The sequence below is a fragment of the Carassius auratus genome, chromosome 50, assembly GCF_003368295.1.
Source record: "Carassius auratus strain Wakin chromosome 50, ASM336829v1, whole genome shotgun sequence".
NCBI classification, from domain to species: domain Eukaryota; kingdom Metazoa; phylum Chordata; class Actinopteri; order Cypriniformes; family Cyprinidae; genus Carassius; species Carassius auratus.
In genome coordinates, this window is record NC_039292.1 from 5,620,194 (window position 1) to 5,737,777 (window position 117,584).

Here is a 117,584-nt window from a genome sequence, read left to right on the forward strand (position 1 = left end):
TAAACCATGTTATTGTAAGATAATCTGGCGTTAGCACATTATAACCGGGCCCATGGCCACATATATCAGATAATAGAGAGATTGTTCGATGATTAGATAGAAAAATAAACAAACTAGAAAGAAAAATAAGAGATAATCCGCTAGATACATACAGTAGTGTAGATAGTGTAGCTGATAGATACAAAGAAAGTCAGCTGCAAAGATGGTATCATAGATTGACGGAAATTTAGATAGTATTGATAGAAAGCTTGTCAGATATTTATGATTTTATATATGGAGGATTTACATTTTGTATTTAGTGATTCACGTTGCATCAGTGCCTGTTGTAGACGCTACGATGTAGTTTCTGCTGGGACCATTAGTTTTAGCCGCAAGTTGAGGTGCTCCTGCAGGAGGCGCTCTTCCACATTCTATATGTTTCTGCACAGCACAAGGCTTCATTATTTTGTTTATAGCAACGTGCAGCTGACACCATCGCTCGTGTATGGCAAGCCTCTCACGATGATTTGTTTTTATTTATTTTTTTTTGTACGGATGGTACGACACCATTGCTGGTTTTTGGAACAATTTTTTTTGTCGGCCAAGTCTATAGGGCTGATTAGAGGTTTAAATAACATCCTTATCAACCTATAATTTCCCTATTTGGGAAATGTGTGGTTAGGTTTATGGCTATGCTTCTGTAAGAAAGAATATTGTCAAAGAAACTTTGTTCATCCCAAGTTCTTTGACTTGTAGTTGTACTTTGTTTGGAAATGATCCGATAGCATGAGACTTGCCCAGATGCTCCAGGTAAGTGTTATAGGAATGTGAATAATACAAGAAGATAAATGCCAGCTGTCTCACTGACTGATAAGCTTCTCCAACAACATTCCTCTTAAAAAAGAGAAAACAAGAGAGAGTTTGACACTTTACAGTGACGGAAACAGAAGGAACTGAAGTGCTGGCTGCCAGAAAGGGCCTGACACTCTTTTCCAGTCACTTCAGTAATGTTTGCTCTGCTATAAAACCCTCATATGACCACCTCTTTTCACATCTAAATCCTGAATATTGCTGAATAATTTTTTTAGGGCTGACATTTTTTTTACACAAATTTCATGATTCAAATCGATTTGGAGAGTTGATAATGATTCATTTTGATAAATCAGGTAGGCCTACATTATGTACGTTTTTCTCAAGGAGAAAGATTTCTTAACTAATGCTGTAAACTGCACAGGTAACCCTGACAGTTGGTACATTACTATAGCATTAAAGATTAAAATGAACAAATCATTGTCAAATGGCTTTTAATGTACACCCATGATATTTTAAATTATTTTTATGTCTTACCAGTCGATACACTGATCGACCGATTAGATGAGATTTGATATTTCGGTACATTGTAGGCTACTTTATCATTCAACATAATTTATTATGTTTATTCATGGTTCTTTCGTGCTGTATTTAGTAGTAAAGAGAAAGAGATGCTTTGTTTGATGATTTCTCACTTCACATTAAAGTATTAATACATTTCGTAATTAAATTAACAGAATATTAAAAAATTAGACTTTTTCATATAAAAAATAACAAAGCTCAAGCGATTTGTTGGATGGCATACTACGAATTAAACTTAGTGAAGTTTTGTTTATGCATCAACTGAAAAAAACATGACTAAATGATCGATTCTTGGGTTTTAAGAATTGAGACTGATATTTTTAAACCAGTCCTGATGTTTTTGCACATGGTGTGCTCAGTTCCCTGTTGAAAAAAACAGCATATGTTATGTATGTTTTGAAGCATGGCTGCTGGTTTAAGCTGGTCCTTAGCAGGTCATTAGCTGGTTTATGCTAGTTGCTTAGGACCATCTTAAACCAGCTCAAACCAGAGCCATGCTTCAAAACATACCTAACCAACATATGCTGTTTTTTTTGTTGAAGCAGATGAGATCGGTTTCACCCAAGTTTTCAGGTGTACTCCGTCATCTAGACATGCTCATACTAACTTTGGGCAAGCAAATAAAGCAAATCCCTGACACAGCCCAAATGGTCTTTAAATCATATCTGCGGTTGGCTTTGTGTTCTTTCGCCCCTCTTTTGTGCTTTTGTCGATCTTGTACACTCCTCCTTTTCCTGCCTTTTTCACTGTGTGTCAGTTCAAATATGATATTAAATGAGCTCTCCACACCCAATGTTTGATGTTCTTACTCACTCTATCTATTTCTCTCCCGTTGTGTTCTTTATTTCTCTCTAGGGAATGAATATTGTGAAGCCCCACCCAGAGAATGTAGCTCTCCCCAAACATAGCTGAAGAGTCATGTGGTATCCAGATTCCACTAAGAACATTTAAGATATTAGTTCAACTTATTATTCACTGGGAGTGTTTTTCTCTGGCATGATGACTATTTATTTTGTTACATTGTCTCAAAATGAACCAATTTGTTCAAAAATTCCGATTAATTCAGAAATGAAGTGTTTGGGTTCCAAAAATAACAATATTGCAACCAATAATGTACGTCGCTCAATTTCAAATACTTGTTTTTTATATTACTCATTGAACCTGCTCAGAAGTTCTTGAGTAAATGTCTTAATTTGTTTGCTTTGCAGATGTCATTATGTTTGATATTTTAAACCTGGCTTAAGTATCTAAATACTTTTTGGGGCCACTGTATTTAGAAAAGCAGTGGTAGTCACTTTCAAATTGATTGCCTTTTGTCCGTGTGGGACCTTTTAAGGTGTTTAGTTCTAACAAATCTAAAGTCAAGAAAGATGGGTCACAGATCAAAGATAGAGATTTTACAAAGTACATAAGTGGACTTCATACTACTTAAGTCAAGAATGCAGAGAATCTACAGATCAATGAAAGATGATAATGATTATTCCAGTACATTCTTGCTGCATTGTGTTACTGCTGGACATGAAGTTTATTCAACAGTGTTTGACACAGATTTGAAGGGCCCAATTAACCACGGGCTCTCCAGGTTCAGTTTGCATAGCCTAGAAACTGCCTTAGTTTCCTGCCTTTGTACACTGTCTCATTTCCCCTACTTCACCTTGGAAAAACCTAGCAGAGGCAAACACAATCCATCAGTGCTCAGCCATTTCAACACCTCAGAAACACACCAGTTTGACCAAGAAAAGTGAATATTCTAGTGAGGCTCTAAACTACTTTGTACAAGTCACTCTCAAGGACATGAACGCCAGAAAACATCCAGTTAACACATTTAACAGATCCTCTGTTGTTTGATTCTTCTCCCACATCTCCATTGTTTACATCTATCACTTTTTTTTAGTTAAAACATACTTACAGTGACAAGTTAGAGGGTGTTTTAAAATTGTTTTCACCATCCACTCTATAGCTTTTATTGAAAAAAGAGCCTAGAAAAGCGGCATGCAAGTCTGAGTTTCTTACTCTTTCACTTTATCTTACAATCTTCAAAGTGCCAGTGGCATTGAGTAACCAAATACATACCAAGTTATGCAGTGCATTATGGGTAATACTGTTTTCTTGTGTTATCCAGCCCTGATCCACCCAGAAGAGGACCATCCTATTACCTCATCAACTGTCTCAACACACAATAAAGTAGATAAGGCTGTAAAACTCTTTTTTTCTAACTGGATCATATATATACAGTACTTTGTTGACTGGCCTACAGCTCTTTGTTGTCTGCATGTGTTTTATAGTATTTCATTCTGATATGCTGTACTTTGCAATAATTATGATGCACATTGACTGAAGCACTTAACCTTTACATGAATAAGAATGAAACACCACACTTAACATGATTTTACTGTAGAGAGATAAGAAGCCTTAAAAGCTGTGCTCTGGATTTAGTAAGCTATTGGAGAAAATGTTTAAGAGCCAATAAAGTCTCCCACAGAAATATTTGACTACCATATTTAGGCATGAAAATCAAGAGCTGCTTTTTATCTGTCATCTTTTTGCAGCAAAAGGTTTACTTGAGTTTAATGTGGTTTAAATAAGGTGGTGAGGTGGCAAGGTTAAACGCTTTATCTTCTCTTAAAAGCGGTGCAGAAAGCAGGGGATCCCTCTTCATGAATAGTGCTGATGTCACTGAGTCTCACGTCTCTGCGAAGGAGAAGTACTGAGGTGAGAATGTGAGGGGTCAAAATCTGGTTCTTGTAACGTTTCAGATCTTTTTTTTTTTTTTTTTCAGATCTCCATCGGCTTTTTCCACCCATCCATCTTTCAGATGAAAGAGAAAAGTGGATATTTGACATGTGACATCAGAAGTGAGACGGTACGTCTCTCCATTCCCGTACTGCGTGGTACATTCCACTGGTGGGTGACACAGAAATGTCAGAATTAGCCCAATTCTTAGCCTTTAACATTTGACCTTTGACACTCGTCAGGTCCATATCTGTCATGAAATTTTCTTTGATGAGACATTTTCTAGCAAAAACCAATATTCATAGTTTTTCTTTTAAAAAGAGTGTCCAATAGTTGAGCACAAGTTAATAAAAGCATTTAATATGCTGTTTGCTGATGTTACAGAGCTGATTAAAGATCTGTTCACAATTTAGTAACCATAACAATAAAGATATAGCCCACATCATAACTAATGATAACAGCACAGACAAACAATATTATTGGGATTACTATGAGCTGATGAATGATTAAAAAAAACTGACAACCAGTCGTATTTAAAGAGCTTGAGCATTTAAAGTGGACATTAAAGAAAAAAAATCAATCTTCACGTTACTCTTTTTTCCCAACTATCTGTCAAGCTCCAAAAATAACTATTGAACTGTTGCTGTGTGGAAAAGAGCTGCATGAAAATGATTTCACTGAGGAAAGAACATCAAATATATTTGGAATGACATGAGTATGAGAATGTGATGATAGATGATTTTCATTTTTGGATGACCAGTGGTGAGGTATTTGAATCGATTTGGCCTGCTCTCTGTTTGATTGCTAATAAGCATTTAGCATTATTTCATGGCCATGCTTGGCTTGTCTTGCCATTATACAACACAATCATTTCCCTTCCCCTGAGACTGATTCCATAGAGAGCTGGTCCATGCTTGCTGAAAGAATGCACCTCATGGAATGCCGGTCTTTGTATCACTGTAACTTTAGAGCCAAGTATCATAAACAATACGAACTGTCACAGGCTTGTTTGGATGTTACTTAGTTGCACCTCCTTAGCTTTGAAACACAAAGACTTTGAGGATTTGAGCTGTATTGAATTAGAGGGATAAGATAGTGTAAAAGCAGCAATGCTCTCATGATTTGCCATCTCTTTTCTATATCCAAACCTGACATTGGAGGCATTCATGTTTCTGCATCATTTCTGCTCTTTTGATTGCCTTGGTTTACCAGGCATCAATGTTGTTAAAGTCTATACATATAAACATTCTTTATATTTCCTCATCCAATTTACTGAAACTGAATACCATTTATTCCATGGAATTCATTGGTAACAGCATGTCCTAATGTTTTCACAAACATGATGTACTGATAAGTCTGTGGCTCTGGAATTCTTAGTGTATGAGGCAATGGAGTAAATGCAGAAATGTATGCGGCGAACATTTCACCTGGAGTCTTTGATTCCTCGCTGGGACTCCCAGTGTAAGGTGATCAGGCAGGTTATGCTAATAGCTTTTGTACATTTACATGAATTGCTGTGAAACAAAATCATATGCAGTGTTAATGTAATATTCGCTATCCTGTTTTGCATCTTCTCAGAAACCTCCAGTGCTCACTAGTTTGTGACATTTTATTTCTTTCAACTCGAAGTTATGCATACTGTGCATTGTTTTGCTAGAGTTGCTATAACCTCCCAAGATGTTTGTCATGCTAACACATTGAACTAACTTCATCACAACACAACAGCTTGCAGTCAAGTCGTTGTGCAGATCAAAGCTTTTAATGCAACTTAAATTTGATATTGAAATAAACATATAAGAGGGACTCTGTCTTGTATTCTAATGAGCGCAGTGTTTTGCCCCCAACTCATGCATTGGTTTCAGATCATAAATCTGATAGCACTGAAATAAAGAGGATACTGTTTATATAAAACGCCTCCTCAAACAACAGCACCAGTTTATTCCCTTTGCCATGCCAACGCTTTGGTAAACGACAACAGTGTGGAAAGATTAACAGTTGTGCAAAGTGGGTTCACCGGGCACAGAAAAAATAGGCTGAAGATCCATCTTTCTCCACATTGTACATGGAAAACTATAGATCCGAATGACTTCTTAGTCGTTTGAGGAGAATCCTGCATCATGTGGAAGGAGTTTCCCAGCCTCACCTCTCTCCCAGACAGCATGGGTGGGTTCAGTTGCTCTCTAATGACAATAAATATTGAGCAAGCCATGCTTTACCCAATTTCTTTAGCTAATCTTTCTTGTTTTATTCCCTCTTGTCTGTTTCTCTTTCTCATTGCTGCAGTCTAAACTGAACACACACATGGATCTTTCACACCACTTCTGGAAAATTCCTCTCCCCTCCATCTTTGCTTTAGGGAGGATACGCTCATTTAGCTCCCACTTATATCTGTGTGCCTGCCCTCACGTAGGTTGTTCACCCTGTGGGCAGCTGTGGACTGATGGGTGTGCCAGGGCAGGGTTTTTTCAATGAGATTCTTCCCTACACAGTTAAGGGACACTACTGCTCATACGATTAGGAAAGGCAAGTTAGCACATTTTATACACAATGGTAATTCAAAGTGCTTTTTTGTGTGAAATACTAAGAATCAAATAAAATGCTTTGCATTTAGTTGGATGAGACTTAAATAACATGTAAATTACATTGGCCTCAAAAAGTAGACACTTTTTGTAAAACGCAAATGTTTCGAAGAATGTTTTAACTGCACATAATGAATGCTTTCCTGAAACCTGAAACATTTTTCTGATTATGTTTTGTGTTTCACATAAGAAAGCAGGTCATACAGCTTTGTAAAGACTCAGTGTGAGTAAATTATTCCAGAGTTTTCATTTTTGTGTGAACTATACCTTTAAACCTCAAGTATTTCTCCCTTATAACCCAAAATGCTCCATCTTCTTGGCCTCCAGAGTTCAGTCAAAGCCGGTTATCATTCAAACAGAAATATCAGTGGCCAAGACCCTGTTTTCTGCCAAACATTTGGAATCTTTCCATCAAATAAATTTAGCAACTCACAATGAACTCCAAGGAGACAGGGGAGGAATGACATATTTGTCCCTCAGCACTGCTTCCACTGTATAATGGTCGCGGTTAGCTGCTTCAGACACACCTCTGTGTTCACAGCTCATCTGTCTGGGACGAATTTCTGTGTGTTGTATGAGAGAAACAGAAAGAGTGAGAAAATGCGGGAGGCTGAAAAGATAGTGACACGCCCTGAAAAAACTTTTTTGTAATATCTTCCAGATGATATTGCTATGCTGATGCTTGGTTTGAAAACAACTTCTGATTCATGTCAATGTATCCAGCTGGTACGTGCCCTGTTGTTTTCATTTCATGTGTCTGCACTTCCAAAATTCCACCAGACCTGGCCCTTTTAAACAAACAGTCAGCAGACAAGAGAAATATGTTCATCATCATCATCTTAAAAAGATGCAGTATAGGCCGTAATATGATCATGCTTGTGTAAAAGCAGTAGCTCTGGGAAAATGGGAGTATGCCAGGTATCTTTTCCCAAACAATGTGCCATGCTTGTGCAGTAACTTCATGTACAATGGGCTTCCAGTGACTCACTGTCTTTTTCTGTACAGGCTGCTCCTATTCCCCTCAGGTGCAGTCTTCTCTTATTCACGTTTAATGCAAATAGTCTTGCTATGCAGGTTTTGTTTTACATTTGTTTACAATGTATTGTAAAATTGAGTGTGTATACATGCTGATTAAGGATAAGGTCATGTTGATGCCCTCAGTTTTTCTTTTTCTTGTGAGCAAAAGTCGCATATTTCTAAATCTGATTTTGTGTTTTATTATTGCCAAACTAAAATAAAAATTAATTAGAGAATGGAGTTTTAAGCCTCTAAGAATAAGTCATAATAGGCCTGTCTTCAATCTTGAAACAATTACTTTATTCTTGCAATTTTATGAATTTATTCTCAATCTTAGCTCAATCGTAAATTTCAGGTGCAGAACTGTTATTGGATAATGCTTCAAATATTGTCATTTTGAGAATTATTACACATCAAAAGCTGGAAGGTTTGGAATCAAAATGGGGAATACTTAGCCTGTAGCCGATACAAAAAAAAAAAAAAAAAAATATATATATATATATATATATATATATATATATATATATATATATATAATTACTAAACCTCAAGTTAACTTTTTTTGAAGAAAATAGAAATGTTTTTGGGACTTTCTTTTTTCTTTTTCTTTTTTTGTCAAGAGAATGGAAGTAAATGGACCCTAATGGGATTTGGTTCCCTACATTTTACAAAATATATATTTCTTTTTGTGACATAAGGGAAAGTAAATGATGAAGTTTTTTTGTGATTTGAAGAATTTATGATACAATTTTACATTTTATAATATAATCTTTGGTCTTTTCCCATTCAGGTAGATGCCTCCCATCAACATCACGCTGAAGAAGATAAATGATGCCTCTTACATCTGCTATGCCTCATTGAAACATCCCTCAACCATCTTCCCATCTGTTGTTTTAAACCTGATAAATGCACTGTGTGAGAAGCAAAGATGAGCTGCGTCAGTAGTTGGAAGCTCTTGGCCAGAGCCACATGGTAAAAGTAGACATCTCTCAGAGGAACCGTTTTCACATCTCCTGCCCAAAAAGAGTTGCAGTCGTTTCCTCAAACTACTGCGAGCTGGAGGACAATGCGAGCCAGAGAATGAGGGTGTGTCTTAGGCCCCGGAGGGAAGATTTATGCTCTTTGTCCCATTTGTATGGGCTTCCACTGACAGGAGGTGTTCCCCGCTCCAGAAGAAGAGTTCTCCCACACAGCCGACCCACGTAGCAGGCAGGGATGTCCTCAGATAATTTTAGCCAGCTGACGGCACTCTGTTGTTCCTACCTTACATCTGTTCCTCCTTTTGTTTCTAATTTCTGTTAACTGTATTGTTTATTGTCTCCGAATAATCTCAAACATGTGCTTCTGCAAGGAACGAAGTCGTTTGAGAGAAACTCGTGTTAGAACCAGACCACAAGTCTCAGTGCATAGAGTTTTGGACCCCACTGACTTTCACTGTATGGAAAAAAGGTCTTCGAAATATCTTCTTTTGTGTTCTGCTAAAGAAACAAAGTCAGGTTTGGAACTAAGTGAAGGTGAACTATGAACGATTACTTTAATAACATTAATTCTCCACTAATTTGACCCTGGATACCTGATCTTTGCCTGAAATCTCATGATCGCACATTCATTTCTGCACATGGCACATCAGGGAAAACCTCACAGAGAGCTCACATTCATCACAAGTCGAGCACATCCTGCCTGGAGTCCGTTGCAGGAAAGAGTGGGTCACCGCAGCATTATGTAATGGGCTCTTTGCTGTCATGGCAACACTGTGGGAACTGGAACTGTGTATTCGTGTGGCAGGAGGCTGCGGCGTGTGTTGACAGAACGTTCCTCACGTTGGGTTCCTGGATGGGCCAGACTATAAACACTCAGTCAAGGAGTTCCTTCTCTTCCACAGTTTGGGTTTGGAGTCTTGCGAAGGTTTGTATTACTACGTTTCTGATCACATCCACTAATTCTTTTATTTGTCCACTGGATTTAATTTTTCTGCAAGTTTTGTACTGTACTCTGCCTGGAAAAGGGATGTTTTCTGAAAGAATATCAGGCCAGATCAGTTCACCAAAGGACACACTTTGATATTTGCTATCAGGGTTTCAACTTTTCCTTTAAAAGAGCCAGTTGCCTTCATGATAGTTTTTTATTTATTCCGATAAAACTAGGGTTGTCAATAAAAGACTGATCTTGATATTTCTAAAGAAAGCAGTAATAATATAATTATTATTATTTTATTTATTTTTTTGCATTTTTTAATCATTTTTGTAAAAGCAATATACAAATAATATATATTAGAAAATATTTTAGTCATTTAAATATATTTAAGTCCCTGGACGCAATTTGATTTAGTTAGAGATTTGATAAATTTACCTTAATTTGGTTGCACATTTTGCAGTGACTTAATTGATACAACCATCCAGCTCCTATTTATACATGAGCCTGTGTTGTTGTAGAAATTAAGGGACTGTACAGTTTGGGTGCAGGGCAAGTTCCTTTATTCTTTGTCGTCTGCATGCAATTGCAAAATTTAGTTGAGCAGAGCTGTCTGCATCATTTGTGAGAGACGGGAATGTTGCGTTTTGAGGCGTGTATGACTCACTGAACTTAAATGTGGGACACAAAACATGAAACAGACATTTTCCCTTCTGGTCTGTAGTATGTTGACAGTAGGTATGATGGATGTAAAGACTGAACTTGACGAACAGTTATGGTTCATTACATGTCAGACAGTGTGTTTATAATGGCTTGTATCTGGCGCTAATGGGAACAGAGGTCTGATAAAGGACGTATCCACCGGGTGAGGCCCTTCCTGATAAAGAAGGCACTGTCTGCATTACTCTGAATCACCCGGCCCTGTGTTTGTGTGTTTTTTATTGTATCCAGGCAAAGCCAGTCTGAAGTTTCCATCCTTCAGCGTGGAGCAGCACTTTCCTGAACTCCAGCCAGGAAAATGTGTGTCGGCTTGGCAGCTCGACTGTGGGAAGACTATGGGCAAAAACTGGTGGAGTTTTGCGGCAAATGGCTTTATATAGCCTTACAGCTCCTTGGGACTCCCTCTTTGGTGTAGACAGAGCGATAGAGGTAGAGGGATACTACACAGCAAGAACTGCAATTACAAAAACATAATGAGTGAAAATAAGAGACGTCAGAATTGAAACAGAAAATGGCTTTTTAATATGAGCGTGTTATGGTTTAAAATTACACTAAATTACACTGCATATAAACTGTAAAGCAGACGTTCTGTGGAGTCCACCTACATGAGTTTGACCCCTGGGACCAATGGTCTGTTACCTCCAGATAAAGCTTTAATTTCATGTTCAGCTGCACAAGGAAAACAAATGCTATTCCCCGGTCTCTGCTAATTACTGCTGTCCCATTTCAGGAAGAAGTCTGGCCTCCTCCTCCTGTTTTCTTTGTTATCTACTCTACACGACTTCCTGCATGAGCACTGAGGCAGGCCTGTCCACTCAGAGAGAGACTCCCACGTCAGGTTCGGTGAGAGAGACCTTTAAACATATTTAATAAATTTTTAAGGTAACTTATTATTTTAAGATTTCAATTTTTTTGTTTAATGATTATTTTTTTGTAAATATTTTTTCTCTTCTCAATTTTTCCATGAAATATATATATTGTACTTCATATTTTGTGATGTCCAAAGCATCTGTTCATAAGAAAACCACAGTATTCCTGGAAATGTTAATCATCAGTGAAAAAGAACATCTAAAAAATTGCATTTACAAAAATGAATCACGATTGAATGACCGTCCGTCTTATGTCTGTCTTGCATTTGCAAATAAAACCAGTGTCACCACAGTGCTCAGTGTCTTCTTAACAGATTACAGATGCATTAGAGGACTTTCTGGCTTGCTTTTGAATCGACATTGGCCACTGGATATACTTCCTCTGGGATGCTCATGAGAATGAAATCGAAAGTATAGTGGCCACCTATAAACACGTACAGTGTAATGATACCATAGCGACTGAACCCTCCCTTTTATTCACAGTATTATGAGTGAACAACTGTGGGCTGAACAACCAATCAGTCATAGATTCACCCAGCCATTCCCTGCTGGATGGAAGCGCATCCGACCAGAGACGTCTGCAAGGAAATGATGAGCAAATACACAGATATTTGGCAAAAGCTCTGAGGAACATTTGCATTTCAAAGGTAATGTATTATGCATCTGTGAAGAAGCACAAGCACTTTCAAACTCTTTGAAAATCAACACCAGTACAGGTAGGCTAGCAATGTATCAGTCCCTTTAAGGCATCAGCAGCCATTTTGGAAGGCAATAGACTTCAATTTTGAGTCTCAAAAATGTCATGAATATCATTATATTATCATGTCGGCATCATAAATGTAATCAAATCATACTAAAATAGTGTATTTTTCAGGCTAGCAGTTACAGCTAAAGCTCATGTGTGTCTTAGAGTAAACAAACTCATTCAAAAAGATCATTGGCTCTTTAAATAAAAGGCAAGGCTTCCATATACTATATTTGTTGTGATTTTCCCATTCATTTTTCTACGAGAGGTCCATCTCCCCCTTTTCAGTGTCTCTGATCAAGTTAGGATCCTGAAGTACCCTAAAAACTCCTTACATGGTTTTGGTGGAAGCGTTTCACTCTGCTGAGCTGCTGATATGGACATGCTCCTGCCGTCACTGCAGCAAAAAAAAAAACAAAAAAAAAACTTGAGGACTGTGTGTTTATAATTCCATGGTTGTAAGTCCCTACGGACTTTCATATTTTGCTTGCAGAGTTCGCCATCAAGTTTAAGAGCTCTGGAGATATTTGGCTAAAATAAGGCTTATATGGTGGAGGGACTTGCAGCGAACACACTTCAGTCTGTTTTTTCATTAATTTCTATCCATTAATTCTTTGAATATATGAAAATATGTAGCTTTGCATATCCCCATTATCTAACTCATTTAAATCTTATATCAACCTGAATGGGACACACACAGCTTAATCCTTCAACAGTATTAAGTGTCAAATGACTGTGTAATCTTTTCAATTGAAGTTCATTTTTACAACACGTTTCAATTAATTAGGTGCACTGAAAGGTATTTTTTAGCCTTCATAAGGAGGCAGCCTGAGGCATGTGCTTCCTTGCCTTTGTACAAACGGATGTGATTTTCCATTAACTTGTTTAAACACAGCAGCACAATTTTACCTGTCCACAACACCTGGAAACATTTACACAAACCAAATACGGTCACTGTCATATACTTGGTGTCCACATAATGTCATTAAGCACATCTGAGCACATTACATTTCATTGTGCAATACAAAGGTACACTGTAATAAAAATTTCTTAGGTAACCTACAAATATGCTGCATATAACACCTATTAAACATTTATTCAATAATAAACCAGTTAATTAAGATGTAAAAAAAAGTGTGTGTGTGAGACCAAATTACAATGACCATTTATCTTCATCACAGTAGCACACGTGTACTTAAAAGTATCTTAAAAGATGTGACTGATGCCCTATAGTCTTCTAAAATGTGTTGTGTAATGGACATATAAAAGAGCCAATAGGCGAAGTCACTGCCAGGTGTTTGTGTATAACTTAGACTTCACTTTACACTCCATATGCAAATTAGCTAGACCAACCTAATGCTGCGTTCCAGGCAGGTTTTTGAGTCCGTAAATCACAATTTCCAACCACGACTTTGTAGTGTTCCAGGCAAGTCCCGCCAAACTACCTGAGCGCAAGGAATTGTAGCTAAATTATTACATTTATCGGAACGTTATATTGTCCTAAAGTCTATTTCTTACCGTGTACCACTTGCATAAACACAGCATGCGTAGGCAATATTATCCGTAGGGGCTGTCATTGTTGTTTTTGTGGGTTACGTGATGTCAGAGCTCGGAACTGCCTAGGAGTACATCGATCTACTCAGGTTCACGGGTGGGAAGTCACGGGTTTGAATGCTGTTCTGGTGCACTTTCACGGGTAGAGGGTTGGTAAAACACGGGTTACGGGTTGCCTGGAACGCGGCAAATATACAGTTTCTTAGCATTAATTCGATGGTATGACACATCGTTTATGATACCATCAGACTGTGAAATATATTATTGAAAATGTGATTTTCACAAGTTTCTGAACATTCAGTTTTTCGCCATTTAATTAGATTGTACTTGCATTACTAGGCTAAAGTACTTAGCATTAGCTTGGCCTTTGGATCGCATTCAAAGTCAAATGCCAGTTTGAGAATGAATTGCCAACTCTGAAACCTTTTTATAAACGTAGATAAGAAGCTTTCGCAAGCCAAAAGCAGTATTAAGAAGATAACATTCCTCGAGATCTCCTGTTGAAATGTCAGCTTCCTCATGACCACACCCTTTGTTATTTGTCTCCACATCGTTTGCGCTAATACTGGGATAGTGAAGAGCAGTGATCTCTCACACATCTGTTTTCAAAAACTCATTACACCCTCAATCAAGCGAGCAGGGTAAGCGCTGGTCTCATTATTGTGTGTTCATGACCAGAGCTTCCTTTGAACTCTCTGGGACACTCCACCCACCCGCGCACACTCGTTTAATCCAGGTCACATTCATGCTGGGGGAAGTGTGTGGTCCAACAGCCGCGTATTTGGTTTCACACACTGTTTTTCCATGAAAAGACAAAGGTTTGATGACACTGAGCTTGGAATTCATCCTGCAGGGTTTACAGTGTCAAATAGTACAGTGAAGGCCGAACGGTGTACTTAGCTCAGTTTTCCCTATGTGCTGATGTCTAATGAAAGATTGATGGATTTAGAGTACATACTGCATAAATGAGACAATTAACCTTTCATCAAGAACCCAGAATTGGTGTTTGTGGAACAAGGTGGAAAGGAGGCAGAGGCCTAAAATAGCCTCAGCAGAACCGTTTCAACTCTGTAGCTTGGAACGAAAGAGAAGGAAAACTATGTGTGAGCTGATAGTGTGGTCAGAAAGAACTACAGCATGAGAGAGGTGTAATTAAGACTAAATTTAACTTGGGCCTGTTTGACTACTTTAGAGCCTATTAGCAACATGCTAACAGCCATCAACTCATGATGAAAATCACTACAGAAAAAAACTAAAAAACAAAAGGGCTTCTCTATCCTTAATTGTGTTCCCTTCAGCCCACAGCCTTCTGGCACAGGATCAGGGTGAATTGTTCCTGTAAAACATTGCTGTTGCTAAGTTTGGGGTTTCCCTCGCTAGTATAATTCAATAGTAGTACTCATATTCCAGTGTAAACAAGTCTGGAAAACTACTAGAGCAGTGGCGGTTGACACAGTGTTTGCTTTGGACCGCACGGCTACTCCGGCATCCATCAGGTGAGCATTTTTAGTGTCACCTGGTTCAAATGCCTCATATTTACACATTCGTTATTTGATGTATGCACTGTTAGCATCTAGCAAATGCATTTTTAGGACTGTTTATGTTTCGTATTTATATATACTAAAAAAAAAAAATCCATCTGTGTAGTACTGTATGCGAAAATTATTAAAATGAGTAGAAATTATTTTATTTATTGAAAAAAATACATACATACATGTATATATATATGTGCAGTTCCTGCACACTGAGTGCTTATCAACTCTCTTTTGTTTGTTGCAATCTGTGCCTTTTTAGAAGTGGTGCAATCTAGAGCAGTAGAAGTGGAAAAAAGTTCACAAGGGCAGAGTTGAGACCAGGACACTCTCATGCTACATTTATATGGTAACTGGATATATATGCAAGTTACTTATACATACATACATATAATTACATGTAGAAGCATCATACCACTATGCTGTACCACTATGCTGTCATCCCACTGGCTTTTTACATCTTGAGCTGTTGAAAATTCCTCCATGTTTGTCATTTTCTGGCCTGAATATGACATTGCTATAAGTCCAGCATGAAAGCAAATTAGCATGAACTGTCTGTCTTAGTCATCCCCTAAAAATTTGAACAAATTAAAGATCTGACACAACTTTAAATAGATTATATAGATTTTAATTTGATGTGTGTGTGTGTGTGTGTGTGTGTGTGTGTGTGTGTGTGTGTGTGCGTGTGCGTGTGTGTAAAGATTAAAAACTATATAATTAAATCTATTTAATAACAAATATTTTACATTTTTTAAATTATATTTAATGGGGTCAGAGTGCAATTAGTTTAATTGCGTAAGATCCATTTATGTTTAGGAGACCTTTGTGTTTTTATACAAAAATTATGTCACTTCCTGGAGAAGGGCGTTTACATACTGGAATTGTCATGTGACCTATCATCCATGCCACACCAATTGTTCAAGAATACTGCATATTCAGACATACGTAGTACTCATTCTGGACTAGGTAAAAAGTAGCAAAACTCGAGAACTTGCTGATTTGAATTTGAGAACTTGTCATATTAACATGAAATGATTACAATTCAAAATAATATTTTAAAAGAAACATGTTTGGGGTGGGGATAGATTTTTTTTCAGTTTATGATATTTAAATATTTTACAAAAAATGCATATTAATATTTAATGAAAAAGATTTTTGGAACATATTTAAAATAGACTCCTATGTTCAGCCAAATGTGATAATGTGTTAAATAACTAATGAGATAATAATTGTGAGTTTATGATTGTGTCCAGTGTATTATGACATCATCTTGCACTATGTTTTCATTAGGGGACATAAAGAACTGCAAAGTATCGTTGAGGTTTAAAACTATGAATTTATACCATGTTTATCACTAGGGCAGCTTATAAACTTGATAGAAGTGCATGAAGCAAGATCACTGGCCAGCATTTCCAGACTTGGCTCAAAATAAAGAGAAAACACAGACCTGAAGCTGTTGAGTAATAGCACCGGTATGCATGATCTGATACGCTCATCTACATGATCTAAACTATGCTGGAAAATGGTTTGAGGGGTCTGTCATGTGATGGAGATGAATATCCCACCGTGTGTAACTGGGTAACTGTGTCAGAGCTGCAGGATTGAAGCTTGTAAGGACTTAGGCTTGTTCATGCAACAACACGGCAAAATCTGCTTCATAGTTAGAGTAAAGATGGAAAAATGTATTTATCTCTTCCCGCAAAGCACATACTGTGTCTACTCACACAGCCTCGGGCTCTGGGTGGATCCCTGATCTGTTTACCACACCTTCACAAACACTGAGCTACGTGGGTACAGATGAAGAGATTGGTTGCTTTTGACAGGTTTATTGTGCTTGGAAAATATACAAAGCACTAAATTTGATCTGTATAGACAAAGACACATGCTGGCAGAGAGCATAAAGGCTAATGTATTCTTTCTAGTCTACTTTAATTTCCTAAAGTTGATTTAAGTTCAGTCTTTATAAGCAATGGAGAAATAAAGGCTGTTTTTTATGTCTGAAAGAGTTATGCAATGTTTAAGCAAAGACTTCCATCAGTGCAATGATGTAAAATGCATGCTGTTCCCAAACTTTTGTTTCCTTCTGCTGAAGACTTTAATTGAAATCTTCTGTTTTGATTACCAGTTCCCTGCCAGTAAGCTCTTGTTAGATCTTTATATATCTTTAGATCTTTATATATATATATATATATATATATATACATACATATACAGGTGGTCATATAATTAGAATATCATCAAAAAGTTTCTTTATTTCACTAATTACAATCAAAAAGTGAAACTTGTATATTATATTCATTCATTACACACAGACTGATATATTTCAAAGGTTTGTTTCTTTTAATTTTGATGATTATAACTGACAACTAAGGAAAATCCCAAATTCAGTATCTCAGCAAATTTAAATATTGTGAAAAGGTTCAATATTGAAGACACCTGGTGCCACACTCTAATCAGCTAATTAATTCAAAACACCTGCAAAAAGGCCTTTAAATGCTCTTTCAGTCTAGTTCTGTAGGCTACACAATCATGGGGAAGACTGCTGACTTGACAATTGTCCAAAAGACGACCATTGAAACCTTGCACAAGGAGGGCAAGACACAAAAGGTCATTGCAAAAGAGACTGGCTGTTCACAGAGCTCTGTGTCCAAGCACATTAATAGAGAGGCGAAGGGAAGGAAAAGTTGTGGTAGAAAAAAGTGTACAAGTAATAGGTATAACCGCACCCTGACCCTGGAAAGGATTGTGAAACAAAACCCATTCAAAAATGTGGGGGAGATTCACAAAGACTGGACTGCAGCTGGAGTCAGTGCTTCAAGAACCACTACACACAGACGTATGCAAGACATGGGTTTCAGCTGTCGCATTCCTTGTGTCAAGCCACTCTTGAACAACAGACAGGGTCAGAAGCATCTCGCTTCAAAAAGGACTGGACTGCTGCTGAGTGCTCCAAAGTTAATGTTCTCTGATGAAAGTAAATTTTGCATTCCTTTGGAAATCAGGGTCCCAGAGTCTGGAGGAAGAATGGAGAGGCACACAATCCACGTTGCTTGAGGTCCAGTGTAAAGTTTCCACAGTGAGTGATGGTTTGCGGTGCCATGTCATCTGCTGGTGTTGGTCTACTGTGTTTTCTGAGGTCCAAGGTCAACGCTGCCGTATACAAGGAAGTTTAAGAGCACTTCATGTTTCCAACTGCTTGCCAACTTTATGGAGATGCAGATTTCATTTTTCACACAGCGCACAGTGCCAAAGCTACCAGTAACTGGTTTAAGGACCATGGTATCCCTGTTCTTAATTGGCCAGCAAACTCAAAATCCTTCCTTTGTATTGGTCTTAAGTTTATATTCTAATTTTCTGAGAGACTGAATTTGGGATTTTCCTTAGTTGTCAGTTATAAAAATCTAAATTAAAAGAAATAAACATTTGAAATATATCAGTCTGTGTGTAATGAATGAATATAATATACAAGTATCACTTTTTGAATGGAATTAGTGAAATAAATCAACTTTTTGATGATATTCTAATTATATGACCAGCACCTGTTTGTGTGTGTGTGTGTGTGTGTGTGTGTGTGTGTGTGTGTGTGTGTGTGTATGTATATATATATATATATATATATATATATATATATATATATATATATATATATATATATATGCATACTAAACAAATAATAGGCAGGGATGCTTTTTTTGTAATATACACACGTAATTGTACTCTAATGCTTGTGAAAATGTAATGTTTCAGACCTGCAGGTTGATGACAATAGAGTAAGACTGCTATGGGCTAATTCTCATGATTATGGCATGTCATGGTTTATTATTATGTGTCCGTATTCACAGAGCTGAGAACTTTAGAAGATGAGGTGACTGTCAGGAGGTCCCATCTGATATCATTGTTTTTCTGGAGATAGAATTAGATCACAAGACCACGGAATGTGAACTTTGACTAATTCATCAAGAACCACCAGCACTGTTTGTGCCGCAGGATAAACAGTTTTGCTTACACTCTAAATATCATATTTGACACTACACATCTTAAGCATTATTTTATATATTTAATAATTCATATATTTCATAACAGTTTTTCGGGATTTGCACAACATGATATTTTACTATTTGAACTAACCTTGTCTTGTTATTAAAATGTGAAATTATATTATATTTTAAAAGATTTATTGACTCTGAAACACTTTGTGATCATGAGGATCTACAGGGGTCTCGCTATATTTCCTGTTTTATAGTTATTTATTTATTTTGCCCTACATGTTGGGTGCAACACAAAGTAATTACAAAGAATATTATTTTATTTTAATGAATAATATAATATTATTTCAATGTTTTAGTTAATATAATAATGATATTGAATATACTTTTGACCTAAAAAGTTAAAAAATTGGTTAATTAAGTTTATTCAAGTATATTTCATTTTAATGTGTTTTGGAATACCCTTGTGAAAAATAAATATATTTATTTTATGCATTTACATATTTATGTACTGAACCTGCAATTGTACTTTAAGTATACTAAACTGATATACTCAAAGTCTGCTAAATTGGAGTAATTTTGTACTTGTTAAGTTTAATTGTGCGGAAGTAGTTCTGAGGTCCGAATAAAGATATAATAAAGTATATTTGATTGCTTCAAAGTGGAGCTTTATATATATATATATATATATATATATATATATATATATATATATATATATATATATATATATATATATATATATTTACAGTGAACCCTTTATAGTTTTCTATATTTCTTATGACTTTAATGAATTTTAGTCCATTCCTCAGTACAGAACTGCTTTAACTCTGTGAAAGTACCAAGTCCTCATGGGAAGTGCTTGAGTTTAATGGCTTTACTTAGTTTGCCGGTAATTGCTAATAACTAAATAAATGTACGTTTTGTAAGATACTGTATTGCTCTACAGTGCAATCTTACAAAGGCAGCTGTCATTCGCCTCCTAAGTAGCTTGATGGGCCTTCGAAGGAAAGACTGTTGAATTTTTGACAGTAAAAGATTGCACTAGAATAAATTAATCAGAATTGCCTGCTAAACCCTTCATCACAGATAATGGTACTTAATACCTTCAATGAAGAGTGTAGCAGTGAAGTCTGATTGCTCTGTTTCACAATTTGATTCAGAGAAAAAAAATACAGAGCACCCACATCAAACTAGAGATCATATTGGCTGTTCATGATGCTGACAACGTTTGATCTCCACTTCAAATACGCAGAGTTAAGATCTTGGCACCTTTGCTTTGCTGTTGGAAATCAGCTGTGTGTTTATCCATAGGGATTATGGCCTGTATTGTGCATGTTCTCATGGGTAGAATGTGCTTTTCACTCCCACTGTTGTGCTTTTGCTCTGCTGTCATGGGCCGCTGCTTCCTCTCTCATTTTTCCTCCCGACTGTTACATCACAATGAGTTTGTTGTTTACGTGTGTATCAGCTCCAATAGAACTCCCTTCATTCCCTCTAGTTATAGAAATTAACATTATATTTAGATATTTACTAAGAATTATCAAATCTACAAAGTACTATTCGATAGAAGATGTTTAGCAAAATGACAAAAATGAACATCCACTTTAATTGTGGAAAGGAACAGCTCGGACATTTTGCTAAACATCTTCTTTGGCATTCAACAGAAAGAAAGCTGACTTGTGTGTGTGTGTGTGTGTGTGTGTGTGTATATATGTTTTTACATTATTTTAATTTATATATTATTTAATATTTATATAATATTTATAAAATAAATATATGTATATTTATATGTATATGTATGTATGTATTATTTGAACCTTTTTGTATATAAAATGTTTAATATTATTTTTACATAAGAACACATAATACAAAAAAATATTATTAAGGTTTTGTTTTTTTCAAGAAATTAATTAAAGGCTTTTTTTTCTATTATGATATCAGGGCAGGTGTATCACTCTTGAATTGTACACACACAAAAAAAGATTTTAAATGTCAGAAAGAAAGGTTTTAAATGGCAACATTTTCATTTTTGGGTGAACTGTACCTTTAAAAGTCAAATAAGAAAGGCAAACAGCATCACTGTATCAGAAAGTGACCTATTGTCCAAGCTTAAGACTTAAATTATCTACTAACAGTCATCGACTGTGTCTAAAAGCTGAGAAATGCTGCCTTCTCAGGTAGTGAGTGTATTGAGTAATAAATGGTTCTAAGAAATACAAAACCCTTGCTGTTTATGTTTCATGCAGTAGGCTATTGCTTAGTGGTAAAGAAGAGAGAAGCGTCCTCAGCTGAACAGAGCTGGTCATACTTACATGTCCTGTTAAGAAAAAAATGGGGAAAAAAATTACTATGATTGTTATGATCCCAGTTTCAATTTCAAAACTAAAATTAATATTTTAGTAAGGATATCGACCTGTTGGGAGAGTGTTGCCACTCCAAAAGCACCAATAATGATGTGGCTTTGAAAGGATTTGTACCAATTAGCCTACATAAAAAAAAAAAAAAAAAAAAAAAAAAAAAAAAAACAGAGTAAATAAAATAATAAATAAAAAACATCCGGGAATAATGGATTCTTTAAAAACTAACACAAACCCCTTTATATTATACACGTGATACTGTATCCTTTTTTATGAATTAATGTGCAAAATGTGAACATAAAAAAAAACATAAACTGTAAACTGTTTACACCAGAGTCTATAGAGGAAATAACAATAACAATGTGATAACATTCCTTGAGTTCTGTTTCAATAAACAGTTTATCGAGATAAGGATGGCTGGACAGGGATTTATCCCAAAAATATTTCCTTATCACTGGTCCACAGTTGTTTGGAGCAGTGAATTGAGCGCCGTTTGTTTTGTCTGCGCGTGAACGCGTCTTCCGTGAGGGGCGTGGACGCGCCCAGCCCTGAGCGCACAGTGCGCGTGCAGCAGGCGCAACAGACAGCAGTGTGCGCCGCGAAACTCCAAAACAAAGCAAAAATGGGGCTTGAAAAAGAAAAAATGGAGACCAGTGTCATTATGGATGAGGATGAATTCAATAGATCGATTGAACCGATACTTGGAAAAAAAACGAACGTGTATTCAGAGGACCCGGACAGAGATCCTAAAGATATTAACGCTCATCTAAAGGTAGGTGACAACGCGAGACTTACTCTATGTACTTTCACTTACATACTATCACTTATTTGTATATACCTGCGTCTAAAACTGACTAAACATGAGTGATACAAACCTAATAATGTGTTTTATTTCGATATGAGAAGTTATTTTTTTAGCACAGGTGTGATTTAGTTGCAGGGTATGTTCAAATTAATAACTTACGTTTCAGACAAAATTGAATAAATAAATAAAACAGACTTAATTTTTCTTCGAGGAGGTGCAGATTAAATATAAATTTGGTAGTTACTTTCTTTTTATACATGTTGGCTTATTTGATTGTCCAAATAGTTTGTGCACTATTGATTTTTTAAATTTCATGTTTGATTCCACAGTTTGGTTTTGAAGACATCATTGCTGAGCCCATCTCCACACACAGCTTTGACAGAGTTTGGATCGGCAGCCATGCTGTGTTCGAGCTGGTGAAATACATCTTCTACCGGATCCTCACCACGTTTCTTGCCATTCCCATGGCGTTCATTGCAGGGATTGTTTTCGGGATCCTCAGCTGCATACATATTTGGTATGAAAAGGCTTCTTGTTGGGGAAGGCTGTTGGCGCTCTGTTGTATTTTCCACAGCCCAATTGCAGAATATTTGCCTTGGCCACTACCCACTTAGATAAAGACTGGCGTTTAAAAATATACCACAGAGAATTGCATACTGGTTTTGTACAGCACAAGTGGGCCTGCATTTCCACCATGGAAAAATCCACACATAACTCACACTGTATTGTTAGCATTCTAGTCAAGTGTTTTTTTCCGGCCTCTTAGCGTTTTGACACATGCAAGCAAAAAACTTGGCACAACTTGACACTTGACCCTTGTGTAGTTTAGGTCAGGAGCATTTTCAGGGTCAGTGTCAGTGAGGTGACATATTAGCACATGTGGATGTTTGTAGACTTAACAACCCAGCAGTAGCAGAGTTGACTCTATTAGCTTAGTAATGAGTAGTCCTGACAAATTAGATAAGACCTAATGTCAAGAAGTCAATTTCACTTTATAAAACAAGTGAAAAAAGCAAGTAATTATCATAAAGACTTTACAATGGGCTGTTTTGACTTCTGCCAGAATTCTGTAGCAATGTGCTAAAATGATTTTGCAAACGTAATGCGTTACAGACATGAACGACACATATTGAGGAGTGTTTACTTTTTTAAACTCAACTATTTACCATCACCCTAACTTAGCAACTGCATAACAGCATCCTAAAACCATCCAGGGGTGCAATTCCCAAAAGCATCATTAGCTTACTATGGTTGTTGGTTCCATTTAACTCTATTAGTAATAACTGAACTTGCAACCATAGTGGCTTTTGGGGAACGCACCCCAGATCAGCAAGCGCAGTTATACAAATCACACAGAACCTTAGCAATTCTATTACAATGCCCTAGAAACACAGAGAATTGTGCTAAAATTGACCTTGTTATGATTGTTATATATCAGCACACGTAATGATGAACGGTTTTCCCTCCACAGGGTGGTGATGCCAGTGATCCAGGGCTGCATGATGACACTGCCCTCCATCCATGTGATCTGGACCAGCCTGATGGACATGTTTATAGGGCCGTTCTTCTTCAGCATCGGCCGCTGCTTGTCGTCCGTCAATGTCAAGACTGTGCAAAACTGACCAACTCTAACTCAGTGTAGAAGTGTTGAAGAATCTCTTTGACACGATGTTTTGGCCTTTGGCCTTTTGGAGGATTATTAGCTGAAGGATCATTATCCTTGACTTCTGAAGAGAATAGAAAGAGCTTTTCTTTCAATTCTGTGCACAATTGCAACATTCATTCCGTTGTTTCACTACTGACTTGTCAGCCTTGTACTGGGCATCGTCAGTACTGACATGCTTTTTCACTTCTGTTCTGTAAGTCTTATTAACCTTTTATATTATATATAATGCAAGACATTTCAAAGATTATAATGAACTGATTAAGATGGATACTCTGCAGTGAATGGGTGCCATCAGAGTCCACAATTATCCACAAGTGCACCACATGACTCCAGTCCTTTGATTCACAGTGAAAAGCTGTGTGCTTGTAATGAACAAATAAATTAATCATTGAGACGTTTTTACCTCCAAACTGTTGCTTAAAGTATGAGTCCAAAATTCATAATATTGCTTCTTCAGTGAAAAAAAAAAATAATGGACTTGTTTATTACAAACAAACAGCTTTTTGCTTTACAATATGTTATTTGAAGACTGAAGTTTTGTGGATTACTTGAGGATTATTGTGATGTTTTTATCAGCTGTTTTGACTCTTATTCTGATGGCACCCATTGACTGCTGAAGGTCCATTGCTGAGCAAGTTTAGGAATGCTAAAAAAATTCCTCAAGATTTGTTCGGAAGAAGAAACTCATCTTCGATTGCCTGAGAGTGAGTAAATTGTCAGCAAATGTTCATTTAAAGATGACCTTTAAGGAAAAGACATTGTGTTACTACATGATATATAATATTTCATTAAGCGCATGATGTGCTTGTAAGGGAAAAATGATGCAGCTACTTTTAATTGGGCTGTAGTGTTTTCTGAGTTGATATTTATATTGTTTGGAATCATTTCCAAATCAAGAGTAAATTAAATGATTTGATGGGATTTTAGTGTATAAATTATTTATGGTTTATAGGTACATTCCTATTATAAAGAGCATTTCTATACAAATATAACTCTTTTTTTCTGTATTAATGACTTCTTTTCATAATGATAAAAAAGGAGCCAAATGGCGATTAGTTTGACATGCAAAGCCACATTTGACATGCTGTTTGCCATTGATTGTTAGTGGCTCCGAGGAGTAAATGGAATATTTGACTGTGCAATGGAACATGAGAGGCTCAGGTGCCGTTTCCTCACCCCTGTTGAATGATGTCATGTAGCAAACATGCTGAACACAGCTCAGCTTATGAAAGACAGAACTAAATGTCTCTTAGTGCAGCAAATAAAATTATTTTTGGAAGTTAAAGGATTGATTGTTTTCTTTGCAGAGAGACCATGGAGATCAATATGTGGCACATGGAATGTTTACCTGACAAGATTTAACATCTTGTGCGATGAAAAAAAAATCCCCCTGGTGACATGTTCAATAAGGAATGCAGAGGATAGCAGTGTACCCACACACACAGAAAAAAAGAATATGTTTTTGTAGAATGATCAAAGTGTTCTATTGAGTTCTTAACAGCTAAATTTTATGGATTTTGTCAATATTTTGCAATAATTACTACTATAAGTTAATATATATTATGCATAAATATATCTTATATATTTATAATTTTATATAATGCAACAATGATGAATAAATACAGTATCTAATAATGCTAATCTTTGTATTATAGTTTTATATAAAAATGTTTAAAAAGATTAAAAAGATTACCAGAGTTATACAGTGACCTTTGACCACTACCACCGTCGTTTTTTTTTTTTTTTTTGCATATTTTGCATTGCCTGTCACATCCCTCACTTTGCCAAAACCTGACCTAGATACTGAAATATTTGTTAGGCACAGTGAATGCACACTAAAATATATAAGTAAAGTAAATGATAGTTAAGTTGGACAAATATGCGAAAAAGAAGAACATTAAACTGCGGCATTATTGTTGTTGAAAACATTCCAAACCAAGTGCAAGTCTTGCCTTGAGGTACACTGCAGTATGCAAACCGAACTTAGGTTTATACACCTCAAGTCATGTATGCATTTCCTTACAAAACTATATATTTTCTAATTTAAATGCTGGACTGGAAAAGCAGACAGTAAGTGCTCAGGATAATCAATACTATTTGAAGTCTGGTCACTACACAATCCTCCATTTTGATGCTTTATAATAGTGATGACTTTACCTTTACAGTGGAACAGAGTGCTAATGAAAGACGTTCTGGCAGTGTACATGGGATTCGTTCAGGAGAAGTTGGTACAGTGCTCAAACATGCCTCCCATTTGGGAAAAATCACGTCAAAATATCCAACCACTAATACTGCGTAGCTCTATGAGTGGCAGGCTAATGGAGGGTTTCAGTTTCATTCATTGAACACACACACAGTTTGTCCTCAGTCTGAGAGGAACTCCCACTTCATGCCATGAGAGACCCCAGGAGAGATAAAACACGACTCAGTAGATACAAGCTTTATTTGATGCCAGTATACAGAAACGAGGGCTGTTTTATGGGAAAGGACTCCCCACTGTAAGCAATATCCCCACGCCTCCCACACTGCTTCCTCTTTACTGATTGTCTTGTTTCCACACACTCATCTGAGCGCTCTTCAGGCACGGGACAGCATGACTAGCGGATACAAGGACGGGACACCTGAAGAGGTACTGACACCTATTTTACCTCAGAAATGTCAAATCGGGATTTCTTGAGTAAATTCTGTAACAAACCTATAGCTAAGTTGGCTACATTATACCCAAACACTTTTAGGGGTTTATCAACACATGAAGGCGGTGTGTTGGCATTTGCTCTACTACGATTTTTTTTCTTTCGCGCATGTTTGCTCATTGGTCTTATCTTTTTCTGGCACGTATTTGTGTACAGCAAGCCGCACTTCTCGCGTCATTTTTCACTTTATGCACATTTTCGCAAACTCAGCTTTAAAGAATAATAATATTAGCTAAAATATGAGATGTTCAATAATCCAAAATAATGTGACGTAACGCATGTCAAAACGATACGCAATTACTTAAGAACTTTTTTTTAAAGTTCAGAATAACTAACATGCCCTAAATAGTAGGCTAAATATTTTAAATTGTGAGTGTGTGTGTATATATATATATATATATATATATATATATATATATATATATATATGTGTGTGTGTGTATGTATATATATATATATATATATATATATATATATATATATATATATATATATACATACATACATATATGCACACGCACAGTGTAAAATGTCGCCCCCGTGCGGCGGGTCCCTCTGCTGTGTTCCAGAGGGGTGTGGTGCTTCATTTCTATCCGCTTAAAACCATCCCATGCCTGGGCAGTGCCGAGTTGCGCCCCAGTCTCCCCTCCACGCTCATGAACTTCATTTTCTGTTTTCTTTGGAACCGCAGGACTACGCTCACTCACCGTTCATCAGGAAGCAGGGGAACATTTATATACCAAAAAATAAAGAAATGGATAACGACAGCATCAACGAAAAGACCCTTCGGGATGTCCACACCAAGGAGATTGACCTGGTCAATCGGGACCCAAAGCATTTAAATGACGATGTGGTCAAGGTACAGTAAGTCACTCAACGAACTTTTGCTGCTTTATGCAACTGTTTCTTTCTTGGCAAGTCACTTTAATAATAATAAAACACTTTCAAATGGATTTATTTATAGATAAGTGCATGGAATTGCATGATGTAATATGAACATAAAGTCACTTTAATAATAATAAAACACTTTCAAATGGATTTATTTATAGATAAGTGCATGGAATTGCATGATGTAATATGAACATAGCATACGTGATTGCTTTAGTATATGTATTATACAATTTATAATATTTTGTTGAATTACATTATGTAATTTATTTATTATTATTTTAGTATCATAAATATAATGATTATGTGTTCAGAGAACATTACAGTTTATAGGGAAAACAATTGGTTGGCTTCATAACTTAAGTGGTGAGTCAGTGGTCCGTTTGTCACAGTGGCACTGGAAACAATTATTGCAAGCAGCAGCTGTCTTTGAAAACTGATACAAAGGTCTTTTCAAGTCCTTGTAGAATCTATCATTTCATCCGGAGTTACGTGGTCCCTATCATTGGATTCAGGAGTGCTGGTGTCCCTACTTTAGGTGTTTTGGAGCAGCAGTTGGTGTCTAAGCTGGTGCAACGTCTTAGACCATCTTGAACCAGCCGGTCAATCTGTTTTTTAGAGCATGGTAGCTGGTAAACCAGCTTAGAAACCAGCTGTTCCGCAGCTACCAGCTTAAGCTGGATTTCCCAACAGGGTGGAAGCAATTATCACGGGAGCAGCTGTCTTCGCAATGTGAAATGCTGGGACTGTGGCACAAGTTTGTGAAATCCTACATGCAGTAATAGCATGGCGCTCTCATTTTGAAAGGCATGTGGCGTTGGTAACTCCAAAGCAGTGAGGAGCTGTCAAAGTAAGGCGTTATTTTATAGAGGAAATATGAACTGTTTCCTGTTTTTGAGCAAAGGCTGCACACCTAACATTCTTCGCGAAAAGTTTCCTGGGCGTGGGGCGATGCCTTGCATACTGTAGCAACTTTCTCAAAGAAAAGTCAACAGGTCACCTGATGATACAGAAATACACTCAGCTTTCGAAAACGATCCCCCTGCATCCATCTCCGCCCTTTTCTTCCCATCCCTTATTTCTTCTTTTATTTCGTGTCCTTTTCCCTCCCGTCTCAACATGAGACTGAGTCACATTCCCTGAGGACACGTGCAATCCAATGCTTCTTATGATTTGACTGAAATTGAATCCAGAGAACACTGAAAGCAATTTTTCTTCTTATAATTTGATGTTTGCTAAGAATTATGGGATTGATGTCACAAGTCAAACTCATTTGTGCACACACTCTTAAGTTTGGCCTTAAAAGGGGTTGAGCACTCACAGTGGTCTTGCGTAGGAGAGCGTAGCAGGGAATTCCCATCTCCATTTTCACAAATTCTCTGTACACGAGCACACACACACACACACTCACACTCATGGGGCGTTCCTCCAGACCATGATGCACTCGTGGTCCAAATGCACTCCCACAGAGATCCACATCAAAGATCCTTGTGTGCAGAAACTCATGCGTAGCTTTCCCTTGGAACAGACTATTTTCCTCTCATAAAAGTGCATTCTTTTAATAGCACGCTGGAGCAGGATTCCACATGGGAGTGTGGCCAGAGCACAGTTTAGGGCCGGGCCACAGAGCGAGATGACCCCAGTCTTTTTTACTGGAATAATATAATTTTTGGCTGACCGAAAGAGGAAAACTTTCTTAAGCTGCTACTGTTACAACATTAAGGCTTCGGTGTTTTGTCACTGGATATGAATATGCAATTTGAAATGAGTCACAGGCTGTTGGCATGGTGATCAAGGATTTAAAAAAAGTAACAAATGTAGCTATAATTGCTTTTTAATTTAAAACCATTGTGGATCCTCAACAACAGCAACAATAGCAAATTTTGCCTGTCCAAGTACTACATATTTGACTGTATATGGATAATTATTTAAAAATAAGATAACAAGCTCTATATTTATTTTTATTTTATTATTAAATATAACTGTATTTTTAAACAAATAAATATGTTTTAAATATGTCTATTTATTTGTCAGTTTGAAAAGTGATTTATTTATTTACTTTCTTAATTAATCTTATATATATTTTATGTTATTGTATTTATTGTTAAATATAGCCGCATTTTAAAATATTTATTTTTCTATTTACATTTTACTTTATTTTATTTAAACAGATGTATTTTTAAAGCATTAGTTTTAATTATTGAATTTCTATTATTTAATTATTAGTTTTGAATGTGTTAGTCAGTTTGAGATATTTACTTTATTTTTTTATTTTATTTTATATATAAATTTAGTTTTTAAATATAGCTCCATTTTTGAATATAAATTATACTGTTTTAAATATGTCTATTCATTTGTTGATAAGTGATTTATATATAAATTTTTAACCTTATTTTTTATTGTATTGTTAAATATAGTTTCATTTTTAAATATGATTTATTTATTTTTAGTTTTCATGAATTTTCTTGTCATGAATTTTATTGATTTCAATTTTAAATGTGACGATTTATTTGTCAGTTTGAAAAGAGGTACATTTATTTACATTTTTGTTTTTATTTATTTATTTATTTAAAATTTCAAATAAACCATTTAAATGTATACTTATTTGTCAGTTTGAAAATTAATATATTTATTTATACAACTATTTTTGACTAAATGTATCATTGTTCTCATGTTTAAGTGCACTCATTTTACTCATCCATAAACTGTTTACTGCACATGGGTGATTTATTAACTGTGTGTGGACTGGTCATATAATCACAAGCCCGAGGTTTGAAGAATGCAAGCTGATACTGTCAGTACAGTGAGGGTGTTATCAGAAAACACTGTGCAGTCAGCTCAAGAACTGTTTATTTGAACTTTGTTGAAAGTCATAGTTGTAATATTCAAGTAAAAGAAACTATGTGTCTGGCCAATTGGGATATACTGTAGATAAATGAACAGGGAGGACAGGCTTATAATATATGACTGTATAATCTGGTGCTTTTTGCCAATTTGAGCCATGATTAAGTCCTTGGACTACAAGTAGTAATTCATCATTTTACTCTTACAAGAACTTACTGTAAACACTACCTTTCCATTCAGACGTGTTGGTGTGCCTATAAGGCTTCTTAACTAACTTTAACCAGCAAGCTTTTATTAATGAATCAGCTTTATAACATAGATTGAGCTGCTTAACCAGTGTTTTTTCTAGTATGCAGTTTAAACTCATATAAAAAGTCTAAACTGCCATTTTCAGGGACTAGGTTAATAGAGCAGCATAAACAACACTGCTGTTTTTCAATTAGAAGTTGCTCAGCTAGATTTTGTTATCGAGCTTGCTCAAAAAGGAGTTGGTAAATATTAGCTTAATCTTGACTGTTAAGGATGGGGTGTGTTTGTGTGTGCTCTAACCCTGTATAATCAAAGGTGCCACAACTGAAATAAACACATCTGCATTTAAAAGCAAGTGGTGTACTGTTAAACCAGGATGGTGTGAGGTTTGCCAGCTGGAGGAACATCTAAACCAAGCTTTGCAGGGCTTGTTAAATGAGTATTATATGTACATGTCTTTTCTAAATGTTAGTGTTTGGTGTCAGGGACTATCTGATCCAGTCTGCGGTTGATACCGGAGGTTTAGAGCAAGGTGACTTGGGCATGAACCGTGTGGTACCAGTCTGAGTCAAGCAGAGCCGGCTGCTGGATAATGTAAAGATGCTGTCGGTGAGGAATGTGGAGGAAGAGTCATGCTGCTTTTCTTAATGTCAGGACACTTGATATGGATGAAAACACGCAAAAATACTCCAGTTTTTATAATAACTTATTGATTTCAAAAACTTATAAAACACTTAAATATATGTATAATAAAATGAATGGGCTTCAGCATCCCCATGACCCTTCATAGGACAAGTGATCTGGAGAGTGGATGGATAGTAAATAATAAAATTGTATTGAAATATTTTAACTTTGTTTATTATTTTAATTATTTCATTTAATTGTGGTTGGCATAAATTATGAGTTGCATTACAGCAATGAACAAATTAGTTTTTTTTATTTTTTTTATTTAATTAAATTTATTTAGGTATTAAGATAGATAGATAGATTGATTGATTGATTATTTATTATAAAATTATTAATTATATAAATTAAAATTATAAAAAATGCATTCTTTTTTATGCATTACAAACATACCTGCTGTATTCATATATAACATATATATATGTATGTATCTATACTTTATTTATATATTTATATATTTAATAATAATTCAAAAGTTATTCTTAATAAGCAGAGATTTCCTAGCAAAACATCCATATTGCAACACAGAGGCAGATCATTTTTAAATACTATTAAAAGTCTTTTTACTACCTGAATAATATCATGTACAATCCACCAGGAGGCAGAAGATGTGCAGTAGATTGAGGTTTTTATGAAAAAGTATTGATCATGTTAATGATATAAAGTCATTAATGGGTGAATTTGAAACCAGTTGTGCAAAATTAAATGATTGTCTAAATTGTGGTTATAAGAATACAAAATGTTTTAATTCCATTACAAAATAATACAATTCTGAACTCCCTTTCATCTCCAGGTGGACTTTGAGGACGTGATCGCTGAGCCTGCTGGTACCTACAGCTTCGACGGCGTGTGGAAAGCGAGCTTCACCACCTTCACAGTAACCAAGTATTGGTGCTACAGGCTGCTGACGGCCCTGGTGGGCATCCCGCTCGCCCTGGTATGGGGCATCTTCTTCGCCATCCTTTCCTTCATCCACATCTGGGCGGTGGTGCCTTGTGTGAAGAGCTACCTAATCGAGATCCACTGTGTCAGTCGAGTCTACTCCATCTGTGTGCACACCTTCTGCGACCCGCTCTTCGAAGCCATGGGAAAGTGCTTCAGCAGCGTCCGGGTCACTACCACCAAGGTGGTGTAGGGACAGGGAGAAGGAAAAGAGCCAGAGGGACGGGGTGGGATGGGGCAGGTCAATGGAAACCAATGTCCGATGCAAGAAGATAAAACAAATGTAATCTCTCTAAAAAAAGAAGGCAAAAAAGTGAACAGCGATGGAGAGTTGCACTGTATTTAGGTGTCCCTTGATAAGACTCTTCTCTCTGTCTCTGTTCTATCCATGAGATCAGTCTCTTCTCATCTTTGGATTCCTTGGGGTGTAGGGGACATGTTTTAAAATTCAATTTTGTCATTTGTTAGCATCCATCAACGTAGGAATACCGTTTCAGCCTTTTAAAGAAGCAGTTAATGCAAAAATGAAAATTCTGTTATTTACTTACCCTCATGTCGTTCCATGTTCGTCACTCCAAACCACCATAAAAGTGATCCATCTGACCTGTGAGTTTTTTGCCCAAAGTCTACCATGGTCATGTGACATGAAATATAGAGGGGTGAGTCATATAGACCACTTATATGGTACTTTAATGGTGCTTTTTTTTATTTTTTTTAGGAGCTTGACAGTGATCACTATAATTAAATTATTATTGCGGTCACATTAATTAATTGCAATTATTTTGCAAAACGCAACAAGAATGCACTATTTATTGTCAATAGTGTTGCGATGTATGAAGCTTAGCTCACTTTCAACCCAAGCAGCTTTCTGCTGATGTGGATCTGCACGACCAACTTGAATTTGTCGTGAAATCTCTGTTGGTGGAGAGAGCTTTTGCAAAATTCCCAATCGATCGCATATATTCCTATTAAAATAACTGGATTTCAGACGTGAAGTTTTTCCAAATAGTAAATGTGACTGCATTGATTCCAAACTTTGATAAAGATATGAGGTTGAGTAAACAATGACTGAGTTATCATTTTGGCGTGAACTATGCCTTTAAGATTTGCCAGCTGGAAAAAGGCTGAGTTTTTTTTTTTTTTAGGTTTTGTTTGTATTTTGTCTTCTTTCATTCACTGATAGTCATCCCAAAATAGTTCCATGGTGGTGTGTAAACATTATATAGTAGATTCTAATAGTTTTGCTATGTTCATCCTTTCATTTGGGTACTATCGCCCTTTGGAGTTATGGGGTTTATGGAATCCAAAAGTTTTTTGTTTATTTTTTTGGAAAATAAAAAAAGTAGGCTTGGCCCTACTGATGTCAAGACTGCCCGTCACACTGCATGTTGCCATTAAACACGGTGGATGGCCCAAACACGGGGCAAAAGAGGTGCCCTCGCTGTACCCCTGCCTTTGCCAGCTCAGCATATACTAACAAAGAGACTGTTCCTGGCTCTTTCCTGACACATATCGCTTCAAACCTGCCATCATGGCAGCAGCTTTTTGAGTGGCAGAGAATGTCTTTACAACTTCCAGATGAAGCTAGCAGCTATAGGACACCAACCTAGCGAGATCTTCCAGCAGGTTGTGATGACTGAACTTTATTAAGAGCCTTAACATACACTCATACTTTATTTGCAGTCTTTGAAGATGAAGAACTTGTTTTTTTTCATTTTTTTTTAATGTTGTATCTGTAGAAAGAAGTGACATCATTTGGTTTGAAGTTTTGTCCCGTGAACAAACCTGTCTGCTTTTCTGTTTATTCACTGTCATACACAAACACACACAGACACACACACACTGGCAAATACTGGCAGCAAACTAACATTTCCAGCATCGGAGGCTGCTGCTTAAGTGGGGAATATAGTATTTTGTACTGACATAAACTCACTTCTGTCATCTTTTGTCTACCTGCTTCGATTCGGTCACCTCTTTGTCTATCTGCTGTCTTAGTATCTATTGTAATGCATTTTCTTCACTCAGTCTGCCTCTGTAGATTAGATATTTTTATATGAAAGCTGAAATACTTTTTCCTTGCTTTTACTGTAAAATCACACAATGCTGTGCTCATTAAAGAAAATGTAATATAAATCAAGTTGATTTCATTTGGCTGGTTTGTTCTACGTTTTATTTGTGACACACTGCTGCAAATCCAGAAATAGCCCTTGCTTCCTCCTAATAAAAAAGTATTTGATTAAATGACTTTGATTTTGTTTTAGGACTTTGTTTAAAGCCCTTTTGGGCTGCTTTAACCTCTGGGTGGTCATTTTAAGACTTTCTTTATTTGTGCACAAAACAGGCACAGTCCTTGAACACACAGCTATTAATATTACAGTATTTAAAGAGCAGCTAGAAATAAACGCATGGTTACTGAAATAAAGTGGAGAGAAATGAATCTATGCTCTCTATAATGAGAACTTGGACTGTATGTCGAGCATAAAAACATTTATTTTCTTTTATAATTCTTTAGTGGATCCTCTAATGAAACTAATCATTTATTTTTCTTCTAATATTAATGTAAATAGCTTACTGTACATCAATGTTATATTTGATTATCAATGAGATTATTATGGTTTTTATTATTTATGGTTTTATTGTTATTTGTAAATTAATACTTATTTTACTTAATTGTTTTATACAAAGTTTTTTTAAGGTTTTAGTTTTAGTTAACTATAATAACTCCTATGTCTTCATCATAATCACAATAAAGACATTAACAGCATCATCTGAAAATATTTCCTTTCATTTTCACACAGAAATATCGTGAAAGCCTGCCAGGTGAGCCTACATTTGATAGGAAAATTGCCCATATTCAAATCTTGAAAATGCTTCAAATAATTATTTGCACCCCCTGCAGGCGCTGTGGGAACACACAGTCATCTGGTGGATTCCCAAATCTAACCCTTGAATCGGGTCTTTTTTAAAATTAGGAGTGTTCATAGATAAAATTATGTAGCCTAATAATTTAATTTGAGTAAAAAATAATAATAATGAAAGCACAAACCCAGTCAAGTTTGATCAAATCCAAGCTGTCTGAACAGAAATGATATAACCTTCTGAGCAGCCATCCACCATCACCACCAGGTGTTCATTTCCACTGGCAGCGCACAGTTGAATCATCATCACTGTAGTAACAAACACAGTAAAAAAACACCTCCTGTCTCACTGTGTATTCAGCTGCATGGAACATTTTAATCAGGGAAATGCCCTCAATTTTTGTCCAAATTTCAATTGTATTAAAGGAAATAAATGTATTTGACCATGTTGTCTTTTGCAGATTTATTGAATCTGGAGGTGGAATTGGTTTGTTTGGCAACGGTTTTCAGGACAATGTCCTACTGAGTGGACAAAGGAGAGATTTTTGTGACCTCTTGGGATAAAGAACTATGACCAACTGTGCTGAGTGAATGAGGGAAAAATTGATGTTTTCTTGATCCTCTTGTTTAGTTTAGATTAGTTTAGTTTAGTTAAACAGCACATTCAAAAAGGCAAATGCTGACCAAAGTGCTACACAAGCAAGGTTTATAATGCAATAACAATTACAATAAGATTATTACAACAAGAAGATAATCAAATGCACATGGATTAAAACAATATAAATAACCACCTTCTAAAATAATAATATGTCTAAAAAAACTTTCCTTGTCAACAAAAATACACTAATTTACTTCAAATCTTAAAAGTATATATATAAAAAAAGCTTACATAATATTAATGGAATAATAGGCCACTTAAATGTAATTAAAGAGTATAGATTCATGTCTATGTGTCTTAAGACACTTATGTACAGTACATTTCTTAGGAGAGACCCCCCAAATGATTATAAAAGCATGGGTGTACATGGCTTTAGGTGTACAACAATAAACAAAAAAGCACCATATAAATGCATCATTCATTCATTCATTCATTCATTCATTTCTAAAAAAAAGTGCATTTAGATTTTACTTTAAGGTACACTGTAAATCGTTATGTTTTAATAATCTTTTGATGTGCTTAAATGTTATTGGATGTTACATTTAAAGTTAATCTTTTTGAAATGTACTAAATTGCAACTTCATCATTACAAAGGTGTCATTACAAATATACAATATTTAAATATATGACATAAAATTTTCAATAGAAATGACATTACAGTATATTTTAAATGCTTGTCAATAAAAATATTGTAGTGTATACAGTATATATATATATATATATATATATATATATATATATATATATATATATATATATATATATATATACTACATTTTTTTAATTTTAAATATAATCTAATGTGTACTTTTCACAAGGGACCTGAAGCTTCATTGCATTGCATTGCAAAAAAGAAGGAAAAAAAAGAAACAAAAAAAATATTATTTGATTTGAATACATCACAAATACAGACATTCATTGTTGTTGAGAGCAATTATGTGACCCAGAGGAAAACAATGGCAGCTGGATAAACTAATCAGCCTGAGTGCTTTAAAAGTGGTTTGAATGTATCTCTAAAAGTAAAGATTTTAAAATGCAGCTCTGTGTTTACCCTTTTCAAACTTTCCTGGAATAACACTGTCAAATCCAATTTGTTATATATTATACTTTTGAGACTGCCCATGGGTGGAGGAATATAAGTCCAGGTTGCTTTCTGAGATACTGTCACTTCTTTCCTTTTCTGATTTAAATACATTTGATTACTGGTAAAACCGCATAGTATTTTTCTGAAAGTCATATGTGTATTTCTTTAAGGCGTTAGAAATCATAAACTGCAATAAAATCATCAATCCCTGCAGGTCAGCACAACATATATTGATGTCAAGAGGATAGTTAAATTACAGCTGCTTGAGGTGCACAACAGTAAAGAGCCCTTTTCCAAATGAATCGTGGCAGGTTTAAGTGTTCAGTCGTCAATGAGGTTTTACAGTAAAGCAGGATGACCAGGTCAGCACTAACCGGGATTTTATTGACCTTAAGGACATAAACAAAAACTGAGACTAAGTTAGCGTGGGTAGTAAATCTATAGGGCTCGGTTTTGTACATTATCTGTGGTGTCCTCCCTCCACTCACTCTGTGTAAGACACCAGATCACTCCTTTTATTGATGAGCTCATAAATCTGAAACAAACAGAACCAAGACTAGGTCACCACTAGGTGGCGATAGGACACCTTAAATAGCTATTCTGTGGCTTATATGAACTTTGTTGTACAATAAGAGGGTGACAGATAAAAAGGTATTATCACATTACTAATAAACTATCGTTTAGTGACACGTTGGCCAAATAATTTCAAAAAGTATGTTGTTGTCTTTCCATGATATCATGATAAGCTTTCTCCCTTCAAAAAAGACAATAACATATCATGGCAGGTGGTGGATGAAGATCCTGCATAGCTGAAGAGAAAGTCACAGACTCAGAATTTCACACTTCGGGTTTAGTGAGTAGTGCAAAGTTGACCACAGTAAACTTCCTTCCATATGAAATACCTTCACGCTACATTAAAGCTTAGAGATGGATGGCTTTATATGATACATACTGACAGGCATTCCAGTGTGGTGAGATACACTTCATAAAGCCTCTGAAAGCGGAGTATTGAGCCGTTGCATGTAATTATTGATGTTTTGAGCTCACTTAGTCATTGATAGACGGTCGATGCATATGAGTTTAATGCTACACCATGCAATAATGTACCAGCAATTAACCAGTTTTGTCATTAGGGTGATTAATGACACTATAAATCAAAATTACCAGAAAATGCAGTTTCATTCATCCTGACATCAAACGCAGTGTTTGGTATTTTTTTTCTCTTACTTCTCATTATCATTAATAATATTTGTGTCAGTAATTAAAAAAAAAAATCTTATTATGAATATTTGCATGTTACATCAGCAAATCTAATGTTCAGTCACAAAATATAATATTTATATATTTGATGTTGAATTTGAAAAGTATTTTATTTTATAATTGTCTACTTGTTTTTATTTCATAATTGCATTTCAATGTTTTATAAAAATAAAATAAATAAATAAATACAAATATTTTATTTAAAAAGTATAACTGATGGTCAACTAAATCATAAGAGGTCAAAGGTTTTCACATTTACTTAGCCTACATTTCAACAAAATGCTACAGTATTGTTTAAAACCACATGCAAAATCATACAAAATTGAACGCAGGTCATTTTATTTGATGATTATTTATTTTATTATAATTTTATCGCTTTAAAAATATATAGGCTACAGCCAGGGGCTAAATTAGGATCAAACGGAGAGAGGGAACGAAAATCGAAATAGATATAAAAATAAAACTTTACCATGTTTACAAACACTAACATTTTTATTTGATGTTTATTGAACTTCCCCAATAATAAATAATTGTAAAATATCAGCAGCCAATCATCGAACTCCGTTACTCCGCCGCTAGTGACGTAACTGCCTCTGATGTTTCTACGCTCACCTGAGATACCCATTTTGTCCATTGGCACCCGCAGCGTTTGCGAAGAGTACAACAACAAGCCCTTTAAACTGATGTGACCCATTCTGTGCGTGAGTCACTCGAGTGTGCATTCTCCCAGTGATTGGTAGCGAGGAGAGAGAGAGAGAGAGAGAGAGAGAGAGAGAGAGAGAGAGAGAGAGAGAGAGAGAGAGAGAGAGAGAGAGAGAGAGAGAGAGAGAGAGGGGGCAACTTTTTAGCAGAAAGCGCACAGAAACTCACCGCCGCTTCTCGAGACTGCAGGCATCCGTCAGAAACAGCGCGCGCGTCTCCACAGAAACGGACCGTTAAAATATGTGATTATTTCCCCTTTCTGTCTCCGACAGGTGTCTTTATTTTACAGGTGAGTACGCGTTTGTTTTATTTCTGAGCATTTAGGCTACTACTGAAGGTTATTCCTTTGGGAAATTATGTCACCAAAATTTGAGTTGTTCTGCGAACTATTCAATTGAACTAGCTTACTTTTTATACATATATATACACTATCAACAGAAATATACTTTTTTATAATTATTATTGCTAAACATTTTAGTTGAAGTGTTTTCATGGACTTGTGAGGAAGCTGTGTGTTTAGCTGTTGACAGTGTGAGTCATTGTAAATTTGTAGGTTTCCACGAAACTCAGGTAAGAAAAGCTTTTGTTTGGTTTAGTAACGTAATGTTTGGAAATGTAGGCCCGTTTATCTCTAAACCTTTACACCTTTTTTTCATCTGGGGATAGAGAGTAAATGAGTGCCCTTCATTTCTTGGGGAAATATAGATAAATAGGTCTGCAGAGAACTTGGCATAAATCTCACCATCTTTAACTTGAGGTAAATGTTTATATCTTTTCCATGCTCAGTTTCATAGGAGATGCAAAGGGTAAAACTATAAAGTAAATGCATTTTTATATAAGAACATCATGGAACTGTATTATACGAATCCCAGTGTATTAAATAATACACTTTTTCCTTGGTATGTTTCCTGCCTTTCAAGGGCCATCCAAGAAAACAGATTTTAATAAGGACTGTGAGTGAGGATAAGTGTTTACCTTTAGAAGTGCATTTAATGAAAATGAAAGACAATGTGATAGTGTTTTATCAGGTGTTGGTTTGAATCTTTCTATGACAGCAAGTGCAACAGTTCTTCAGTCTCTCTCGTTGTTATACTCAGTTTGCAGTGATCTATAGTGCTGCCCAGCACCCTTAAATTGCTTAGATAATAGTTAGGGTGAATCCCATGTTCTCCATAAAAGCGACCTCCTAGAGGAGTAGCGTTTAAGTACACCAACAATAAATCACTTCTCCGTCTTCCGCAGCCTACCAGGCTTAATTGAGTTTATCAACTACTCCCTTGAGAATGTTGTCTAAAGTTAGACTTGTCACCGCAGTGCACTCAGTGTAGGCTGACTCTTTGATGATTCGCCTCCTCTTGGTACACCGCCACAAAATTGCTGTCTAAGTCAGAGGCACGAGGACTGTTTAGTGTTCCCCTCTTTCTTTTATCCATAGCTTCGTCATAACAGTGAGTGGTGTATTATTGAGGCTTCTACAATGCAAGGAAACTAGAGATATCATTGTTGTTGCAGTGCGTGTGGCTTGAGTTGCTTGTCTTGATTCATAAAGGATTTGTGTCTTTCTGTTTTGTGCACTAATGGGTACTACAGATGTCTTTCAAAATATGCCTTGTTTTAATTCCGAATGATTAAGATGATAATCAAACTTTGTTGCATACAAGTAAATTAAAATATCCAACTTCAGGTCATGGTACATGAAGTGTCTTTTTACTGTAAAAACTTTAATGAGTCTCATAATGTAAATGTAAGAAAAACATTTATTTTGTTTCTAAATAAATGTTGTCATTTTACTCTGTAGAAGAACAAAGATGAGAATTCACTATTCTGAAGCCACTTCCATCGTCCTCATCCTTCAGACGCTGTTGTGGGGCTTGAAGAGTCAATGTGAGGAACCAATAGAAAGCTCCAAACTCGACCTCTCTGTGAACTATGAGCTCTCTCACTTTGTGTCTGACACTCCCATACAGAAGCTGTTGGAATTCAATGGAACTGTGTATGTAGGGGCTGTCGACAAGCTTTACGTCTTGTCGAAAGACCTCAAGAAGATACATGAATATAGTAATACCGGACCGGTTCGTGAGGGTCAAGACTGTAGTGCACCAGATCCATGCAGTGGCTGCAAAAGCAAACCCCTAAACATGAACAACACCAATATGGCCCTATTGGTGGAGACTTTCTATGATCTTGAGCTCTTCAGCTGTGGTTCAGTTGGGAACGGCGTCTGCCGTCGTTACCTGTTAGAGGATGGACCCCTGGATGCGGAAATTACTTGCATGTATTCGAAGAAGAACAAAGACAGCAGCCACGGTTGCCCGGACTGTCTGGTAGGACCTTCGGGCACTCAGATCCTAAATGTGATGAGCAGCGGAGTTGTGAGGTTCTTCGTTGCAAACTCTGAGCCACTTGACTCGACCGTGCCACGTCTCCACCACACCATCTCCGTTAGGAAGATGCGAGAGACTCAAGACGGCTTTGAGTTCTTTTCTGAACAATCCTACATGGACTTGGCCCCAGGGCTGCGTGGGAACTACCCGCTGCGCTATGTCTACTCTTTCCAGAGCGGCCCATATGTGTATTTTCTCACTGTCCAACGAGAAGGTGGCAGCTCAAGTGCCCTCCACACAAGGATCGTACGCATGTGCTCTTCAGATCCTGAGATCTTGCGCTATGTTGAAATGCCCTTTGAGTGCATTTACGCTGAGCGAAGAAGAAAGAAACGCTCGGCTGAAGTGGTTTTCAATGTTCTCCAGGCTGCACATGTGGCCAAAGTTGGCTATGACTTTCAGCAGGAGATGGGCCTGAAAGAAGGAGAGGACGTGCTGTTTGCTGCCTTTGCCCGCAGCAAACCAGACTCCCCGGAGCCCACGGCCAGCTCTGCCGTTTGCCTTATCTCCATCACAGACATCAATAACTTCTTCAGGGATTTCATACAGAAGGGATACACAAGGAAGCTCAGTCACTTTCCAGGATCAGAGGAGAAAAACCTCAACCAGGTAAGAGGTTTCAACTAAATCATGCATGCTCTCCAGTCCGTTTTAACTAACAGGGTATTTGCTGACCCTTTCAAAATGTTGCCTTTCAAAATTTGACTTCTTGTCAGCCTAATTGCTTGTCTTTATCCTCTGACCATCATAAATCACTGACCCTCCTCATCTTTTTTACTCATCCATCACTATTTGTTGGATAAATCAGTAAATCATGCCAATCAATAAATGACACAAATTTAACTGCTGACGACTCCCGTAGGACCCGTCCATCAATAATGCAGGGCTATTACTTCCCAGAGTTCATTACACAGCATAGTTGTGGCTCAGATCTGAATAGTAAGACACATGTTATATGTAAAGTCAGTGTATACAGAGATGTCCAGATGTTCGAGAACTACTAAAGCTGGACAGCAAAAGGAATTGGTGTGTGCACACTGAAAATTCTATAATGAAGTGCACTTCAGATGCCTGGATGATGCACTTAATTAACGGAGAAATATTCATTTCTGAGTCTAATTCATTTTGGTATATTTCAGTTTAAATATCCATTTTGCTTACATATAAAAGGAGTTCTCTCAGCTGATTCTGTACATTTATTTTAAAATTAACAGCAGTTCAACTATGCTGCTTATTTAACCAATATAAAAATGAACACAACTGTGGCAGTTCAGACTTTTTATTGCATAACAATCAGCTAATATTTGCGATCAGTTTATTTGGTGACCGTATTGATGTGCAGATAGCAGATCATTTTCTTTGATAGGTAACCTAGATTTGCTTGAGGTTGATGTGAATCAGGTGTTGACAAGTTTTACTCATTATTTATTACTCATTGTTCTCTGCATTATTCTATTTGCTTGCGTGGTGTCTTATCAGAGTCCATATAGTGGGGAAGCCCAGATCACTTCTCAGCAGGTGTTCTTCAACTGTCTCTAACAGTCTTTGTACTGTTTGCTTCAGCAGTTCATATGGGCCAGACCGGAGTGTCACAGCTCTCCAGTCTGGTGTAGTTGTTTCAGTGCCCTGAACTTTATCTGGCCAAACTCACAAAGTGCACCCAATCATTTATTACAGCAGAAGATCCGCACACTGAAGCACTCAAGACATTTGAAATATTTTCATTCTGTGGATCCTTGATCCAAACATATTCTTAAAGTCAGCTGTGTTTCTATCAGTTTTCATTCATATCTTAAATGGCTTTTAAAGTATCAAGCCAGTTGAAAGATATTTCCCTAGGCACCTTTGAAGAAATATTTGAAAGGTCAGTTTTTATCCATAAGTGTGTGAATGTGTGCATGTGCATTTGTTTGTTTTGTGTGTGTGCCTGAGTGTGTTATGACAGATAGCGAATCATGGTGCCATAGTTGAGAATTATGATACCAGAAGCATATGTTATGCAGTAGGGCTGAGTAAAAAAAAAAAATTAGCCATATCCCGACTCTGATAAATATCCAAAATAATCGTTATTGAATCTGATCGAGTCGCAAGCTTGTGAAGGATAGTGAAATCGAATTGTGAAATTTGTGTCAAAACCCAGCCCTATTATGCAGAATCTGTCTTTTCCCATAAAGGGGCAATTGACGCACTGTCATAAAACAATTACATTGTAAAAAGGCATGATAAATTGCTTTGGTTTTGACAGAATTTAGCCTTACATTCCTGTTTTATTTGTTAATGTTGAGCCAATGTTGTTTGAAAATCATATCAGATAAATCGCCAAAGTCCGTAATAGACTCTTACCCTTCGAGAAAAAAACACCACAGCTTTCAGACTTCACCCAAGCTCTTAAAATTATCGATTGGCCAGTCTGCTGGAGCTCAGCAATATTCGTTAATAAAACAGACAGAAATATAGTCCTTATTGTTTGGAATAATGGATATATCTGAGTTGGAACCACCCCAACAAACCCAGCTCCCCCTGTCTTGAAAGAGCAGAGGGGAGGGGTGCACTGAAGACTGGCAATAACAAACAGCCACATTTAAAGTCCAAATTATCATTAGATTACAATTGATCAGGGGAACAACTGGCAAATGCTGATTACTTTAAAATTTAATCTAAGTCTTGATTGATTGCCGTCTGTAATATAATTCCTGAAGAGGGAGTTTTGATCGACATCAATTTTAATTATCACCGCCACTGTGGTTAAATGAACATGTTTTGAGATGGCAAGTCTTAAGTGTAAGGCAAAGTGAACAGTCAGTGCATTGATTTTAATGTACTCTGTGCACTGTTTCCCACATCTTTTTGACTGCAAGCAAATATCAATTTAAATCAGATACTTTTAGCTCTTTGTACCTTGCTAAACCTTTTTTCATTATAATGTGTTTTGTTCATGTAAGGACAGTGTTACACGCTAATGGACTGTACTTAGCACATGTGAAAAGTGTACGTGCCGCGGCCTGCTTATGCCAAGATGTGTTTGTGCAAAAACTGCAAAATCTAGATCATTTATAGACCACGGTCTCAGCTGGGAGGTGCAAAATATTGCTGAAAGACACAGTACTTGTTGTATCCTGTCTGAGAAACTGCGATAAGCTACATGCATGGTTGCATTTCTGTGTGTATGTACACATGTATAAGAAATGTATTTTATATGGGTGAGTTGATGTTTGTACTGAGGAATTAAGTCACCCTGAATCATTTCTGGCAAAGGCACACGAAAACAGGCATGCATGTACACATCACAGACCAACAGCTCTGACCAGGGGGCAGGTGGAGATGTGCAGCTGTGTGTTTGCTCAAAATGTCAAGCCTCTACAGTGAGCTCATGTTGGCAGCCTTGCCCTGGCAGGAAACCTGCGTGACTTTGGAGCTTAATGTTAGCCAGAGAAGACTGGACAGCTGGCATCCAGGTGTGAACTGTTCATCTCACGTCTGGGGATGAGAGCGCCTGTGGGGATGTATCTGACGTTCATGTCCTTATGTTTACTGTGCTGACTTTTCCCTTGGCTAAAAAGTCTATAATATTAGAATATTATTAGAGATTACTGAATAAAACACATTAATTTAATAATAATAATAATAAAATGTTATAGTATTTGTGTGTAAAAATGTAATATTTTGTTTAATATGTTTTAATATAAAGAATATAATATATAATTCAAATATAATATAAAATTAAAATATAACAAAAAGTGTGTGTGTGTGTGTGTGTGTAAATGTATATTTGATCTATACTATATTTAGATATTATATTAATATACATATTCCTAATTATTTACATTTATAATACTGAGTAATTCTATTATATATTATTCTAGTATTATTTTTTAATTTATGAGGATCATATTTACATATTAGATTCATTTATACATTTTATAATATTATTATATTTTAAAATATAAGTAAATTTTATAATTTGCCTTATTGAAATAACTTGTTTTCTCTTCCCAGAAGCTACTGATTTCCCACTTTATTACACCTGTGTGTCTTAAATAGTCTCATAAAGCATTTAAGCACACAACGTCTGCGCTTACAATCTGTCTTTCAGGAGGAACTTCACATAACAAGCATATGATTGGCTCATACTCTACTGTTTACACCAGGTTTATTGCACTACAGCTGTTTTTCTTCGTTATTGTGATAACTGGCCAGTATTTAACACAGCCCTCAGGTTTGAAAAACTTGTGCTCTCTGGGCATAAATCAGAAACATGTGTAAGTGTCAGGTGAAGGGAGAGACTGCTTTGGTGAGGCTGATGAGTCAATGGCCCAGAGGCATGCTGATCCTTCACTGGCATCCACTATACCTTCACTTCCTCATTTTTTTACTCCCTCCAGTAATTTCCACCTCTCTGGGTTTGTGAGCACGAGGTTTCATCAAAGAGCTAAATTCTGAAACCTCCATGTAAGGTTAAAGACATCCTGACCAGGTGTAAATTAAAAACCCACTGAAGCATTTAATGAGTCCGGCCATGTTGGAAATTTAATCAGCCGAAACCGCTAAACGACTCGAGTTGACCAATCCAGACTAATTGTTTGGTGCAGTTCAAAGACTTCTACTAATTGTTTTTTGGCTTACACAGCGGGGACCACAAATAAACTTTTCGAGGTTTGTTAGGACTCAACCTCCTCCACTAGGTCAAAAGCACCATTACGCCGTACTGCCCTGGTGCTAATACAGACACAGTGGATACAAGCTTGAATGAATGTGTGCTTAAGAAATGGAACAGACTGGATTGGCCAGGAACTATTCTACTTTATAACTAGAGCCACGTTTCCACCGAAATTACCCGGAACAATTGTACAAGGAACTTTTTTTCACAGGAACTTTTTTTCCCCCAGACCGGTTGCTTTCTGTGTTTCCACCATGGTCTAAAGTACCGTCAAGATTAGGCAAATAGTCTGGTGACATGGGTCTGTGCACGTTGCTCAATACAAAGTATACTAGTTCTACTTGGGAGTTTGATCTCTCTCGGACGAGAAGATGCAAGTCTGGTAATTCTGCAAACAGCAGCGTACTTGATAACATCAGTCAGCTCGCCTTGGCTACTGCAATTTTCCTCACTGTATATTTACAATAAGATGAAATATGTTATCAAACACCACTTTCGTTTTTATTTAAACATATTAATAGCAGCAGAAATGTAGTTCAGGGAAATGTGTAGGCCTATATAGCCTAATGTTACATTACAATGAAACAAAATATTATGTCATATTATGTCACGCTGATCGCGTGGAGCTGACTGTGTCCACATTTTTAAATAGGCACTGTCTTTTTAAATAAACCACAGGTTTGAGTTTTAAACAAGTACATCCACACCTGAAACACTTTTAAAACTACATTTCATTATTCGAAAATGATCCGAATAAATGGTGGTTGAAATCACAATGCTGCGTGAAATCCACCAATCAGGATGTTTAGCGCTCAAGTCCCACCCCTTAAAGTTCCAAATCTTTGAAAAAGTACTACCTCGCCAGCAGGGACTTTCTGAGGGGTATTTTTTTACCCAGAACTTTATTCAGATCATGGTTTCTGCAGTGGAAACACCGAGTACCAGCTCAAAGTCCCTAGTTCCTGGTTAAAGTTCCTGCGGTGGAAACGCGGCTTTGCTAGGAACTCAACAATGCACCACAAATAAGAGCTTATCTGAGGCTGCTCTTCATTCAGCATTTCAGTTAGATATTCTCAAGCTTATCCTTCAGTAGACATGGCCTGTGTGATCGTGTGAAAAGATAGCTTTTACCTGATACATGGCTTGTGAGTTTTGTAGGGAATGACACCCAGTGTTTGTTCAGCTAATGGAGTGGTCTTCAGGTGTCAGTCATGCAGGGGTTATAGCACTGTGAATAGGGATGGGAATCAAAAGGAATTTCATGATTCTTTTTTAGATTCAGATTATGATTCCTGTTCATTAATGGTTTCAATAGCATTTTTTAAAACAATTGAGGAAAAAAGTTCCAACAAATCAGAAATAAGTGTGCATTTATTCAAACTTTTTATTGGTTTCTCATGTTCAATGTTTATTTTTTATTTTTATTAATTTAATAAATGAAATAAAATATTGTAAAAAACACTGTGATTATAACAGAATCCGTCGTTTTATTTTAGCTTTTACTGCATATTATCATATGAAACATCATTTAGTAATAGTTAGACATTCAAATAAGTATGTAACTGCTCTGACTGATTCATACTGAAAGGATTTTAATTCAGAAAAGATCCAGCTCATTCATTTGGAAATAGGAATTCACTGGTCCCATTGTACAATATGTTTTAGATTATTAGGAGCCAGTTCTTTTTAGAGAGTCATTAAGGAACTATATGAATCATTCTGTAAAATTACTTAAAAGCATCAACTAACTCAGGGTCATTCATTCTGGTCTTGTGCTTTGTTTCATTCAGGAATCAGACCACAAAAACCTTTCACTATGTTTTTGATTCACCGCTTATAAGAATTATTAATTGGGGAATTGGACTACAGTGGCTGTATGTTTTGATTAACTATAAAGAACTGTTTCATAAGAGTCGTGTATTCAGAAATCAGAATATGCTGGTTGTGCTTTATGTTTTTGAGTCAATAAACAGAACCAACAGCAGAATACATGTTCATGATCCGTTAAAAATCATTCAGTTCTCCTAGTGTAGAAAGGAGTAGAACCAAGAGTTATCACTTCTCACTATTGTATTCACCAAATCCTTCTCCCCTGCCTGTGACCAGAGATGGGTCAGTGCCCCTTTCTCCTCCTATAGACTTCAAATCAAACAGATGTGTTTATTAATGCCCACCTGCACGCTTTGAATCATAGTGCTGAGAAGTATGACTACTAAGGACAGAATTTGCTGCATGCTCATGTTCTTATCAAGTTGGTTGTGTTTTTCTGGCAGAAAGAGGGCACTTTGTTAGTAAAGTCCTTGATCTCTGCTCAGAAAGTGTAGTGTATGTGTTTTTGTGAAAGCCTACATTGACATAAAGATTTCATCATAACTGCTTCTTAGTGTCAACTACAGGAAAGATAGATCATGCCAACTCCTGATAAAAAGCCATTTAATGTGTTAATGTCTACCAAGACACTATTCCTCTTATAAAAATTATCATCAAATAGTCTCTTCCTATTGTCCTAACAGTGTTTAGCATACTAAATGTGTCAAGATGGCCTTAACACATGTTCATTCTCAGCTTTTTTGAGTTTACGGGCATCTCTTTGGAGCAAAGTTCTCTGAAGAATGTCATGCGTGGAAATAAATTAGCTGAAATTAGGAACAGAAAATCTGCAAAACTCTTTAAACAGCTCCCAAAATAAAATCAACTCTTGTGTCTGATCTGTCCAGTCATAGGCACGTTTTGCTCCCTCTGACATGTGAAAAAATGTAAGATCATCACAGAAAAGCAGGCCCTGCCAAGCCTTTACAGTCAAGATTGGAATAGATTATTCTGGCCAACTGCAAACCAGGCATTTGAATGCTTTGGCTCTCTTTTCTTCCACAAAGGGGCTGGATTTGATCTTTTAAAGGGTCTCAACGCTTCATGGTTTTAAAGCCGTGCTCTTTACCCTTTTATCAGATCCATGCTCCTTGCATAAGGCTGGAGGTTTTTATTCCAGTATGCATATGGACTGTGGCCGAGAGTGATGTTTTGAGCGTGCTCATCTTGACTACTATAATGAATGGGTGTTTCTGCTAATGCCTTGAATGGATCCATGCTGCACGATTAAATAATGACAAACCTCCCGGCCTCTGGAATGGACTCCACACTAAATTATCCCCCATTTGCTCATGTCTGTTTATCTAATTGAATGGATGAGCATGGTTCATAAGTACTTCCATAATATGTTTTAGTGTATGTCAATACAATGATAGCTCTTTCTCTCACTTATGTTTAGCTTGTTGCTAATTTTGCTAGCGTAAATTGTGTAGCGTTGACCCAGTCTGTGCTTCATAGCTTATCAACTGCAAAGAAACAATGAAAAATAATCAAGGATGATGTTCTGTTGTTTTACCAAATTTCGTTGATTAATTACATTTTAATGATTTTAGTTTGATTAATGAACTGTGCCAAAATATATTTTTTACTAGTTTGGTCCAGGCATATTAAACATGCTGCTCTTTGAGCAGAATGTATTGTAACATGTAGCAACAAGTTCAAGTGCACTAGATGGGCTTTAACTATGAGCAGTTGAATAAACTGATATTTTTTTACCAAACATACAAGCCATTGTACTGGGCCGTGTATTGATTCCCAGTTGAAAACCTGAGTGAGAAACAAAGTCCCCTGCTGACAGATCACTTGACTGCTGGATTGAGAGAGAGAGAGTCGAGAGGTAAACAATCAGAGATGTGAAAACTGAGTAAAAAGACAAGATAACAACAAAAAAGGAATGTGAGGCAAAGCAACATGAGAAAAAAAAAACTGGAAACAAGAAAAAGACTTCAATAGGAGTTTCAACAGAATCTTCAGTTAGTATGATAACAACAGGCAAATTCCCAGACAACAACTTTTAAAAAGTAAGGTGTGACTTTGACAGTGTACAATAAACTGATTAAACTGAGCAAATGATTAGATCTCAGCCTTCGCAATATGATTATCGTATTTATATCATATTTATTTTCATATATTGTGCAGCCTAACAATAGGCTCTTCATGTATTCATCACAGAAGTCCACAGGTATTAACACACCAGCAGCCAGGCAACAGGACTGCATGGTGACTGCCAGCTTCTAATCCCACATTAGAAGCCAGCTTCTCTAATTCTCCCCAGACTGACCTACTGACCTTTACGACCCAGTAATCCAAGAAATGTGCATAAACAAAAGAATCGGGTTGCTTTGTTACGTGTCGTTTAAATGCACAGGTGGGTCACACCACAATCTTACCCACATGCATATAAACATAGACAACATTGGTGAAAACTTTGTGAGGTCAAAGGTCACATTATTTTCATCAAGAAGCAGCTGATGGGTGGCAGCATGGAGCAGTGATGTTCCAGAAAACTTCATGTATGCTGTAAGTGGTCGTAACCGTACCGGGGCCAGAGTCTGTGAAGGGGACATTTGTTTCGTACAGATCTCCTTTCACTCATATCAAGCCTTTTAGAGGTGACGCCAAAGGCCACAAAGCTATAAAGCACCAAAGGTGGGGCACAGTAACCCTATCACTCCAGCATTGTGCTGCACACAATGAGAGCTGCTTAATATGTCAAAGAGGAGCTATGCACTGGCCTGCCATTCTTGCAGGATATTTTTCTGCATTCTTTGAAATATTACTCAAAATACTCCACTATGAAGTAATATTCCGGGTTCAATACAGGTTGACATCAATTGACAGCACTTGTGGAATAATGTTTCGAAAAATTATTTCGAATTTGTTCCTGCTTTACTTACAGTGGACATGACTATGCATAAATATTAAAGTAATCAATATTACTATTTCAAAAGTATAGCCACGAGATGTAAAAATAAAATGCATTTTAACACTATTTTAGTGTGATAAGATCACATGCTAACTCAGTGTTGGTTTAAACCACTTTACAGGTCAAATAATTTTCAAAATTGAATTGAAAAATGTATGCATTTCATAAAAATTGTAAGTTTTGTGTCCTTCAGAAAATACAACAATACTCTTGTTGTCAGTACATTACCGTAAACTCAATATGTTTTTTAAAGGAAACTTTTGCACTTCTGGTTCCATTGTCCTGAATTCAGTGTTTTTTAAATGGGATTTTTTTGGGGGTTAAATGCATGATATAAAGTTTGTGGTTAACACAAGCTCAAGATGTTTTCACATTTTCTTCTACGACATAGATTTCAAATATTGAAAGAGTTATCGGTAGTTTAGTGTTGGTGATATTGAAGTCATGCGATCATGGTATAGTTTGTTTATAGCCTAATTTTATCTTTTTGCTTGTGTTAATTGTATTTAGGCTTCAAACTTCATAAGTTGAGTTCATTTTTGAAGACTGTCTTTATGAACAGAGCATAAGATTATCCTAAACTTTTGTTGTGCACAGAGTATATTTTCTCCATTAATCCAAAAGTCAATGGAAAAGTCCTGTTACCTTTTTTTCAAGGGGATCAGGGTAATGCTAACTTCAGTGTTAGCCTACAAAAATACATCACCCTTGCATCACTCTATAAACATTGTGCCACAAATGTGGTTGATTGAGTGTAACTTATGTTGAACCCTGAATATTCCTTTTAATAAGTGAAGCGAGAAATGATGAGAGCAAAGATTCAACAACCCTGCAAGACACTCTGCGGTTGGAAGAGCCTCGGGATTAGAGCAACCAAAACTTGTCAAAACACTGTCTAGGTTTTTCAATTTCTACCCTTGATCCTTGCAATACCATGAGCTAAGTGGTGGAATGTCTTCCTTTTCAAACACATGGCGAAACGTGAAGTTTATTTGCTATGAAAACAACCCCACAAACCTTTTTTCCTCTTTCTCTAAAGCAGACTTTCAGGGGTGTGCTCAGCTGCTGATAGGTCAGGCTTCAGAGAGCCCCCGAATCAATTCCAAACCATGGTGCTTTCTTACACATCCTTATGCAAGTCCAATTGAAATACGTGGTTGCTCGGCTGTTATGATGGATCACAGTGGGCTTCTATAAGCCAGCAAAGCAAACGTGCCCTGCTGAAGACACATCAAAGGCAGGCTTTTATGCATTTGGATGATTTCCCTGGCCGCTTGATGCTACATGTGTCTCTCTGTCTCTTGTTTTGTCTCTCCCTCAATAACCAGAAGTCCTCTTCTACCTTCAGGGGTTGGGATAAACTGGCCTGTTATCCCCCTAGTTTTCGCTGGCTTTTTCACCTGTATACTGATTCTGTGCCTCTGAGCCATCCCGCTCTGCCCTGTAATGAGAGCAGGGCCCAGTGCTCGTTCGGCCTGATTTATCATCTACCTGTATTGTTCTCCGCATCTTCAAAGCAGTCCTTTGAGACATACCCTCAAAACAAAGCTGTAACCGCAGTCATGCCACTGACTCATGCGTCTTATTAACATCGCCAGTGAAAGAGGGGTAACAAGAGTGAGAACTTTTCTGGAACAGAATGGAGTGTCCTTTTCATGCCTGTCTGATTTTCCATGGATGTGTTTTTAGTGTTTTTGTCAGGGTGCCTTCGCCATACAGTGTAACAAATCACCATCTGAGAAGAGTTTGAGTGAGCATGGTGTTAATCATTAACCGCCTGTTCTGTGTACTCCAACAATTTAGTCATGGCCTGTGGTGCCAGGGTTTGGTTTTATTAATTATTAATTACTTTCATACTATGGTCTGTGACCCTTTGAGCTTGACCACTGTGTAGTCCTCAGGTGCCCTGTTCCTTTTCAGGTTACTCTCTAAATCTACTTGAATGACAATTAGAGGGAATAATAGTTCACCTAAAAAATGTATTTGGTCATTATTTAATCACCCTCATGTCATTCCAAATCTGTATGACTTTTTTTTTTTTTTTTTTTTTGCTTCTACATAACACAAGAAAAAGATGTTTTGAAAAATGCTAGTAACCAAACAGTTTTGGTAACCATTGTGGACATTTTTTTTTATATCCTCTTTTATGTTCCATAGAATAAAGTAAGTCATAGCCTACAGTGAATGATAAAATAAAAAAAACATTTTGGGTGAACTATTCCTTTAATTGTCCATTTTAATCTTCTAATTATTTACTCACTCACATAGCACTTCAAACCCATAAGTTTTTTTTTCTGTGAAACACAAAAGTTTGATCTTTTCAATATAATGAAAATTAATAAAGACTGTCAAGCTCTCTATGTATCTTGATTATAATCCATATATGTAATGTGCAATATATTCAAAGGCCTCATTTTGTGAGGAATGTTTCTTGAGCAGCAAATCAGCATAGAATGATTTCTAAAGGATCATGTGACAATGAAGATTGGAGTAACGGCTTATGAAAATTAAACTTTCCCATCACTGGAATAAAGTACAATTATTTAAATAAATTTTCCACAAGAATTAATTTTTCACAAGATTATTATTTTTTATTCAATCATGTTTCAAATAAATGCAGCCTTGGTTAGCATAAGATACTTCTTTCAAAAACATTAAACAATCTTCCCCCAGACTATCGGGAATAATGACTTAAAATGTGGTCTGTCTTTCACTCAAAGCTTGGTAGCTACTTAAATTATGGATTTTGTAATTTTTCAGCTTGACATTCCCATTTACTTTGATTATGTTGAGAAAAGCGGACAAGATTGTCTTTAAAATTTCGCCTTTCTTCTTCCATAGAAGAACATAATACAGGTTTAAATTATATGACGATGAATAAAAGATGACAGATTTATCTTTAAAAGTTGAGATATCCTTTAAATTATAGTCAATAAATGTGAGTATAGTTTTCTTAAAGGGGAAAACAGGCTTTTTCTTTTGAAATAATAAATTGACAGATTATCTAATATTCACAATGCAAAGCTTCTTCCCTCAGTGCCTGTTTGCTTTAATCAATCTGGACTGCCCTGATGAATGACAGATCATGTCTGACACTAATCCTAATCATAACCGAGATCATCATACAAATCAGCAAATATACAAAACAGCCTTCAATGTACAGTAACAAAAATAGATTTTAAATCAGAGAGTCCTGTAAAATGTAATTCTGAAAATTTTTCGGCATTATAAGTGTACTTTAGGTGGGAAGAATTAAATGCTACAGAAGTGTTGTGAATATGGCCGCGTTATATCCCAGGGACCATACAGCCTCTCTGAAACTTCCAAAACTCCACAGGTTGTAGAGATCCCAGCCAAACAAAGCTGGCCACAATCGGAGCTCTAACAGAGCAACAGCAAGCCCAATGTGCCTCACAGTTTCCCATGAATTCCTGCCATCTGTGAGCACAGCCGTCAGAATACAGCAAGGATGATCCAGCACCATGGGGAAAAACATGCAACTGCCTTGGCCAGGATGAATCAGTAGATGCCGAGCTTAGATGGAGCTTTACTGTGTGGGGCCTAAGTCACTCTTTTACACAAGTATCTAACCCATAAATTACATTTGGCAAGGTGAACTTGAGGCCAGTCCTCTGGAAATAATGGCAAAACTGCCTGAATTCATCCAAGCCAATAGGCTATTGAGGGCTTCTGCTTGTTGCCAGGTAGAATACCACTTGTCTAACTTGTCAGTGTGTTTCTGTTTTTGTTACCAGAGCTTTGCAGGAGATTCCTTCAGCTGTGGCAAACATGAAAGAGGCTACCGGCTGGAGGCTACCAGCACCAACCCGCGTCGGGACTACTTTCATGGACGCTTCCGGAACGTTCTTCTCACTTCCATAGCTGTGGTACCCATCCAAAACCACACTGTGGTCAGCCTAGGCACAGCTGAGGGCCGTGTCATCCAGGTGAGCCATGTTAGCTTTTGCTTCTTTTTGAAATGTATTTTATTTATTTACTGTTAAAGCTAAACTTACATAATATTTGAATTAGCAAGTCAGCATTTAGATTGAATGTATGAGTTCAGCTTGTGTTGTAGTGCTAGAAGAAGTGTGGCTGACCTCATTCTGGGAAAAGATATGGTGACATGTTTGCAGAATCTACAGTTAAACCAAATTTTATTTGCCAACACTATTTCCCAGTTTTATTGGGCATGTAAATAGACAGGATGTAAGTATGTGGCTAGTCCAAATGCAGCTCCATATGAAGGAAAATACAGGTGCCAATGGCAGGTTGGGAAATGTAGTCTTTTCCTGTTTGCATTTGAGTCACTTTTGACATCTGAGTAGCACTATACCAGCTCTCCAATCTAAAAGCACACAAGGTGAAACTTTGCCTATCAGTGTTTTCTCAACATGTTCATTGTGCAAGAGTGGCACTGACCCAAATGTTAAATCTGTCCAGGCTGAGCATCAAAAATGGGACTATTTGCTCACAAAAGTTTTTGATAGAGACTTATGGTATTTTGTAAATACCACAGGAAGATGTTTGAGAAATGAGTGGCAAGAGAAATGATGACAGCTGCATGAAAGCGTGGCAGAGAAACCGAATGGTACGTTAATAGTAAGCACTGGGCTTCGATGACACGTCCTCGCATGGCATTTTCTTGGAATGGCTGCAGCTGTCGTTCCCTCTCTTTCTCTCTTCCTTTTTTAACATTTTTCCTCTCAACTTTTCTCACCTCTTTTGTCTGGATGTTGAGGCCTGGTAAGGGGTGAGTGCTGGTCCAGCTGTCCCATTTGAGTGAGAGTTTTTACAAAGACAAAGAGAGTGGGTGAGTGTTTAAGAGACCTTGACAATGAGAATGCCAAAAAAAAAAAGATTGTGAGAATGACTGATGAAGTTGAGTAAAATATTGAATGCGAGTAGTGGGTAATTGTGTGAATGAGAGTTTTAAGACAAGCTTTTTAAATGGTTGGGAAGGTTGGCGGGGGGCACAGGGCAGTAGCAGTCCCAGTGGTCCTTATTCTGAATGAGGAAGTGCTCCCGCTCTGCCACACTCTCAGTGAGAAAAACTCAACACCTTGCCTTGTGTTTGTGAGCAGGACTTCCCTTACATACACAATGAGCTGTAATTCACACAGTTATTAAGGCTTCGCACTGTGTATTTTCCCCCAGAGTGCGTAACATTCCTCATTCAATTACAGGTCCATTTGTAGCCATTTTCTGCCATGCCCGGCTTAATTAAGCCTGGCTTAGTTTGGTCGCTTCTGGGACTTAAAATCCTTTCATGGCTTAATGCTATTGGAAACTTTCTGGGCCACATGAAACTTGCCAAGTTTTAGCTCTGGGCTCTTGTTTTGGAATCATGAATGTAGCACATTGTATTTGTGCAGCACAAAGACACAGGATAATTATTTGTTCATTTTAAAAGAAATATAATATATATATATATATATATATATATATATATATATATATATAGAGAGAGAGAGAGAGAGAGAGAGAGAGAGAGAGAGAGAGAGAGAGAGAGAGACTATATAGACTATATTTATAGACTATGATTAATTTACAATTTATTAATAGTATTATATTTGTAAAATTATGTATATAAAAGAAATTGCTATTACAATATTAAATTTAAATAAGTATTTTATATATATATATATATATATATATATATATATATATATATATATATATATATATATATATATATAGCAGACTATGTTTTAATGTCTGTAAAAGATATATGTGACAAGGAACTTGTGTTCCTGTAAATATGTACTTGCAGAGCTTATAAAATAAAAAGTACTTTTGGCATGGCATCACCTAAATCAACTGCTTTTATTCATGTTATAAAACGATGTTGTGAATTGCTCTGACTACATTGTTAAATGAAATTGATTAATAAATCAATAAAAAAGAAATAACTTCTGAAAGAAATAGCTTCTTAAGGTAACTACTGATCATTGTCACTTTTTACAGTCCAATCTGATATGTTCCTAAAGATATGGCTTTTAAAACAGATCACAAAAGCAGTCACATAAGTGCACTATATTAAGTGAGATGGAGATATGTCACGCACACCATCCTAAAATCACTATAACCACAGTAATTAATACTCTCCACCACCAGATGCCCCATTTTCAAAGCCCAGGGCTATTAATGATGTTACCCACTGATCGCTAATGGAGCACAAGCACTATTCAGATGCAGGCTGTCTTGGAGGCCTGTAATTGCAATGTAAGCATGATAAATGTTAGTCCAGGTGTGTGGATGGAGCTACTGTTCTGACACCTCCCAACATGCCAGAAAGACAGATGTCTTTACATCTGCACTTGCCTGCGGGCCTACGCTTTTGTCTGTTCCCACACCTTGACGTCAACCGCAGTCATCGCAGTTCAGTCTGTCATCTTTTACCCTGAAAGGCAGAGACACTGGTTATTACAGTATCCATAGCAAAGCAGAAGCTGTCCCCTTACAAAGACTGCCTCTGGATTGCACCTCCTTTGATGCTTCCTCTTTCCCAAGGAAAGTTCCAGACATGATCTGTAATTTAATGTTGTATAACCTGGAAGGAAAAAATAATGGGTTTGCATAAACTCCAGCTCATGCAGAATGTTTGTTTTTCAGGAATATGATCTTGTATAATCTAACATTTTTGGAAGTGGTATTTCATCCCAAATGAGCAAAACGTTATTTTATTTTATATATATATAAAGATTTCTATTACTGTGTTTGGAATCTTTATGTAAATAATGTCACACTGACAAATATCTTAATGGTCAAGCTCAGGTTTTGTAAGTGGTGCCAGCATTATGTTGGTGAATCAGTTATGCAGGTCATATTTCTCCCATTTTTTATTTTCATTTGATTTGATTTTATATTTTATTTGATTCTTACAAAATTCATAGGTTACATTTTTTTTTGTCATGAAAATAAGGTCATACTGCATAATATCTTAATGGTCCTTAAATATATATATATATATATATATATATATATATATATAAACAGTGCATTCAGGCTATCAATTTTTACCTATCATGATTCCTTTATGTGGAAAAATAAAACTTTATGAAAAATTAGACCAATGTCATGTGACCTACTGTTGACCTGATCCAAATTGTGTTCTTTATAAATAGCTTACACCAGAACCACAAGGTTTAAATCATTCAATAGCAGCATTTAATCACCAATGTAGAATGCAGACTTATTCCAGTAAACGATAAACATGCTGTTGAAGTCTTTTTGTAACCATGCTCATTCTCTATTAAGGTCCTGCATTTACCGTTTACCGTTTGATGTGAAAGGCCATTCATTTTTGCTGGCATCCTCCACAGGTGGTGCTTTCCCGCTTTGGCAAGACGGAGCCGCATGTGGATTTCCGCTTGGACACTCTCCCTGTGTCCTCCGAGATGGCCCTACTGTCTCCACAGCGTCATGATGGCTCCTTATTGTTGGTAACAGGAAACAAGGTGAGCGACACGGCCATTCTTAAATATGTCTTGGGAAAGGGGTCAAACACTCAGGAAAATCACTTACACTACAGTGAATGGATGGCAAACACACTTGTGATTTAAGGCTAACTGATATAGTAAACAGGGTATGACTGCAATAGAGAAACAAAGGGACCTCAGCAAGTAAGTCACCTCCTCTGAAAAATGTTGTCAACATGTTGCTTTGCATAAAATCATCTGCTAAATGAATAAATGTAATTTAAAATGTAATATAATGTTCCTCAGGTCTCTAAGGTTCCTCTGATAGGCCCTGGATGTGAACAGTTGTGGACTTGTAGCTCCTGTCTTCTGGCTCCAGCCTTCATGGGCTGTGGATGGTGCAAGACCAGCAATCACTGCACCAGGGCTCCTCAGTGCTCCCCCTCCCATTGGATCCAGGACTCCTGTCCCCTCCTCATCACGACGGTAACCACCCCGGCCAATCACAAACAACATTACCATGGTTTTAAAGCAGCTAATAGCACATAGCTAATAGAATAAGTGCTTTCTAAGTACAGAGAGCACATGCGAAACTCTGACCTTCATTGATTTTGCTTGTTTTGCAGTATTTTCAGGGATAACCATGGATTTCAAGGACCTCTTGGTTTCTTTTAAAGACGTAAATTGATTCTAAATCAGAAAGGATTCGTTTGCCCTTCTGTGCCTTCTCTAAATTTGTGCATTGATGCAGAGCAGCCAGAACTATATTTGTATTTGTGTAAGATCTCTTTGCTTATGATAAATGGTGCTCTGAACACGTAATAATTAACTCAGAGCCTAAATGAAGCCTTGTCCTCCATGTGTTCAAAACAAGACCATCTGCTAATCAATGAAGAACTATTATGACACATATTATGAATAAATAATAAAAATGTATTTAATTTTATAACTGTTTTCACTTTATTTCCTTATTTTCTAAGTAAACTTAAATTTTTAATAAAAACCAGTAACATTATTTACTTAATATTTACATATTTATTAATTATTTATAAATGAACGTATTTGCTTATTTAATAAAATTATTCACTTTTAATGTACTTTGTAACTAAATAAATCCATGTACTTATTTATTTTATTTCTTTGTTTACTTTCATTAAAACAAGTACATTTATTTATTTACTTAAGTAAATGCATGCATATTTATATGAATATATAAATATATTTTTTTATTTTGTTTTATTATTATTTTTATTAACCTACGAACAGCTTACTTACAGTTGTATGAGCAGGTTAAGATGGTATATGTGAAGTCTTTTACCACTGAAAAAATGACACACTTCACATTTTAAGGTACTCAGCTGGTGGCTCAGCTTAAAGGGCACTTTTAAATTGAGAGACTAAAGCACAAAGGAACAGGAAGGTTACTTTGTTCTCAGTTTTTGCTCTCTGTCACCATTTACTGGAAGACCCCCTGCCTTCAGAGTGTCCATACAACCTAAACAAATTATTGTTGGTGGTTACCAACCCTTATGAGCAGAGAAAACGCTTGGCATAAAGAAACACAGCAGGAGATTTAGACACTGAAAGAAAAATACTGACAGTTTGACCTCACAGCTTCATCTCTCTTTTTCTAGATCTCTCCTTCCTCTGCTCCACTCGGAGGCCACACCAACGTCACAATCTGTGGCAAAAACTTTGGTTTCAGTAAGAAAGATCGCTTTGATACCAAGCTCATTGATGTGGTGGTTGCTGGAACAAAGTGTAAATTGGAAAGGAAAAACAGTAGCAATAATCGGTAAGTTAATATAGAAATAGATAAACCTTGTACCTGAATGTAAGCAAAGACACTTGCACTCCATGTAAACACAACTTCAGAAACACGCTAGGTCACATTCTCAACGTAGTGCTTGTGTTGCAACCTTGCAGAACATTAGATTGGTCTGCAAAAGTGCACTATTGTGCATCTCAACCTTCCATGTCAAACTTTCTTACCATTAAGAGCCAAAACTCATGAGCTTTTGTGCCCCCGGACATACCACCCTACAGCCCTCCTATTGTGAGAGGAATGGAGAAATTCCCTCGGAGAATAGCTCCTGTGTAGTTTCTGCCGAGTAGTACGGTTATCATTAAATTAGCGTAGACTAATAGCCTGCTTACTCCACTGGTTTACAACCACTTCTTGTTCGCTGTTCTTGTGGCGGGAGATGTTTATGTCTTTGTGTTGTATGTCAGGTTGGTCTGTGAACTCGATCATGTGAACACATCCAGCGCTGACTCTGTGGTTAGGGTGCGCAGTGGCAAGGAACAGGCCCAGAAAGACGGTTTATCATTTGTGGTAAGAATCCTCACAAATCACAGTATAAGTGTTTCAACACACATTCAAGTAATGTATTTTTGACTTTCTTCCAGTATTGTGGTTTTCTTAGAGCACAAGGACTCAATGATGTTATTATATTCTTTTTACCCAATTATTTGTAGTTGGGTTAGAGTTACACGGTGTCCTAACTAGCCTCCAAGTGCATATTCTATCTGTACTGTAAGCTAAATGTTGCTATAAAGTCACAAAATATCAACCAAATAGCATGTTTGTGTAATATGTACTACATAGATATGTGGACTTTGTAGCAGGATATTGGACCAATGAGATCTCAACTCTGGTTGGGGCTGCCTAGCATGTCCATACAAATATAATGCATGTAATTTCTGGCAAAAATGAAACATGTAGTACTGTTTTACTTCGTTTACTACCACATTGTTTTATCTTTTTAAGAACCCAGTTATCACAGAGATCTTCCCAGAGTTTGGACCTAAATCTGGCGGAACGATGCTCACTATCATGGGTTCATTCCTGGATAGTGGAAATATGCAACTGGTGACCATGGGCAATGCTACCTGTGTGCTGCAGAGGTCTGTATGTCTACAAATCTATTAAGAGTTTCTTCCAAATTTCTTTAACTTGTTTAAGCCTCATTTTTCCAGTTAATGGAAGTAAAAAAAGTGAACAAATCTCTCGAGCCAATCACCACTGTCACTCATATATGATTATTTTTTTTTCATTTCTGTGTGTGTGAATTCTGTGTGGATTTCTGCAGTATTTCAGCCTCAATGGTGACATGTCGGACACCACCTCAGCCATCACGATCCCAACACAAGGTACAGCTGCACATTGATGGAGTGATTCGTGAAGCTCCTGTCAGCTACACCTACAACGAGAACCCACACATCTCCAGCATCCAGCCCAAGCATTCCTTTATCAGGTCAGCCCTGCAGCCAACATTTAGCTACATGTAGGGGTTAAAATGGAATAGTGAACATTTTTGCATTTAACAGCAAGTTTTTCCACTTTTTGTGTCCACAGTGGAGGAAGCACAGTGACAGTGAATGGTGTCTACCTCCACTCAGCCCTTCAACCTCAGATGGTTCTCACTGTCGCCACAGAGGGCAAACTCTTCCAAGTGGTGAGTCTAGATGGCCCACACAGAGTGTCTAGACATCAAATACCCCCCACCATGTCACAGGCATGCTATTATCATAAACCCACTAAACACAAAAGCAGATATGAGAAATAAAGGAAGCAATGTTTCAGAATTGCAGTTGTGAAGAGGAAATGGAAAAATCAAACACAATGTCCTTTATATGATTGACACTTAAAAAAGGATATTTCCAATTCTAAAAACTCTAGAAAAAAACAAAAACTAAGTAAAATAACTTTTTTTTTTGCTTGTTTTTGTTTATTGAAGTTTCTTCATCCGTTTGGAAAAACACTTAAAAAAATTATTACATTTTCAGAGAATTTAAATGTAATTTATTTTATACAGTATTTGCAATTCGTATTAATTTGTTTTATATATGCGTCTCAATTTTTTAGAAATTTCTTAATCTATTTGGCAACACTTTCATTTCTAGAGTTTTTAAATTGTGATTGTTGTTTCAATTTCTTTGTCTATCCGAGTTTTTCATCCATTTGGAAACACTTCCACACCTCATCTCCTGAGAGCTGTGGTCAACTTGAACTGATCCTGTCTCAATGGGACCAGACAAATACTCATTTACACACAGTTTTGCCTTTATCTGATTTCTGTGGGGGTGGAGTGTGGTCATGCAGTGGTACAGTGCATGTGAACAATGCTATCTAATCTTAAGAATACAAGTCCCGTCATATTCCAAAAATGGGTTCGTGCTTACGCACATCTTAATTTTGATTGTGTCTCTTCATTTCCAGTCACTCTCACAGTTTCCCTCCTCAAACATCAGAGTACATACAGTACATATCTCACAGATTTATTTCAAATCAAAGATACTATACTTAAAGGGATAGTTCACCTTCAGTTGCTGGTCCTCATTCAGTTTTTTTCCATACTGTGGAAGTCAGTGAGGAGGATCAGCAACTGAAGGTTAACTATTCCTTTAATACCAAGAGGGCAGTGCCATTTTAAACAATGCACATTGAGTTTGTCAATGATTTTGAGCTTAATAATGCATCCAGAACACAAAATTAGCTATCATTTTAAATGATTTAAGATGGTCCCACAGCTGTCAGCCTGATTATACTTTATAAACAGTGGCAGTTGGGACAATAATTTTATCCTAATTTGTAAAGCACAAGATGTTTATTGTTTTTCCCCTCTCACTTTTATTGGGGAGCATCGTGAAGGAATACTTCCTGTCTTCTGTCAGCTTTTTTCTCAGTAACACTGAATACAGCTGGGTAATCTTAGTTGAGCTGTCATCTGTTACGCTGAGGTTCGATCAACGATGGCGGAAACAGAAATGCGGTCAGTAGCTTAGGTTTCTTGTGGGCTGCATTCACCGTCTAGCTGCTGACAGGCTTGAAACTAAAGAAAACGGACACTGATCTCAATTTTTCAAAAGCACTGTGAATCCTTCTATCAGTTGCCTTTGAGTTCATTTTGCAATCAAACTCTGCGGGCCAAATGAAGGAGCATTAAGAACCAAGGCAAATTGTGGAGGCTCAGGAAAAATGGATGAAATCTCAAGAGTGTACTTGAATATCTACATCTGAGATCTCTGATAAATCTGGGGATCAGCCATTCTCGCCTTTCCCACCAACATGAAAAGCATTTTTAGGAGCGAACCTGAGAGGGGTTTTATTTGTTTAGGGCTATGGCATCTTCTTGGCCAAGATTTCTAGATGTTTCTAACCAAGGGTCATGTTTAAGTTTTACTTTGTCCTAGACATGCCTATGGGAAGTAAGGGGTGTTAACAGGACTCTTTAACATGCTCCAGACACCACAGTGGGGTTTCTAGCAACATATACACCTGTTTTAGGCATTTATCGGGGACCCTTAATGCAAGATCCTGCTCAATGCAAACCAAAATCAGTTTTTCTCATCTAAGTTTCTTACTGACACCTTACTCCATTTTGCCTCCCAATATCCAATGTGCTCAAAGTACCTGTTGCTTACTTATCTTTATCCCCTTTAAAAGTTTACGTTGGAAGTAACCACCAAAGACCATTATGTCAGAGCTAAAACACCTATAAGAGAGTTTACAATCCAAAAACAAAAACAAAAAAACATCACTTTATCTCCCAGTGAGAATATATGTTCCCTAAACACAGATTTGAAACGTTTTCAGTGTCTCCCATCATCCTTTGGCTGCTTTCTTTAGCAGCTGTTATCCAACCCCCCCCCTTAAGCCTTTTGAGATACTTGATCCATTCTAAACAATTAGACGTGTTTTTCAAGGAGTACACCAATCCAAACTTTTTTGCAGAGTCTTCAGATCTCTAAATATGCAAAGAGTTGCAAGTCAAATATACAAGATGTGTTTTCATTAGCATGGACTTTTTCATAGTTTGCTCTCCACAGTGATGATTCTTAGGAGCTGTATTTTTGTTTTCCATCTGGGATATTGTGCAACACAGGTCATGAGTGAAGAGGGGAAGATATTGCCATAAATAGTGCACAGTGATTAATTGCAGTCAGTCTTTGGTTAAAAAGTTATTTATCTTCATACATTTTCTCTAAATTTGTTTCAGAGAATCAGATTTTTATGCGAGCTCCCAGGTCATGGCCTTTATTTCCTTTTTGGCAATATAAAATATCTATGGCTTTATGAGATTGAAAATATTTACTGTGACCTAAACTGTACTCAGCCTTAAACTCTGAAACAACACTTATGTGAAGTCGGAATGACTTTGTTTTTAGACTCTAGAGCCTTGTTAACCTGCCAAGTGTGCAGAGGGAGACCCAGGTTTGCTGGATAGAAGACTTGGAGCAGAGCGACTCAGATGCCTTATGTTCATAAATAATGGCATTGAGCAATTTGAATATGTCTCTTGCACTAGGGTTATGCTTTATGAAGTGAAAGTACACTTGAGGACAGCTAATTAAACAGCGGTGGTGTGTAAATGACAGGCATGCTGTCAAATGGGTAGTTGTGGTGTTATAATGTGGAATGAAAATGCTGTGTGGCAAGACCTGGCAGGGCTGGAGCCACAGCTGGCATGTGAAGTCTTCGAGTTGTAACTCATGCATAATTGCAGTGAGTCCGGTCTTCAATATCACAAAGGTTCATTGTCCACAGGCCTTAAAGATTCTGATGTGTGCTATGCAAAATGATGGATCTCACATTTGGTTTGAAAAGATCATATACACCATATACACCATATTCACCGTTTGGGGTCTATATAATTTAATATTTTCAGAAATACAATTTTGCAATTGCATACTTTGGCAGAGATCCATTCGCTGAAACACAGCATACGCAACATATTAGCATTTTCCAAATGCATAAATGTGACTGTAATGTAAATGTTTAACATTAGCTGGATGTTTTCTAGAAAGCCTCTGAAATCTGATCTTAAGTATGCTCAGTCATGTAATCATATAATTACCTGAAACTTGGCCCATGGTTAAACACTAAATCTTACATATGAACATGCTTTACTCCTAAACAAACAAAAGATACTGATTTGGCCATACAAAAGAATCTAACATTCCTAAGCACTGACTTGGCACATTTGTAATGGCCAGTGTTGGGGCTAGTTACTCAAAAAAGTAATATATTACATATTACATATTACTCTCAAAAATAGTAATGCCTTACTTTACTTTATTACTCCCTGGAGAAAGTAACTAGTTATATTACTAGTTATATTACTAGTTACATCTTTTTTTCTTAATTACTCTATGATTGCCTGAGATGCATCAGATGGAGGGAGAACATACAAAGGAGGAGTGTTCTTTAGGGTCTTTATCAGTGGCGGCTCCTGCCAATTCTCTCAGGGGGGGCAAATGTTTGCTCTATTAATGAGGATAGGTCACCCATTCAATTGATAAATTAACGGGTAGTTAAAGATGTAAAGGGAACCGAACTACTATAGTATTAATTAAAAATAAACTGACATTAGGAATCAATCTCTTGCACTCCTTATTTTTCTATATCCGTGTTAACACTATTCAGCAGCATATGAAGACTAACACCAGGATGTGGTTTTTCCAAAAAAAACTTTTTACTTTTCGATTTCAGTTTAATAAGAAATAATTGAAGTCACATAAATCACTGTTTACACAACTCACTTATATTACTGCTCGTCAGTACACCTGTTCTCTAATCAGCGGTTAATTCCATCAGGTGCGTGATTTCACATAGAGCAGCTGTTACTACACAGAGCCGTTATTAACTGAGAAGATGCGCAAATCCAGTTCATTTTCAGCGTTTATTGGCACGGTTGTATGAACATATGGTTCACGCACCTGATGGAATAAACCGCTGATTAGAGAACCGGCTTTACTGAGATGCGCATTAACGAGCGGCCGATCGTGATCGGAGCACTCCTACAAAATAATTACTGAATCTCCACCCGTCGAAACTAGCTTTCTGTTGCTGGTAACCTTCCTCTGAAAAAGAGCTTGCCGTTGTTGACGCTTCCATTTTTCCCCCTCTGTCTGAGCGTGCCGCTCTGCTCCGGCTGTCGACCAATCAGTGATGGTAAATGATACCTTGTGCCAAACCCAGACCAATCACTGTTCCATTCACGCCCTCCTTCCCTTCCCTTCTGTTCTCTGTGTTGTGTGCCTTGTGTGTGATGAAGGTGCTACTGGCAAATGTAACGCAAGTAACTAGCTTGGGAAAACTGTAATAATATTACCATTTTCAGACGAGTAATGCCTTACACTACTAGTTACTGAAAAAAGTAATATTATTACAGTAACGCGTTACTTTGTAACGCGTTACACCCAACACTGGTAATGGCTAATATTTGTGTTTGTCTTTTCTGTGCCTAGACCTGCAGTCATGATGAGGATAAGCAAAATATCCTTTGTATCACGCCCTCCCTGAAAGACCTCAGTGTTCAGCCCCCAGTTGCCACAAAAATGAGCTTTGTGTTAGACGGTTTCTCCACCGACCAGTATGACCTACTGTATGTTGAAGACCCCAACTTCAAGAAGTTTCAGCAGCCTACAGTCACACTGAGAGACAAGAAGAGCATTCTGGAGATTAAGGTGAGACTGATGCTCCGAAGGGAAGTACTTGATCTCAGACAAACATGCATACACAGAGAGAATCGCATTGCTCTTTGAGTTGGAAGGAAACAATACTGAAACAAAACAGGAAGTTAAGTTTCTTTCCCATCGTGCACCTCCATCTTTCACATTGTTCTCGTCCTCTGAAGGTTATAGCCTCTGACACATTAATGGTGAGATCCTTTGCCCTGGTGAGGGTAGGCTGGGGAGAAAAAAAACTGCATTTTTAACAATGAAATATAAGAGTAGACTTTGTTTCCCTGAAACGGCCACTCAATAGTCAGATGCAGCTGTTGTGAAGGGGAGGGGTGAGAGGGGTCGCGTGAGGTTCTGCTTTTTCTTCCCATGCGAGACCTCAGCATCAAATCGCTCCGTACCCCTCTCGGGACCCAGATACTCACAAACAGACACACTAAGCATTGTGTACAGCTCAGTCTCATTTAAAGCCACTATATATATTCAATAATGGGCACAACAGCACGCTCAGTTTAGCTTAATTGTCACAAACTGTCCTATCACTTAGATCATGTATTTTCATTCCCATGCAGTCTGTTTGTTTAGATTTTGCAGCTTGATACTTGAGGCCCTCTTTAGGGAAATAAAATTGCACTTGGCAGCACTGCTGATGCTCAAGGGGTGTATCAAAATGTCAGAGATTGTGAATGTTACTGGTGCCTGTGGAGAGTTTGCCTGGCAGTTTACTCTTTATGTGGTCATTTTTTTTTTATTATTATTATATTTGAATTTATATATTAAAATATTTTTGTGTAATTAATATATAATTTTTTTTGCATAAGAACGGAAGTGAAAGTTGTTTCAGGTTTACTTATGGTCTGACTAATTGCAAAAAAAAAATCTGGAGATAATCATTGCTTATCAAACGTGCCTTAATGTGTCATGCCCACTTTATACATCACAATTCTGGTGGTTGCTGATTATCTAAAACAAACCCCATTTTTAAGTAGTGATCATTTGCTTTTTGTGAATGGCTGTGATCTCCTCGGGGAGCTTTGTCTTAAGTGTTTGCCTGGAAGTGTATGTGCGTCTGTTCGCATCAGATCTCAGGCTGGCCAGTGCTGTATGGTAACAGGTGCAGGAGCGGAGTGTGTCCAATCTGTAAAGCCCAGGCTGTCATGTGAGGAATGCGATCACTGTTTTTATTGCCTTCTGCTCTGCTCCGTACACCAGAGCTGGCTGGTTTTGAGGGGTAGACAATGCATCTATACGCCCCATATACACCCTCAGTCATGGGCCAATTTAAACTAAGTCAAGTTTTTTTTTTTCATTTAACCTTTCTGTTTCTCTCATTTCCTCCTGAAGGTCCCCCCTGTGAATCAGGAGGCGGTGAAAAATGGCGAGGTGCTGAGAGTTTCGAACCGGACCTGTGAGAGCGTCACTTTGGTGGGCAACACGCTCGAATGCACCGTACCCATGGAGCTCCAGTCCGCCGCCAAAGAGCTGGAGGTGGAGGTACAAGACTCTTTCGTTCTCTCCTCCACTTCAGACCACTTCAGTCCAGACCGGCCTCCATAAGAGCCACTCGTCAGCCAGCCAGCTCTGCCCTGCTTGTTCCAGCAGACTCTCAAAGTACCAAACATAAGCTATTTCTCATCTTAGAAAAGGCCTCTCGGTTGCCAAATCATGATAGTTTTCCAGATTTGCTCCTGAACGCATATCTCTTTTGGAAATGAAGATTAGTTTAATTTCCTCAGAGGCATTCATATTGTAATTTCTATATATCAGACTCCACCTGATAAGATGCCTTTCTAGTATTTCCTTTCTTGTCACTATTAGCTCAACAAGAACATAAAAAAAACGTTTCTGCCCCCATTCTGGCCCCAGACAGTCTGATATGATTGATGCAAAGATCAAGTAAATGTTGGCATTAGCAGAAAGTGCTTATCTGTCGGGGAGAGATGGACAGGGTGCGTGTGACACGATGCTCTAATCTGACCCCATCACAATACGATGCAGTAAAACTCATCTCTGCCCAAACTCAATAATACTGCGCTACATAAGAGAGGCTCTATCTCTGATCCAATTTCCCCTCCTGCCTGCAGCGGATGTGTGTGTTTCATTTTGCCATGCTGCTTTATGACCAGTGAACCCATCTCTCAGAACGTAAACGCTCCCTGAGGATGTTTCTAGATGGATTGTTGGTGTTGGAGGTTCTAATGTAAACACTTCGCCGCATTTGAAATCCGAAGCAAATCTGCCGCAGATGTGATGGCATGGGGATTCCCTGGTTGTAGTTGTGCATATGTGTGCTTGTCTTTATCTGAGATAATATTTTCTTCTAATATCCAGAAAAAAACTTTTGCCAATTAATCAGATTCAATTCAGTTCAATTCAAGTTTATTTGTATAGCGCTTTTTACAAAATAAATCGTTACAAAGCAACTGTACAGAAAATTATGTTTCTACAATATTTAGTAGTAGCTAGTAGTTTGTGCACATTTGACAGGATTTTAGAAAAAATAATAATAATAATACAAGACGTAGTCAGCTAGACGATGAACTATCTATATTATTAAGTTATTATATGATTCAGTCACACATTTAGCAATAATTGTTAGTTCTGTTTGTTGATTCAAGGTTAGCATCATCTGGGGTCCTCTGAGGGTCAGCATCATCTCTTCTCAGGTGTTCTGGATCCAGACTGGAGCTTGTTTAAATCCTAGTTACCACGGGATGTAAATCCCGTGGCGAAACATAGAAACAAAATACAGACATCATTAGCATAGCTGCTGATCCAACAAAGTAAAATTAGTTTAACCCAAGCTAATGAATAAAAATGCAACTTTGAACAGATGCAACTACACTCACAATTAAAAAGATACATTATTCGAATGCTTGGTGAAAGAGATGTGTTTTTAATCTAGATTTAAACAGAGAGAGTGTGTCTGAACCCCGAACATTATCAGGAAGGCTATTCCAGAGTTTGGGAGCCAAATGTGAGAAAGCTCTACCTCCTTTAGTGGACTTTGCTATCCTAGGAACGACCAAAAGTCCAGCGTTTTGTGACCTTAGGGTGCGTGATGGGTTGTAGCGTGGTAGAAGGCTAGTTAGGTACGCTGGAGCTAAACCATTTAGGGCCTTATAGGTAAGTAATGATAATTTGTAACTGATACGGAACTTAATAGGTAGCCAGTGCAGAGACTGTAAAATTGGGGTAATATGATCAAATTTTCTTGACCTGGTAAGGACTCTAGCTGCTGCATTTTGGACGACCTGTAGCTTGTTTATTGAAGAAGCAGGACAACCACCTAGAAGTGCATTACAATAGTCCAGTCTAGAGGTCATGAATGCATGAACTAGCTTTTCTGCATCAGAAACAGATAACATGTTTCGTAGCTTGGCAATGTTTCTAAGATGGAAGAATGCAGTTTTTGTAACATTGGAAATATGATTTTCAAAAGACAAATTGCTGTCTAATATAACACCCAGATTTCTGACTGTAGAGGAAGTAACAGTACATCCGTCTAGTTGCAGATTGTAATCTACAAGATTCTGTGTAGTGTTTTTTGGTCCAATAATTAATATCTCTGTCTTATCCGAATTTAATTGGAGAAAATTGTGTGTCATCCAATCTTTTACATTTTTAACACACTCTGTTAGCTTAGATAATTGGGAAGTTTCATCTGGTCTCGTTGAGATATATAGCTGAGTATCATCAGCATAACAGTGGAAGCTAATTCCGTATTTTCTAATAATATTACCAAGGGGCAACATATATATTGAAAATAGAAGGGGACCTAGGACGGATCCTTGTGGCACTCCATATTTTACTGTTGATAAATGAGATGACTCCCCATTTAAGTAAACAAAATGGTAGCGATCGGACAGGTAGGATCTAAACCATCTTAGAGCCTGCCCTTGAATACCTGTATAGTTTTGTAATCGATCTATGAGTATGTCATGATCTATGGTGTCGAACGCAGCACTAAGATCAAGTAAGACTAGAAATGAGATGCAGCCTTGGTCTGACGCAAGGAGCAGGTCATTTGTAATTTTAACAAGTGCAGTTTCTGTGCTATGGTGGGGCCTAAAACCTGACTGAAATTCTTCATACATATCATTTTTATGCAGGAAGGTGCTCAATTGAGCAGACACAACTTTCTCTAAAATTTTAGACATAAATGGAAGATTTGAAATAGGCCTATAATTTGCCAGTACACTAGGATCTAGTTTTGGTTTCTTAATAAGAGGCTTGATAACCGCCAGCTTGAATGGTTTTGGGACGTGTCCTAAAGTTAACGACGAGTTTATGATATTGAGAAGTGTTTCTTCTGCTACAGGTAACAGCTCTTTCAGTAATTTAGTGGGTACAGGATCTAATAAACATGTTGTTGGTTTAGATACAGTGATAAGTTTATTTAGCTCTTCCTGTCCTACTGTCCAATTAATCAGACAGATGCTAAAAAAAAATCTACTAGAAAAAATCTACTAGAAGTCTCCTTAAAAATGATTATTTAGTATAATTTATGCATTGTTTAAAATATTTATCTTTAATATCCTGCAAAAATAATTATTAAAATGAAAAAAAATATATTGTATAATAGCAAAATTAGATGCTGATATCTATCTGGTCATTGACTTTTACTGGAAATAACATTCAGTAATTTGTGTATCCATTGTAGTGGAAGCAGGCCACATCATCTGTGATCCTAGGTCGTGTGCTATTGGCTAAAGACCAGGACTACAGGATACTGATCACAGGAGGAGTGTGTGTGTCCATCTTCCTACTCCTCCTGATCGCAGTCTTTGTTTGGATCAAAAGGAAGAAGCATACTGATGGTATGTGTCTTTGCGATTTCATATTCAAGGGCAGCTTTTAATGTATGTGTGTTTGATATAGGCTAATAGCAGTCATCTTTTCAAATTAAAATTGCAACCTTTTGCACACATATGTTCCACATCATTTGTATAACTAAAGAGAATTCACATTTAAAAAAAACTTTGATTCAAAACAGTTTTACATGTCTCCCCTACAAAAAATCTATAAATAAATAAAAGTAGATAAATTTACATGAAATTTTTGTGCATAAATCTAACAAAAACTATTGAGGGTTATGCTTAGAACATCTTGTAAAAACTGATTTGTAATTTAAATTTAGATATTCTCTATTTTTTTTTTTTTATATGGTTTTAAATGTTTTAGGATAGTTAGATATTTTTCAACAATAGTAGACAACAACTGGACAAAAAAAAAACGTTATAAAAATATGTTTTGCAGTAATAGCATAGCTTCCTTTATGTTCAGAGGTCTGTAGGGATTCCAGCTTCTCTCATTACCAGAGACTTGATGGTGATGGTTATTTTTAATGAATTTGAATGGAACGAGAGCATAAGATAAAGAAAGAGAGCTGTTTCTGGGTTTTTTGTAGGCGTTGACTCTGCTGAAGTCCATGGTGGAGCGATCTGTCCCTTTTTTTCTCTCACCTGTCCTTGGTCTCTCTCTCACCTCTGTCTCTCTCTGGTTGTAGATTTAGCTAAGGCTATGGTTTGGTATGATGGCCGGGCTCACATTCCGCACTTGGACATGTTGGCAAACGCGAGGAGTGTCAGTCCGACTAATGAAATGGTCTCTCACGAGTCGGTGGACTATAGAACCACTTTGCTTGAGGGTATGTTCTCACGCTTCGCTGCTTCTCGCTCAAAACACACCCTGGGGGAGGTTTGCCTTCTCTGCTGATCTCAGACCAGCTTTACTGTTTTTCTCTTTACTGCTCTGGATTGGGAAGACTGGTCTTAGATCATTGCTGACAGGCAACTTTGTTTTTCATTTCTCCAAAGACATACACTTTCTGACCTTGCCCTCCTCTCTCTCTCTCTGAAGACATTTCTGAAAAGATGAAAAAAATACCCTCTCATCTGTAGAGCTGGGTTTAGAATTTCCTCAGTTCTTTGTAGTTGGTGTAATGACTCTGCCTCCCAGACTTTCCCTGCTTTGTTCAGGTGACCCCAGGCCTCTGAGAACAAGTCATTGACTTTTGACTTCTCGACCCCCTTGCTTTGCAGACCAAAACTTGCCTCTGTCGCAGACCGAGTCCTGCCGGCCTCATCTCTACGCCCATGCCCATGCCCATGTGGATCTGTCCCCTATGCTCGGGCCGATAGAAGGGGACCTGGCATCTCCACTGTTGCCTTCTAATGCACCTGTAGATCTGAGCAGCCTCCAGCCTGAGCTGCTGAAGGAAGTGCAACACGTGGTCATCTCCCGGGAAGATCTGCTCTTACATCTAAACGAGATCATTGGGAGAGGTGAGGAAACACAAAATATCTGTGTTAAAATTATGACATGTACTGTGTGTTTGATGACAAATGCTACTGCTCAAGTCATTAAGAATTTTGTCCCTTATGCTTACCAAGGCTGTATTTATTGAATCAAAAATACAGAAAAACAGTAATGTATAAAAATGGAAATGCTTATTTTAAATTGCAATTTTATCACACAGTATTTTAAAGTGTTATTTATTAATTTGATAGACCATTACTCCAGTCTTCAATCTCAAATGATCCTTCAGAAATCATTCTAATGTGCTGATTTGCTACTCAAGTAACATTTCTTATATAAATTGATGTTAAATAAAAGTATTGATTTATTTCTCTCAAAAAAAAAAAAAAAATGAAGAAGAAAAAACAGAACTTCACCTCAAACTGTTGAACAGTGGTGTACTTTTACCTGAAAAAAGATTTATGGGTATCTTGGCAAGCACCACTATTACCATTGCTCAAGCTTAGGTATTTCAAATTATTTTATATATAAAAAAAATCATATTTAAATTGACTTATGTTTTATTTTTATTTATTATATAAATTAAAACAACAACAACAAAAGACCTTGCTACATGTACTGCGTTAATTTAACTGAGACTTGTTATAGCACTTGCATATCTTTGCTCTAATAATTAAATAAATTTTTAATGAATACCTCATTGAGTAGTTTGTAATATTTCTTTATTATGATTTCTTAGGGGGAAAAGCAGTTAAGCAGTTTTGTCATGAGGTATGACCATAGACAGTATAAAATCATGGATGTAGTGTCAGTGACGTCATCCATAGGTTTCCAAAGAGAGTTTTTGAAACCAAAAGTGGGCAGAGAGGGCTGTCGCCATCTTGGCAGCACGTCACCAAAAAAGCGGGAGCTGGTTGCTGAAGCCACGCCCACCTAGCGCGACACCGGTGTCAGCAGCGGCAATGCACCTGTCGTTCTAGTGAACACACCCTTAATTATGCAGAACTTTAAGGCTTAATATAATTTAAACGGATAAATTTAATCTTGCGTAGATAAACCTTCAGACTGAAGGTCTAAAATTTATGGCAGCTTTCATTGGCCAATGCCGCCCATGAGGCCATTTGACCGACATGTCAAACAATAAATCACAGTTAATTTCGTTCATCATCACGTTTCACTGCGTAAAAATGTCGCCACAATAACTGACCGGTGTGTAAAACTCTCAGACATATTTCAAAGATTCTATGCCGTGAACTTTCAATATTCACATTCTTTTGAAAATCCAGCGTTCCGTTGATCCTGAAAAGCGTGAATCGTTACAGTTGTAAACCTGACAGCTTTCTTCTTTCGTGAGGGGGAACACATACATCTCGCGGAAATCCTGTAGAATTCAACCAATCTAATGACGACTTCGACACTCCTGAAGTGTTTCCACTTTTGTGTCCCATATGCATCAGACGTTTAGCCAATGGTCTGTGGCCGTGATGTCTGAGGCTCAGACTAAAGAAAGGATGGCCTTCTCCAAATAATGTTACCTGTTTTTTTCCTTTATCTAGGGCACTCTTATTTGTCATTGACCCAAAATATCTTGCAAACTCCACTGTATCTTGCAAACATATATGGCAATGACGATTTGCCAAAAAGCTGCATTACAAGAAATCCAATATCTCAAATGAGGGATTTAGGAGAAGAAATCCGTTTCAGACGTGGTTAAAGTTAACAGGTTAAATGGTGACAATCAGCCCGCCAGGTTGGTCATTTGAACATTAAATTGCCTGTCTTCTCATTGTACTACAGAAGTGGGGGTGTTAACGTGTGTATCAGGTTCACTGTGGGGCTCAGGTGAAAACCATTATCCAGTCCTCCCCAAGCCCCTGCACAATACTTCTAAAACCCATCACCCCTGTGGGAAAACTAAACCCTATGTATCCTATGTGTGTGTGCCTTTGTTTGTGCATGTTATGCAAAGCGATTTATAGAGTGAGAGGGAGAGGTTGTGCATGTGTGAGAGTATGTTGGGGTGCTCGGGATGGCATGTGTGGTGATTTGTTTCCGTGTTAAATTCCAGGCTCATTGTTGCGTCGTCTCAGGGCTCTGTGTCAGTAATCTGACTCTGCTGCCATCTGGGAAGACGTGATAGCAGAGCTGGAGAGAGATTACAGCACTCCACGCTCTATTATTTCAACACAACACCCCGACTCTCTCTTGCCCTCTATTCTCCATGCCCTCATTAGAGAGAATATCCTGCCCAGACACTTGTAATTGGTTAATCTTTCAGTTATACACCACACTGTACTCCAGACACCCTGTTTGAGCTCATATTTCACAGTATTCGCACATTTATTATTTTATGTCTGTTTTGCACAGTCTAACTATTATTATAGCTCATACTTGGGGTGAGAGATTGGAATAAATAACTAATTATTAAACCTTGCTGTGCAACTCGTTGCACAATATTTGTGCTACACACATGAATTACACTGTATCTCAGATCTTGCAGATTTGAAAGAATAATTGTAATTCTTTTCTAACTAATTCGATTTTGGATCAATAAAACTATAACAGTTTCCATAATAATGTACACTACCGTTTCAAAATACATTTTCAGGGTTCTTTGATGAATGGAAAGTAAAAAGCAAGTCTATTATAAATGTGTTTACTGTCTTTGATCAATTTAATAACATTTGAATGGTAATGTATAACCAGCATGCAACATTTCCAGATCCTATTCTGCATGTTCATGTCCTCTCTTGCCCTTTATCAATAAAAGGTGCAAAAAAATCAAATTAAAAAAGGAAATGTTGTGAAAAATGGTACTCATGTGAAAAAAAATCATGTTGTGTGAGACTAGTAGACTCCGAGAGAGAAAGTTTGAGAGCAACAGATCAAGTCCAACCACAATATATTCACACTCTATTGTTCTTGCTTTTGGACTTGATGTGATATGCACCTGCTATGCCCACACTTCACTCTGGCATAAAGCGCATTGATAGATTGATGTGCTAATAATCTCTGCATCTTTTCCTGTCTTTGTGTGCACCAGGGCACTTTGGCTGCGTGTTCCATGGAACCCTGCTTGAACCAGATGGCCAGAAGCAGCACTGCGCCATCAAGTCCTTAAACCGTGAGTTTGACTACGAGTGTTAAGGTGGTACAGATGCAAGCTCTAAAATTTGACTGGATGAGACACATTCAACCATATTCATGAGGGGTTCTGGCATTCTATTGTGCCTAACATCCCTTATAGATGGAAAAACCACTATAACGTGGTGTTGATTGGCCCTAACTGCCTAAAATCATTGAAACTATTAAATCCTACAGAAAAGATGTTGAAATACATTTAGGATCCCCTCTAGTCTGCATAAGTATGCATAAGAATTCATTCTGAACCCAGTTTGAATCCTCTTTACTGAGATATGATGTATGACTGTTGAGGCTGTTTTAATAGGGCCTTATGATGAAGATGATGATGATGAATGCAGCCATATTGCATTAGAGAGGCCTCTGATCACGTCATGTCACTGAGAGCTTTTAGATTTATGACCCGAGCTTTGTTTTTCTGTCTCAGTTTTCAACAGGAACTGTTGCTTAACCAGACTCTTAATGTATCCTGTTTCACATAATATTTTTACATTAAATATTTTGACAAAGGGGTGTTTTTGCTGTGCGTTTCAGGGTCATTTTTTTGTTTTTATGAATATTTTAAATGATTTTTCATTTTCTAAAAACATTTAACGTTTACTTGTTTTTGTGGTTTTAGTTAACTACAATAAACCTGGTGCATTCGTATATTAATCACAACAAAGAATCATAAAATTGTCAATAAATAATGAAGAATTTATTGACTACTTTAAGGCTGTCCCAAGATCGGTTTTGATCAGTCAGTGTAACACAGGATGCCTCATCACTCAGGATCACTCTACTGTAAGACATGTACACACAGGCCTTTTCTTTTTTGTGTACCCATAAGCCTCCCTTTCTCTTAGTGAAAGGTTAAACATCGGTTTAATCTCCTCAAAGTTTAAGGGAGGTGCAGCTAAAATGGCAGGAGCAACAGAACCTCAGAACTCCGCAAGCAACGGTGCGGTCATGTCACCACAGATCTAGTCTCCGTTCAGAAACCTCATGGGTGAAATATCAGACCGTGTGTGATAAAACACTTGATAGTGTTGGGGATAATTTATATATTGTGGTGAATGGTTCACTGACAATTTGGCAGATTTATTGCTAACTCTGAAAATGTATAGCAGGATACATTGTAAAAGAGTCATTTTGCATGTGTAAATCTAGGCTGGGAGTGATACCAAACACCATGGTGGTAATCTTTGAACTTCTTAGACTGTTTTTGTGCATTTATGTGGCAGGAATTACCGATATAGAGGAGGTGTCCCAATTTCTGAAGGAGGGCATCATCATGAAAGATTTCTGCCATCCCAATGTGCTCTCTCTGCTGGGAATCTGCCTGCCCAGCGAGGGCTCGCCTCTCGTCGTGTTGCCATACATGAAGCACGGAGATCTGCGTAACTTCATCAGAGATGAAACTCATGTATGTGGTGGCAGCATCTAAATGTCTTTCAGCACAACTTCAGTGTCAGACTGGAGCTTCATGGCTATTAAAAACATAATAAAGATTATAACAATGAAATCAAACAGGTGACAGTGCCTTCTGGTGAAGTGCTTTTTAATGGTTTTGTTTTTTAAATGGAGTGCTTGTTTTCATTCCCACAGAACCCCACAGTGAAGGACCTGATGGGTTTCGGACTGCAGGTTGCTAAAGGAATGGAATATCTCGCCAGCAAGAAGTTTGTACACAGAGACCTCGCAGCCAGAAACTGCATGTGAGTTTTGTTACAAAGTACCCAACAGTGTTTTGAAGTATCGTACAGTATAAACAGGATTGTGCAGTATGTAATTGAATGTTTTTAGGAGCATGTGACATGCATTAGTGTGCTTGTATTCTTAAATTAATGACTTTTTAACCTAATATGTTTATAACATCCCTCTCAGGCTGGATGAGAGCTACACGGTAAAGGTGGCTGATTTTGGCCTGGCCAGAGACATCTATGATAAAGAATACTACAGCATACACAACAAGAACGGGGTCAAGCTGCCCGTTAAATGGATGGCATTAGAAAGCCTGCAGACACACAAGTTCACCACCAAATCTGATGTGGTGAGTAACTCAATAACAATCTCAGTTTGTAATGGCATCCTTAACATAAATTGCAAATATCAGTTTTCACAGCTTATAATTAGAGGATTACATTATGTTTCAAAAGTTAGATGTTTAAATTACCAAATGGAACATTTTTGGGCATTATAAGTAGTTTAAACTAATTATAAATTATAATAGGCATTATAAAGTTAAAATCACAGTGCACACATGATCCCCCAAAATTCTGACTGTGTAGGTAGCTTACTGCAGTACAATGAAGTTTTACTATGATATTTTAGTGTAAAGGCAATATTTTTAAAGCTATACAGTCTTAAAACAACTTGTGGTCTCTGGGTCACTTTGACCAGATTTGCGCAATACCTTTCTGTATCACACTGACTTGTGCTTGCACACACATGTCAGGCTCAAGGTGAATCATGACTCATGTCCTGTTTTGTAACCTACCTGAATTTCAAATGAAATGGATGAATACACTTCTGGGGAAAACAGTTTCTCAACATTTCCCAAATACTGACCTGACCTTTTTGTTGGCCTCCAACAAATGACAGTGTTGGAGCCAGACAAAGTTCACTTGCTGTCCTCAATACTTATTGTTTTGAATTTGATCTTCACGCAGTGGTCGTTTGGCGTATTGCTATGGGAACTCATGACCCGGGGCGCCCCGCCTTACTCCGATGTGAACTCCTTCGACATCACTATCTTCCTCTTGCAAGGACGAAGACTACTACAGCCAGAGTTCTGCCCAGATGCACTGTAAGTGCACACACACACCCACATGACACACACTTGGTCCTTAATTATGACCACCGTACGGCACTCTGAGGGGGGAGTGTGTCAACCGAGTATAAAACAGAGAGCCATTGTTAACCACCGCAGGTTCAGTCAAGCAGTAGTAGTTCATCAAAACTCCTGTCCAGTTCAGCTCTGCATGACTGCCTGAGCTCGGCACACATCGACCCCCCACCCTGCCTGTTTGATATGAGTCAACCTCCAAACATTCTTCACACGCTGCCGTCTAATATCCAGCCGTGACTCTGAATAGAGATATGTGGGTTATCACTCCCTTCCCTCTTGGATGGCACAAAGAGCCAGTCCTCCCAGGACTCTGTGCCTCTGCTCAGCAGACTATTGCAGGACAAACAATGGAGAGTCTTTCTGAAATTAGATGAAAGTTTGCACCGAATGTTATAAATTTCAAGGCAACGCTGTCTGCCAAAGCACAGCATCAGCAGCTGGAAAGGAAAACAGAAGTAGGACACTTGTGATTCTTAGCTCAAAACAAAACAAATAAATAGAAATATTTAAAACTACACTAATAATGTTGAAAAAGTACATTTTCCACAAACATATGAAGCGGCACAACTGTTTTCAACTCTTAGAGTAGCAAATCCGCATATTAGAATGATTACTGAAGGATCAGGAGACATTATTTAATTAAATTTAAACTCATAAGACTGATGAAAATTCAGATTTGCATCACAGAAAAAAATTACATTTCAAAATATGTGAACAGTCCTTTTAAATAATGCTTATGTTCAAAAAATATATTAAAGAAGAAAACAGGTACTTTAAATTGTAATAATATTTCACAGTACTACTGTTTTTGCTCTATTTTTATTCAAATAAATGCAGCCTTGGTGAACCTAAAGACTTTCAAAAATATATAAAAAAAAAAAAAGAAAATCTTCAGACTTTTGAACAATCTTCTATTTATTTCATAAAAAAACTGTAAAAAAAAAAAAAAATATATATATATATATATATATATATATATATATATATATATATATATATATATATATATATATATATATAAATCAAATAAAGACTTATAAAAACTATTTCATTTATGTTTAAAATATTGGTTAAATAAAAGAGTGAAAAAAATGAAATAATCTTTAAATGCACCTTTTAAATTAAAATAATATTCTGTTTAAATTAATGCAGGGCGGGGCTTTATTGTAACCAGGAGGATTTTATTGGATTGTGCAAAGTCAGATATAACCATATTATGTTGTTTGCTAATTGTAGAAAAGAACCCTTAATGCTAAAGTATTTTGCTTCTGTTTGTGCCATGAACATTAATTAATGACTTTTGAAGATATTTTGGCTTGGAAAAATGTGTGCAGATGAATCATGCACAATAAGACCAAGGACTTTAATTTTAGAAAGTAACATTTACGAATTTAGGATTTCTTTATGGGGGTTTTTTCTTTGTAGATATAATGTCATGGTCGAATGCTGGCACCCCAAACCCGAGCGCCGGCCCACCTTCTCAGAGCTCATGTCCCGCATCACCACCATCTTCTCCAGCTTCAGCGGCGAGCACTACATCCTCCTTAACACCACCTACGTCAACATCGATAAGATGACGCCCTACCCCTCTCTCATCTCCTCTCAGAGTAACCTCGACCGTGACTGCTGCACCTGAGAGACAAAAACACCAGACAGAGGGAGGAAGAGGAGAGGAGAACAACAACAAAAAGCCATTGCTGTTCGTGAAAGACACTGGACTGGCCATCAGGGGTGGCTTTCATCATTAAAGGAGGAGGAAAGCGGCCCAAGGACACTGTGAAAGACATAAAAGGCACGGACACTCCCTTAATCACTGTAACTAGATTATGATGAGCCGTGACCTGTGGAGTTAAGGTTCTCCAGTCGAGCTTGAGATGTTCCCGATCTCCTGGGACAGAGATAGTGACTCCACTGCCATTGTGAAAACGGTTGGCATCCTATTAACATTTCATCTGTAGGGTTGCATTTTGATTCTTCTTGCAGTCTGTGGCCATCTGATTCATTTACGCTTGTGGCAGATGCTTTCAAATGACTTCAAGATGTCTCAACTTGTGTTCTCAGATGTAACCTGAGCGTACGTTGACCAAATTATTTTCTGTGAAAAGTGTAATAAAACGTTGTGTATGCCTTCATACTATGAACTGAGAGCAGCATAATGAAGTTATCAGGAGAACACTGGACTCAAGCGACGTATGACCATTTTTTGAGAGACTTTGATTCTTTGATTCTTGTGAGGCCTGGAAGTCTGATCCAGACCGATATGAATTATTCTGTTTTGTTTATTTTTGTTAAGATGATTGTTTTCTGTCCTGGCCATTTTCAATCTTACTGTCGAGATTTATTCCGTAGTTCTTTTATAGTTTTATGTAATCTGCTTAAGTTTAGTGTCAAATCAAACATACTACAAGGCCCACCTGAAATCTGCACAGCTTTTCACAACTGTTTAAAGGGCAAAAAAAAGAAAAGAAAAAAAAATTGTGTGTGTGTATATATATATATATATATACACACAAATGTCTCTCACACATATATCTACCTAAAAGAGATATAAATATATGCTTTTTATATTTAATATATATTTTAATTATTAAAAGTATATATTTATAGATAGATATATAGATAGATAGATATATAGATAATATGTGTGTGTATATATAAATATAAATGTAATATATATAATATCAAATGTTTATATATACACATGCTTACATATGTAATTCTGCATATGCACACACAAAATATGTGTCCCTCGACCACAAAACCAGTCTTGAGTGTCAATGTTTCGAAATTGAGATTTATACTTCCTCTGAAAGCTGAATAAATACGCTTTCCATTGATGTATGGTTTGTTAGTAGGATCGGACAATATTTGGCAAAAAAAGAAAAATCTATCCCTTTGACCCATACAATGTAATTTTTGCTATTGCTACAAATATACTCCAGCGACTTAAGACTGTTTTTTTGTGGTCCAGGGTCACATTTACTATCTAGAGAGAGAGAGAGAGAGAGAGAGAGAGAGAATGTGTGAGACTTTGTGAACAGCAGACACAGACTCAGTGTAGGCCTGTATGTATGTTTCTATGTAGTGAAGATGACTATGAATGTGACTTGCCATAATGGACTACTACTGTATGATGTAAATAATTTGTCTCTCTATCCTTATTGTCTGACTTGCTGTGTGATACATGTATTTATAGCCTATGAACACACTTCAGTATAGACAGTTTGGTATACCAGTTAAATGAGGTCAATCAACATTTCAATTTATCCCTGTGTGAGTTAATTTCTACTGTTATTGTTAAAAATGATCAATAAGCCGACTGAATCTTGATTTGTTTTATATTACGGTTTAGGTTTCACCATTTATAAAAACCTTTCTTTTCTCTGAGCCTGTCAGACTGTCTTCTTGAGATTTCTATATGGAGATCAAACTCAGAAATGGTACAAATGACAGTATTTCTTTCGTTCCAGTCATGATAATAAAGTTTTATTATGTGTATCATACGTGAATAGACTCTCTTCTTTACCTAGCAAATGTTGTCTTATGAAGTCTCCATTTCATCAGCTCTGTGTGAACTTTGACCATGACCTTCTGATTATGCTCAAAGCTCTTGACTCGACCCTCAACTGCTGGCGTCTAGACAGGCTTTTTAATTTCCTCCTTTATGGTCTCTTCTCGAAAAGAATGGTAACACTACCAGTCTGAAAGAGAGTAGTGCGGCTAAATGAATGAAATATGATTTACAGATACCACATACTTATTATACACATCCTCTAATAGATAATAACACGTTTTAATAGTCTCCAAAGTGTTGATGAGGATTACAGCATGGCTATAACTTACTTAAGAACAATTTAGTTAACATGCGTTAAATGTATTCAAAAAGTAGACCTGCAATGCAAAAACCATGTGTAGCCACACATAGCTAGCTTTATTAGATTCTGAACTTGGCTGTCCTACTCCTAACTAGAGGACAAATACTAAATCCCTCCTCATATCTCAACACTCATTCATAAGCTAATATGGAGGAGGATATGAAAGGCTGTTATTTGTTGTCAAAAGGAGCTACTGTAAACCCGTGACCTCGCTTTATGTGAGATGACTAGAGTGCCACCTACTGGACGCATTCGAGTATAACTTTAACAATAGCCATTTGTGGCCACTTTGCCTTGGGCCATTTGTTTCAGGATTATGAATCACTTTCAGGAAGAAAAAAAAATCCCTTGTGCTTTCATTGAAGGAATTAAACTAGTTACACAAGTAGTGAGGTAGTGTCATGAATAATAGCCTATCGCTCGCAGCTATTAGAAAAACAGACGGAAAATCCGCCCCAGTATGACGTTCTGTCTGCTGTTCAGCTCCAAAACGACCAGCTCTGAGAATTTAAATCATCATGACATGACAGTTATGAGCTACTTACAGCACAGTAGTGCATTACGTTCTGCCTATATTTTGGGGACCAAAAATGACCACACAAAGACAAACGTGAAAACAGCTTCTAATTTGGGGAACCATACAATAGTTCCCATAAGAAATAGGCTTAATAAACGATAAAATCTTAAAATGTACAAATCTTAAAATGTGAAAAAGGTTCTCTAAGAGTTTTTTTTATTATTATTTTTGACAGAGTTAGTTTATAGAAATATAATTTGCTCAAAATGAAATGAAAGTTTGCAACACGGCACACTATAATATTATTATTATCTCAATAAATTAAATCTCTGAAAATGTGACTATTTTGATAAGGGTCTTCAAAATAGATTATAGAGCAGAAACCGTTTTATTACTAATTAGATAATTTAATGCCGCATAGTTGTTGTTTTTGTTGCTGCTATTCATTTTAAAATTATGATAAATTAAGCCACAAAGGTCTTGTTGATGTTGACGTTTTAACCTTAAGTCTTTTATCGTAATTTTGACATTCTTTGATCATTAAGGTGACAGCCACTCTTTAATTAATTAATGATACATCTTAATCAGTGCGACCGACTAGACTGGACATTTTGGACTTCACTTCCCATAATTCCATTCGCGCTGGAGTCTGTTCCGGTTTGCTGTCATTGATGTGCGCTGCACTCGTGCCCTCGTGATATAAACATTTGTACACGGCGTTTATTAATGCAAGTAACGTTAGCTTTTAAAGTTTTGCTCTAATCCGTACTTTACACTAAGGCTTCAGTAATGTTTACTTGTGTAATTACACAGGCGTTACGTCACGGTGTGCGTGTGGGTTCAGTGCAGGGAAGAATCTTCACAAGGGCTTTGATCTCTCAGGCTCTCCGAACTTTTTCAGATGCTCCTGCAACTCCTAAATACTTGCATAAACCTATAAAGCAGTGGGAATTATTAGTTAATCCTTTCACAAAGGTCAAATGTCATTTAGGCTGTAATATAGCCATAAAATCACTGGATCCACATGCTTTCCCAGAGGCTGATCGGGCATTTATCAGTTTGCACGTGACAGATGCGAACCAAACTCCCGATGTTGATGGATTTCATGTTCATTATGATGATCAGAGCAATGAACTTCAGATTCTGTCAGATGAGGTGGATTGCACTGTCACTGTTCAATTGACAGCACCTGTTAAATGTGGTAAGGATCTGCATTCAGGCTTTTAATGATCATAATAAATAATGTACTTTTGTTATATTATTAATGTATTGCTGGTTTATTTTATGAATGATGTAACTGTTTTATTTATATTTACCTATTTTAAAGAAGAGCTTTTACTTTAAAGCATAATGTAAGAAGTGTCATTTTTTTTTTACAACTAAAATTCACAGAAATACATGTGCATCCTTTTAGTCCCTGTCCATTCCTGCAGATCTCCACATCAAGACTAAAGACAAAGGCAATGTGAAGATCCAGAAAATGGAGAGTGACCTCTGCCACGTTCACACAGAGAGAGGACACTGTGTCCTAGAGTCTGTCAAGGTGATACATTAGTTTTTTTATCATTTAATGCAGGGGTTTTCAAACTAGGGCCCCAAGGGTGGCCCCTGGGAAAGTGAATAAATTAATTGAAATAAAAATAAATGTAAAAAATACTGTATTTTATTAAACATTACTGTAGTGAGTGATGTAATAGAAACTATCTTCTTTATAGTCTTTATACATGAAATATATAACTTTAGGATGGGGATCCCTATCCTAACTGCAGATTTTTAGGGATCTATGGTTAAGTAAAACATTGCAAACCCATGATTATTTGTTTGTTATAATATGGAATATAAATTATTATCATGTGTCTAATTTAGATTTTTTTTTTAGGGTCATGATGTTCAAGTTCGGTCCACTGGAGGAAATGTTACTGGACTTCATACCATACATGGGAATGTGGATATCAGCACCTCTTTGAAAAGTGTTAGTACTTTTATGATTTATATAACTGCATACACTGTGAATTGTTATTAAATCACAGTTTTTGCTCTCCAGAATGTCGATATTAAGAAAATTCAGGGAACCACCATGAATCTCTCCACAGAACATGGGGATCTGAAAGTGAAGGCCATTTATGCCGAATGCACATCAGTGTCCACTTCCTCCGGGAACATCCAGATTGGCCACGTGCACGGTGAGGGCACGGGACGGGGCGCTAATGAATCTTTGTCAAGAACTGATGTGCAGCTAGGGCATGAATCATTGTTGCTGTTTTACAGGTGAAGCTCTTGTACAAAGTAAAACAGGAAACATTGTCATTGGTAAGTGAGCAGTCTGAATTGACAGTAGGTTATTTAGTCACTCATGTAGTGCACTAAAGATGTCTTTCCTGCTTCATAGACAGCTCAAGTGGTGCCCTGAAGGTGTTTACTGCTGCTGGAAACATTGATGCATATGTGGGCCAAGATGGAAGCGGAGAACTTCACAGTCAGCAAGGTAATAATCAGAAACAGTATATAACATAAAATAATCTAATAAATAAGATGAGCCTAGTATGAACATATCGATTTAATTTACCTGACTACTTACTTTTTTATTCTTGAAGCCATCTGTTAATTTAGTCTTTAAAATCTATTGTACCTCAACAATAATAGATATTTTTGATACATGCAGACCCTCATGACTTTAAATTTGACCTTCTTATGACAGTGCAAAACAAGATTAGTTCAGGCTGGAAAATGTCATAAATAGAATATTATGAAATAATAATTCCTACTTTTCACCTTAAATGATATAATTCTATTATTACAAATATAAATAATTGTAAGTATTTTGAAATGAATCATTAGGTATTTAAAAAATTTTTTTTATATATTTAATGATTACCTCACATGACATTTTTTATAGCCATTAAAAAAGTTATAATGGTTTTTCAGAAGCATGTGTAACCAGTGAATAGAGAGTATATGTCTAACAGTTTGACCCTTGTTTTAAACTAGTGTTCTAACACTTTTATTTTTCATTGATTCAGGCGCTGTGAGTGTGCGTGTGCCGTCCATCATGCAAGCAGCGGTGCACTTGTGTGGAACCTCTGTTAGCATTAGCTCAGAGATAGTTAGCTCATGGAAAGAGACTGAACGTACCTCAGCTGATGGGACGACAACAGTTAAAGGTGAGTAGAAGACAGACCCCCTGGATGTCTTTGAACTGCCTGAACTGCATGTACTTATTCTAAAACACAAACCACTATTTAAAACCAGTGTTATGCTCTAACATGTTCTATGCATTCATTAGATTGTATATACTCTTTTTAGCTCATTTGAATGATGGCACACATGAAGAACGATGGATCAATGCCACTGCAGAAAAAGGTGCTGTCAACCTGAGAACCCAGAGCTGGTTTGAGACCCTCAGACTTGGAGCTCAGGGTTAAAATCTGCACAGAAGTGCCTGGGACCAACTACAACACTGACAGAACCTCGCTGCTGGATTTTGTGTATCTGTCCAACAAGACACTTCACATATAGCTATAGTGAGACGCAACAGTATCGACTGAAGAGTTGGTGAATGCATCTAAAATGACATGTCTTTTTAGGGCTATGTCAAAATGAAATTTTTTGATTCAAAATGAATATGTAATGTGTATATTTAATTAAAAAAGGTCCCACCCTATCCAGTATTTATTTGGCATTGAAAATACCCAAACAATTGTAAGAGAGTACAAAATATCCAATAATACATAATTCAATCCTGATTATAAAGTTTGGCCTTTTTCAAACTAATGCCTTCCTCTAAAATGACATTGGGTTTGGTAAATATGGAATAGTACCTGTCCATTTCTATATATGAAGCTTCCTATAATTTGTAGTTTTCTCTATAAATTCCCATTCTCATAAGAATTTTCCCTTTAAATGCCAAAAAGATTTCAATGCCAAAACTTTGGTTTGAAACAGTGATTCCAAACCTTTTTGTCTCATGTACACTGACAGCCCCTTCAGTAACTTAAATTCACTTTTCAGTATTTTGTAACTAAAGATTAGTTAGTCCAGACTATAGGGGAGTCATTGTTACTGTATTTCCAGTGTTTCACACTGCGCTGCAGTTTCAGAGCGGCCTGTCTGAGACAAGAGAAAGGTACATATCAACACTAACATATCTCTGATCAACCATATGAGACTATACCTACAATATCTCCAACATGAATATCAATATGCACTGTGTTTACGTGTGAGTGTTGGCACTAATTCATTCAGACTAAAGAATGACACATTGAATCATCTTGCTGTTAAACATGAAATGTTGAATTACAACTGCAAATCTTATTTGATTAATGATCTTGTAATATGTCTGATTTAGATCCCAAAATGTTTATTCTTTCAAGATTACTGAATGAAAGAAGTACTTTAGGACATACAGATATTCTGATGTGGCAATGGTCCTGCAGAAGAAGGAGAGGGCTTTGATCAGACAGACACACACAGTTACACACATCCAGAAGCTCCAGACTATGACACTGTTGGCAAAACATCTGCACAAGATAAGATCACCACGTAAATGTGATTAACTTTTCCACAGAGAGTAATCAGATGGCAAATACATAGCAAGTCATACATTTATAAAGTCATAAAAAGGTAAACCAAACCTTTATTCCAATATCTGTTTTCTGAGACTCTGGGTGGTTCCTAAGGCTGCTATTTCCTGTCCAAGACACAATATAAAACTATTGACTACAGCTGTAAAATAATTATAAATATTACATTATGTTTAATACTGTTGTGGCAATTTTCTATTTCATTAACGGTATGAGACAAAAGTCTTGAAGATTTATTTTCTCGCAAAGAAAGGTTGAACAGTCATACAGTCATCCAAGTTACTGCAGAGTGCGACCAAGAGGAAAACACCTATATTTATAGCCAAATCAAATCAGGATACGTCTATCTCATCCAATCAGAATGCATCCTCAAGATATGTGTTCTATTTTAATCTTGGTGAGGCTGATAACAACGGGCAAAAGCATCATAAAAGTATAGTATTTCAGTTAATGTTGTGTACAGTATGAAGAACTGAGAAACATGTAAGAAGTTTGTACCTTGACACGAGTTAAGGCCAGATTAAGATGGAGAGAGTGACAGCCCTCTAAAATCAACTTCATATTTCCATCCTGTGTGCAACCGCACAAGTTGACAGAGATCACACAAACACGATGCACACCCAGTATTCTCTCCACAGTCACATCTGTGAAAATACATCTTATATTCTCTATATAGCATAAGTGAGTTTTTAAGTGAGCTGCACTGACCTCAGTCCTGATGTGAGTGATCACTTTCCAAGAATGAAACACCAGAGCGCATTTCAGGAGCTCACGCACACCTAGACTATAGAAGATCTGCACCAAACTGTTTAATGAGGCAACTTGAATTAATGCCAGTTAATTAATGGCAAATTCTCAGAGGTTAAGATAAGAGATAGTTTGTTAGGCAGCAGTGATAATCAGTCCTGTCCATCAGCCTGTGGTATCCCTGAGTTTTGACTTACTTATCTATCTCTTGCCTCTGAACAGACATACAGACCATTTTTTGTGTTTGGCTGACATTTTTTAATCTGAAAGACTAACTTGAAGTATTCCTTTGCTCTTTAAGTGTCGGTTTGCGAAACTGAACCCACGCTGTCCTCTTGATGAAAGCCAGTTTTATCCATCTCTGTTCGTGATACATCTCTACACCTCTTCCATCCTCTCCAGGAGTCTGTCAGCCTTCATTTTCTTCATTGAAATATATCTCTTCCAACCCCTTAACATAAGCGTCTGTTATAAAGAGACATATACAGGCCCAGGATTTTTGTAGCTAAGTCAGGTTTTGTTGTGTGCAGTTATACTATTTTCTTAGCTGGGTTATTCATTAACTAATGAGATCATTCGAAAACAAATGTTATATAATTCACCTTGTAAATCTGAGGAAGTGAATGTTTAATCATGTAGTTTCTTATAAGTGGATCTGAATCTTGCAAAAACGTCATCATAAAGCTGATAGCTCCGGGTGAGGAACTTCATTTAATGAAGTGCAACAAAAAATGTAATACACATGCAGCTTCTGACAATATTTACACTTCATGTTGTTTGGTAATTTAACCTTAGGGTTTGACTCCTAACCATAAGGTTATGGGTTCGAGTCTCAGGCCAGCAATACCATCATGACTGAGGTGCCCTTATATGGAGATAGATGGATGGAATGGGAAGAAAGAAATAATCTTTTAAGTACACAAATGATATTTGTAAATCACATTTTTATTTATTAAATACAAATAGAAGTGTAATTTGTAAAAAACAAAAAACAAACAAACAAACAAACACCAATATCGTTCATAAACGCACCACCCCGCGAAACGTTTTGGTCGTCCACTGATGCAATAGGCGGCAACATGAACATCACATGCAGAGGAAACGGTCAGTGACGAGTGTGTATCCTTTTGTTTTGAAGACATGTTAATTACGAAAAGTGTGTAATCCGTATTTATCGTGTCGGGCGAGGACCATGTGTTACTGTTAACATGTATCTATGAAATCTACGCCTATCGTAGAATGGGAGATGACAATGTCGTATCCCGCCTCGGCAGCTTTAAGGCTCTGTTTGGGATTGTAGCAGGAGCCGGTGCCTCGTATGGCATTTATAAACTAATCTTTGATCGCGCAGCAGTAAACAGAAAACAGTCTGCTAAAAGTGCGACTATTCAGCCTGGGTGCCTGATGGCCAAAGTGTCTGGATTTAAAGTTGTCAGTAAAAGTGATCATCTGAATCCTTCTGCGGATACTGAATCTAGTAAGTGACATTCAAATGGTTTTCAGGATGTGTTATGAAAATAAAATTGTTTTTCAACCCAACCAACCCTCAATTAATATTACAGTGATTAAACCGTGGCAGTGTGTCGACTTAATTTTGTTGTCCAAAACTCTTAAGTAGATGTTTCCTTCATTCAAACCTTTCTTTGTGTGTGTGTGTGTGTGTGTGTGTGTGTGTGTGTGTGTGTGTGTGTGTTTTGTCTTCTAATAAAGGTGATGTTCTCTCAAAATCTGCTGCCAGCCTGGAGCCCCGGCACCTGAGTATGCTTCTCTCTCTTCTGCAGAGCAGCCCAAAACCAGAAGAGAGGAGGAAAGTTCTGGTAACGTTAGGAAACGCTGCTGCCTTCACAGTAAACCAGGTCATCTGATTTTCTGTCTTCTAGACCGTATGTATTAGACTGTCTGTTTTCAAAACAAGAAGAGTAAGCATATGAAGATTGTGCATCATATACAATATATTTTTCTCTTTTCTTCATTAGGATCTTCTGCGTGAATTCGGAGGTCTTCACATTATAGCAGGCTTCCTCTCAGACCCATCACCTGAGATCCAGGTTCAGACTCTAAACGCTCTGAACAACTTAAGCATGAATATCTGCAATCAAGAGCAGCTGAAGGTAATTAAAATAATGCTGAAATAAAATAACATGTAAATATTAGATTTCAAAAAATTAATTAATAAAAAAAGGCTTGCCTGCAAATTAGAGATGTTGCCTTTGTAGTTAATTGAAATCATTTAGTATAAGTTAAAGTACTTAAATTACTATAACTAAAATAAAAATAAAGCTGTATAGAAATAAAATGACAAGCACATAACAAAATGAATAAAACTAAAATGAAAAGGGAAAATATAAAAAAAGTTAATGTTAATATTATAGTAATGTATAAATAATACTAAAATAACACCATTTTGAATGTGTGTTTTTCTTGGATTGGGTGTATGGTTCCACATGTTTCTGTTGTTGCTGGTCAGATATATGTCCCGTCGGTGATGCAGATGATTGAGATGTCACCGGTGAACTCTGACCTTCAGCTGGCAGCGCTCCGATTGCTCACTAATCTGTCAGTCACTGATAATCACCAACATCTGATGAAGAATTCCATCACGCTCCTCCTGTCACTGCTCATAGTGAGCAATGACGTCCTACAGGTGACTCTGGAGTAACATAGTGAATGATAGGTTACGCTATCAGATGCATTGAAGATTTAATCTGTTCCTGCAGATCCAAGTCCTGAAGGTCCTAGTAAATCTTTCTTCCAATCCAGATCTGATGGATGATATTGTGCAAGCTCAGGTGAACAAACATGTCTTTTATGGTTTCTGCTGTAATGCTTTCGCTTCTTTGTTAGTGAGATCCAGTGCAGTTGGTTTCAGTGACTATTCTGTCATTATTTATAGATGTATCTATTTATAGTAAATCTATAATCACCTTGGTTGCTAGGTGTCCTAGTTTTTCTCATTGCCTGCTGTTGAAGCTTATGTCTATTTAAAGACCACTCTGTGGCCATGATTTAGTAGATTTAGGTCTGCACAGTTTGGGGAAAGGATATTATTGCAATTTTTTTCTAAAGGAAATAAAATAATTTTTTGTCGATATACAACTTTTTTGTCAAGTTGTAAAGCCTTTCAAATTTATAAGAAGTCTTAATTTCTTTATTTTCTAAGGGCTACATGATTGGGCGAATAAATATATATATATATATATATATATATATATATATATATATAAGGCAGTACCATTTCTTTGCTTGCTTGTAGGACTTAATTTGGCAACATGAAAATATTTTTATTATTATTTTATGATTAGATTTATTATTAAATAATGTATTATTTAAATTGATACATTGTAATTTTTGGGGGAATAAATATACTTTCATGCTGATGTACAAGTTGTGTCTTAATGTCTTAATTTTCAAAGTTAAACTTTTATTTTGGCGGAAAACTGCAGCAAGCACTTTACTCTGAAAAACAAAATGTTTCTCAAATCGCAATCTTTGTTATATCATGATTCTAGCTTTATCTTGATTCATAATTCAGCTATAATTTAGTTCTTCTCTTTGTTTTAAGAGCTTTTATATACTGGCACAAACTCCTCCGTTTACTTCTAAATCTGTTCACAGGCTCCAGCCTCTTTGATTTTGTTGTTTGACGGCAGCACAAGCACATCAGTTCTTCTCCGCCTGTTGTTTTTTGTGGGGAACCTGCATGCGTGGAGACCCTGTGCTCAGGTGGCTGAAGCTCTGAGGAGGCGGCAGGACTCTCTGTACTGTGTTTTACTAGACCGCTCCTCTCAGCTGCACCATAAGCTGCCCCTGCTGCTGTCCCATCCAGATGAGGAGGTGAAGACGCAGGTGGCCAGACTCCTCACATAACCTCTTACAGAAGATTTTTTACCAAATATGGCCATACTTCAATGTGTAGATGCTTGTTTACCTACCTAAACGTTAGGGCTCTGCACTAACAACCTAGCTTTAATTGCTTAGTGGAGCAGTGTTGATATCTCCTGGTAGCTGGTGGTCCACTTGGTAGGCCATTTTGTATCTTCTCAAAATGTTAGAAAATGGACAGGAAATGACATTTGTGAACACCACAGACCTCCTTTAAGAACCTTCGAGAACATCTCCACTGCCAAACGTAGATAAAGATTTTTCTTTCTGACCACACTAAGTGCTTTGGAAATCCAGACTAGTGGTGGGAAAGGACTCTTTTTAACATCTCTGCATGTGTTTAGAAATCTTAATGCCTTGGAAAAACAAAGTGTTACTTCAGTGCTGCATAATGCAGGTGAATTTTCCCATTAAACCAGAGTTATTCAGGTTATGCTTATGTAGTAATGACCCAGGAACCTTCTGTTTACAGAATGTTTGCATTGATTGTACTGTGACTTTTCTGATGCTTGATGATAATATTGACATGGGATGCATTATTTAATAAATATTGTTTCATGTTATAAGTCAGTTATACAACAGTGTTTACTTCACAGTTCAATATTTGCTATGATTTCATTTTGGAATGCTTTTTGGCTTTTATGTCAGCTTTGTGAAAGTACTTTATAATTAATATTTACATTTTAATAACCTTTGTTTATTGAACTTGTGCACGTGAAGACAAACTTTGCAGCTTCAAACGTTTATACAGTATCAGAACTACATTTCCCTTTAGATTTAGCGATTCGCACGTGGTTGCCATGTCCGCTTATTGTAAGCGACTCAATGCTGCGTTTTTTACGTTTATTTGACGTAAAATAGCATAAAGTGTGACGGATTCAGATCGTAAAAGAGGGTTCTGAAAATCTCTAGAAACGGTAGTGCCTTATTTGACCTGTTTTGGTGTGGAGATATTAGCATATTTTGGGTTTGTTTTGTCAGACCTGTTTGCATAATTTATTTTAGCGAGATCTGGCAACACGGCCACTCGGCGTCCTTACGCTTGGATCACATGAGGCTGGTTACTGAAGAACTGTCATTCGGAACTGCGTGGAATGACAGAGAAGAGAAGGTGCTGAAATGACAACGAATGAAGAGACGCGAAGAAGAAAGCTCGACACAGACAAACAAGGTAAACGATAATACTAAAGATTTGTGAAAACTGAAGGACTAATAAGAATCCAGTGACTGTATTGCACATTGCACTGTATTGTCTGCAGTGCGATGCGTTATTTTATTACAGCAGACAGTTACACCTTAGTCCATTCACTTCTGACTTTTGATATGTAACTGGTTGCCAACTTCAGAAAAGGAAAATAATGGACAATCGTGGTTTTCATAGAAAAATAAGAGACACACGTGCTTTTTAATGGAGTCTCTTTTGCTCATCAAGGTTGCATTTATTTGATTAAAAAACAGTAGGAAAAAATCAGCAATATTGTGAAATATTATTGCAATTTCTAATATTGGTTTCATATCTTATTTTACTTAAAAATATAATTTGTTTCTGTGACGCAGCGCTGAATTTTCAGCATCATTACGCTAGTTTTCATCGTCACATGATCCTTTCTAATATGCTGATTTATTATTATTATTAAGTGTTGAAACTGTTTGTCATATTTTTTGGAACCTGTGTTCCATAAATAAAATTTTAGTTAAAGAACTGAATTTATTCAAAATAGAAATATTTTCTAACAATATCAACTTTTATCCATTTAAAATCTTAAGCCTTGCTGACTAAAAGTAGTGTACTTGCTGAATAAAAAAAATGTACTGACCCCAAATTATTGAAAAGTATTCTTTTTAACTTTTATCAAAGAATCCTGAAAAAAATATCACAGGTGTTTGTGTGTCTGTGTATATATATATATATATATATATATATATATATATATATATATATATATACACACACCTGAGAAGCAAAGCTGAATTTTCAGCTTCATTACTCATTATTAATTCATTATTAGTGTTCCTTTAGCTCAATTGATAGAGCATTGCATTAGCAAGTGCAAGTTTGGGAGTTCGAATCTCAGGGAACACATGTTAGGAGAAAATTGATAGCCTGAATGCAATGTAAGTCGCTTTGGATAAAAGTGTCTGCTAAATGCATAAATAAAATTTTAATTTAATTTAATTACTCCAGTCTTCAGTGTCACATGATCCTTCTGAAATCATTCTAATATACTGATTTATTATTATTGCTGGAAACAGTTATGCTGCTCAATATTTTTTGGGACCTGTGATATAATATATATATGGAACGCTTCATTGATGCCTTAAATACGGAACGGTTGGCGACCCTATATTCAACACTGGATGGATGTAACATGATCATTAATTCACGTCACATGAATAATGCTTGACTGTCTTATAACATGTGTTGTGATTTATCCTAGACATCAATTAATCAGAGTTTCTCTGAAAATGATTTATTTTAATGCGTTTGCAGCCAGACAGGTTTCTGTTGTGAAATCTGAAACCTTGAAACCGCATCAGTCCACACTTCCCCAATTACTATACAACTATTTCCTGTCTGCAGATTTCTGCTAGATCTGAATAAAAACGTCTTGATGTTGACACCCACAATGCATTTAAATTATGCGTGTGAGCAGTTATTGAAAATACTGTACTTTTCATATGTGATATTTGTCACACATTTATTTTTATATAATTGCATTAAATAAAATATTTTAAAAAAGTGGAATTTATTTAAAAGAAATAAAGCACAAACACTTTTTAAAGAAAAATATTTCACACACACACCAAAAAGTTGAGGTTTTAAATTTATAAAGCCTAATTTTTAAGATGTATGTAATTACATATAAAATGTCCACTTGTTTGGATGACACACTTTTAATTTATATTTAAACAATGTTCATTATTTGGGTTCAATTAAAAAATTTTTTTTAAGTTAAATTAACGTTTAGCCTACGTTTTTAACAATTAACAGGTTTATGCTGCCAGTTCTACAGAATTTGAAAACATTATTATTTAAATAAAACAGATGCAAATAGGTGCAAATGCTTAATAATAAACCATGCTATGATTTGGTCTCATTTCTCAGATTCTCCAGAGGACCATGTTGGAGGTCAGCAGCCTGACTCCTGCTGTGACAGGGTTTGTGTAGCTCATGTTCACCCAGAAGCCAACGATGCTAACACTCACTACTGTTTGTTGCAAACAAGCGGCTCCTGCACACCGAAACACCCACAGAGAAGTGAGACCCCATACACACGCTGCAAAAGAGCAAGGGTGCTTTTTGCTTTATAACAGGATCCTACTACCCATTTTTTGTCCTTCCTCCCAACTTCTTTACAGCATGCAGCTTTGCTGATGAAATACGGGATGAGAGCCCGTGCAAGACCACCATAAGTGCTGAAAATGAAGTTGAGGCACAAAAACTCGCGAATAATTATAAGGTAAATGTGCACTGAGCACATAAGTCCAGTTTCATTATTTTTCACATTTTTGATGCCGATGTCATTCTGTTTTCTGTTAGTTTGGATTCAGGAAGTGGAAGAGTCATGTGACAGAGCGTCCCTTTGAAAACAGGTCGAACATTGTGAAGGAGCTTTACTCTGAGCTGAACGTTATTAAACCCTACTCAGGTCAGACCAAGCTCTTCTCATTTCCTTCAGTAGTACATGTATAAAACCTGGAAAATGTCTGTACTGTACATCCCTACTCATTTTATATTATTACTGTTATTTGAAATTATGGAAAATAAAGCAATTAAACTGTGAAATAACATAAATGAAAGTATTATAGTTAATAAAATGTTTGTTTTTTTACTATGATTTATTCATTATTAAAAATAATTAATTGCATTTATTATTATGCATTTATTATTATCAATTTAATATTTTTTTTAAGAATAAATATAGATACTATTGTACTGCATTGTTTTGTTTATGTTTTATTGTACAAAAATAAGGGAAATCCAATATATATATATATATAAAAGCGTTATTAAATTCCACACAATTTTTTCCCCTTCACTGTAATAAGATGCGTCTCTTGTATTCTCGGTTTCAGTGGGTTCATTGTTCACTTGTGGCAATGTTCTCTACGTGTTTCTGTTTGGCTGGTGGATCGCTCTGGTTTATGTTTTCGTTGGACTCCTGATGTTCCTCACAGTTTTTGGCATCCCCTACGGTAAGATTTTATCTAAATTAGTATTGATACATTTGAGTGTCTCTCTCTGGATCACACAAATGTCACTTTTTTTGTTTTAGCTAAACTTTGCTGGAAGTTGTCCTGCTATTTTCTGTGGCCATTTGGAAAATCTATCGAAAAGGTTGTGTTTCTTTTTCTATCCGAATGCAGTCTGTGTGGTTGGCTACTTTTGATCTTTGCTCTACACACGCAATGTCTCTTTGAGCTGGTTTTCATTTCCCTTCTCTGTGTAAATCAGACGAATATTGCTTCCGTCACATGCCTATTCATGGATGAAATGATGCTTTGTAAATGTTGCTGTTTTCAGGCCAGTGTCTCTGTGGCAGCGTACAGTGTGAAGATACTCCAGGATAATTCCACCCTGGAGACAGAGGAGGACGGAAAGCCTTCCTCTCCTCTCCTGCTGCCCACACCTGTGGGGGAAACCATAGAAGAGCCCACAGAGAGTCCACCGAATGACCACTACTGGGTGATTTTACCTTGAATTAGTTTTTGCACTCTCCTTAATTGAGAATATTACCTCCTGGTACACTATGGCTAGCATTTTTGTCTTCTTCCTGAACGTGTTTTGTGCTCACACAATGAAACCATTTGATTTCAGAGGCATGTGAGCACATATATATGGCTGTTGGTGGGCTACCCTCTCCTGGCCATAACACACTCTGTATTGTGCCTGATCTCCTGGCTGCTGGTTTTCACCATCCCTGTGGCCAAGATGAGCTTTAAGACCCTACACACCATCCTGCTCATACCCCCCGAACACGTTCACATCAGCCAAGCCACAGAGGTGAGAGAGCTCTGTACTGTTATTATAAAGTCCATCTGTGAATTAATATCAATTATGACCATGTATGATATTTGCAAATTCATACCGTTTAATGTTGGTATTTTAGGCTCAGGAACATGAAGGCCAAGTCATTTTATGCTGCTACCATGCAGTGAACCTCTACTACTATAAATACACTGTGGATGGGATCAATGTTTTTGCTGTCAGTATCCTCAACATCAAATTACAAACACAGACGTTTAAACTTGTAAAGTTCTGATAGTTCTGATATTCAGGAATATGTTGTCAGTTTATGTTTTATACTACTTTATACACCAACATTCAAAAGTTTGTGGTCTGTAAGATTTTCTAATGTTTTTGAAAGAAGTCTCTTATGCTTACCAAAGCTGCATATATTTGATAAAAATACACCAACAATACTAAAACTGTGAAATTATAACAAATTACAAAATCTCATTTGATTCTGAAGAAAAGAAAAAATGATGAATTTTCAGCATCATCACTGCAGTCTTCAGTGTCACATGATCCTTCAGAAATCATTCAAATATGCTTCTGAAAAAGCATTTCTTATTATCATCTTTTTTGAATTTTTTAAGTGTCTTTACAGTCACTTTTGATAATTTATATGTGTCCTTGCTAAATAAAAGTATTTATTTATTAAGCAATAACTTAGTTATTTCTAAAAGCTTTCAAACCCCAGACTTTTGAATGTGTAAATTGTTGTTTTTAGTATTTTGACCAAGTTAGATTATTTTAATCTTTTTTTAATAAACCTATTTTTTTACTTTTTAGTAGAATAATAAATCCTTCTATTATCACAAGCGGTCTTTTGTACTTATGATTAAGTGCCAAATGTAAAAAAAGAAAAGAAAAAAAAAAGGAATTATTTTTGACATGTTTTAAGTGATAACAGTTCATGCTGGTTTTAGTTTCTTTGGCATTTTCCTTACATGGAGTTATTACAGATCTCTTACTATTAGTTATAATATCAATAGTGATTGGGTACGTGGACAAATCAAACGAGTTTGTCAGCTCTGAAGTCAAATTTGCCACAGCAGTCATCTCTATTATTCCACTCTCATATTACATCGGCATGGGCATTGCAAGGTGAGCAGTTACACCAGAACAACACCTAAACTTCACAAATGCCTTTGACATCAGCAATATTATCATCTCTATTCTCAGTATTTCTGCTCAGAGTAACTTTGCCGTCGGGGCCGTGGTGAATGCTACGTTCGGCTCCATCACAGAGTTGACCTTTTACATCACAGCGTTGGTCAGAGGTCATCACCAGGGGAATAAGTGCCTGCAGGAGATCGTGAAGGCGGCTCTTACTGGAACCCTGCTGGGCTGCATCCTCTTCATACCAGTATGTGATCCGTTACCCAACTGAGGCTCTGAAATCTGCAGAGTGTGCAATGCATGACCGATATATTTGTGTGTGTGTCACTCTCAGGGGATCTGTATGATAATCGGAGGGCTCAAGCACAGGGAGCAGAGGTTCAATAGTCGCTCGGCGGGGGTCAGCTCTTCTCTGCTCTTCATATCAATAGGGGGTAAGACGTCATGTGCTATGAAGTGGCGAAAATGTGCTTGTTATTGCATTTCTCTCCTGCTGTAGTAATCAAAGACAATGTGAAATACACTGTACACACATTTACCTTCCACGGTGTGACATCATTTTTGAATAAAACTCATTATTGTGTAGGAAGTAATATAGGGTGGGAACTGATTTTATATAGAAAAGAATAGAATGGAATCAGTTTTAAATGTGAAGTGTGTAATTTGTAGTTTTCAAGCAGGTTTTGTTAGCAAACATTTGTTGGAAAAACTCACAAAATTCTCTAAATATTAAATTGGCATATAAGGAAGCAAAAATAAAAACATGCATTTATTAATTTATTTTACATTAAATTAGATAATTTACACAATTATATTATTTTATTTATTCATGAAAATTAACATTTTATTGGGAAGCTAAATAGTCAATTTTGTTTACACATGAAAAAAATTGTGAATTGAAAAAAAATAAAAATACATTATTTTGTGAAACAGATTACCAGATTAAAATTAAATTAACCAGATTAATCATCATTATTTATTTTCTATAGAACTAAAATAGTTTTCAAAATGAATGGATTTACAATATATAATTCACAAATCATCAGATTTATTAATAATTAAGCTAATTAATGTTCCCAAATGTTTTGTCAAAATACATTATTTTATGAATCAGATTACCAGATTTCGGATTCCTTTCTTTTCATCACAGTCAATCATTATTATTTATTTTCTATGAAGCTAAAATATGATCAAAATTAATGTTTAAAGCTTATACATTTGAAAACATAACCTAATTCTTATTTATAAAATATGATTTGCAAGTAAAAACAAAAGATTAATCAATTCAGTCATGCATTTGGAATTTCGCATTTAGTGAAAATTAACTAGGCTATGAGTTTTGTATTTATTTTGTGAATCATTTTTCATAAACAAATACATTTTGAGACTTTTTAATCTCCATCCTTGTCCCCTGTGGTGTCTGTAGGAGTGTTTGCCCCTACGCTCTTCTCCAAAGCCTACGGGAATCTAGTGTGTGAGAACTGTACCAACTCCACAGGGACCAACAGCAGCGGATCCTTCATGTGCAAAAACTGCCACTACGACCTGGTGAGATTACAATCATGAAATCATGAAGCACGAAAGAGAAACATCAAGCCATTTGGTGCACAGTTCTATAGTCATCCTTTCTTTCTTATTCACTAGAGTGAAAACAACTACAGCCTGTTTCACAGTCACATCGAGTAAGTTCATAGTATGAACACTTTCATTTTGTACAAGCAGTACTCAGTTCTTGACTGTCTTTAGATGCTTATTACTAAATGTGTTTAGTATTAATAAAATATTATTCATTTGGTGATGTTTTTTATTTTTTGAAGGCCTCTAGTGTACACCATTTCCATTCTACTGCCCGTATCTTATATCATCGGTCTCATCTTTACTCTTAAAACACATTCCCACATCTACGACATTCAAGTTGGTGATGGAACGGGTGAGTCTGTTAAATGAACTAGTTACTAAGCTTTGAGCACACACCTGGTCATCACAATAATAATGCCTTTTCCATGTCTTACAGCCCAAAAGTGTCTGTTAGGATTATAATAAGATTCGTTTAGGAATGATATATGTCAATTGGAGATGTGTGTGTGCATGCAGGTCATCTCGGAGCGTCAGTGCACTGGTCCCGATGGAGAGCTTTGCTTATACTCATCATTGCCACGGTGCTGATGTCTGCATGTGCCGACCTGACCACCGAACACATCCAGCCCATTCTGAGCCACTCGTCTATATCTCAGGTTGATAATGCAGTAATGCATCGTGCAGATCAATACTTATGTATTTCTGTATGTATAATCTGACCCTACTCTTCATCTCAGTATTTCATTGGTGTGACTGTTTTGGCCATGGTCCCCGAAATCCCCGAAATTGTCAATGGAGTGCAGTTTGCTCTTCAGAATACTATCAGTTTGAGGTTGGTCTGTTCTGAAACACTTCAGGCATCAGGAAATAGCAGTGGAATAGATTTTTTGTCTCATTAATTCAACCCTGGGTTTATTTCATCCCGTGTTTTCTGCTTAAAATTCATGTTTTATGTATTTTTACAGTTTCGAGGTTGGAAGCTGCATTGCAGTGCAGGTGTGCATGATTCAGATCCCCATCCTGGTTTTATTCAACATCTTCTATGTGAGTGGTTTTGGATAATGCTGTTTTAATCCAGACATTGATGCAATAGATACTCAGTGCCAGATATCAGTGTTTTCCTTACAATCTTTCTGTGACAGGATGTTGGTTTCGTACTCGTCTTCAGCGACCTGCACCTGTGGGCCAGCATCTTCAGTGTCCTCGTTGTGAATTATATTTTTATGGATGGAAAGTCTGATTACTTTCAAGGTAAAAGCTGAATATTATCTAAACCAGGGGTTGGTAACTTTTTTGGCAGTTTATGACTCCTGCTCAAAAACTATTATACCATTCAGATATTTAGGATCAATTATTTAAATAATAATCATAATAAGAAAGTAAAAAAATATTAATAGATTTATTAAGCAAGAATGCATTACATTGATTAAAAAATATATATATTTCAAATAAATGGCATTCTTTTTAACTTTCTATTCATCAAAGCATTTTAAAATCAAATCTTTCATGGTTTCCCACAATTGTCAACATTGATAATAGTAATAAATATTTTTTGAGCACAAAATCAGCATATTAAAATGATTTCTGAAGGATCATATGACACTGAAGACTGGAGTCTTGATGCTGGAAATTCAGCTTTATAATCACATAAATAAATTAAATTTGGAAATATATTCAAATAGAAGACAGTTACTTTAAATTATAATAAAATTTCACATTTTATTGCTTATACTGTATTTTTGATCAAATAAATTTAGCCTTACCAACCCCAAACATTTGACCAATCACACACATATTTCTGTATAAATGTTCTATTTATTTTATCAGGACTTCTATAAAGATTTATAAAGTTGTTTAAAAAAAAAAATCTACATTACAAAAGCCCTTTGCAATTATGTAATCTGTTTTTTTTTCATAACTAGTAGCACAATCCTGCATTTGTACTCCATTGCTTTTTCTTGGTTCATCAGATCTGAGTGAAGTGTTCTGTGTGTGTTTGTGTGAACAGGCACTGCTCTGGTGGTGGTGTATCTCATCCTGCTGGCCCTGTACTATTTTGCTCCGTCTCCTTCTGGTTGCTAAAAGACATTTCAGCTCAATGAATTCAATGTGTGATTTAGGTCATAAAACATTGTTTACTGTTTCCGATTAATCTTAGACTTACTTTGTGTTATAGACAGTAATAGATAGTCTATTACTCTTCAAAACATTTTATCATTTGGTACAATAACAACTCTGTTCGACAAAAAGAGGACCTGATTTGGCACTTAAGTACAAAAGACCGCTTGTGATAATAGAAGGATTTATTATTTTACTAAAAAGAAAAAAAAAAACAGACGCACAGTGTATTTTGGATTGTACAGAATTAATAGATAAGTTATTTTATTATGAGACATATCAGGTATTTTGCAAAAAGAGTCCAGTTTTCAAGTGATTCTTGATGTGTTGGTAAAGGTTCATCAATACTTGAGCTTTATGTATGTGAAATCATGCAAATGAAGTCTTATAGATGATGTTATTTGAAGTGAACGGTTTCTTATACTGACATGTTTGTGTTTTTGAATGTCTAGGACTTTGTGACTAAACAGCTGTCTAAAAAGTCTTTAGAAGATATACGTATTTTAACAGACCTAAGTATTTTCTAAATTTTTCTGAATAAATAAATATATGCATATTTGTTTATTTATTAAATTTGGGATGAATCTCTAAATCTCTCTGGGCAAAACATACAATAAAAAAAAGAATAAAATATTTTCTTTTTCATCGCTGCATCACATTCTACATGATTAAAAATCCTGTATCTCACATTTTATGAGGACTAATCATTTAATAATCATATTTTGTTGCATAACCTGAAAATGAAATCAAGAAGCCAGAATGCTCAATCTTTATTAGATTAGATTGAACATTGTCTTCCAAAATATGATCTAATGGAAAACGCTGTATTTTTAAAGTTACAAAACTGCGGCTGTTTACAAACATTCATAGCATCTGTTTCACTCTATTAACAGTCTTAGAAATTCTAAAGATTTGTTCAGTTTGTGGCCAACAGCATGCGACAACACAAAACAACACCAATAAACCGATCAGATGTGACGTTTGGCATAGTGGGATCTCAGCTATGATGTCCCCACAAGAATATAAACTCTATGAATTTGTAAAAAAACACTTTCCATTTTGCTTTAAGATTGTGAAATTCTGTGCGGAACAGAGGGTTGACCGCTGCGTAGATGATAGGGTTGGTGAGGGATGTCATGCAGACCAAAGACACTGTTAAAATCTCCAGCTCCTGATAAACCACCTCCTGAAACACATTGAACATCGATTTCAAGACATCAGTCACTTTAGCTGTTGTTTGCCTACAATTAGACTTGACAATAAAAGAGTCTGGAGTCCAACAATGCCAATAACAGCACAAGGGGTGATTTTAATGATTTCCCTCGTTAATTCTGCTACTGAGCTTTTATTTATTGAAAAAACTGATTTCTAATTTTAAAAAGGCTTTATTTTGGAATACCAGAATAGTCAGAACTGATCTTTGATTATGGTCTTTTTGTCATAGCGATTACATAATCTTATTTAGAGATTAATTTGGGAAGGGTTTTACTCTCCCTGCAAGATGTCTAAATCTGGGATTAAGATGCCCATTTTTCACTTCCTCAGGTTACTGCTCTGCATTCAGTTTAATATCAATATCATTTTGGCATATGTGCATGATGGTTTTCATTTTGATTTTTAACGTGATGGATATTATGTAAATGGATTTTCATTTTGAGATTTTCTAAAGATTACATATTAACAGTGTTAGTAGTTTTTTTTTAAAGAAAAACTATTGGCTATAAATAAGAATTAATTTCAAAAAATCTTTAATATTGTCCGATAACCAATGATCGGAAACCAACACTCGTGTCCACCAAGGCCGCATTTATGTTCAAAAATTATTACAATTTCAAATTAATATAACTTCTTCCTGTGATGCATGATCCTTTAGAAATCTTTCTAATATGCCAATTTGGTTTTATTTTTATCAGAGTTAAAAATTGTTGTGCTGCTTAATATATATAAACAGTATAAGCAATATAAGCAATACAAAGTAATATAAGCAACACAATCAGTAGTGCAGGATTCACATTGACAGACCTCAGATCAGACTGGATTAATCCTGCTTTGGCTCCTCTGGGTCGAGCACATCATCAGTCCACCAGTGTGACGAGGGATGTATCGACCACAGGACAGGATTTCCAGAGAAGACTCTCGAAACTGGACAAACATAGTTCAGAGGATGACTGGAGCGTTTCATTGCACAATGGGAGTACCATGTACCATAATGTAAACAAAAATAAATGCACTCTGTCAAAGAAGATTCAGACACTATAACAGACCCGTTTGTTAGTAAGGAAGTAGATGATGGGATTGTAGACGGGGCTGGTCTTGGCGAAGTACATCGGCATGGTGGCCACCAGAGGTGGGATGTAGATCTCTGGATCCACAACTACAACCACAGAGATGGCGGTGTAAGGCAACCAGCAGATGAAGAAGGCGATGATCATGGCCAGGACCATCCGGACCATGTGTTCATTGTCCTCCAGGCAGTTCTTCCCCCCTTGAAGTTCAATGCTTTTGTTGATCTGAAATCATAGGGCATCATTTGCACTGATGTAACAAACAAGTCTTTATTATTCCTCTGCACTAAGAACGAGTCGCCTACCTTTCTCATGGACACGAGGACGTTGCTGTAGCAGTACACAATGACAGCGGTGGGCAGTATGAAGCACATGAGCGTGTAGAAGATGAGGTAACTGTAGTTGTTCCAGGATCTCTCCTCCCAGCCTAATGAGCAGGACGTCTGGACGCCCTCCGGCCCGTACGAGCTCCAGCCCAGCAGAGGAGCGACAGCCCAGAAGAGGCAATAGAGCCAGACGAGCAGAAGACCCTGGCAGCTCCTGCGGACGTTCAGCTTGAAGCCTGCCATGGGTTTGCAGACCACGTTGTACCGCTCGTATGCCAGTAACGTGAGAGTGCACAAAGACACCAGGCCTAGGAAGAAAGAGATTATTGTTTGTCTTAAAGATATATTTTATTGCTTTGACCCACTGTGCAGTAGTTTATATAAAAGTTTCAAGATTATAAAGACACAAAAAATGTGTCAGATTCAAACTGGTCACTGTATCGAAATAATATCCTTATTATATATATATATAGTAGCCTTAATATAAAAGCCTAGTTTTTAAATGTTGTATTTAAATGATATATTAATATTATACATATGCAGTATTTTAGTATTAAACATTTAGTCGTTTTAACATTGCACTTTAAAAACAAATTATACTATAATTTTTTTATTATTAATTTTTAATTTCCAATATAAATTTGATTTCCACATGAAAATATTATAGGCTTCATATAAAAGCCATTTTTTATGTTATATATATATATATATATATATATATATATATATATATAATATGTTAAATGTTTAATACTAATAATATTACATATATATATATATATATATGTAATATTATTAGTATTAAACATTTAACATATATATATATATATATATATATATATATATATATATATATATATATATATATATATATATATATATGGTTTAAATACTATTTATTCTTCGGATAAATGTATTCTATTAAATGGTTCATTTTACATATGAAAATATAACAGCCTCAATATAAAAGCTAATTATTTAATGTTATATTTATTGTAAAATATATCATTTTAGTAACTATTTAATATTTTTAATTATATTTAGAAAAATTATATTTATAGTTCTATTTACTATAAGATTAACATATTTAATGTTTATTTAATTTGAAATAAAATCTAAATATGTAATATTAACATTATTCAGACATTTTTAATGGTTCTTTTTTACACACACACACACACACACACACACACACACACACACACACACAGATATATATATATATATATATATATATATATATATATATATATGCCACTATACTATCATGGGGGTCCTTCGAATGGGAATCAACATATTTGGGGACACATCCTATGACATAAAACAAATAAAATAACCATGATCCCTTTAGCTCTGTACTCACCAAAATAGTTCACAGCAAAACCTTGAAAAACACAGAACGCATCCCCTAAAAAGAAAGATCCTTGGTAATTAGTGATGGTGACGATGGCAGAGCCGCAGGTGGCGATCATAAGATCTGACACGGCCAGACTGAGAATGATGACGTTCATCGCATTCAGAAAATGCAGGTTCTTAAGCATCACAGCGATCACCAACAGGTTATTAAACACAGAAAATAGTGTGTTTATAAACATGAGGTATGAGAGTATGCTGTAGCCCACACGTGGAAATATAGTAGGTTGCACCGTCATGGCCGTATCTGTTGTAGTGATGATCTCCATGGTAGAAGATGAAGTCTGGACAGCAGGGTGTTTTGTTCAGAGCTGATTTTTTTCTTTATACCAGCAAACAGTAATCTGAAGCATCTGGTCACCATATCCAATTGTTAAAGGCCATTTGTCAAATTACTCTTTGCCGGCTAATTAATAATCTTATTAATCAAAGCAGCCTGCAGGGATTGTGTTGTAAGATTATTATATATGGATAATACACTTTGAAAAAACATTACAAATGCAAAACCATTATCAATTTGATTAAATTTATAATAAATATCCCAAATAAAATAAAATACACTTTAAATAAGTTAAAGCCAAATAAATTACAAAGGCAAAAAAGTGTCACAAAAGTCCTTCCTTCAGTGTCAAAAAAGGAAAAGAAAAGCTAAGCAGACAAAAAAAGCTAGTGTTCTCAATTTCAACATAGAAAAATCCATCCAATACTGGCGCCTTCAAAACACGATGCAAATGTTCATACAATACCAAGTTCAGTATAATGAAACAGTAAAAAAAGAAACTATATTTTTACAATTATAGGCAGAAATGCTGACATGGTAGTACAATACGCTCCTTAACTTTAAGAGTCACACAAACTCTCATTGTACAGCAACAATATATGTTCAGCATAATGATGATTTCTAAATGGTCATACAATGTCGATATTCAACAAAACATACAACAGGGACCAAAAATATTAAACCACAATGAAAAAACTGAGATTCAAAATCAAATTTAAACCTAGAAAGTTTTAGGTTTTAGGATTACAGTCCTTGATGTCAAATTCCCATTTTCAGTTTTACTGGATATGTGACTTAATGTATATGTGTCTGAAGTGTCAATTTGTCAAAATTGTTATTGATACATCACATGAAATCTGAATTAAAAAGCTTTCCATTAATGTTTTTTTTGTTAGGATCGGACAATATTTGGCCGAGATAAATCTATTTGAATATCTGGAATCTGAGGGTGCAAAAAAAAAATCTAAATATTGAGTAAATCGCCTTTTAATGGTCCAAATGAATTCTTAGCAATGCATATTACTTTACTTAATATTCTAATGATTTTTGGCATAAAAGAAAAATCTATAATTTTGACCAATACAAAATAAATATATATATATATTTGGCTATTGCTACATATATACCCCAGTGACTTAAGACTGGTTTTGGGGTCCAGGGTCACATATGCAATAAAAAGAAAATAATAAATAATAATTTAAAAGATCAGTTTAGTAAGATTTATTTTAGATTTCTAGAAATATATTATGCTCACCAAAGCTGCATTTATTTGATCAAAAATACAGTAAAGCAGTCTTATTATAATATTTTAAAGTACCGTTAAAATGTAATTTATTCCAGTGATGCAAAGCTGAATTTTCAGCATAATTCCTCCAGTCTTCAGTGTCACATGATCCTTCAGAAATCATTCTGATTTGCTGCTCAAGAGACATTTCTTATCAGTGTTGAAAACAAATGTGAAGCTAATTTTTTTCTGCAAATGGTGAGACGTTTTGCACGATTCTTTGATTAATAAAAAGGTCAAAGGAACAGCATTTATATGAAATCTTTTGTGACATTATAAATGCTTTTACTGTTACTTTTGATCCATTTGAGGCATCCTTGAGGATTAAAATAATTTAATTTAAAAAAAATTTAATAAAGAATAAAAATAAATAATGAATCTGACTGACCCCAAACATCTGAACGTACGTGTATATCTTTTTCACTAGCAGTCTCAAACTTTTGAAGCCACAATATATATATATATATATATATATATATATATATATATATATATCATCAAATATTGCTAAACACAGTATGTAAGGCTTTTTAAATCATTAAACATTGAAACGGTTTTTATGATTATTTCAAAATGAATATAGTGTCCATCTGCCTTCCTGAGAGTTTCCTTTTTGATCCAAACAAAATCTGTCTGCAACCAGCTTCAGCTCAAAATCAGCTTGATTTTTAACCCTTCCTTATGTACATTCACTTTCTCTCCCTTAGTCTATCAATAAGCATAATAGAGAGTTTTATGAAGGCCAATGAGAAAAAAAAGGCTGCAAACTACAAAAATAAAATCTCCCTTTCACTGCGAGGCACATTAAAACACCACAGAGCTCCTTAACTACTCTCTTGTCTATGTAGAGTGTTTTATACGGTATCAAAAAGAAGGTATCCACAGATAGCATGTACCACAGCACAGATCTACACAGATCTAAGTTATATGAAGTGTCTCACCCACATGTGTCTTTAAACTAGAGTGGAATCTGATTAAAGTGATGTAACACGTAACTGCGGCTGCTCTGTGGTACGTACATGTTACAGCATGTGTCTTGTACAGTCTCTCTATTCGGATCCTGTGGTTGTCCTGTGGCTCTGGAAGGGGATGTTCATGGCTCTGGTGCTGGTCTGCTCGGGCCAGATGGGAGACTCGTGCTGCAGGGGTGTGCGTCTGGGGTAGAAGGTGTGCTGGAGGTCGTAGTTCAGCAGACAGCTGAGGGATGCCATGTAGATGTCGGCGAAGCGGGAAAGACGGCGCGAGAAGTAGGTCGGGTTGTGGTATGTGCGGAAAAGACTCCCGAACTGGGTGTTGAAGATGTCTTTGGTCCGTAACCTGTTAACAACAATTTGATTTGAAGAGTTGGATACAAAAAAGCAACACTTTTTGGATAGGGTTGTAACGGGTTATGGATTATACGTATTCAGTACAACGGGAAATTATTTTATTATTAATTTCGAACAGAAAGCGGCTGTTTTTGATTGTTGTCGACTGTATACAGTGGTTAGAAGAAAATAATTTTTGATTGATTTTAAATGCCATGTTCCTCTATAATGAACCTAAATGTTTGTCTTTCAGGGTTATGGTTAACTACAACTTTTTCTTTTCTTTTTTTATATACCAAACTGGACATACTAAAATAACTAAAGCTAAAACTGAAAGAAAAAGGACTAATAAAAACTTATAGTATCTCAATTAAATAAAAATAACTGGTCTGTGTGTAGACAAAAAATATTAAGATAAAAAATATAGCTAAGTAATCTTAAAGGGACAGTTCCACCAGAAATGAAAATGTGATGTTTATCTGCTTAATCCCAGGTCATCCAAGATGTAAGTGACTTTGTTTCTTCAGTAGAACACAAACTGAGATTTTTAGCTCAAACCCTTGCAGTCTATCAGTCTTATATTTTAATAAGTTGATGGGAATCATGGCTAAAACGTACCTAAACATACATAAACATCAAATTTTCATTTTTGGGTGAACTGTCCCTTTAATAGAAAACTATTAAGGATACTTACCTCATCTCCTCCCTTTCATTGATCCACTGCTGAATAACTGTTTGTGATGCAGGGTCCTGGTGCACCTGCAACATAAAGACAAATACAGCTTTATAACTAGCCCAAAACTAGTCCAAAATAATAAGTTCAAGTCAAAATCCCTTTAAGACAAGTCATGTCACTCGTGGCCATCTTTGAAACGCCTTTCGAGCATGCAAGCGAATGGGGAAAAAATTAAAAATTCTCCAAAATTGTTCACTAAGCTTATGATTAAATGTCATATTTGAAATCACAGAATAAATCTGACAACTGTGTCATAAATGTTGTTTCCTTCCCACAAATTGGCTCTTTCATTCAGAAGGCGGGGCTTACTGTGATTGAGCGGCCATACTGAGCGTTGCATATTTCCCCTTTCAAATCTATACAAGCGACATGTCTTGGCTATTCTATAGTCTTTGTTCAAGTTTCACTCTGAAGCACATTGATTTGGGTTGTGGTGGTGTTATGTGATTTAGAGCGCCCCCTGGTGGTCTGACCTGCATTTGTTCCAGTAGTGCGGTCAGGGCCTGCAGCCAGGTCATGGTGTGGACATACTCCTCAGTATTCATGATTTTGATCTCTTTACGCAGCTCAGGAATGATAGCTCCTGTTCTCCAACCGTGTTTCAGGGTCAAGTCCTACATGCATCATGACATCATTTTCATTACATCACACTTTGCATAGTCAAAAAAGCCAAATTACTGCCTTTGATATCAGTACAGGGCACGTTGAGACATGTTTACGGAACTATTGCCAATACCCTGCATACCCAAGAAACCAAAATGACAAATAAAGCAAAAAACGGTTGATTAAAACTAAAAGGAAAAATAATTTATAACACATAGTTCAATGTGATTAAAAATTGATTCTTTTACAAAAATCAGTATGTTTGTGTACATGCAGAAAACAACTGAATATGATCCTTACGGCAAGATCGCTGTAAATGTGATCTCCAAAGTACAAAACCTTTGAGCCCCTCCAGCCCGTAAGCCGCAAAAACTCATACAGGTTTCCCTGGCAATAGAAAAAGTGAACAGATCAGATTCCTGAACAGAAACCATTCGCAGCTGAACACCGGGGAATCAAACATTACCTGTTTATAGATCTGCCCTTTCTCAAGGTGGTGGATTCTGTCCCATAGCAGCACGCCTTTATCAGTAACTCGTCTGAATGGTCTTTAGAAACCAGAAAACACACATACTCATACTTTCTGGATTCAAGAAAGGTTGGCATGCTTAAATACCTTCTCAAAGGTCATTCAACATGATTTAAATAAAGGAATCTGTTAAGGATGCTGTATTTATGTCAGAATGACCTTGATTTAGGAGGGATTTTTAACCAGCGCTTACTCTGGGTTTTTGTTACTTACTTCCTCCTGTCATTGAAAAAGCCTGGCTTGTCGGCCTGCACTATCACAACATCAAACAGGTCCCACCAGTCTTAACCAACTATGTAGTTCATGCCTCGATCTCTAAAATAAAGACATTTTATTTTTGAAAAGAGCATTTCATACGAGCAGTTAATCAGAATGGATTTGTATAAATTCTTAGTTAAGTTGTGCATTTTTTTATGTGCATTGATGATTATTTTGACTTTCAATTTAGTAACTTACACAAAATCAAAAGGGCTGTTTGTAATCAAAAACATCTTCTTCCCAGTCTTAGACAGCTTCCGTAAAACAGCATGTGTCTGTTCACCGTAACAGATGTACTTCTCTGCAGAAAGGAATGGTGTGATTTTAACTGACAATTACAAAAGAGGAGGAGTGAGAGGTGCACATATAACATCATATTAAATTCTATAAAAATAATAATAATAATTTTTAAACAAATAATAATCATTTCATTAGTGTACATAAACATTATATTTTATACTACATTTTACAGTACATATTTATTATTAATACAATTTAATACTACTTTTTATATTTATAATATAAAAATCTTAATCATTATGAATAATAGATTTAGCATAAATGCAATTATTATCATAGGTATAATTATAATTATTATTACTGCAAACCAATATATTATAACTTTTTAAATGGTATGTTACAGTAAATAATTATTATTTATTATTTTATAGGTTATTATTATTATAGATTATTATTTATCAATTGTTTATGATAATAATACTAATATATAATCAAATTGATTCAATATAAATGCAATTAAAATTAAAATATTATTTGATTATTGAATTCCTAAATAATGCTTTATATTGTGTATTACAGAATACTATTATTGTTATATTTAATTTCTGCATATTAATATATTATTAATTTTCATACAGTACTTTACAACATATATTTATTATCATTATTATACAATTCCCATGACTATGTCATGGCATAACTTTGATTTGTTCAGATCTCTCAAGCTTTAATGGGGTCTGCTTGCAAACTCTGAATATTACCGATATCAGCCTCTACCGCTCGGTACATAATCCCTCTGACATGGACATCTCCTATGGCCTCCTGGGAATAGAGAAACAGACCAGATGCAGAATATCAAAGCCAGTGTAACATCATTGATCTGCATTAAAACAACACACAAAGTCCTGACTCACTACCAGACACCTCCTCAGTCATTTCATCTGGACAGTCACATGTCCTTTGAGACCTGCTAATTCATCATGATGGACATGACTAAATGTAAGAGCGACGGTGTGTGTCTTTTAGTAATTACACTGATCTTCAGACCCAATAAAAGACATTTGACCTTCTTTAACCCTGCTTCTCTCCAGGCACGTAGCACAGATGCCCCATCCACACAGTTCCTCTAAAATTAGACTGTTCCTTTCCATGTAGAAACTGATATCGGTGAAGGAAATCTTGATTTTTGAAACAAAAGGTGATGCTTTGAGGAACAACTGTACCTTGACGTCTTTATAAAGATGAACAGGCTCATAGTCGATGTTGTGCTTCATGAAGTAGTCATTAACGCATGATAGCAGCGTCATTTCTGGCAGGGAGAAGATATCCATGAACTGCTTCATGGTGTGACCATGAGAGCTCTATATGGACAGATTGAAACAGTTGTTTTAAAGGGTGTTCATGGCGAAATCCAGTCATTTCAACAGGAACACATGCAATTGTGAATTTCACATTAAGGCAGATGATTTCTCCGAGCAGATTTCGTAATGCATTCAAGTTAGTCATGTGACTTATCTCCATTGACCGACAGAAAGCTGCTCGATCTGAAAGGGACTTCTGCGTGAGCTGTGCTTCTTACATCTCTATACTATTTTCCATGCTAAATGTTGTCAAAATTTTGCTAATAATGTGACCACATTTTTAGGATCTCAGACAAAGCTCTTGACAAGCAAAAGACGTCAAGCTTCCAGACCTTGCCATAGAAGTCACTCATGATCTCGAGGGGTACATGGGAGCCCTCGTACATCGCAATGACCTCCTTTTCTGGCACAGGATTAAGACCCCTATAGAAACATTCAAATGACAATTATAAGACAACCTATCCTGATGTTAATAATAATGCATACAATAGTAAAAACAGTATTGTAGATTGTTTGTTGCACTCTACCTGTACACTGTACCCAGCTGGATATAATGAAAGGCATCAATCTTCATCAGTAAGGCCTAGTAAGCAGAAGAGATGGACAGGTTAGCCATAACATTGAAAAATGCATCTACAGTAGATCAGGACTGGACACTTACCTTCTGTACATCATAGTGCAGACCACGGATCACAAAATTCGGCATATAATCATATGCCTTCAGTCCCTCTGGATACTGTTAAGAGGACAAAAAGAGACAAGATATTCAGAAAACATTCATTTGTTGAAACTAAAAATATACTGGTTTGAAGGGTGTAATTTCAGAATTCTTACACAATATTATATATACATACAGTAAATGAGGTCTTGGGTCACTCACCCTGTGCTCATCGATGAGGATGTCTCGGGCGATGTTGAATATGAGTGTGTGAAGGTGGCTGGAGTAGAACGCAAGTGTGTAATCATAGTCAAAGCCATAGATCTCAACGTCCTGCAGACTCATCTGATTATTAGCAAAGATGGTGTCTGGGTTCACAAAGTTGCTTGATATGACAGGAATTAAATCTGTGGTGCAAAAACATTTGTGCGTTAAATAATTGACCAATTAAGTTCACATTTTTATTATATTCGCCGAGTTATAATAAATATAATCATTCAAAAAGGAACTAAAATGACTAAACTGATTAACTTGTAGTGAGACATTCATTATGAAAAGTAAATCTTTGTATGTGAATATATATTCCTGTATGGTTTTCATGTAATGGGCAGTATTATTTTTAAATAAAACAAAAACTACTTCAAATATTTTTAGTAATTAAATTAATAAAAATATAATAAAATAATATCTATCTATCTATATCAATCTATATCAATATAAAATTCATATTAGATGAAAATGTGGATTTAATTCAAAAGCTTCCTTGGCATCTAACGTTCTAAAATTCTGAAATTTGAAAATGAAATCGAAATGTTTTCAAGCTACATAGACATTTAGATATAATGAGAATCAGAAAACATTACTAAAATAACTTGAAATCACATAACATTGCTAAAACTTCAAATAAATCAAAACCTAAAAATAATAAGAAAGAAAATTTGAAATATATTGGTAAATACTACAATAGTATGTTAATATAATAATAATAACAACATTACTAATTACCTAATTTTAGAGCCCAAGCAGCTCTCTCTTTATAAAATTGTAAATTATGCAGGTACACGAATGTATTACAAACAATAATAGATGTGAATAAAAAAATGTGTTCTCAAATACATAAATGTATTATATTCATACAACAGCCTGATGTCATATCACAACTTAGAGGAACCAACATATTATTTTAATAACTAAAATCTAAAGACTATATAGTATAATAAAGCATACTGTAGGTTAATACCAAGAGAAAATATATTTAAACAATTTTTCATGCATGGTAAATATAAGACAAGCAATATGCCTTCTTGCCCTTTTGACTGATGTCCAGCGTCTTGAGAGGATTTCTATAACATGAATCTGACCTAACCTTGCGTTTGCTGTTTGGTTTCATTGTAGACAGACCAGAGCCAGCTGGTCTTATCCTCACTGGAGCTGGAGCACATGTTCCCTGCTGTCAGCTGCCCCGCAGGAACCCGTCTCCGGGACACGAGAGCAGATTTCGGTCCCCGGGAGCTCGAGATCCACGGAGTGCTTGCGTTGACCGTCCATATTCCGCTTCTAGTGTGCAAATACTTAAAGTGCGCGATCAGTCTCTTAAAACTCTCCTTATTTCTAAGCAGGTTTGGAGGCAGCAAGGACAAGGTCGACATACTTCCTCGCACTAGAGCTGCCTTCTATTTGACAGACGAGTGCGTTCAAATATTACACACATGCTTACTTCCGTTTGCACGTTGACAGGGATTTTCATAATAAAAGTAGAGAGTAACAAAAATAGCAACTATAAAATAAAGACATTAAAACCCAGAGAACAGTTATATTTTTAATAATTTCCTAATTTGTTAACCCCCCCCCCCCCCATTACGTAATAAAATATCTGGTTAGAGAAACTATGAATAAAGCTATAATAAGCAAATTGTTGAGTTACAAAGTATTTTAGATGACAAATGAAGATACATTACCTGTTTGTATAAATAGATTTATTGACTGAATAAAATACATTTTGTATCATCAGTTAGGCTTTGCATTTTAGTTAAAAACAAATCAACGCGTTACTGCTTCGGGGACATTGAGTCTGTCTGTCTTTCTTTAAAGCTTATTTTCTGTTTGCAGTTCTCCAGGCTTTGGTAGGACGTCTGGAATGGTCTATAATGTAAGAATAAAAATAATAATAATAACAATAATAAACCTTGTTAATACTGTACTTAATGTTTACAGTCAACAAGACTGTAAATGTGCATTTTGAAAGCAAACTGGTTACATTGACTTATTAAGAACCATTAATGTAATTCAATGGATCTATCAATAAAGAAATAAAAAAGTTAAATTACAGAAATAAAATGGGTTGAAAATTGAAATTCACATATACAGATAAATATCTAGGTTGCACAAACAACTAAACAAATTTGAAAAAAGCACAAAATTTTTGGAATTTGGATTTGGAAACGTACTAAATCAGGACGGTAATACTGATGCACAACCTGTGCTCCAGCAAACATTAACAACACACTGGCTGCAAACATACTTAGATATCTTAAGATAGCTAACTATCTTAAACGTAGCGGCGAATTAAGCATATGTGCTACTAATAAAAACAGTGTTATAATTCCCACATCAAGCAGGATCAAATCTGGAGAGGCATATACTAACATTGTTACATTTATGTTATAATCAAAATAAAATGACAGGTTTTGTTGCACAACATTCGGTAGTAAAGGTTCTTGTTACATTTCTCACATGTTCGCTTTGGACCTCTGTAAATCACTTTTATCACAGGGACCACAGCAGTGAATGGTTTGCCTAATTTCACTAAGCAATTGATGGAAAGAAATTAAGCCAATAAAACTACAAAAATATAAAAACTTAATTGAACTCTGGTAATTTTATGAACACCATAAAATTACGTTTTAAATACGTGTATGAAGAGAAAAACGCGACATTCCTTTTGTAATAATGGTTGAGCTTTTGAAGTGCAGTGTCTTTGTAATTCTGTTTTCTCAGGTACCAAAGAACGAAGCTGAAGAGTCTGTCAAGAAAGCCAAGAGGACATTAGATCGGTTCAATGGGATGTCAGTGGAGGAAATCATGGCTAGAAAGCTGCCAGACGTCATCACACATAATCTTGACATGCTGATCATAAGATTCTGTTTTGTATACTTTTTTTCATTTATATATGAATAAATCATATGCATTTTAAAATGAATGTATAATCAATAAATATGAATGAGGAATATTATTAGATATATTTATTGTGTGACATTTCTATGCAAATTTGTATACATTTATTTGTATCTGTTTGGTTATATAAACTCATTGCTGATTTTACAGATCAGCATGAATCCCAGACTGTTGTCAGCCTACAAGGCAAGGCATTATCCACATCCTGGGAACCATGTTCTAATCAGCTGGTTTCTTTTTTGTCAAGAATATTTCTATATTTCTGTTTGTCTTATTGTTTGTTGAATGTCTCATAGGGAAGTGCTTATTTCTTTTTGGGCTGACTCATGAACAGCTCAACCACCTGCACGATCAGACACTACCTGAACACTACAGCATTGGTTTCACCAATATGGTGGAGAGGACTACACCTGGGAGTAAAGACCTATTAAAGTAAGAGCTTAACATTAACATTATCCCTGTAAAAGGTGCGGTTATATTTGTGGTTGTTCAGCAAGTTTCGCAGAAGAAATTCAGTCATTTCGTGTGAGGGCATAACAGGTTCAAGCTGCTTAGTGTAAAAGGGTTTTTTTGTGTGAACAAAGATTCATTTGTTATACACCGCTGACAACAGAGAGTAGACATTTTGGGACAGTTTGAAACAATGGAAATTTATCAGACATTTGGCTAATGTGTCCTAATGTGAGGTTTAGTCCCAAAATGTTGCTTGATGTGAATGCATTTGAATATTTTGAGTGTTGGTTTGCAGCAAAGAGATCTGTGAAGGTGGCCACCAGCTTTTGGAAAAGCACCAGAAGTACAGACCATTAATCGCTGTGTTCAATGGAAAATGTTAGTCATTGATTTGCTATCCATTTAAGTCTAACCCCTTATTTATGATGTAAATTAATCCCGTTTGATATTACAGGTATTTATGAAATATTTAGCAAGGAGATTTATTTGGAGTAAAGGCTAAGAACTTACTTACTTGCAGCCTTGGAACTATTTAAGGGCCAAATAAAAGAAATATTAAGAAAAGTAATGTGTATTAGTTATTG

The 117,584-nt window shown here is 36.4% G+C and overlaps 7 protein-coding genes, 1 long non-coding RNA gene and 1 pseudogene across 11 annotated transcripts; 7 read left to right on the forward strand and 2 right to left on the reverse strand.

The window, feature by feature from the left end:
- Nucleotides 1-9,305: 9,305 nt before the first annotated feature.
- LOC113066435 (uncharacterized) lies at nt 9,306-11,781 on the forward strand. Its single transcript, XR_003279160.1, has 4 exons — nt 9,306-9,605; nt 10,563-10,760; nt 11,062-11,174; nt 11,684-11,781. It is a non-coding gene; the product is annotated as an uncharacterized LOC113066435 (long non-coding RNA).
- A 9,926-nt stretch (nt 11,782-21,707) lies between these two features.
- cav2 (caveolin 2) lies at nt 21,708-25,133 on the forward strand. Its single transcript, XM_026238773.1, has 3 exons — nt 21,708-22,149; nt 22,512-22,699; nt 23,654-25,133. The coding sequence occupies exons 1-3, from the start codon at nt 22,000-22,002 to the stop codon at nt 23,802-23,804; spliced, it is 489 nt and encodes a 162-aa protein (XP_026094558.1). The 5' UTR covers nt 21,708-21,999; the 3' UTR covers nt 23,805-25,133.
- A 1,103-nt stretch (nt 25,134-26,236) lies between these two features.
- cav1 (caveolin 1) lies at nt 26,237-34,386 on the forward strand. Of its 2 annotated transcripts, XM_026238771.1 has the most exons (3): nt 26,237-26,477; nt 27,233-27,400; nt 32,000-34,386. In XM_026238771.1, the coding sequence occupies exons 1-3, from the start codon at nt 26,442-26,444 to the stop codon at nt 32,339-32,341; spliced, it is 546 nt and encodes a 181-aa protein (XP_026094556.1). In that variant the 5' UTR covers nt 26,237-26,441; the 3' UTR covers nt 32,342-34,386. The 2 variants fall into 2 exon arrangements, with proteins under 2 accessions (XP_026094556.1, XP_026094555.1); XM_026238770.1 differs by lacking the exon at nt 26,237-26,477 and having other exon boundaries at nt 27,149-27,400.
- Nucleotides 34,387-38,808: 4,422 nt separating this feature from the next.
- On the forward strand, nt 38,809-81,047 carry LOC113066757 (hepatocyte growth factor receptor-like). 2 transcript variants are annotated; one of them, XM_026238774.1, is made up of 21 exons: nt 38,809-38,999; nt 40,509-41,703; nt 54,302-54,493; nt 57,872-58,006; nt 58,274-58,453; nt 59,602-59,762; nt 60,200-60,302; nt 60,738-60,874; nt 61,060-61,224; nt 61,326-61,425; nt 66,221-66,439; nt 67,781-67,930; nt 71,100-71,256; nt 71,946-72,086; nt 72,481-72,723; nt 75,741-75,821; nt 77,062-77,243; nt 77,426-77,535; nt 77,705-77,870; nt 78,490-78,626; nt 80,094-81,047. In XM_026238774.1, exons 2-21 carry the CDS (start codon nt 40,519-40,521, stop codon nt 80,302-80,304), a joined length of 4,155 nt encoding a protein of 1,384 aa, XP_026094559.1. In that variant the 5' UTR covers nt 38,809-38,999; nt 40,509-40,518; the 3' UTR covers nt 80,305-81,047. The 2 variants fall into 2 exon arrangements, with proteins under 2 accessions (XP_026094559.1, XP_026094560.1); XM_026238775.1 differs by lacking the exon at nt 71,946-72,086.
- Nucleotides 81,048-83,693: 2,646 nt separating this feature from the next.
- On the forward strand, nt 83,694-86,728 carry fam185a (family with sequence similarity 185 member A). The gene is made up of 8 exons (XM_026238776.1): nt 83,694-84,261; nt 84,494-84,603; nt 84,940-85,032; nt 85,105-85,243; nt 85,329-85,370; nt 85,450-85,545; nt 86,081-86,221; nt 86,364-86,728. The coding sequence occupies exons 1-8, from the start codon at nt 83,850-83,852 to the stop codon at nt 86,480-86,482; spliced, it is 1,152 nt and encodes a 383-aa protein (XP_026094561.1). The 5' UTR covers nt 83,694-83,849; the 3' UTR covers nt 86,483-86,728.
- A 2,705-nt stretch (nt 86,729-89,433) lies between these two features.
- Nucleotides 89,434-92,835, forward strand: LOC113066759 (armadillo repeat-containing protein 10-like). Its single transcript, XM_026238777.1, has 6 exons — nt 89,434-89,864; nt 90,098-90,243; nt 90,364-90,498; nt 90,855-91,031; nt 91,105-91,176; nt 92,003-92,835. Exons 1-6 carry the CDS (start codon nt 89,627-89,629, stop codon nt 92,252-92,254), a joined length of 1,020 nt encoding a protein of 339 aa, XP_026094562.1. The 5' UTR covers nt 89,434-89,626; the 3' UTR covers nt 92,255-92,835.
- Nucleotides 92,836-93,294: 459 nt separating this feature from the next.
- cax2 (cation/H+ exchanger protein 2) lies at nt 93,295-102,783 on the forward strand. 2 transcript variants are annotated; one of them, XM_026238779.1, is made up of 20 exons: nt 93,295-93,440; nt 95,376-95,528; nt 95,630-95,730; nt 95,811-95,919; nt 96,347-96,466; nt 96,547-96,608; nt 96,795-96,956; nt 97,089-97,274; nt 97,381-97,480; nt 98,240-98,381; nt 98,460-98,643; nt 98,731-98,830; nt 99,823-99,944; nt 100,041-100,078; nt 100,214-100,326; nt 100,491-100,630; nt 100,712-100,806; nt 100,940-101,018; nt 101,117-101,225; nt 101,983-102,775. In XM_026238779.1, the coding sequence occupies exons 1-20, from the start codon at nt 93,389-93,391 to the stop codon at nt 102,054-102,056; spliced, it is 2,241 nt and encodes a 746-aa protein (XP_026094564.1). In that variant the 5' UTR covers nt 93,295-93,388; the 3' UTR covers nt 102,057-102,775. The 2 variants fall into 2 exon arrangements, with proteins under 2 accessions (XP_026094564.1, XP_026094563.1); XM_026238778.1 differs by having other exon boundaries at nt 96,547-96,956; nt 101,983-102,783.
- Nucleotides 102,784-102,882: 99 nt separating this feature from the next.
- parietopsin lies at nt 102,883-107,388 on the reverse strand. The gene is made up of 5 exons (XM_026238780.1): nt 106,067-107,388; nt 104,683-105,011; nt 104,357-104,602; nt 104,115-104,234; nt 102,883-103,278 (listed from the first exon to the last, which is right to left on the reverse strand). Exons 1-4 carry the CDS (start codon nt 106,383-106,385, stop codon nt 104,121-104,123), a joined length of 1,008 nt encoding a protein of 335 aa, XP_026094565.1. The 5' UTR covers nt 106,386-107,388; the 3' UTR covers nt 102,883-103,278; nt 104,115-104,120.
- A 780-nt stretch (nt 107,389-108,168) lies between these two features.
- On the reverse strand, nt 108,169-115,104 carry LOC113066763 (5'-nucleotidase domain-containing protein 3-like; annotated as a pseudogene).
- Nucleotides 115,105-117,584: the final 2,480 nt, after the last annotated feature.

What these genes read in the sequence shown, in the direction of transcription:
- cax2 (XM_026238778.1), top strand. Translation starts at nt 93,389, where the DNA reads ATGACAACGAATGAAGAGACGCGAAGAAGAAAGCTCGACACAGACAAA. An exon ending in AGTTTTTGGCATCCCCTACG is followed by an intron (nt 96,467 to 96,546) that starts GTAAGATTTTAT and finishes TTTTTGTTTTAG; the next exon opens with CTAAACTTTGCTGGAAGTTG. An exon ending in AAAGTCTGATTACTTTCAAG is followed by an intron (nt 101,226 to 101,982) that starts GTAAAAGCTGAA and finishes TTGTGTGAACAG; the next exon opens with GCACTGCTCTGGTGGTGGTG.
- LOC113066757 (XM_026238774.1), top strand. Translation starts at nt 40,519, where the DNA reads ATGAGAATTCACTATTCTGAAGCCACTTCCATCGTCCTCATCCTTCAG. An exon ending in CCAAAGAGCTGGAGGTGGAG is followed by an intron (nt 67,931 to 71,099) that starts GTACAAGACTCT and finishes TATCCATTGTAG; the next exon opens with TGGAAGCAGGCCACATCATC. An exon ending in CTCGCAGCCAGAAACTGCAT is followed by an intron (nt 77,536 to 77,704) that starts GTGAGTTTTGTT and finishes CATCCCTCTCAG; the next exon opens with GCTGGATGAGAGCTACACGG.
- cav1 (XM_026238770.1), top strand. Translation starts at nt 27,152, where the DNA reads ATGCCTGGGCAGTGCCGAGTTGCGCCCCAGTCTCCCCTCCACGCTCAT. An exon ending in TAAATGACGATGTGGTCAAG is followed by an intron (nt 27,401 to 31,999) that starts GTACAGTAAGTC and finishes TTTCATCTCCAG; the next exon opens with GTGGACTTTGAGGACGTGAT.
- LOC113066759 (XM_026238777.1), top strand. Translation starts at nt 89,627, where the DNA reads ATGGGAGATGACAATGTCGTATCCCGCCTCGGCAGCTTTAAGGCTCTG. An exon ending in TTCTGCGGATACTGAATCTA is followed by an intron (nt 89,865 to 90,097) that starts GTAAGTGACATT and finishes CTTCTAATAAAG; the next exon opens with GTGATGTTCTCTCAAAATCT. An exon ending in GCAATCAAGAGCAGCTGAAG is followed by an intron (nt 90,499 to 90,854) that starts GTAATTAAAATA and finishes GTTGCTGGTCAG; the next exon opens with ATATATGTCCCGTCGGTGAT.
- fam185a (XM_026238776.1), top strand. Translation starts at nt 83,850, where the DNA reads ATGTTTACTTGTGTAATTACACAGGCGTTACGTCACGGTGTGCGTGTG. An exon ending in GACAGCACCTGTTAAATGTG is followed by an intron (nt 84,262 to 84,493) that starts GTAAGGATCTGC and finishes CCATTCCTGCAG; the next exon opens with ATCTCCACATCAAGACTAAA. An exon ending in TGGGACGACAACAGTTAAAG is followed by an intron (nt 86,222 to 86,363) that starts GTGAGTAGAAGA and finishes TACTCTTTTTAG; the next exon opens with CTCATTTGAATGATGGCACA.
- cav2 (XM_026238773.1), top strand. Translation starts at nt 22,000, where the DNA reads ATGGGGCTTGAAAAAGAAAAAATGGAGACCAGTGTCATTATGGATGAG. An exon ending in ATATTAACGCTCATCTAAAG is followed by an intron (nt 22,150 to 22,511) that starts GTAGGTGACAAC and finishes TTGATTCCACAG; the next exon opens with TTTGGTTTTGAAGACATCAT. An exon ending in CTCAGCTGCATACATATTTG is followed by an intron (nt 22,700 to 23,653) that starts GTATGAAAAGGC and finishes TTCCCTCCACAG; the next exon opens with GGTGGTGATGCCAGTGATCC.
- parietopsin (XM_026238780.1), bottom strand. Translation starts at nt 106,385, where the DNA reads ATGGAGATCATCACTACAACAGATACGGCCATGACGGTGCAACCTACT. An exon ending in TCCTCGTGTCCATGAGAAAG is followed by an intron (nt 104,603 to 104,682) that starts GTAGGCGACTCG and finishes CTATGATTTCAG; the next exon opens with ATCAACAAAAGCATTGAACT. An exon ending in ACTTCCTTACTAACAAACGG is followed by an intron (nt 104,235 to 104,356) that starts GTCTGTTATAGT and finishes ATGTTTGTCCAG; the next exon opens with TTTCGAGAGTCTTCTCTGGA.